Source organism: Caretta caretta, chromosome 3 (genome assembly GCF_965140235.1).
Source record: "Caretta caretta isolate rCarCar2 chromosome 3, rCarCar1.hap1, whole genome shotgun sequence".
In the NCBI taxonomy this organism is placed as follows: Eukaryota; Metazoa; Chordata; order Testudines; family Cheloniidae; genus Caretta; species Caretta caretta.
In genome coordinates, this window is record NC_134208.1 from 4,074,061 (window position 1) to 4,217,364 (window position 143,304).

The 143,304-nt window shown below is 51.4% G+C and overlaps 1 protein-coding gene across 2 annotated transcripts; it reads left to right on the top strand.

The window, feature by feature from the left end:
* The first annotated feature begins 15,171 nt into the window (after positions 1-15,171).
* On the top strand, positions 15,172-60,923 carry CIMIP2C (ciliary microtubule inner protein 2C). 2 transcript variants are annotated; one of them, XM_075126283.1, is made up of 4 exons: positions 15,172-15,272; positions 34,103-34,376; positions 36,017-36,129; positions 55,963-60,923. In XM_075126283.1, exons 1-4 carry the CDS (start codon positions 15,199-15,201, stop codon positions 56,105-56,107), a joined length of 606 nt encoding a protein of 201 aa, XP_074982384.1. In that variant the 5' UTR covers positions 15,172-15,198; the 3' UTR covers positions 56,108-60,923. The 2 variants fall into 2 exon arrangements, with proteins under 2 accessions (XP_074982384.1, XP_074982385.1); XM_075126284.1 differs by lacking the exon at positions 55,963-60,923 and adding an exon at positions 43,293-44,284.
* The last annotated feature ends 82,381 nt before the right edge of the window (positions 60,924-143,304 follow it).

Below are 143,304 nucleotides of genomic sequence, written 5' to 3' on the forward strand. Positions count from 1 at the left end.
CATGGATTTATATAGTGACAATATGATATTTTCTCTTTTATTATCCTTCCCTTTCCTAATGGTTCCGAACATTCTGTTCTCTTTTTGACTGCTGCTGCACATTGAGTGGATGTTTGCAGAGAACTATCCACAATAACTCCAAGATCTCTTTCTTGAGTGGGAACAACTAATTTAGACCCCATCAGTTTATATGTATGGTTGGGATTATATTTTCCAGTTTGCATTGCTTGGCATTTATCAACGTTGAATTTCTTCTGCCATTTTTGTCGCTTTGTCACCAGGTTTTGTGGGGTCCCTTTATAGCTCTTCACAGTCTGCTTTGGACTTAACTATCTTGAGTAATTTTGTATCATCTGCAAACATTGCCACCTCAGATCATTCATGAATATGCTGAACAACACTGGTCCCAGTACAGATCCCTGGGGGACAACACTGTGTACCTCCCTCCACTGTGAAAACTGACCATTTAGCCCTATCTTTTGTTTCCTGTCTTTTCTGCCTACTTTGCTTAAGAGTCTTTCGCAAGGGACCTTGTCAAAGCCTTTCTGAAAGTCCAAGTACACTGTATCCACTGGATCTCCTTTGTCCACATGTTTGTTGACCCCCTCAAAGTATTCTAATAGATCAGTGAGGTGTGATTTCCCTTTACAAAAGCCATGTTGACTCTTTCCCAACATATTGTGTTCATCTGTATGTCTAATAATTCTGTTCTTTACTGTAATTTCAATCTGTTTGATCCTTTGTTCCCTTGATCATCTCTGATCAGCCTCAATCAGCCTTGTGATCACCCTCCCACTGTGTGATTAATGACGGAGTAGGGCTGACCTACGAAGGAAGGCCTTAAAAGCCAGAGGCTAAGCAACCAAGGGGAGCTAGGGAACAGGGGAGTTTGAGAGAGGGAGTATGTGGGAGGGAGATATAATAAAATCGCTATGGTTAGGAAGGGCCACATCACCAGTGCCAACACTGTGCCTGTCTCCTTCACCTGCACTTGTAACCAGACAGAGAACCTAACCATGGATGCCTCTACCCAGATCCTGGTGTGGATTTGCGGAGACTGTGGCCTGCATTTGCCACTCACAGAAAGCCAGGCTGGGAGGACCATCTAGTGTGCGAGGTACCTGTTGGTGGAATCTCTCAGGAAGCAGATGGGAGAGCTACAGGAGGAGATGGCCATACAAAATGGAAAATGACTGCCTAGGAAGGAGTACTGCGGAAAGGGATCTAGGGGTCATAGTGGATCACAAACTAAATATGAGTCAACAGTGTAATGCTGTTGCAAAAAAAACAGACATCATTCTGGGATGTATTAGCAGGAGTGTTGTAAGCAAGACACGAGAAGTAATTCTTCTGCTCTACTCCGTGCTGATTAGGCCTCAACTGGAGTATTGTGTCCAGTTCTGGGTGCCACATTTCAGGAAAGATGTGGACAAATTGGAGAAAGTCCAGAGAAGAGCAACAAAAATGATTAAAGGTCTAGAAAACATTACCTACGAGGGATGACTGAAAAAATTGGGTTTGTTCAGTCTGGAGAAGAGAAGACTGAGAGGAGACATGATAACAGTTTTCAAGTACATAAAAGGTTGTTACAAGGAGGAGGGAGAAAAATTGGTCTTCTTAACCTCCGAGGAGAGGAGAAGAAGCAATGGGCTTAAATTGCAGCAAGGACAGTTTAGGTTGGACATTAGGAAAAAATTCCTAACTGTCAGGGTGGTTAAGCACTGAAATAAATTGCCTAGGGAGGTTGTGGAATCTCCATCATTGGGGATTTTTAAGAGCTGGTTGGACAAACACCTGTCAGGGATGGTCTAGATAATACTTAGTCCTGCCTTGAGTGCAGGGGACTGGACTAGATGACCTCTCGAGTTCCCTTCCAGTTCTATGATTCTATGAATTTGCCTGGTACTGAAGTTAGGCTTACTGGCCTGTAATTGCTAAGATCACCTCTGGAGCCCATTTTAAAAATTGGCGTCACATTAGCTATCCTCCAGTCATCTGGTACAGAGGCTGGTTTAAGCAATAGGTTACATCCCACATTTAGTAGTTCTGCAATTTCATATTTGAGTTCCTTCAAAACTCTCGGGTGAATACCATCTGGTCCTGGTGACTTATTACTGTTTAATTGATCAATGTCTTCCAAAATTTCCTCTATCATCACCTCAATCTGGGGCAGTTCCTTAGATTTGTCACCTAAAAAGAATGGCTCAGGTTTGGGATTCTCCCTTGCATCCTCTGCAGTGAAGAGTAATGCAAAGAATTTATTTAACTTCAACCTTGTCTTCCTTGAAGGCTCCTGTAGCTCCTCAATCATTCAGTGGCCCCACTGTTTGTTTGTGACTGCTTCTGACTTACTTCAAAACATTTTTTGCTGTTACTGTTTGTGTCTTTTGCTAGCTTCTCTTCAAATTCTTTTTTGGCCTGCTTAATTATACTTTTACACTTGACTAGACAGAATTTGTGTTCCTTTCTATTTTCCTCAGTAGGATTTCACTTCCAAAATTTAAAAGATTTTTTTTTTTTGGCCTCTAACTGCCTATTTTACTCTGTTGTTTAGCTATGGTAGCATTGTTTGGTCCTATTACTGTTTTTTTTTTATTTGGGGTTATTCATTTATGGAGCCTCTATTATGGTGTTTTTTATAATGTTTCCATGCAGCTTGCAAGCATTTCACTCTTGTGACTGTTCCTTTTAATTTCCATTTAATTAGCCTCCTCATTTTGTGTAGTTTCCTTTCTGAAGTTAAATACTACTGTGGTGAGATTCTTTGGCACTTCCCCTCCTACAAGGATGTTAAATTTAATTACATTATGGTCACTATTACTGAGCGGTTCCGTTATATTCACCTCTTGGACCTGATCCTGTGCTCCACTTTGGACTAAATCAAGAATTGCCTCTCCCATTGTGGGTTCCAGGACCAGCTGCTCCAAGAAGCCGTCATTAACGGTGTCAAGAAATTTTCTCTCTGCATCCTGTCCTGAGATGACATGTATCCAGTCAATATGGGGATAGTAGAAATCCCCCAAGTATATTGGGGTTTCTGTTTTCATAGCTTATCTAATTGACCTGAGCATTTCACAATCACTGTCACCATTCTGGTCAGGTGGTCAGTAATATATTTCTACTGCTATACTCTTATTACTCAAGCATGGAATTTCTATCCATAGAGATTCTACAGTACTTTTTGCTTCATTTAAGATGTTTACTATATTCGACTCTGCTTTCTTTCACACACAGTACCACTCCCCCACGACCTGCTCTGTCATTTCTCTATATTTTGTACCACGGTATTACTATGTCCCATTGATTAGCATCATTGGAATGCATTACCTAGGGAGATGGTGGAATCTCCTTCCTTTGAGGTTTTTAAGGTCAGGCTTGACAAAGCCCTGGCTGGGATGATTTAGTTGGGGCTTGGTCCTGCTTTGAGCAGGGAGTTGGACTAGATGACCGTCTGAGGTCCCTTCCAACCCTGATATTTTATGATTCTATGATCATTCCACCAGGTTTCTGTGATGCCTGTTATATCAATATCCTCATTTAATACCGGGCACTCAAGTTCACTCATCTCAGTATTTAGACTTTTTGCATTTGTGTTCAAGCACTTAAAAATTTTGTCAATATTTAGCTGTCTGTCTTCACGTGATGTAATTGAATGGGACTCTTTTTCATTTGGCTGTTTCTCTTCAATTCCTACTAGTACTTTATCAGCTTCTAGCCTCTCCTCTTTACTAGGGTATAGAGTATCCCCTTTAATAAATCCTCTCTTAAGGGGCGATCCCTGAGCACTTACTGGATGCACGAACAATCCACTTTCATCCACTTCCTAGTCAAGATGCACTGGGATGCTTCTTGAATCCTCCGAGCACCCTGCTAGAATTCAATAAAAGCAACAACAACTTGCAGGGCCATCTCTGCTGGGCCCTGACATCGATCCTGCCCTGACTACAGGTGATCCTGCCTAACCTGACAAAGATATCATCCCACCAGCATTTCTGCAGTGCAATCAGATGCCCCAGATTGCTCCTCACTTGATTAGTCTGCTGCTTCCTCTTCTGGGCAGACCCCACCCCTCACCCCAGTGAGCCAGTGTCCATTCATGGGGAAATGAACCCATGCAGGAGACCATAGCATATCAGGGTTGGAAGGGACCTCAGGAGGTCAGGAGCTTGGTCACTGACTTCCACACCAGCAGGACTGGACCTTCAGCCCAATCCCGCTCTTCCCTTGGATTAATAATTGAAGTCACTTTTAAGGCCAGTTAACAACCCCGGGCGCCTAGAATAAATATGGCCCAGGCAACAGCCAGGCACCTTCTCACCTTATACCGTCCTGTCCTTCCTGTCCAGAGGTGAGAGGGGAGGTCAGTCTCCCTTCCCAAGAAAGAAAGCAGCAGTGATGCTGGTTTCTAGGATGTGGACAGGTTACCAGCAACTGTTTTGGTTCTGTCTATTCACGTCAGATTTGGGAGACTTGATGGCTCAAGGGTCTGTCGTGGGACACGAGGCTTATCACCTGCAGGCAGCCAGCAGATCCCACCCGGGTGGTGTGTGATGGAGAGATGTTACCAGCTGAGGGCAGCTTGAAAAGAGGTTAGCCCAGTGGGTAGGGTGCTAGGCAGGGATTTGGAAGGGGGTGGGGGAGCAATCCTTTGTCCACCACAGATTTCCTGTGTGACTTTTCCTGTGCCACTTAGCCTCTCTGTGCCTCAGTGAAATGGGGTTACTACTAGCACCTCACAGGGGTGTTTGGTGGATAAATACCGTAAGGATTGTGAGGTGTGGATCTACAGTGCTAATGGAAGCCAGAGAAGAACCTGAGCCAGACTGTCTGCTTTCTCAGCTGGGATCCATTCTGTGGATCATGCATGCCAAGTTTTATATACCTGAGATTGCATGCTCCCTTCCTGCGTCTGTCCATCACCTGGCACGCTGGTGGTTACATAGTTAAAGTATCACAACAATCTGTAGCTCTCCAACTCTCCAAGTGCTTTACAACTCTCCAAGTGCTTTACAAAGGAGATCACTATCTTTATTCCCATTTTACAGAGGGGGAAACTGAGGCACAGAGAGGGCAAGTGACTTGCCCAAGGCCACCCAGCAGCAGAGCTAGGCATATAATCGAGGTCTCCTGAGCCCCAGTCCCATGCTTTGTCCACAACTGATTATCCCCTGGTGAGCCACCTGCAGAGGGGCTCCTCCCCATTCAGATACCCCTGGCCCATACACAAGGTGGGAGGGCAGCCACCTCTGTCGCCCTCGAGAGGGCTCTGGAACCTGTGCCGGGGGGAAGGAGTGGTGCAGAGGGAAGCACCTTGTCTTCCCTCGGACACCTCAAACTCTGCAGGGAGTCTGCCCGAAAGGTCGTGGGTTCTACAGCAGCGTGACTGCAATGGAAGTGTACTGCCCAAAGCTAAAGGGTGACTGGGCATAGATGCTCAGGCCATACTCCCTGTTTCTCCCTGGAGAGGGAGAACAAACCCTAGCTCCCAGGAGAGTCCACCAGGGGACTCCGATGGAGCTGCGATGGGGCAAGCGCCTATCGGGACAACAGGACAGCAATACTGATCGACATCTTCAGCAATGAAGAGACTTTTGCCGCTTCCATACCTACGGGCCTCAGCCATCCTTGTTGTCTGTCTCCCCATTGTGGTGTCCCATGATTGTAATTGTTTTGCAGTTTCCTCACCTGCCATGGCTGCAGCATGGCACCTGGAAACCGAACGCAGCTTCTTCCTTGCACTCCTTAAAGTCAATGGAGAACCCCCATCAACTTAACTGAAAGCAGGACTGGGCTGGAATACTTTTATTAGGAGAATAACAACTCTTCAGGCATCTCTAATACATTTATTGCAAGAGCCTAAAGCACTTTACAAATGTTGCATATGCCTCACGTCTCTTCTGTGGGGACCAGCCACATTAATATAGCTTTACAAGTTGGTAAACTGAGGCGCATGTTGGCGACTGTACACTATTGACATGCTGGAGGCATGAGTCTAAACAGCTGCAAAATGAGTGCACAAACCAATGCCCAGGAACAAGCAGAAGGAACTCCAGGGGCACCATTTCATTCAGTTTCACAGGGTCTCTCTCTACCTCATTGACTCGCCATCTCTTTTCCGATCTCTGCTGCAAGATTCTCTTCCCTCACTTGCCTCATTTCACTCTGCAGGGTTTGGAGGATGCAGCTGCCATGAATAAGGCTCTAGCTGCATTACGCTGCAATCTACAATTAAGTGCGCCAAAGTGGGTGGCTTTCTCCAGTTCCGAAAACGCCGCGGGGGCGGTTTCCATAGCGTCCATGCAAGTCTGAGCGGATGATGGGTTGGCTAATTACGGCTCATACGCAGTGCCAATCAATCCAAAAACGCTGAGGCTCTTCTTCTGTCTGCCTCCCAGCTGGGAATCCCCTTTACAACTCAGAGTCCTGTTCGGCTGCAAACCTGCAGGCCGTGCGGAGAACCAAAGTCTCATGAGAATGAGCTCTGGTCCTTTAAATACTAATCAGCAAAACGTCAGCTCCCAGAGTGACACTGTGTTCAAAACAGCTAATGCGATCCTGGAATGCATAAACAGGGGAATTGCAAGCAGGAGCAGAGAGGTTTTTTGACCTCTGTTTGCCCCTGGTGCGATCGCTGTGGGAATCCTGGGTCCAGTTCTGGTGCCCACAATTCAAGAAGGATGTTGATACATTGGAGAGGGGTCAGAGAAGAGCCATGAGAATGATTAAATGACTAGGAAAGCTGCCTTATGGCAGTAGACTCAGGGAGCTCAATCTATTTAGCTTAACCAAATGAAGGTTAAAGGTTGAGTTGATCACAGCCTACAAGTGTCTACAGAGGAACAAATATTTAATAATTGGCTCTTCAATCTAGCAGAGAAAGGTCAAACAGGATCCAATGGCTGGAAGTTGCAGCTAGACAAATTCAGACTGGAAATAAGATGTACATTTTTAATAAGGAGGGTAGTTAACCATTGGAACAATTTATCAAAGGCCGTGGTGGATTCTCCATCACTGACAATTTTTAAATCAAGTCTGGATGTTTTCCTAAAAGCTGTGCTCTAGGAGTTGTTGTGGGACAGGTCTCTGGCCTGTGTCATTCAGGAGGTCAGATTAAATGATCACAACGGTCCCTTCTGGCCTTGGAATCCATGAATCTATGATATAATAGCTGCTGTATTTGGGCTTGCTCCTGCAGGCCAGCACCAACCCTCCCATTGACTTGAACAGGAGCACAATAGGGGCCCAAGACACCAAATTAAGGAAGGACCCTGTAATGCCCTGGCACCCCACTATTCACCACTGTCATGTAATTAGGTTATGTTCTGTACAAAGTCTGCCTTGTGAGGTGTCATTCTAAAAGTCTTGACCTGCTAGACAGGCATATCTTGTTGGATTGTATGTGTTGTCGTTGTATGTGAAGTTATGAAGTTGGGCTATGTAGGTGTTACTGAAACATGCCGTGAGATTGAAAACACCCACAAGCAGCCTTTCCGGTACAACAGTAAAAAGGCCAAACAATGTATGGCTTATGGAGGAAATGCACACAAGCACAAGGATTACCCCAGGAACTGTGCACAGAGACAGCACTACACAATGGGAACTGTTTGACCCAGGTCCCAGCAAAAGAGCTTTCCAGCAAGTTGGATGAAGATATAAAAGGGGGAAAATGACATCATGGGGGTATCTCATTCTCCCTACAACAACACAGCTGGAAACACCTGAGGAATAAAGACTGAACAGGGGGGAAATGATCATCCCAGGCTAAGGGATTTCTAGCCTGTGCATGAAAACCTGGGAAACCCAAGCTGAAAAGCCAAGGCAGCTTGTGCCTTAAGAATCTGCCAGCCTGTTTATCACTCATGGTGAGAAGTATGTTAAGCTCAGTTTGTGGTTTTGTTTATTGACTAGGTGATCTGCTTAGATCTGTTTGCTAGCACTTATAATCTATTCTTTTGTAGTTAATAAACTTATTTTATGTTTTAATCTAAACCAGTGAGCTTTGATTGGAGTGCTTGGGGAAAACCTCTGCTTGGTTACCTCAAGTGTGCATTGTCCTCTTCACATTGAGGGAGAGGTAGACCGGGTATTAAACCCATATGTTGGCCAGATTTGACCAGGGCAGGTACTGTTCTGGGGTCACAGGCTGGGAAGCTGGTGGTTAGAAAGCCTGTGTGTAATTGCAGCTGGGTGTGTCCCTAACTGTGTGAATGCTGGTGAACGTGCAGGCTGGAGGGCTTTGCAGCTTTCCACAGCAGTACAGTGTGAGAGGGAGCCCAGGCTGGTGGGTCGGGGGCTCAGTGGTACCCCAGTTCCAGGTATCACCCTGTGGTGAACCTGTCACAGACCCCAATAGTCCATTTTAGGGCTGCCAAAAATGCTTGAGGGAGCAACCGCGGCAACCTCTGAAGGCTCAGGATTTGGGTTTGTTTTGGATCAGTACCCCACAGTTGTTTCTCTGAACTATCCCAGCTGCTCAAATCTGCGACAATGGACTGCAGATCTCACCAAAGCAGGCTCATTTAAAAGATTCCCCGCTCCCCTCTTTCTGGCGCCAGCCAGGAGCACCATGGCAGGTGCCTCTTTCTGTGGGATTCCATCACTTCCCATCCCAACTAGAACTCAGAGCTCACGGAGATGGGAGACAATTCAATAGCAAACCTAAAGGTTCGTTTTGAGTGCCGTTAGAAAGATGGCCATGATTTTAACCAACCTGATTCACCCACTTAAGGGACAGGCCAGCTGGGTGGCCAGACTGCTCGTGAGCTCTGGCAACTCCTGGTTCTGGGAATGGCTCCTTGGGGGTCACTGCAGGAGCAACACAAAGCAGCCCCAAGGCTACCCAAGTGGTGCCAGGTCCGAAACTGCCTCAGGCCAACCCCAGGACTGGGGTGGAATAAAAGCTCCCCCTCCTCTGCACCAAGCTCTCCATCTCCGGCTCTGTGGACTGCCTGCCCTTTAGTAGCACCAGGGTAGGGTGTCAGAGTAACAGCCATGTTAGTCTGTATTCGCAAAAAGAAAAGGAGGACTTGTGGCACCTTAGAGACGAACCAATTTATTTGAGCATAAGCTTTCATGAGCTACAGCTCACTTCATTGCTTTCTCCAGGTGTATAAAATATTTTCTTCAAGCTGTTTCAGGGGTAGGATGCTAACTGCTTTTCACTTGCAAAATAATATCAGTCTGGTAAAGCACGTGTGTGAAATGTCTGAATTTCAGGCTGCATTAAGGGCAGATATGAAAAAGCTTTTAACAGCAAGCTGAGCTGGACAAAGAATTCCTTTGTCTCAACCGTACATTTGTCTGTGGGCTGTTATGAATTCCTATATATTTGTACCCTGCCAGGGATCAGCAGGCATCTCTGTGCAGTAGATTGGAACTCGGGGGTTCTATTTTCTCACCGGTCCCTTTATTAAATTTGCATGTGACTGAGAATTAAAATGCACAGAGATAAGAGCACAGCTTGATCAATGAGGTTTTACACTGATGCCCACTGAGCCTTGAAGTGTCATTCTGCTCTTTGAAGTGGCTCCTTGCGGGGGGAGGGGGTGGCGTGTCAACATTTGATATGGAAAGACATCCCAGCCAATCTGCTCCGTTTACATGCAGAGTAATGCTGTCCAATGCTTAGACTATGTCCACACTACACACCAGTGGCAGCGGGAGAAGCAGGCTGCGTCCGCTCTGCGGCATGTAGCTACCTGTGTCTGTGAAAGGCTTCGGCAAGGGGGAAGCAGCGAGGAAAGGGCTCCAAGAACTGCCTGCTACTGGAGCCTTTCACTGCGTGAGAAAAGGCTCCGGCAGGGAGAAGGCAGTGGGGAAAACCACTGCCGTAGGGACGGATATAAATAGCAGCGTTGATGGGGGAAGCACTGCTGGGTCCTGTAGAGAGGTGTGGGGGGTATATACCCTAGGGTTCAGGCATGTCTTTAGTCTACTCGCCTAAGCAGTGACTCTCTGTCTACACTGCTACTTATGCCTGTGCGAGGGGTACAGCATGCAGTGTGGACGTGCCCTTGGAAGTGCTGAACCCCAAGGCCCTGATTCAGGCCAGCACTTACCCGTGTGCTTACATTAGTGGGATTTACGCACCCGCGTCAAGTTAACCATGCGTGTAGCTGCTTTCCTCACGCAGGGCCCAGGTGTTGCCGATGGCAACTGTAGGTGGTCAGCAGCTCTGAAAAACCAGGTCCATGCTTAGAAAGCTAGATAACGGCCAGCCCTGCAAACTCCACCAGCCTCTGCTTTGGATTTAAAGGTGTCAGGTACTCTTAAGCGTCATGTTCACAGCACACACAGAGCAGATAGATAAAAACATCAAATACTCTTGCTAGAAAGTTGTGCTGGGGCCCTGCTGTTGAACCCAGGTCCGTCAGGTCCCTAAACAGCTTCCACAACCCAACAGTACATAGAACCATGGCCCCTGGCCAACAGCTGCTCCAGGCCTGTAGTGCCCAACAGTTACATCCGAGGCCCCTGATTGGCTGGCCACACAGGATTTTCATTGGCTACCTGGACTATGTAAAGATCCCAGAAGGAAGAGGAAGCTGTCTGAGCAGCAGGCCATTGCCCACTGGTTCCTGCTAGGCCGCCTGTGCATGACCTCACCTCGGCTCCCTACTGCCTCGCCTGACCCTGTTGCACTGGACCCTGCCCTGCTGCCAAAATCAGAGAGAGACAAAACAGGCTGCTCCCTAAGGCAGAGAGGCACAACTTGTTTTAGATCGGGTCTTTCCAGACTAACTCTGATTGCACACTTTCATACTGAGCCCACTGTCCTGCAAGAGGGACCAGGAAACCCTTCACAATTAAAGTGACAGCCTACAATTCCAACAGTTTTCCAATGCACCACATTTAGCACATGCTAAATTGGTCAAGTTAAAGTCTTGGCTCTCTGCAATCTTTAATTTGACCTACTGATCTAGATCAGCAGTTCTCAAACTGTGGATCAGGACCCCAAAGTGGGTCCCAACCCCGTTTTAATGGGGTCACCAGAACTGGCTCAGACTTGCTGGGGCCCCGGGCCAAAGCCTGAGCCCCACCTCCTGGGGACAAAGCTGAATCCCAAGGACTTTAGCCCTGGGCAGTGGTGCTCAGGGTCCAGACTCCCTGCCTGGAGCTGAAGCCCTTGGGCTTCTGCTTTAGTCCCCCTTGCTCGGGGTGGTGGGACTCAGGCTTTGGACCTCCCAACACAGGGTGGCAGGGCTCAGGTGGGCTCAGGCTTTGGTCCCCCCTCCTGGGATTGTGTAGTAATTTTTGTTGTCAGAAGGGGGTCGCGGTGCAATGAAGTTTGAGAACCCCTGGTCTAGGTAATACTTAGTCCTGCCATGAGTGCAGGGGACTGGATTAGATGCCTCTTGAGGTCCCTTCCAGTCCTATGACTTAGCCTGACACTGTGCTTCTTCTCGTCTAGACTTTTCAGATGTGTTAGCTACCATGTTGTAACAATGCACCTTTTATCCTAGCCTAAGACAGGCCTGAGAGCCAAGCTAGGTTTGTTTTCCTTCTATCGATAATAAAGATTAAGTAGATCTTCATATACATCTGTCTGATCCCTCCCCCCTTGGAGCCCAGAGCGCACACACCCCACGGCTGCCGGCCCCACCACACACCTCCAGCCCTGGGCGAGTGGCTTGGCCCCAGCACCCCCAGTCCCGGAGGGGCAGGTGGGTGGTGCAGTCCCAGAGCCCCCAACCACAGCCCCGGGCCTTGCGAGCACTGGTCCCAGTCTGCCTGCCCCAGTCCCAGCCTCTGGGCCACAGAAGAGCGGGAAGAAAACTGGAAGCAGGCAGGAGGGGACCTAAGGTGGAGCGTGGGTGGGGCCACGCCAGGCTATTTGGGGCGGCACAGCCTTCCCCAACCTATGATACCCGCTGCCCATGGTTCTGTTGATGATGTTTGAACGACAGTAGAATCCAGCTCCCTGGATTCATCGGGAACGACAATGGATCCATCTCGTGAAATAGCTGGGCTGGCTCTGCAGGATGAAACAGAGTCAAAAGCAACAGTAGCTTATTGTAAAGTCAACATTTAGGGCTCTGAATACACACAGGGGGCAGTTCTGTTCAGATCTTTTCAGAGGAGCAATGCAATCTCAGCCTAATAATTACCTGTCATCTACGACTGAAAGCTAAGCAGTTCCCACCATTCTGTGGTATTATTATTTATTAAGAACATAAGAACAGCCATATTGGGTCAGCTCATGGTCCATCTAGTCCACCATCCTGTCTTCTGACAACGGCTAATGCCAGATGCTTCACAGGGAGTGAACAGAACAGGACAATTATTTAAGGATCCATCCCCTGTCTTCGGGTCCCAACATCTGGCAATCAGAGGCTTAGGGACTCCCAGAGCATGGAATTGCTCCCCTGACCATCTTGGCTAATAGCCATTGATGGACCAGTCCTCCGGGAACTTATCTAATTCTTTTCTGAACCCAGTTACACTTTTGGCCTTCACAACACCCCCAGCACTGAATTCCACAGGTTGACTATAACTGATTGGTGAAACTGAACTATAGAACTTCATAGCCAATTTGGGGTTTGTGTCCTGGTTCCTAACAGTCTGTCCTGAGGTTGATGCCCATGCTCTTGAGTTTCTGCAGGCAACTTTACAGGGGAAATGGGCAGAAGAATCTGTGTCCACCATAGCACATTCCCCGCCAGAGCCTGGAATGGAAACCAGCATCCTCTGCTGTCAGCAAATATCAGTGAAACCCAACAGAAAGCATGTGGCTCAACCCTCTCTTGTGCTGGTCCCCATAGCAGGTGACAGCCTGCGACTGCTGTCAATTACTCAGTTAGCTCAAATTACTCAGTTACCACTCAAGAAAGAGATCTTGGAGTCATTGTGGATAGTTCTCTGAAAACATCCACTCAATGTGCAGCGACAGTCAAAAAACTGAACAGAATGCTGGGAATAATTAAGAAAGGGATAGATAATAAGACAGAAAATATCATATTGCCTCTATATAAATCCATGGCATGCCCACATCCTGAATACTGCGTGCAGATGTGGTCGCCCCATCTCAAAAAAGATATATTGGAATTGGAAAAGGTTCAGAAAAGGGCCACAAAAATTATTAGGGGTATGGAACGGCTTCCATCTGAGGAGAGATTAATAAGACTGGGACTTTTCAGCTTGGAAAAGAGACGGCTAAGGGGAAATATGATTGAGGTCTATAAAATCATGACTGGTGTAGAGAAAGTAGATAAGGAAGTGTTGTCTACTACTTCTCAAAACACAAGAACTAGGGGTCACTAAATGAAATGAATAGGCAGCAGGTTTAAAACAAATAAAAGGAAGTATTTCTTTACACAATGCACAGTCAACCTGTGGAACTCCTTGCCAGAGGATGTTGTAAAGGCCAAGACCATAACAGGGGTCAAAAGGGAACTAGATAAGTTCAGGGAGGGTAAGTCCATCAATGGCTATTAGCCAGACTGGGCAGGGATGGTGTCCCTAGACTCTGTTTGTCAGAAGCTGGAAATGGGCGACAGGAGATGGATCACTTGATGATTCCCTGTTCTGTTCATTCCCTCTGGGGCACCTGGCACTGGCCGCTGTCGGAAGACCGGACACTGGGCTAGATGGACCTTTGGTCTGACCCAGTAGGGCCATTCTTCTGTTCTTATGTTCTTGTAGAAAAACTGGTTGTAGGGGACAACCTTGGTTCGAGTGATCATGAGCTAATTCAGTTTAAACTCAATGGAAGGATAAACAAAAATAGATCGGCAACTAGGGTCCTTGATTTCAGAAGGCAAACTTAAAAAAAATTAAGGGAACTAGTTAGGGAAGTGGACTGGACTGAAGAACTCCAGGATCTGAATGTGGAGGAGGCTTGGAATTACTTTAAGTCAAAGTTACAGAAGCTCTGTGAAGCCTGCATCCCAAGCAAGGGGGGTCTCATGGCTCTGGGGGCGGGGGGAGGGGCCGAGGGCTGGGGGGGCAGGGGGGTCTCATGGCTCTGGGGGAGGGGGGACCAAGGGCCGAGGGGGACGGGGGGGTCTCATGGCTCTGGGGGCTGGAGGGGGCAGGGGGGGCCGAGGGCTGGGGGGGCAGGGGGGGTCTCCTGGCTCTGGGGGCGGGGGGGGCTGAGGGCTGGGGGTGAGGGGGGGGTCTCATGGCTCTGGGGGCCGTGGGCTGGGGAGGGACGGGGGGGTCTCATGGCTCTGGGGGCAAGGAGGGGGGGCTGGGGGGGCCGGGGGCTTGGGGGATGGGGGGGTCTCCTGGCTCTGTGGGCGGGGGGGGCCGAGGCCTGGGGGAGGACGGGGGGTCTCACGGCTCTGGGGGCAAGGAGGGGCGGGGGGGGCGAGGGCTTGGGGGATGGGGGGGTCTCCTAGCTCTGTGGGCGGGGGGGGGCGAGGCCTGGGGGGGGACGGGGGGTCTCACGGCTCTGGTGGCTGGGGGGGGCCGAGGCCTGGGGGGGATGGGGGGTCTCACGGCTCTGGGGGCAAGGAGGGGCGGGGGGGCCAAGGGCTTGGGGGGGACACGGGGTTCTCACGGCTCTGGGGGTGGGGGGGCCGAGGGCTGGGGGGGACGGGGGGTCTCATGGCTCTGGGGGCCGCGGGCTGGGGGAGGGACGGGGGGTCTCACGGCTCTGGGGGCAAGGAGGGGCAGAGGGGGCCGAGGGCTTGGGGGGGACAGGGGGTTCTCACGGCTCTGGGGGCGGGGGGGGGCCGAAGGCTGGGGGGGACGGGGGGTCTCATGGCTCTGGGGGCTGGGGAGGGCCGAGGGCTGGGGGGACGGGGGGGTCGAGGCTTGGGGGGTACGGGGGGGTCTCATGGCGCCGGAGGCTGGGGGGGACAGGGGGTTCTCACGGCTCTGGGGGCGGTGGGGGCCGAGAGCTGGGGAGACGGGGGGGTCTCCTGGCTCTGGGGGCTGGGGGGGGGCCGAGGCTTGGGGGGGACAGGGGGGGCTCATGGCGCCGCGGGCTGGGGGGGGGACGGGGGGGCTCATGGCGCCGGGGGCGGGGGGGGGCCGCGGGCTGGGGGGGACAGGGGGGGCTCATGGCGCCGCGGGCTGGGGGGGGGACGGGGGGGCTCATGGCGCCGGGGGCTGGGGGGGAGGGGCAGGGGGCGCCCCGCCCGCGGCCCCGCCCGTTGCCCGGTGACGGGGTTTGTGACCCGGCCCCGCCCGGCCCCGCCGCGGCCTCACTCGGCGGCTGCCCCGGAGCGAGCGAGGGCCCGGGCCGCGCCCGCCATGGCCTCCCGCAGCGCCCGCCCCGCCCCGAGCCAGCACCGCGCCGCCTACCTGCCGCCGGCCCTCATGCCCGGGTAACGGGGCCCCCCGGCCGCCCCCCTGCCCCCCGTCTTCCCCCTGCGCCTCCCGTCTGACCCCCGGCCGCCCCCCGAGCCCCATCAATCCCTGGGACCCCCCCAGCAACCCCCTGCACCCCATCAATCTCCCCTGCACCCACAGAGACCCCCCCACCTCCCCTGCACGCCACCCACCTCCCCTGCACCCCATAACCCCCTTCCCCCCACCAACTTCCCCTGCAGCCCACCAACTTCCCCTGCTCTCCCCATAACCCCTTGTGCCCCCATATGTCCCTGCAGCCCCATCAATCCCTGGGAACCCCCTGCACCCCATCAATCTCCCCTGCACCCACAGAGACCCCCCCACCTCCCCTGCACCCCATAACCCCCTTCCCCCCACCAACTTCCCCTGCAGCCCATCAACTTCCCCTGCTCTCCCCATAACCCCTTGTGCCCCCATATGTCCCTGCAGCCCCATCAACCCCTGGGAACCCCCTGCACCCCATCAATCTCCCCTGCACCCACAGAGACCCCCCCACCTCCCCTGCACCCCATAACCCCCTTCCCCCCACCAACTTCCCCTGCAGCCCATCAACTTCCCCTGCTCTCCCCATAACCCCTTGTGCCCCCATATGTCCCTGCAGCCCCATCAACCCCTGGGAACCCCCTGCACCCCATCAATCTCCCCTGCACCCACAGAGACCCCCCACCTCCCCTGCACGCCACCCACCTCCCCTGCACCCCATAACCCCCTTCCCCCCACCAACTTCCCCTGCAGCCCACCAACTTCCCCTGCTCTCCCCATAACCCCTTGTGCCCCCATATGTCCCTGCAGCCCCATCAATCCCTGGGACCCCCCTGCACCCCATCAATCTCCCCTGCACCCACAGAGACCCCCCCACCTCCCCTGCACCCCATAACCCCCTTCCCCCCACCAACTTCCCCTGCAGCCCATCAACTTCCCCTGCTCTCCCCATAACCCCTTGTGCCCCCATATGTCCCTGCAGCCCCATCAACCCCTGGGAACCCCCTGCACCCCATCAATCTCCCCTGCACCCACAGAGACCCCCCCACCTCCCCTGCACCCCATAACCCCCTTCCCCCCACCAACTTCCCCTGCAGCCCATCAACTTCCCCTGCTCTCCCCATAACCCCTTGTGCCCCCATATGTCCCTGCAGCCCCATCAACCCCTGGGAACCCCCTGCACCCCATCAATCTCCCCTGCACCCACAGAGACCCCCCCACCTCCCCTGCACGCCACCCACCTCCCCTGCACCCCATAACCCCCTTCCCCCCACCAACTTCCCCTGCAGCCCACCAACTTCCCCTGCTCTCCCCATAACCCCTTGTGCCCCCATATGTCCCTGCAGCCCCATCAATCCCTGGGACCCCCCTGCACCCCATCAATCTCCCCTGCACCCACAGAGACCCCCCCACCTCCCCTGCACGCCACCCACCTCCCCTGCACCCCATAACCCCCTTCCCCCCACCAACTTCCCCTGCAGCCCATCAACTTCCCCTGCTCTCCCCATAACCCCTTGTGCCCCCATATGTCCCTGCAGCCCCATCAACCTGAAGGGACCCCCAATAGCCCCCTGCACCTCCATCAACTCCTGGGACCCCCCATCAGCCCCCTGCACCCCCACCAACCTCCCCATAGCCCCTCTGGACCCCATAGCCCCACCAACCTGCATCTATCCCTGAGCCCCCGATCAACCTCCCCATTGCCCCGTGTACCCCCGTCACTCACTGCACCCCTCATCAACCCCTGGGCCCACCCTATTGCCCCCTGCAACCCCTTGCACTCCTCATAACCCCCCAGCACCCCCACCAACCCCCATAGCCCCCCGTGCTCCCATCAACTCACAGGGCCCCCGTAATCCCCCACACTCCCCATCAACCCATACGGACTCCTGCACCCCGTCAACACCCGGGACTCCCCATATCCCCCTGCACCCCATCAACCCCTGGGACCTCCCATAACCCCCTCTAGCCCCACTAACCCCCCCAGGGAACCCCATACCCCTGTATCCCCCACTAACTCACAGAGACTGCACAGCCCCCTGCACCTCCATCAATCCCCTGCACCTCCTCATCAACCCACAGGGACCCCCCATCACCTGCTGCACCCCCCATTCACCCCTGGAAATCCCATAGCTCCCTGCACCTCCCATAGCTCCCTGCACATACACCCCACTAACCCTCATAGCCCCCTACATCCCTATTAACTTCTGGGGGCAGCAGTAATCCTCATATTAACCCCAGGGGAACCCCCTGCACAGTCCCCTATGTCCTCCCATTAAGCCCAGGACCCCACTTTTGAGGGTACCTCCTATCTCTAACCTGCCGCATGCTACTTCTATCATTCCATATATCCCCCTTTTCCAGGAGTAGATATCCCCATCCATTGCTCCCTATGTTCCCCCCATTCCCCTATTACCTCCACTCCACCTTCCCGAGAGGCATCCCACATCTATCATCCCCTAAACACTCTCCTGGAGGCATAGGAATCCCACATAATTTCTTCCCAACTCCCCTACACTTATCTCTGTGGAAAAGACCCACTATCTGCCCCAGAGTGTGGAAAATCCCCCTCACCAGTCTATGCATTCTCCGCACGGGGGACCCAATACCCCCATAGGAAGGGGAGAATGGAGAGGGTTTGAATCATGCATAGAGGGGGAGATCAGGGCTGTACACGTGGAGATCATAAGATAGGGTTGTGCATGGAGGCTGCAGTTTACGGGGGTGTGGAGAGGGGCGGGTGCAATTTATGGGGTGGAGGAAGGGGGCGTAAAGGGAGGGGATTCAAACCAATAGCGACTCAAGGGGTGCAGATACCCCTCTGCCCACCAAAGGTGTGTCCAGGAAAGGGAACCCTTGTAATGTGCTCTAATCAATTACTTTGGGCTTGCAGTATTGAAACCTGGGTAGGGCAAACAGATTCTCCTGGGTTATGCTGGAAACTTAGCCTATTCAGGTCTCCTCCCGCTCTGGACTCTGTTGGATCAATAATGGAAACAAATTGCAGAGGCTGATTCCCTCCTCCCCCCCAAGAAATCCCTCTCTCCCAGCTCTCAGATCGATGGAGCTCTGCTCACTCTAGCATTTACCATGAGAGTCAGGGCCAAGGCAGCCAGGCACCTCTGAGAGCTGCTCTCTCCTTCTGGTGCTGTTGGAGGAATAGTCAAACCTGCCAACATCTCCAGGCAAAACAAAGAGATTTTCAATGTGCATAAGTCTGCAAATTTCCATAAATTTAAGCAGGCTCTGTCTAGGACAGAACAGCCATACTGGGCAGCCCGATGGTCCATCTAGCCCAGTGTCCTGTATTCCGACAGTGGCTGATGCCAGATGTTTCAGAGGGAATGAACAGAACAGGGCAGTTTATTGAGTGATCGATCCCCTGTCGTCCAGTCCCAGAATCTGGCAGTCAGATGCTTCAATACATTCAGAGTAGGGGGCTGCATCCCTGACCATCTTGGCTACTAGCCATTGATGGACCCATCCTCCTGGAACTTACCTAAATTATTTTTTGAAGCCAGTTATACTTTTGGCCTTCACAACATCCTCTGACAAGGAGTTCCACAGGTTGACTGGGTGTTGTGTGAAGAAGTACTTCCTTATGCTTGTTTGAAACCTGCTGCCTATTAATTTCATTGGGTGGCCCCAGTTCTTGTGTTATGAGAAGGAGCAAATAACATTTCCTTATTCACTTTCTCCACACCAGTCATGATTTTATAGACCTCTACCGTATCCCTTCTTAGTCGTCTATTCTCCAAGCTGGGGATTCGCCCCCAGTATTGCTCTCAGTGTGGCTGTCCAATTCCACTCTTTATGTAGACAGGCAAAGCTGTGATTTTGTCCAGTGGGGATTAACACAGGGTAAACTCCACCAGTGAAAATAGTGGCTTTTCTGGCTATACTAAGAATGGCATTGGTGCAGCTACACCAGTCTAGAAAAAGATACACAAAGGCCCCTCCATGAACTAATCACCTGCTCCCCTCCAAGCAGAGCCCCCCATGAATTCATCCGCCCCCCAACCCCACTTGTGCTCCCAAGCATGCCTCTTCAGATCCTGCGGCTGCCACTTCTTGCCCTGTTGCTTTGCTTGGCTTAGCCAGCTGCTCTGCCCCCTCTCAATGCAAGGTGAAGCTGGGGATACACGTGCACATGGTTCGCACGGTAGGTGGTTTATTCGCTTCCCAATCCTAGCAGGGGGGCAGCACTGGAAGTCAGAGGGCAGAAACTGCGTCTTTGGGGGCAGGGGAGCTGCCCCACGCATTGGAGAAGGACAATAGCTGCTCAGCACATTGAGCAACTCCAGTTGGCTGCCTGCCTCCCCGGAGGCAGGGAAATGGGGAAGGCAGCCAATCAGAAGTGAGTTCCCTGTAGACTGACAGGTCTTCCTTGTAGAAGGGGATGGAAAACCTGAAGTCTACTGGGAAACCTATGGCATTGGCAGGTCTGGATGTAACGTAGACAGATGTCTGGTATGATGCTGAGGGACCTGGTGAGAACGAACTAGAATGAGCTGCCTGTGAGCAGGAGGCACCTGGAATCCATCTCAAAACAACTAGGGCTGAGTGCATGTTTCCCCTGTTCTGGAGAGCTCCAGCCCAGCTGGACTGGCCTTGCCATGTCCTGGAGACACAGAACCAGACTGCCTACTATCTGTAGCACAGGGGATGTTTTGTGAACCAGAGCCAAAAGCCTCTGAGCCAGCTGTGCTGCAGCTTTGGCTAAAATGACAGTGTTTGCCTGGTCTCGGGGTTGTAGCTACATTGGGGAAAGTTCACTGATGTCACTGGCAATTTTAGCCCTGTATCTCGTTGTCACCGTAAAGTGAAATATTGATTTGATAATTCATGAGCATCTCTCTCTATTTTTAATACATAAGGACCCAAAAATGCTTTAAGAGCTGATTTACAAGTGATTAGAAATCATTGCGTTGAGCACAGAAAAGGTATGTGGAGTAAAACAGGGCAGCTGTTTAACACTTCACAGCAATGCTGCATGGCAGTTTAAGACAGGAAATGAAGTATGCAGAGCCCCACTGAACCTTGAAGAGTAGGGAGAAGGTTTGGAATTTGTCCTTAACACTGGGATTAACAACCTATGCTTAAGAAGATCTTTGATGAGCACAGGGACTCAGGACTTTGGTTTAACATCTCATCTGAATGTAATAATTATTGTAATAAGAAAGAAAGTTAGATTATTGCAGCATTTTTACATTGTCAGCTAGACTGTGGTATGGAGCCAGCAGTGTAGCTGTCAAAGCAAGGGCCTGATCCTGTGAAACATTACTGACCTGAGCAGTTCCTATTCACATGTGTCGTCTCATCAGCGTCACCGTGGGCTGCGTCAGAGTTTTCAGGTGTGGGCCCTGCAGATGGAGAGAGTCCGTGTGAGTGCAGTGATCACATGCACTATGTAGCACGTTTAGAAGAACCCCACTTCTTTCTCTTCCCTTTTATTATTTCTCTTGCAGCAGTGCCATAGAACCTCAGGTCTGGTCTACCTACAGACCTGTATCGGTATAACTACATCATTCAGGGGGGTGAAAAATCCACCCCCCAAGCGACGAAGTTATACCAACCTAACCCCCTGTGTAGACAGCACTCTGTCGGAGGGAGAACTTCCAGCATGAGACCGGAAGTCTACACGGCAATGAAACAGCCCCTGAGCCCGAATCAGCTGGCATGGGCCAGCTGCAGGTTTTTCACGCTGTGTAGACATACCCACAGTCACTGGTTTCTCTGGAGACTGTGCCAGCAAATGCCAATTCATAGAATCATAGAATCATAGAATATAAGGGTTGGAAGGGACCCCAGAAGGTCATCTAGTCCAACCCCCTGCTCGAAGCAGGACCAATTCCCAGTTAAATCATCCCAGCCAGGGCTTTGTCAAGCCTGACCTTAAAAACCTCTAAGGAAGGAGATTCTACCACCTCCCTAGGTAACGCATTCCAGTGTTTCACCACCCTCTTAGTGAAAAAGTTTTTCCTAATATCCAATCTAAACCTCCCCCACTGCAGCTTGAGACCTTTACTCCTCGTTCCGTCATCTGATACCATTGAGAACAGTCTAGAGCCATCCTCTTTGGAACCCCCTTTCAGGTAGTTGAAAGCAGCTATCAAATCCCCCCTCATTCTTCTCTTCTGCAGGCTAAACAATCCCAGCTCCCTCAGCCTCTCCTCATAACTCATGTGTTCCAGACCCCTAATCATTTTTGTTGCCCTTCGCTGGACTCTCTCCAATTTATCCACATCCTTCTTGAAGTGTGGGGCCCAAAACTGGACACAGTACTCCAGATGAGGCCTCACTAATGAGGGGAACGATCACGTCCCTCGATCTGCTCGCTATGCCCCTACTTATACATCCCAAAATGCCATTGGCCTTCTTGGCAACAAGGGCACACTGCTGACTCATATCCAGCTTCTCGTCCACTGTCACCCCTAGGTCCTTTTCCGCAGAACTGCTGCCTAGCCATTCGGTCCCTAGTCTGTAGCTGTGCATGGGGTTCTTCCGTCCTAAGTGCAGGACCCTGCACTTATCCTTATTGAACCTCATCAGATTTCTTTTGGCCCAATCCTCCAATTTGTCTAGGTCCTTCTGTATCCTATCCCTCCCCTCCAGCGTATCTACCACTCCTCCCAGTTTAGTATCATCCGCAAATTTGCTGAGAGTGCAATCCACACCATCCTCCAGATCATTTATGAAGATATTGAACAAAACCGGCCCCAGGACCGACCCTTGGGGCACTCCACTTGATACCGGCTGCCAACTAGACATGGAGCCATTGATAACTACCCGTTGAGCCCGACAATCTAGCCAGCTTTCTACCCACCTTGTAGTGCATTCATCCAGCCCATACTTCCTTAACTTGCTGACAAGAATACTGTGGGAGACCGTGTCAAAAGCTTTGCTAAAGTCAAGAAACAATACATCCACTGCTTTCCCTTCATCCACAGAACCAGTAATCTCATCATAGAAGGCGATTAGATTAGTCAGGCATGACCTTCCCTTGGTGAATCCATGCTGGCTGTTCCTGATCACTTTCCTCTCATGCAAGTGCTTCAGGATTGATTCTTTGAGGACCTGCTCCATGATTTTTCCAGGGACTGAAGTGAGGCTGACTGGCCTGTAGTTCCCAGGATCCTCCTTCTTCCCTTTTTTAAAGATTGGCACTACATTAGCCTTTTTCCAGTCATCCGAGACTTCCCCGGTTCGCCACGAGTTTTCAAAGATAATGGCCAATGGCTCTGCAATCACAGCCGCCAGTTCCTTCAGCACTCTCGGATGCAACTCGTCCGGCCCCATGGACTTGTGCACGTCCAGCTTTTCTAAATAGTCCCTAACCACCTCTCTCTCCACAGAGGGCTGTCCATCTCTTCCCCATTTTGTGATGCCCAGCGTAGCAGTCTGGGAGCTGACCTTGTTAGTGAAAACAGAGGCAAAAAAAGCATTGAGTACATTAGCTTTTTCCACATCCTCTGTCACTAGTTTGCCTCCCTCATTCAGTAAGGGGCCCACACATTCCTTGGCTTTCTTCTTGTTGCCAACATACCTGAAGAAACCCTTCTTGTTACTCTTGACATCTCTGGCTAGCTGCAGCTCCAGGTGCGATTTGGCCCTCCTGATAACATTCCTACATGCCCGAGCAATATTTTTATACTCTTCCCTGGTCATATGTCCAACCTTCCACTTCTTGTAAGCTTCTTTTTTATGTTTAAGATCCGCTAAGATTTCACCATTAAGCCAAGCTGGTCGCCTGCCATATTTACTATTCTTTCGACTCATCGGGATGGTTTGTCCCTGTAACCTCAACAGGGATTCCTTGAAATACAGCCAGCTCTCCTGGACTCCTTTCCCCTTCAAGTTAGTCCCCCAGGGGATCCTGGCCATCCGTTCCCTGAGGGAGTCGAAGTCTGCTTTCCTGAAGTCCAGGGTCCGTATCGTGCTGCTTACCTTTCTTCCCTGTGTCAGGATCCTGAACTCAACCAACTCATGGTCACTGCCTCCCAGATTCCCATCCACTTTTGCTTCCCCCACTAATTCTACCCGGTTTGTGAGCAGCAGGTCAAGAAAAGCGCCCCCCCTAGTTGGCTCCTCTAGCACTTGCGCCAGGAAATTGTCCCCTACGCTTTCCAAAAACTTCCTGGATTGTCTATGCACCGCTGTATTGCTCTCCCAGCAGATATCAGGAAAATTAAAGTCACCCATGAGAATCAGGGCATGCGATCCAGTAGCTTCCGTGAGCTGCCGGAAGAAAGCCTCATCTACCTCATCCCCCTGGTCCGGTGGTCTATAGCAGACTCCCACCACTACATCACTCTTGTTGCACACACTTCTAAACTTAATCCAGAGACACTCAGGTTTTTCTGCAGTTTCGTACCAGAGCTCTGAGCAGTCATACTGCTCCCTTACATACAGTGCTACTCCCCCACCTTTTCTGCCCTGCCTGTCCTTCCTGAACAGTTTATAACCATCCATGACAGTACTCCAGTCATGTGAGTTATCCAATTGTGGTGGTGGGTTTTTCTGAAGGGGACAAGGTGTCCAGGAGCTGGACTGCAGCCCACCAAAGAGCCCTCAGCTGGGAACTGTTTTCAGTCTACCCCTCAGAATGCATTTCTAGGGGGTGGTAGGATCTCGATCCCATTACCAGTTCTCTTCGTCATCCAGCCCTCTGTTTTTAGACTACAAATATTATACTCCTCCACACTGACAGCTCAGTACTCCACATTAGTTACAGTATTAGCTGCGGGTTAGCTACATGTGTGCTGTCTGCAGTAGTCCTTGCATAGAGCACACTGCTTCCAAGAGGAGCCTTACAGCTGGGTCATAGAAGATCAGGGTTGGAAGGGACCTCAGGAGGTCAAATAGTCCAACCCCCTGCTCAAAGCAGGACCAACCCCAACTAAATCATCCCAGCCAGGGCTTTGTCAAGCTGGACCTTAAAAACCTCTAAGGAAGGAGATTCCACCACCTCCCTAGGTAACGCATTCCAGTGTTTCACCACCCTCCTAGTGAAAAAGGTTTTCCTAATATCCAACCTAAACCTCCCCCACTGCAACTTGAGACCATTACTCCTCGTTCTGTCATCTGCTACCACTGAGAATAGTCTAGCTCCATCCTCTTTGGAACCCCCTTTCAGGTAGTTGAAACAGCTATCAAATCCCCCCTCATTCTTCTCCTCATTTGTCAAATCATTTTGCTCCTTGGTTTTCAGAGGGAGCCATAAATGATGCAGTCTGCTGTTCCGTCTGTGATCAGGACTCTGGAAAAGCAAAGTCCCTGTGCTTTATGTTGGATGAGTTTTCCATGGGCCCTTTTTTGCACAGCCAGAGACAAATGGGCTGATTGCTTTCTCAGCTGCAGCAAAAACCTGGCTTCCCTTATTTGTTTGTATAGCAACAGCTGTGCTCTAGGTGCTTTCCAGACAGGTCGTTTGTCTCAATTCTTGCTCCGAAGTGCTTACAACCAAAGTATTTTAGGTCCCTTCTCTGGTGACTTCTGGCACGTGGGAGCTGTTCCATCTCTGGCCGATCCAGCACCCACTCTCTGCTTGCCCTCTCATGATGTCCCATGTTCTCTCGCCCTGTCTCTCTGAAATAGGCAGGCAGGGTAGTTGGGCCTTTTCCTGCCTTGAGTCCCTTCCTTTCCCCCCATTCATATTTTGCTGTCCTAGTGCCTAGGATTGGCTAGTCGGATTATGATGTACCAGTGCAGTCTGGCCAGGCAGACTCAATTGGGCACAAGCAGAGAATTACCATGGCATGTGGATGCCACTCCATTAACACCGCAGAGGTGGGAAAACAGGGGCTGGGGTAAGCAGTAACCCTATTCCTCTAATATCTCACGATTCCCATTTTGGTTTCTACCCTGCATGTCTACGTGCTGAGTCCAGAAGAGTGACAATGGGATAGTGAGACACCAAACCATGTATCAGTTACGCTGCTTGGAAAATTAGCTTTAACTAGGTCATTGCTGGGCACAAATTGCTTTTCCATGGCCCTTTGTGTAACTGTGTAGTGCCTCCCAAGTTTTATGTACAAGCAGGGAGGGCAGCTGTCATCTCTAGATTCAACCATTTAGTCACTGCTGCACTATGTCCATACCTTAGAACCAGTTTTCCTTAGGAACCTCTGAATTAACAGAGCACAAGGAGGTACCTGGTACATCCAGCCACATTTGGGAATGGCAGTTCATGGACTGTAGCAGACTGGAGTTCAAAGTAGTTTCCTTCTTTTGTCTATCAACGCCTGAATGACGATGTACCTTGAAAAGAGAAAAGGAGGACTTGTGGCGCCTTAGAGGCTAACAAATTTATTTGAGCATAAGCTTTCGTAAGCTACAGCTCACTTCATCGGATGCTCATGAAAGCTTAAGCTCAAATAAATTTGTCAGTCTCTAAGGTGCCACAAGTACTCCTTTTCTTTTTGCGAATACAGACTAACATGGCTGCTACTCTGAAACGATGTACCTTGAAGCAGTTCCACAACCACGTAGGGCTTTATCCTGATTTTGTCCCACTATAATAATGGGGAACTTGTGATCATAATTAGGCCTAATCTTGTAAAAGGAAATAAGGGTTCTGGTGTATTTCCTCTCTCCCTCAGACCTCTTTCAGTTGCACTCAGCCAGTAGATTCTCTCCGGTCCCAGAGCTATTATTGCTGGGATGGGAAAGGCATAGTAAGTAGCAGGCTGAGTCGGAAAGAGCTGCCTGTGAGAAAAGATCAAAGAGCTACGTATGGTTAGCTTAGCTACATGACAGCTAAAGAGGGACGTGATGGTCTGCAGGTATCTGAAGACTGTAAAACACTAACGAGGGAGAGGGATGGTTCAGGGTGACAGAAGAGGAATGGGGGGGGGGGAATTTGAAGAAGGGAAATTCAGTTCTATTAGGTTGTAGAATCGTTTCCCAGGGGAAGTGGTGAAAGCCCTGATGCTTGGGCCATGTAAATCCAGATGAGAGGGATTAGATGATCTAATCACTTTTCTCTCTGAATATCAATTTCTGTTTTCCTGTTTACATCCCAAACCATGTTAAGAACATGAAGTTTGCAGGGTCAGGCACTCAAAAGCTAGGAAATGCCAGAATAAAGGCTGCCCGTGCAATGTGTATTCATTCTCCCGTGCATATGCATTGCATGCGTTTAATTACATGATGGCATACTCTGTCTTCCCACAGGACCCTGCCTTATTCAGTGACTGGGTAGCTCTTCCGCATTTCCTTTTATGCTATACATTCAATGCATGGTGCCAGGGCTTATTTAACATGCATCATCCAAAGTCTTCACTGACTACAAAAGTACTGATTCCCTCATGTACGCAGTGTAGTTATAGCTGTGTCGGCCCCAGGATGTCAGAGCAACAAGGTGGGTGAGGTAGTAGCTTTTATTGGACCAGCTTCTGTTGGGAGAGAGAGAAACTTTTGAGCCACAAAGAGCTCTTCTCTGAGCATCACAGCTGCATGCGCAGGTGGGACGGGTTATGTACTAATTACTTACACTAAACAATCTTAGTACGTAGGGTATTTTTACGTTCAAAGCGTGGCTCCAAATCAACACAGGCTGCAGCTGTGAGTGCTCAGTACTTCTGCAGATCAGATCCCAAGTGACTCAAGTTGCACACCCACCCAGACAAGCAGAAACACACAAGTAATGCCCAACTGTGAAAAGTGTGGGTTAAGTGACTTGCCCACCATCACGTATGAACAGGCAAGGATAGACTCCAGGTCGGCATTCAACTTCCTTAACCATGAGGCCAGATTTTCTCTTCCTGCAATACCTGGCCTCAGTCACTAGACATTTTTCAACTTCTGCAACAATAAATGAGGCAGGGGTTCTACAGACAACAGCCTTCTTCACTGCACAACCCTGATTATTCTCAGAGCAGGTCCATCCAATGCACTCAAGTAGGAGTCCTGTGGAAGGAATACTATGTGATCATGCAATTAAAGATTGTATCATACTGCACATGCACAAGGGTTGCATAGGCAACCTAACTTCTAGGTGCTTGACTTTGCAACCTTAACGTTATATTAACATAGTTTAAGATGTAGGTTCCTAATTTTAAACAAACAAACAGCAGTTCAGTCACATGAAATCCCACTGATTCCCACTTGAGTCGTCAGCAGTGTTTGGCTCTTTAGCTCCACAACCCAGATCTCTATGACTTGAGCTAACCATAGTAGGCTGTTATCCTCTATGTGACCCAGTCAGCATGGGAGTAGGAAATGAGGTACACACCTTGCTAGTGGGTTTCACAAAAATAGTTCTTAAACAATCCCAAGGAAAGTCAAGATGCAGAAATATTAAGGTGGAGATTTGAATCATATCAAAGTCGGGTAATAACTGCAGGTGTGGTTGACTTGGCAACCATAGTTTAACCACGTTGCACATGTAGGTTAGAGATATAGTTAACAATTAATAACATTTTGCATTTATAGAACACATTTCATCCATGGATTAATTTCAGTTTGGCCTCGAGGCATTACCATAACAGAAGTCAATCAATCATTGGTTTCAAAGTGCTTTGCAAATGTGAGCAAGTGTCATGAGCACCCCTTGACAGATGGGGCAGCTCAGGCTTAGAGAGAGGGATGTGCGACCGTCAGCCTCAGGAAGTCACTGGTGTTAAATGAACAGTAGCCCCAGCTCAGGCCTGCCTACACTCATAGAGGCTCTGGCAGGCAGCAGTCTCGTGTGCAGCTCCTGATCCCAACCTGGCCTCTCTCCTAGGAAGTGCGAGCTCCAGATCGGCCCTCCTTCCCACTCAGCTGAGCTGTGCTCTCTCCCTTCCAGCCCAGCACCTGCCACAGGTGTAGTGGGACAGGGCAGCTCATTAACTCTTTCTTAGCCAATGTGGGGTTTGCATATGCCATCACAGTCGCTCTAGCCACATTTTGGGGTAGGAGGCAGGAAGAAGCCTCACGGAAGCCCCATCTGTTGCACCCAAATCTGGCTGCATCACTGTTATTTACCGTTCTCCACGCTGTAAAAGGCAGTGGAATACAGTGTCCATAGTACAGAGGAAGCGATGGACCAGGCTCTCATACTTTGCTCGTGCTGATTAGTCCCATACTCAACTTGAATCAGATGATCAGAATCTGGCCCGTTCTTGGAAACAGCTTTTTTACCAAGGACCCTAAGATTAATACTCCTGCTCTCATGAAAAGTGTCCTGGGGCCTTTAATGACCATGAATGAACAAGACCTTGATGTTGCTTCTCATTCAAAATATGAGCACGAGAAAGCTCCCAGCACTGAACGCACTTACTGTCTGAAAACCCAGCAGTTGCTCGGGATTTTCCATGCCAATCCAGGCCGTTTTGTGCATAAGAAATTTGGATTGATAGGAAAAGAAAGAAATTTAAAAAAAACAGTTGTAGGTTTTGGGTTTTCTCCCTCCCCCCAGCACTGACAGAACGGAGCTAGCTGGAACAGGTACTGTTTCTTTGCTTCATCTCTCCAGATCCCAGAGAGGTAATTTGGAGCATTCTATCCATCAAATAAGCAGCACACGATGATTTTATATGAGGCATACAATAACTGCCAGTTATGGTACATCTGTGTAATGAGGATTGGCTGAGAGCGAGGAGAACTTGGCAACGCTGAGGACTGTCTTCAAGAGACGTGTCTCAGGCTAGCGTCTCTCAGGATTCCACCACTGAGACACGGGGAAAAAAATATCCCAGGGCAATCTAGATATGTTGAGTCATAAATGTTTATCTTAAAGCAGAATCGATCTTGTTCTCACTCCGCATCTGGATCCCACGTACTGTGAATTATACACTTGATTCTCTCCCCATCAGTCCCTCACAACAGAGACTGTCAGGCTGAGATTTTCACAGGAACCAATGGGATTTAGGAACCCATCTCCCATTGAATTTAGTTGGTTTCCTCTCTAGACCCTTTGGGTTCCTTTGCATTTATGTTTTGTTGTTGTTGTTCCCCATAACAGTAGTTTTTGGATAGATTTCTCTCTTCACCTCTGAGATGTTTCAGCTGTTTATAAAGCGTATATCTTTAGATTTCTAAGCAGCATCTTATTTGGCAAGATCCTATTGTTACAACCTCACAACTGGGTTATTTTTCACCAGCGGAAATGCTCTTTAGAGGCAATATACAGAAAATCTTTATCTTGCAGCCAAATTCACTCCGCTTCCCCAGTGAATTAAAACAGTCAAAAAGAAAAGCAAGTGCTCTGTTCAATCCAGCCTCTTGCAGAATCTAAACCAGGGATCAAACACACTGTCTGTGAATCCATCACAAGTTTGCCCTCTTTGCTTTTGCTATAATGTACATTTCCCCCTCTGAAATCAGAAAGCCCAAGGGTATTAGCGTTGCGGTAAAGCTGGTTCCATGCAATCATTACAGTGAGCCAGAGTGAGAATAATGTCAACTTGTATAAATTCTGTGCAGACTTACTGAAGGCATAAATGGCTTTTTTTGGTGGGGGAGGGGGTAGAAGAGGGGATACATTACAGCTTCATAGCTACTCTTTAAGCTCTTATTTTTAGTAAAATTTTCAGCTACAAATGTTGCCAGAGTTACCAGGAATTCCACCTAATCGTTTTTATGAGCCAGATCCTGAAGTCAATGGAGCTATGTCAGTTTACACCAGCTGAGGATCTGGCATTACATATTTACCATGGTGATGAAGCGTGATGTGCATGTCGAGCTAGGTGATCATCGGTTCTGTCCCCCTGCCAGAGCAGCGTAGGTACGATCACACAGTGGAGGATATGAAACTGCTGCCGTACTGCTTACTGCCAGGCAGCCAAGAGATGCGACAGGAGCAGGGTTGAGCCCAAGAAGTGAAGTCAGGTTGTTGGCAATTGCAGAGCCAACTGTGAGGACTTTGGAAAGGGCGTGGTGCCGTGGGAGCAGCAGGAGAGGACATTGGGTGTCGCAGTGGCAGGAACGGAAGTGGGTGTTGGGAACTGTCAAAGCATGGGCCAGGGTTCTGCTCGAAGGAAGGGAAGGATTTTGGAGACGTTACAAAGGAAGAAGCAGCAGGATTGAGCAGCCAGCTAGGATGTGAGGGACGACACAAAGGTTATGCCTACACTGCAGTCAGAGGCATGATTTCAGCACGGGCCTGCACACCTGTGTTAGCTAGCACAGCTAAACATACCAGTGACAATACCAGGCTGTGAGTGGTTGTGCCCAGGGGTTAGAGCAGGCATCAGGCCTAGTGGTTAGAGCAGGCATCAGCGCTAAGAGTCTGAACCAGAGCTAAGGGTGAGAGCTGAAGTCAAGAGTCAGAGCCGAGGGTCAGGGCCGGGTTACCTGGAGTGAGACAAGGCAGGAGCAGGGCTGGGGCCAAACAGGTGCCATCACAGCCCAGAGTGAGTGCTTTGAGCAGACACTCACCTGCTGCTGCTGCTGCTGGGCTGAAAAGCCAGGCTGCTGATGCTGATGCTGATGCGTCCAGCCAACCAGGCAGCCTGGTACAGGCCGGCTGAACTCGTTAGGTAACCTGGAGATTGGCTCCGCTGCAGGCGCTGATTCCTGACAGAATGGGCTTCAGCTTAGGCTAGCGAGGCAATAACTCGCCAGGGTCCCCAGGGTGCTTGGACTGCCCACCCTAAAGCCCCTGCCACCGCATCTAGGTGGCTGTTTTTAGCCGTGCTCACGAGATTCAAGTGAGCGGGGAGACGCCAGCCTGTGCTGCGGTCACCCACTGATCTCAGTGTAATTGCACCCTGAAGTGCGAGCGTAGAGAGCGGCAGAATCACTGGCTGACTGTGTGTGATGGAGAAGGAGGATGGGGATGGCTTGCTGGGGGGAGATGACGAGGTGTGTGAGCTCGGTGCGTTGCGTTTGTGATCGTGGCATCTGGGAAAAGAGGTCTGAGAGACAGCAGCAGATGCGTGTCTGTGTGGACTGCGTCAGATCTGTGTATCTGCTGTTCAGAGCATGCCCGTCGCCCCAGTACCTAGGCAGCATGCTATCAGGTCAATTGCGCGTGTGTTTGCAGGTTACCATCAAAAGCAGCTCTCCCCGGCTGTCACAGAGGAACGATTGCTACCATCTCTGCTGTTGGGTCATTAGGGCAGCCAGGCACTTAAACTGGCCCCCAGTTATCCGGGGGCTTCTAACTTACAGGAAATGGGGGTGCTCTGCAGCACATATCGTGCCCCTAACTGCCGGGGCGGTTCTTTGATACTCTCGTCTACGATGGTTTTTCCTCCCCTTCTCTAAACCTTTTGTAAAACTCAGTTCATGTGCCACCAAAGTGGCTAAGTTGTTCTTTTATTCAAGTGAAGTGGGAGTGAGGCTAGGATCTCTTTTGAACCTGGGGGCTTAGGGGCAGTGGCCAAGCAGTTAGCTCTCCATCAATAGCCCAGCCCGGGTAAAGCTCAGCTTGGAGAATTCTTTATTTTAGTGGAGGGGAGGGAAAAAATCCAAAGGAGAAAAATCTTCTCACAGTTGCAGCTGATGTCAGAGGATGGGCACTTGGGGATGTGGGCAACTGGCGTCCCTTTGGCTGCTGCAGCTCATGCTAATGCCTAAGCTGGGGTATGTCGACCCCTCCAGTGTCTGGCAACTGCATGTCGTAGCAGGGCCGGCTCCAGCTTGTGCGGGTCGAGGTAGGTGCCTTGATGGGAGTCACTTGGTGAGGAGTTCTGACGACCTAGACAGCTGCTCCTTGGAGTCCCAGCGGGTGGGAAGCAGTTTCAGGGTGAACCAGCAAGCCTTGTTCTATGGAAACAGCCAGTGCTTTCCAGGGCTGGGACAGCCTGGGCACCCCGCTCCCCTTAGTCCCAACCCTAAGGGCCTGGTCCCACTTCGTCTCCGCTTGCCAGAGGCAGCGGCCTAGGCAGAACATCGCTCACTGGGCTTTGACGGTGGAGGGACAGATCCACCAACCAGGAGTGGATTCGGTGTATTATGCACTGTGCAGCTGTTGCTTAATTGCCTCCCTTAGCTGGTGTTCGTCAGCCGGATGTTCACACCCCCTTGTTCCACCTGGCATGAAGAACCATGTCCCATTGGGCGATGGGCTAATTACCACATCCCTTTTCCCTACATGGTGTGGGGGTAGGTGTGTTATGTGCATGGACCCTGCATACACCCTATTTTACCTTGTTCATCTAGCCCCACTCGGGTGGTGCCTGGGGGGCGCTGTGATGAATCTGGGGAATGAGGCCACCAGGGGCTGGAGCAAGGATAGCGGGATGGCCTCGGCTTCTTCTGGATCTCTGGGAGCCACATGGATCCTGGGACTGCCACCCAGTTTCAAGTGAGGGGTCCATATCCTTTCACAGGGTGGGGGTCAAACCCAGCCCCTCTCCAATGACATGCTGTTGGGAAAACTCTGCAAGGCATTCCTCGTGGAGATTTCCACTGAGAGAGCCCCTCCCCGTGGATTGTACCTCCATTCCTTGCTCTGCCACTCACCTGCTAAGTGGTCTTGGCCAAGTCACGCTCTGTGCCTTGGTTTCACTTCCCTATTTGTTGTGAGGCTTAATCAAGTGCTTTGGGATCCTCGCGCGAACAGTACCTGGGAGGTGTGAAAACTGTTAATAAAATTAAAGCTTTGCCCCATAGGAAATTCAGAGTCCCTCCTCCCCCACGTCACTGAAAGCGTCTGACCTGCAACGGTTCTCAGAAAGGGTGAACGCAGCCCCGTGCATTGTGAACCTGGCGTTGTTGACGGGGAGTCCGTTTGATCCCTTTGCTCGTTGTAGGGGGGTAGCTCTTGTCGATGTGAAGGAAGAGCAGTTAATGAGGAAGAAGAAGGACTGCACATGTCTGGAGTCGGGAGGGCCAGTATCAATTCGATAGCAATTTATCCTCCTATGGAACATCACACATGAAATGTGCTAATGAAAAGACCGAAGCCGTGATAAAGATGTCTCTGCAGTCACCCTCTGGTCTGTTCTCGTCTCACTATTGCTAGATGCCTTTCATAGCCCACATCACAGCTTGCCAAAGTCTATTTTATAAGCTGCATATTTGCAGAAGTGCAGAGCCCAGTACGGAAGCATCTGTGAGGTGTTTAGCTATGGGACAGCCCATGATTCTGTTGCCATCATGAATGTACAACAATCCTGGGGTTTATAATCTGGCCAAGCTGATATTTAAATTGACAAGAGCCTTTCATCAATGCTTCATCTCTTCAGAGGACTGTGCAAAGACTCTGTAACCCTCCCAACCCCTTCCTCAGCACTAGCTGGTCATAGCCCCATTTTGCAGATGCGGAAGTTGAGACACTGGAGGTTAAGGTTCAACATTGCAAGTGCCCATGAATTCCAGGCATCCAACCGGGGCCTGAGTTTCAGAGATGCTGAGCACCAGTACTGGCCGTTGACGTCAACACTTCTGGAAAGCAGGCCCTAGGAGTCTCCAGTTGGACCCACCCAAGGGGGTGGGGCAAGGCTTAGACAGCAAGTGTGAGGCCCAGCTGAGACCAGTGCTACAGAGCTCCTGGCTTCCAATCCCATGCATCTCACCAATAGGCAGTTCCAGCAGCTGGCCAGTTTAATGGCTGATAATATCTTCAGCTATGCATGTGAAGATCAGGGTAAGAAAAGGCTTTTGGGTGTAAACTGATGGCCCCCAGGACCTGGGAGGAGCCCCTGCCTCCTCCCTCCCAATATGGCTCAATCAGCTTGGAGCAAGGTGGGACATTGACATGCGGGCCACAGGGTGTATGTGGGGGAGAGCTGCATGGTCCCTCTCTGATGTATTTAAACCAGAGCCATCAGCCCCTCACTTTTGCAAGCAGTGCATTTAGAAGTGTTTAGAAGGAGAGACAAGGGCCCTGTCCCCAGGGGGTGCCCCTGGCCTTTCCCGGTCCCTCACTGGCTCTGTCTTTCCTCTGCAGGTACCGCGGGCATGTCCCCAACACGGTGTTTTCCTTCGGCGACACCTACGGGAACACCACTCTGAAATACTTCCAGGATTTCCGCAATGCTGCCATGGAGACCAGCCACTGCCCATACAGCAAAGGCGGCCAGTTCCCCACCCTCTTCTCGCCTGACCCTGGCTTAGTGCTGGGGTGCAGGGCGCGGGGCTGGGACAGGTGGCTGCACGTCCCTTCCTATTCCCGCTTCAACTTGGATTTCAACCGCTCCGAAGAGCTGAAGGAGTTTTACAAGGTGAGAAGGTGTTTCTTGCGGCGGCATGGCCTGCACACAACAGCACGGCGGGCTTGATCCGACACAGCTCCTGAGCACTACACAGTAGCCAGCGCAAAGCAGTCAGGCCAGCACCCACGTGCCCCAGTGAGGGGTGCCTTGGAAATGCCCTGGACTGAGCCAAAATGCAATCAACACAAATATATAGTCAGTCACAGCCAAAAACCAGCGCCCTCGGCCTTTGACACCTACCCGCCACACTGAGATGGTCTTTTTCACTGCCCTAATACTGGTTCTGAAGGCAGCTTCTTGAACATAAGAACCTAGGCAGACAGTCACCAGAAAACCCAGTTGGCATTATTGTAGGGGAGGCTCCAGTTGTCCCGTCTCCACCGGTTTGCATGCGCGTGACTGGCATGCGGAGGGAGGAGTCAGCATGGAGAGCAGTGGTGGTTGCCGAAGAGCAGGGCTCCCCTCCCATGGTTACAGCACAGACATCTCTGCGTGTGCGGTTGCGGGCGGGATTGCCTTGGGAGCTGTTTGAGGAGTCATCGAGCTTTGCTGAGTTGTCTGAGAGAGGACGTGGCAGCTAAAGGGGGAAGGAATGCGAGGGTCACCCAGCTGGCGTAGCTCACAGCATAGGACACAGCCGGAGTATAGCCCCACTGCTCAGCACAGCGAAACTGTGTCCCTCTCCCTGAATCTTTGATCTGGGACAGGAGGGGGAAGTGGAGCAGAGAGGTGGAGCCCAGAGTCCCTGGGCGAAGAAAGCATGTTATCCCAGTAATAAATAGCATGAGAGGAGGACAGGTGTGTGGGTGTGGCTGTGGGACCATGCATGGGCCTGGGCATGTGTCTGATTGCACATGGGGGATGTTCCCCCTAGCTAAAGAGAGCAGCATCTCTCTAACCAGACTCAGCCAAGCTGCACGTTGTATGATTTGCGCCCAAAACACAGTGTTGTCTCTCCACTTCTCAGCCATAGTGAAGGCCCAGAGCCACGCCTCCATCACGGTGCCTCAGGAATAATTACAGCTTGCATCGATGAATTCCCAAGCCAAGCCCAGATGCTATTGATCACGATCGTCACTTACCTGTATGTGCTGCCCGGAAAGCACCTGAGGGAGGGGAGTTTTAGAAACATGGTTGTTATTAGTTCTAAAGCAGGTTGCGCTTTGCACGTCTCTAGGAAGAGAGGACCCTGCCCTAAAGAAGCTATCCCAGCTAGTGAATAAGGCTTTGGGCCCTGGGCCCTGCTAGGCAGTGTCCCTTCGCAGCAGGGAAAGAGGGATGCAGCACAAGGCCTGTTATCTTTTCCCATTGCATGGGGGAGGTTTAGATTGGATATTAGGAAAAACTTTTTCACTAAGAGGGTGGTGAAACACTGGAATGCGTTACCTAGGGAGGTGGTAGAATCTCCTTCCTTAGAGGTTTTTAAGGTCAGGCTTGACAAAGCCCTGGCTGGGATGATTTAACTGGGAATTGGTCCTGCTTCGAGCAGGGGGTTGGACTAGATGACCTTCTGGGGTCCCTTCCAACCCTGATATTCTATGATTCTATGATTCCTATTTGGTATTTTATCTCTTCGGTTGCCTTGCCAGCTAATGCAGCTCTGCCCTGTGCCGGAAGCCTGGGTTCTGAGTAGTTTGTTTGTCCCGCAGCTTTCCCAGAGGCACCGCGAGCATTACCGCGACAAGACCGGGACAGAGTATGTGGTTCCCTACTTTGTGCTGCCGGTCAAGGAGAAGGACAAGTACCCCCACCCTCTTGATCTGTGAGTACCAAAAGCAGCCCCCAGAAGGTGTGCTTGGTAGCGGCCCTTTCCCCACTCCTAACTCCTGCGGGATAATTTAAATAATGCTTTGGTTCCTGAAACAAATCCTGTGTGTGGACTGGGTCAGTCCAGCCCCAAGTACCTATGGGGTTTCCCTCTAGCTCCCCACCCCCATCCAAAATAAAACAGCCCCTCCCCCCATAGAAAGGGCACAAGACAGGCTGGATTCAACAAAGAGGGCTAATGGGGGGGGGGGTGGGACAGGAAGGTTTGTTTTGTTTGTTTTTTTAATGTGAAAAGGACACGCCCAGATTAAAAATCACAGGGCAAGCTTCACCAAGGGACAGATCCCAGAATCAGGCCCCACTGTTGGGATTCACAGAACCCCTGCTCAGCAGCTGCTGAACCCTGCAGGCACCTCAATCGACTGAGCACCCAAGTGTGTGCAGTGAAAGCTCAGTCAGCACACGCAGGACTGCGGACAGCGATTCCAGGCCCCAGGGCCAGAGCCGTCCCTGGGAGAGGGGGCCAGAAGACAGGCCTTCCTCCGCCTAACCCGCCTGCAGGGTCCAATCCAGTAAGCGTGCTCCGAGCTGGCCCACCAGATGGAGGCCCTGTAGGCAAGCTTGTCTAATATGGCCGGGGGGAGAGGGAGGCTTGTCTAATATGGCAGGGGGAGGTGGGATTTGAACCAGGGGTCACCCACGTCCAGGCGAGTGCTCTGACTACTGAGCTAAAAGTCGTGAGGGTGGTGCTCCTCCCCCCACCCCCATCTCTTGTCAAGCCGGTGTAGGTTCCTAACTCCAAGAGAGGGGTTTCAGCTGAGAATCCCAAGCGGAGGGAGGCATCTCCCACCAGAGGGGTGGGGCTTACCACCCCACCCCCCTCATCTTGGCACTGCCCATTGGCTTGGTTAGGGGAGGAGCCGCCTCAGTGCCAATCCCCTTCTGGGGCAGCTCACTGTCCCCATGCATTGTGCAGGGAGCTGAGGCGCTGGACTCAGGGTCACCACGCCACTGTTTCTTTGAGAATCTCGTCCACGGAGATTTAAAAAGCAAACACCCTGACTAGTAGCTCCCTGGATTGTGAAAGCACAAATTCATTTCAAAATGGAATGTGCTTTCCTCACTGCTGTGATTCTGTATTGCACCTGGCAGATCAGTTTCACCTTTGTTCCTGGTCAGTTTCAGGTTCTGGGCCTGGGGGGTGCTCAATCCCCCACTCCACCCCAGGCCCTACTCCCTTCCCCCAAACCCCTACCCCATCCTGCCTCTTCCCAGCCGCTCTCTGCCCTGGGCCTATTGGAGATAGTATTTTGCACTTCCTGTTCTGATTTCTTGACAAACAGCTGCCTTGCTCTGCCCCAGAGGTGGGTGCATTTCACTGGTGGGTGAAGTGACCCTACTCAGGCAGTGTTGGTGTCACTGTTGTTATGTCTTGATATCCAAGTGCTACCAACGCTAATACAGCAAGGGTCGTTGCTTTTGTTTGTAAAGCTCTTGGGAAGGAGAAGGGCACTAAAGCGTAGCAGCCAGTGCCCTTCGCAGTGGCTCTGAATCCGAAATGGCAGCAGGCCCCTGCAGCCCTTGACTGCAAACCTGCGAACGTGCCGGCTGCAGTGTATGAACATTAACAGTGTTGGCCCGCTGAAGTCTCCAGCAGATACAGTAACTGACATCGCCGGCACTGGCTAGACTGGGCGCTCGCTGCGTTGGTGAGGCTTGCTCTGGGTTCCGGCACGCCCCACAGCAACGGGGATAGAGACCGTGACGGGACAGGCGTGACTCCATCAGTTGGCGTGTCTCCAGAAGGGCTGTCCCTCAGCAGGGGATTTTCATTGACTCTTCTGCTAGCTCCTGTTTTTTGGCCCCTGCAAAGTGTTTGCCCACCAGCCAGGTGCTCTGTCTAGAAGGGAGTCGCCGTCAGTTCTGAGCGTGTCACTATTACATCTCAAAGAACTCCCATGATCCCTCTCTTTTCTCACTACCCCCTGTCCTTGGGTGACCCCATCCGCTCTCAGGGTTCAGCTATCCCCTCCATCCTGCGAAGTCTCAGATACATGTGCCCCCCAGACCCACCTCCTGCACTTCACTCTCCCGTCACTCCTGGTCCCAGTAAGCCTCATCCTGGATGGCTCACTGTCCCCTCCAGCTCAACAGGGTCAAATGGATCTTTCCTCCCAAACCTGCTCCCCTCCCTTCACCCAGTCTTGTAACTTCTGCGTCCTCCCATTTCCTTCTCCTCCTCCGAGCGCAGATCTTCTCTTGTCCTGCACATGCCTGGATGGATAAAGCACTTGTCCACACGCCAATCCTCTGCCACCACAACGGCTGCAGTCTCTTCTGCTTGGGTCCTTTTGAAACCAACCGTGCTTGCCTCCAAAATGCTGCCTGAATGGTCCTGCTCCCCCAGAGCTCCGAGCATGCCCCCCGACCCTCCCTTTGAGTCGCTTCCAAGTCTCACCTCTTGTCCTTCCTCTCAGGGCCATTCGTCTCCTACTTCCATCTCTGATCTGCTCTCCTTTTGTGTTCCCCATCTCTCCCCCCACCCCAAGCCTGGCGATCACCTGTGTGCCAGCCTTGGTGCCCGGTCTGTATCGTCCTGCCCCAGCTGTCTCTGTGCTTCCTTCCATGCTGGCCCAGCAATTAGGAACCACCCTTGCCTCATTCAAGTGAGCTGTAATTGCCTCCCTTCTCTGTGCCTCAGTTTCTCCATCTGTAAAATGGGGGTGATGACTCTCCTTGGCAAAGGGCGCTGTGCTCTAATGCTGAAAGACACCAAATGAGAACTAAGCATTGCAGTGTGTTATTTCAAAATAACTCACACACTTCTGCAGCCCTGCCTGTTTAAAGAGGCACATTTGTCCTCCACTAACAATAAACATAAGTCATCCAAAGGAATGTCTGCCTGACCTGAGTAACTGTGTAACCTGGCCCTTTCCTGGTGTGTTACATCCTCATTCAGCTGCCAAGCCGGTTATCTAGGCTGTTCAGGGAAGTGCTGTTCTATTCCTGTGCCAGGAGGAGCTTAGCAACCCGATGGGAGCTCTAAACTAATAGTCACACTTGGAAGGAAGGCAAAATAACCTCATCACGCACCTGGCCAGTTGTGCAATGCTGTAAATGGGGGTGGGGAGGGGGCAATGGTAGGGTGGGATTATTCCTTCCTGTTCCATGCTCCCAGCAATCAGCAGTGCCCTGAAGCATGAGAGTAGACTGGCCCAGTCTTCACATTCAAAATTACACCAGCAAGTGACCTGCCCAAACTGCTTCACTTACAAATGAAGCCAGGGTTACACTGACTGGAACAGCACGTCGGCATGTCTGGCCACCCCACATTTGAGGTGCAACAGCTTCCAGGCCGGGACCCCAGAAAGTTGAATTAAAAGAGCCAATGAAGCCATGGCCAATGCCCCATCCCCCTGCCCGAGCTATCCAGGGTGGTCAGCGTCCATAGCATGCGGTAGTATTAACCCTGCCCATTTGGTAGCATCGCTGGTTTCAAACCGGGGGAGGCAGGTGGCATTTAAATTGTTTCCTTCCAAGAGTCCAGGCCCAGTCCCACCTCCCTACAGATAAAACCCTCCACGCCCAGGCACCACATCTCACCTCCCCAAACCAGCCAACTGGCAAGTCCCTAAAGGGTTAAACACCCAGGGTTAACCAGTGGGTATGGAGCTTAGTTTGGAGAGGGGGGTGGGGGCCTTCAGAATCTTCTATAGGTTCCTCCACATAGGGTAGGAGCCACAGGATTCAGTCCTGCTGCCCATACTCCTAGGAGTAAACCTTACACACGTGGATTGTCTCGTGAGCTTGAGTAGCACTCACAGGAGTAATAGCTAATGGATCAGAGTGTTCCTCTGCCTCAACCTGCCAAAACCCCACTTCCCATCTGTGGGGCATGGTTTTATAACCGGTCCCCTGCCACCCCTCCCGGTGTGCACTGGAGAGCTGGGACCTGCTGGGGTACATCTGCACAGCAAAGAAAAACCCGCGGCTGGCCTGTGCCAGCCGCCTGGGGCTGCTGCGGGGCTGTTTCCCTGCTGTGTAGACATCAGAGCTCAGGCTGGAGCCCAAGCTCTGGGATCCTCACAGCTCCAACCCGAGCCTGGACGTCTACACAGCAACGGACCAGCCCTGCAGCACGGGCCAGGCACGGGGTTTTTGTTGCTGTGTAGACGTACCCCTAGTGTGAGAGCTCCAAGTGGTGCTTGCTCCCTGGCCAGGTGAAATCCACCCACTGGGTCCCCGGCTGTCTCTGCCCCTCTAGGCGAGGAAGGTTCCGTGGAGTTTGTTCTCGTGGAGTCTTTGTCTGTCGCTGCTGTAAAGCTGCTGTTTAGCAGGTCCTGAAAGCTGAAGGGAAGGAGGCTGCCTGGGACTGATGCAGCTTTGGATTGGTGCCAGGCAATAGGTGGCTGTTAATTATCAGTGTCTTTGTGTGTCTGTGTGTGCGGGGTAGGGGGGTACACGAATGTGGAAACGAGCACTGTGCTTGGGTGCAAGGCGAGCCTGGGATATCAGGAACGGCAGGCGCTGATGTGAGGCTTGGCCGCATCGCTTGTTCCTAAGCCAGGAAAAGCTCTCACTGCAAAGCACTGTTCTCTGCCGCCTCAATGGTCTGTCCCAAGGGCTGCATGGCCCGTGCACATAAGTGAGCCTCTGGTCTCGTATCAGGCCCTGCTCCTGTAATCAGCTCCCCACGGGCAGCCCCTTGGACCCACTGGCTCTATGGAGGCGCAAGAGCCCGATCGGAGTGCAGGATTGGGACCTGCACCCTCAGAACAGCAGGTTTTCCATGCGTTTGTCTCTTCATTGATGGAGGCCGAGAACCAGAATGGGGTGAGTGGTGCAGAATGGGGCTGAACACTGGACTGGGAATCTGGGGCTTCTGATTCCTAACCCTGCCTCTGACACCCCCTCCTTTGTACGAGTCATGCCCCCTGTCTGTTCCCTCCCTCTACTGCTGCTGCTGGCCCATCTCACGGAGGTCACGGGAGGCCTGGTGCATAGCTGATGGTGAAGTAGATGGGCGCAAGCGTTAGTGAATTCATCAGTACTAAAAAACCTGGAATTGCTCAGCTTTGGCCTGCAGGTACAAAGAGGCAGGGACCGTGGGTTGTTTGGGACTCAGGCTTCCCTGCTTCAAGCTGAAAATAATCAAATGCACTTGTTGTGCTTGGAGCTGTACACCTGTTAGCTCTTTACTCTGCATGTCTGGCCAGGATTAGGCTCTGTAGCTTATAGACCACAGTGAGGGACCTGTAGAAGGCTGGTCTTGTGGCTTTAGCATGAGACTAGAAGTCAGGAAACCAGGTGCTAAACCTGGCTCTGCCACTGACTCACTGTGTAATCTTGGGTAATACCACCTGCTCTGTCCCTCAGTTTCCCTATCTGTGAAATGGGGGTAACGTACATACCTGTTGGGAGGCTTGATTGGCTGGCACTTGTGAGCTCCTCAGATAAAGATGCAAAAGGCTTGAAGAGTGCTAGTCAAAGCCACAGGCTTTCTGAGTATCGCTGGCTGTCAGGGCTCTAGTTCAAACAAGAATGATTTCAGGGAAGTTCTCTGGCCTGGGATATACAGGAGGTCAGACAAGATGATCACAATGGTCCCTTCTGAGCCTGAGCATCACTGAATGGCAGCAAAGCAGGGTCCATTGGGGGGAGGGATAGCTCAGTGGTTTGAGCATTGGCCTGCTAAACCCAGGGTTGTGAGTTCAATCCTTGAGGGGGCCATTTAGGGATTTGGGGCAAAAATTGGGGATTGGTCCTGCTTTGAGCAGGGGGTTGGACAAGATGACCTCCTGAGGTCCCTTCCCCCGCTGATATTCTATGATTCTATGAATCCGCTGCCAACACATGCCACCAATGCACCTGCCGTAGGGCTAGCTCTCTCTGTGTCCCTCCAGACAGCCCGACTGGCATCCCCTCGCTCTGAGAGGGGGAGCACTGAGCAAGACTGTGCTCCTCCAGGGAATGGCTGAAAGCGGGAGGGAGCACTTTCTGCACCAAACACAGGCAGCTTTTAGCTTTGCAAAGACTCATTTGCATTTGCTTTTGTACCCTCGCCTCTGTAATAACCACCCCCCTGTCCCGCCTTGATTCTGCGCTGGGTGCACAAAGCCTGTGCAAGCCGGTCCTTTCCAAATGTCTGTTGTCATTCATTTTGCTGCCAGTGTTTTGGTTTTGTTCTATTCTGCAGCGTTTTCCTCTCCCGCCCCACCAGGGACCCTGGCACAACCCTCTGCATGTTTCCATCGCTTCTGTATGATAAAACACACAGGGCTTATTTCTAGGCACTGATTTTGTCTGGGGGGTTGAGGTGGGCTCTCTGCAAACATGAGCCCTTTGAATTACCTGACATGCTGCAAAGAAGGAAGGGGCTTCTGTTCCCGGTTTCCTAGGCTCCACTGAGTCTGTTTTAATTAACTCTTTGGGTGCTGGTTCCCCCACTGCACCTGCTGCTCAGCCTCTGGCCATTTGGGTTCCTTTGTGCTCACTGGAATGTTAAGATGTTTTTGGACTGTTGAGACACAGGGAAGGCACCAATCCCTGGTACATTCAGACCCTTGTTCCATGGGCATCTCTGTGTTCGGCAGCACACCCAGTAGTGTACAGCGTCTTTGGCTGTCCTCTTTTGTTTAGCTATGAAGCAGGAGAGTTCTGCATGGACAGCCCTGGTGCATACTGCCACTTTCTGTCTGCACACCCTTGAGAGGGTGTGCCGCCTGGCAGCTGCAGTCTAGCTGTGCATCCCTGCCATGCTGATCTGAGAGTGAAGAGGGAGAGCGCCTGGCACGTATGTACTGGGATGGAGGGAAGGGGACGCATTGAAGAGTGCCTGCTTAAAACCCTGCCTAGCCAACCTCACTCTTTCTTGTACATTTTGTAATAGGGGGCGCAGACTCTGCCTCTGAAGAAGAGGTGTGAACTGTAACCCTTTGGCTTTGCTGACAGAGTTCTCATTTGCCTGAAGATCTCTTCATTAGGACTCTCAGCAGTGGAAGGACTTAGGCATTTGTAACAGTGGAAATAGATCACTGGGTTCAGAATTCACATGAATAAAACCTACCCTATGATTTTAGTTGCCCGGCTTAATATTCCAGGAAACCATTTCTTCTGTTTCCAGCTGTGTAATATTTTTTTCCATTAAACCCTCTTTAGCCCTATTCACGGCATGTCTGCCCTGGAAGGGTCTTTGGAGAACTAATGAAACGAGGACATCGCATGACACCAGAGCCTGGAAAGTGATCACCAGAGACGGGACAGGATTTTAGTCAGACTCTGCTACCTAAAGAACACTTGGGAGAAAGGACTTCTTTGTTGAAATTAGCTCTCTCGATGCACATTTCCTCAGAGCCCCCAGGAGTCTGCTAGCAAAACCGGGGCAGATCAGACTTGACATTCCCGGTATTTTGAAGGCAACACACAAGCAGGCACAAAACGCCAAACTGCTTGGGCTTTGGGCATCCATGCCCAAGGAGTACAGAGCCAGCTGGTGGAGCTCCTTGGCTGGTTACCTCTGGAGCTACCGAGCATGTGATGCAGGGATAGGATCTGGGACTCAGAGATACAGGCCCCAATCTTTAGCCACAGTACACCTCAGGCTCAGGGCACTCCCGCATCTCATTCTGGGCTGACTCTGTGCTGAATTGGTCCACAGCCTGAGTTAGAGTAGCAAGAAGGCTGCTCTAATTTATGCTGAGTGCCTACATCCCCAAGTGGTCGATAGATTCCAAGGCCAGAAGGGACCATTGTGATCATCTAGTCTGACCTTCTGTATAACACGGGCCAGAGAACTGCCCCTCAATAACTCGTAGAGCAGAGCTTTCAGAAAAACAGCCAGTCTTGGTTTAAACATTGTCAGTGACGGAGAGTCCACCACAAACCTTGTAAGTTGTTGCAGGGGTTAATTACCCTCACTGTTAAAAAGGTACACCTTATTTTTTGTCTGAATTTGTTTTTCTTCAGCATTTAGCCATTGGATTGCGTTAGACCTTTCTCTGCTAGATTGAAGAGCCTGTTATTAATTATTTGTTCCCCATGTAGATACTTATGGATTGTAATCAAGTCATCCTGTAACCTTCTCTTTGTTAAACTAAATAGATTGAGCTCCTTGCATGTGTCACTATAAAGCATGTTTTCTAATCCTTTAATCATTCTTGTGTCTCTTCTCTGGACCCTCTCCATTTTTCAACATCCTTCTTGAATTGTGGGCTCCAGCACTGGACACAGGATTCCAGCAGCGGTCGCACCACGGCCAGATACAGAGGTCGAATAACCTCTCTGCTCCTGCTAGAGATTCCCCTGTTTATGGGGAAGCCCTAGCCACACCCCCTATCCCTTTGCCCTGCCCCTTTATATCCACAGTAAGGTGGATGGCGTAGGAGCCATGATGCCAGTACTGCAGGAGGATCCATCTATGCAGCGGTGACTGTGGCTAGTTACACTGGCTTTAGGGACCCTGTGTGCTGGCAGAGCAGTGCGGAGAAGAATCCGGGCCAATTCGTTAACAGTCTTATGATCCGACTGGGGGTCTTGGCCCACACCCAGGTGCACGTCAAGCTCTGCAGAATCACCCCTGGGACGTGGAGCCGCACCTGGACCCCATGATGTGCTAGGAACCCCGGGGACTGAGAATTCCAGAGTTAAGGGACTAATCCGCTCTCGCTGGCATCTCCCCCACGTCTTTCATTCACTGCCTTCCCCCAGGAGACAGAGCGCTACCGAGGCAGAGCTAGCCACGCGTCGGACTGCCTGCCCCTGGGAGCTGCAAATCGTGAACACACACCAAAGGGATCTCACATGAAGCAAAACCAAGGCTGTGTCAGTACCCTGCTGTGCTCAGCTTTCCAGATCGCACCGCCTCTGACCGTCAGCCCTAGCCTCAGGATGTTCGCGTTCCTACCTGCCTTGGCACAGCTCCCTGCCCCTGTGGCTAAGCGACCTGCCTTAAAGCCTCAAATCACCATCCATAGGAGGTGCCCCTAGGCCTGGTTTAATTTTGCACTAGGAGCTACGAGTCAAATTCATCCCTGGTGTAACTCCCCTCATGTCACTGGGGTTACACCAGGGCCACAGTGACTTCAAGACACAAACACCACCACAGCGATTGGCCCTAATTGATCACCCCAGGCTGGAGATTTCGGCAAAGGCACGTAAACCTGGATGGGCCATGGAGACTGGATCTCTTGTCTGCCCTCTAGAAGTGCCCCCTGACTGGTGGCATGTCAGAGGAGGTGGGTGCCCCTGCCATAGAGGAATTCAGCCCCCGGGTGGTCACCCTTCTTTCATACTCCCAGTCTCGTTTTCTTTTTTTGTTGTCTCACGAGATCGCATGATTTTTGGCTCCTGTGGCCCCTCCTTCCTGAGTGGGCAGGTTGTTAGTTCCTGGGGCTCCATCCACCACCCCCAGACTTCCAGTCAGCCAGCATCGGATGCCAGCCCCAGCCCCGCCCTCACAGAGCAAAGAAAGACGACCAACGGGAAAAGTCGGGTTGCCATGCTGGGCTAGGATGCTATAAAGAGGGGCATCGCCTAGCGGTTACAGCGAGAGCTGAGGCGGATAGTTCAGCACTGGTTTTCAACCCAGATCAGGACCAAAGGTTGAAAGGTCAAAAGATTTCGCAGAACAGAAATTCTGACGTTTTTGATTCAGAAATGTTGAAACATTTCGACCTTCCTGAAATCCAGCTGGTTCATTTCTGGTTGTTGAAAGGACCCAAGATGCTACGTTTCATGTCAGCTCAACATTAGCCGGCCTTTTGCGCTTGTGCCCCTATTCGATCCTGTGGGTCAAGCTCTCTGGGCAGACAGAAATGTAACCCTGGAACATCACCCTGCTGGAAATGTTCTGAGCAGCTGTAGTCCAAGCAAATGTTTGGGGTTCAAGAGGCCTTGATTCTGTTCCCAGCACTGACTTCCTGTGTGTCCTTGGGCAAGTCACTTAAAACAAACCTCGCAGAGCCTCAGTTTCCCCATCTGTAAAATAGGGGTGCATCATAGGGCCACCCCACCTGGAGTGCCCTCCTGTGGTAGGCTGCTACACGACAGGCACGCCTGCCTCAGTTTCCCTCCTGCAGACTCCCCAGAAATTGTCCAAAGCCTCTTCCCAAGTATAAATATATTGTGGGGTTCATTTGTTACAAGAGTCCCGAGCACATAAATCATAACAAGTCCCAATTCAATACACCAGAATTCCCCCAGCAGAGTTCTTACAGTAAATGCAACATATGCCCCAGCATCCCTCACCCCGCCCCGAGTGCCTGGCGCATCCCCAGTGTCCCTCACCTCACTCCGAGTGTCCAGGCATCCCCCACAGTGTCCCCTGCCCCCACCTATCCAGCACAGCCATTTCCTGTTCTTGTACCAGGACAGCCACCCCAGCCCTTCCCAGCAGGAACCTCCACAGATGCTCTGCTGGGAGATCATGTTCAGCAGGAAGCATCCCTCAGTCCCCCCCAGGCCCTTCCACTGTTCCCGGGTCCAGCTCTCTGGCCCTAGAGATGTCAGGAGGGACGCTCCACTGCTGCCCTCCAGCCCTGGCCCTCTGGCTTGGGAATGTCAGCCTGAAAACTCTCCTTGCTGCTCTGCTGCCTTCAGCCTTCCCCCAGGAACCGCCGTCTGCCTCTGGCAGCTCCATCTGCCCAGCTTGACTCTCACGTGGGCATCTCACACTCACCAGATCTCCTGTCTCTCTCTGCATCTCTCTGACTGATTCAGGCGGCCCTTGATTCACTGGCTCTCTCTCTCTCTGGTCCTTTATAGACTCCAGGTGTTGCCCTGCCCTTTTAATTAGCCAAATGAGAGCACCTGCTTTCGCATAGGGGCCATAGACCTACTTGATTTACTGGGGCCGGCCAGCCTGGGACAGGGTTGTAATACTGTCTATCTTCCATCTTAGATGTGACATGGCCCCCAACACCATGAAAGCTGAGCCCCTCCCTGTCTTTAATTCACTGATCTTCTCCACACCCCCCGTGAGGTGGGGCAGTGCTATGAGCCCCATTGCACAGATGGGAAACTGAGGCACGGGGAGACTAAGTGACTTGGCAATGCGGATGTACCTACCTATCTGGGATGTTCTGAGACTCGGTTCAGTTTTGTACAAAGCTCTGACATTGGGAAGCACTCTGAAGAGAGGGGAGAGAGTTTTTATTTGTTTCGTGGCCAGACGGATGTGCTGGGGAAATAAGAATTATTCCCTCCGGTGAAAACCGTGTTCTGTCCGTCGAACGCTGTTCAATAATACATTCAGTGCTGACGCTTGTACTGCAGTGCAGAAAAGGACTCTGTAAGAACTGCAAAACGGGTCATAGGCCCTCTCCAGGGGCCCTGGGCATTAATAAGGAACCAGCAGCTTTGGGACTATCTCATATGGCAATTTCTTCCCTCCCATTGCATTTACAAATGACCTTTACGGATTCATTGAGGCAGCCCTTTGGCTACTGAGCTGTACCTGCCTAGCCCACCGAGGCGCTTGGCCTGCAGCCGTGATGCTAACGCCAGGGCGGGTGAAACCTACCCTCCTTATGTGATGTGCCTTCACTTTGATAGCCATCGGTGCATTCATCCAGGGAACTCAAAGCACTTCACAAGCTTCACCTGACTAATCTGCACATTTCTCTGGAGGGATTAGTATTGTTATTGTTGTTATTCATTGTCGCACCCTAATCAGGAACCCTGATCAGTACACTCTGAGGGAGATTTCATACCGCACCCTGATACGGACAGAGCAACCTCGGATCCTTTTTTCTCCTACTCTTCATGGCTAGGGGTCATGGTCAGTCTTTGGTGTCAGAAGGGCACAGGACCATTTCCCATAGATGGCCTGAAAGTGCTATGCATACCTTCCTGCTAGCACCTTGGAAATGTGGGGATCCCATCTGGAGCTCTGTAGGGAGACAGCTCCCCAACTCCATGTTCCAGCCCTGTCCATATCACGGGAGACCAAGTCATCACAAGAAAACTCCTCTGCTTGGAGACAACCCCTTAGTTCCTTGATCTCCTGATTGCCCCACACCTGCAGTGAAGACATGCTAGGTTTCCAAATTGTCTGTTTAAACTATGAAATAAATTAGTGGATCTGACTGTCCAGTTCTTACCCACACCCCAAATCATTAGCACGACGCCACCACATTCTGCAAGCTCATTGTTCCGGTGTGTGTCAAAACTCCTCTTGTTTCACATAATGGCACTGGGAGGCTTCTTCTCCTGAGAGAAATATTGGACCAGGTGTTTCAGGAACAGATGGCAGATTTGAATTGTCACATTGTGTCTAGCCATCTGCTTATGAGTATAAAAAGTAAAAATCCCAAGAACATAGACACAGTGATTAGATTATTTCTCCAAGAAGAAGCAACTATAAATAATTTCATTTTTTAAAAAGTAAAAACTTACCTTGAAAGGATACTAGGGTTGCAAAGACAAGCACTCAATAGTCAGGAAGTGACAAAGTAAGGTTGCCTGGGCAACCTTAACTTTGCCCCTTTGTACATATGCATTACAAGATAGTGATCATGTGATTAAAGACTGTTATGACATATAGAAGCACAGTCCATGTGAAACAGACCATGTACAGACTATACGCACAAACAGACTTCCACATGGCTTGAGTTCCAGCTTTGTCCTCTGTTTACCAGGAAATATAACATGTCTGCAGTTCTACATAGCTATCAGACATCTAACGGCTGCATTACATACTGCAAGCTCATATATTACAGTCATATGCTATTTTTCCCCAGAACCCCTCATTCAAAACCCTCTGCAACTTCAACTGTGAATCAAGCTTTTGTTCCTTTCTGAACCCCAGTTGTACTCCCTGCACCACCCTGTCTCATTCACTGTCCACCCTGTGCACAGAATGTGTCAGGGCTCCTGCAGAAAAAGTACCTGAGCGTGTAGTTAAAGAATGTACTGTACTGTGTACGCACAAGAGGGTGGAATTACAGAGGCGCATCGCCAATGAACGTAATCACTGTATATGTGAAGCCACAACATTATTACAGATGCATCCCTTCCTGCTCCTTACACACACATGCTGAGCATTCAGAATTTGCCATTGATTTCTGTGGTGATGCCTTATAGAAAAAAACATTGTGATCTCAGTCTGTTCTTCATAGACTGTAGGGCTTGATCTTGTATGATGCTCAGCATCCCCAACTCCCAGACTTTGGTCTCTAAAGTTTCCTGAGCAAAAGACTAACTGCATTTGGCAACCAGTTTCTGCCAGTCTCTGGGGTGGGTTGAAATAGACAGAAAGTGCCTATCCTTTGTTGTCTGAGTGGAAGTGTGGGAATTCACCCTTTGCCTCTTGTGAGCTGCAAAATGCTAAGAGGTTCAAACCAAGATGCACAGATGCCATCTAGTGCTGGGAAGCTGGTTAATTTTCACATTGCCCAACAGAGAAAAAGTAGTCAGAGTTTCAGGCCAGAAGATTGTATCATCTAATCTGACCTCCTGTATAGCACAGACCAGAGAATTTCACCCAGTTACCCCCTTACTGAGCCAAATAACTTATGTTTGGCTAAAGCATCTTCCAGAAAGGCAGCCAGTCTTGATGTGAAGGCATGAAGAGATGGAAAATCCACTACTTCCCTTGGTAGTTTGTTCCAGGGTTTAATCTCCCTCACTGGCAGAAATGTGCATCCAGGTTCTAATTGGAATTTGTCTGGCTTCAGCTTCCAGCCACTAGTTCTTTTTCTGCCTTTCTTTGCCAGAATAAAGAGCCCATTAGAACCAGGTATATTCTCCAGAGGAAGGTCCTTACACACTGTAATCATAGAATCAAAGAATATCAGGGTTGGAAGGGACCTCAGGAGGTCATCTAGTCCAACCCCCTGCTCAAAGCAGGACCAATCCCCAACTAAATCATCCCAGCCAGGGCTTTCTCAAGCCGGTCCTTAAAAACCTCTAAGGAAGAAGATTCCACCACCTCCCTAGGTAACGCATTCCAGTGCTTCACCACCCTCCTAGTGAAAAAGTTTTTCCTAATATCCAACCTAAACCTCCCCTACTGCAACTTGAGACCATTGCTCCTTGTTCTGTCATCAGCTACCACTGAGAACAGTCTAGATCCATCCTCTTTGGAACCCCCTTTCAGGTAGTTGAAAGCAGCTATCAAATCCCCCCTCATTCTTCTTTTCTGCAGACTAAACAATCCCAGTTCCCTCAGCCTCTCCTCATAAGTCATGTGTTCCAGTCCCCTAATCATTTTTGTTGCCCTCCGCTGGATGCTTTCCAATTTTTCCACATCCTTCTTGTAGTGTGGAGCCCAAAACTGGACACAGTACTCCAGATGAGGCCTCACCAATGGCGAATAGAGGGGAACGATCACGTCCCTCGGACTGCTGGCAATGCTCCTACTTATATAGCCCAAAATGCCATTGGCCTTCTTGGCAACAAGGGCATACTGTTGACTCAGATCCAGCTTCTCGTCCACTGTAACCCCTAGGTCCTTTTCTGCAGAACTGCTGCCGAGCCATTCGGTCCCTAATCTGTAGCGGCGTATGGGATTCTTCCGTCCTAAGTGCAGGACTCTGCACTTGTCCTTGTTGAACCTCATCAGATTTCTTTTGGCCCAATCCTCTAATTTGTCTAGGTCCCTCTGTATCCTATTCCTACCCTCCAGCGTATCTACCTCTCCTCCCAGTTTAGTGTCATCTGCAAATTTCCTGAGGGTGCAGTCCACACCAACCTCCAGATCATTAATGAAGATATTGAACCAAACTGGCCCGAGGACCGACCCTTGGGGCACTCCACTTGGTACCGGCTGCCAAAGAGACATGGAGCCATGGATCACTACCCGTTGAGCCCGACAATCTAGCCAGCTTTCTATCCACTTTATTGTCCATTCATCCAGCCCATACTTCTTTAACTTGCTGGCAAGAATACTATGGGAGGCCGTGTCAAAAGCTTTGCTAAAGTCAAGGAACAACATGTCCACTGCTTTCCCTTCATCCACAGAGCCAGTTATCTCATCATAGAAGGCAATTAGATTAGTCAGGCATGACTTGCCCTTGATGAATCCATGCTGACTGTTCCTGATCACTTTCCTCTCATGCAAGTGCTTCAGAATGGATTCCTTGAGGATCTGCACCAGGATTTTTCTAGGGACTGAGGTGAGGCTGACCGGCCTGTAGTTCCCCGGATCCTCCTCGTTCCCCATAATCCTGTCACCATTGAATCTTTCTGAGAAGCTAAACAGAAGGAGCTCTGGAAGTCTCCCACAGGGAGGCATTTTCTGCAACCCTGGGACCCTTTTTGTGGCTCTTTTCTGCCCCCCTGGCCAGGTTTCCAGCATCATTTTAAAACCATGGCCGCCAGAAGTGAAGGCAGGATTCCAATATTGGTCTCACCAATGCTACATTTAGAGGTAAAATCACCACCCGACTCCTGCTCCCTACTGCAAGGCTGGCATTCGGGTGGGGAGCTCATGCTGAGTTGCTCACCCACTCTGACCCATAAGCCCCTTCCAGCGGATGAGAAGGGCATTGTAGGATTTTTGTCCTATGCACATTGAAGTGTAATGTTGGGGCCTGGTTAGACTAATGATAAACGTAGCACACATTAAAATTAACACACATGCTTATTGCAAATGGTATTAGCAGTTTAGGGCTTTGATAACGATTTTGCCCCTTGAATGCCATCTGACCCTGCCCCTCCCAAGGGATGGATTACTATAGTGTTTGTGGGTTTTGATGTGGTGCGCACACACACACGCACACCCGTCATGGGAAGGTATTGCACACACGCACACCTGTCATGGGAAGGTATTGCACTATCAGCCAGGTGCATCTTGTGAGGGACGTATGTCTTCTTCTGAAGCATCTGATAGAGGCCACTGCTGGAACACTGGACTGATTTGGGAAGTGCAAGCAAAGGGTGGCCCATTGCTCTGCCCCAGCGTGGCAGGACCAGGGAGTCAGAAGTAGATGACCCATTGCTCAACCCCAGTCTTGCTATTCCTAAGTTTCTAAATGTTCAGTCTGGATCACAAACCGTTCTTTGAACTGGATGTTTTCTGACAGCCGAATGTGCTGAATTTATTCTAATCCTTCGGGTTACCCTCTCATTTTGGGTTGTGCGGTTGAATTCCCTCCTGGCTGGCTTGCTCCTGTGTTTGCCCTTTCCCTGTGCTGCTGTCGAGTGTGTTGTGATGGTGGGAACTGTACGCTGCAAATACAGACATGGAAAGAAATAGACAGTTCTCTTTCTGTGGCTGATGCTTTCTTCCTCGGAGAAGTGCTCCCTGGGCCAGCTCCCCAGCTGGTGTAGATCAGCCGCATGCCATTGAACTCAATGAAGTTGCCCTGATTTACACTTTAGTTGAGGGTCTGGCCCCTGATGTCAATGCCTGAAGAGCAAGGAATAAGACTGAAAGACCACCCTTCATTGCGGCTTGCGGCATTGTGTCAAAAGGCAAATATAGTAGTACAGGGCAAACACAGGGTTCTACATACATGTTTAGGCTCTGAAGTAAGAGGGCCTCATTTGCAGAGGGGCTGAGCTCTGCGTGTCGCGTACCAAGCCCCTTATCAATGGTTATCAAACCATGTCCCTGCGTGAGTCCAGCTGAAAGGAACAAGGTCAGGCTAGATGAGCTAACACAGGGGTGGCCAACCTAAGCCTGAGAAGGAGCCAGAATTTACCAGTGAACATTGCCAAAGAGCCCCAGTAATACATCAGCAGCCCCCCATCCGCTCCTCCCCTCCAGCCCCCAGCGCCTCCCGCCCACCGGCAGCCCTGCCGATCAGCGCCTCCCCCTCCCTCCTCACGCCCACCACAATCAGCTGTTTCGCAGCGTGCAGGAGGCTCTGGTGGGGTGGGGTAGTGAGGGCACGGCCAGCTCAGGGGAGGGTGCGGGAAGGGGTGGAGTGGGGGCAGGGCCTGTGGCAGAGCCGGGGGGGGTTCAGCCGTGAGCACCCCCCGACACACTGGGAAGTTGGCGCCTGTAGTCCAGCCCCGGAGTCGGTGCCTAGATACGGAGCCGCATGTTAACGTCTGAAGAGCCACATGGGGCTCCGGAGCCCCAGGTTGGCCCCCCTGAGCTAACGGTTCCTTTTGGCCTTAACACGGATGGAAGCAAACATCTGCTGGAACCAGGATGTTTTAGAGACATGTGGTTCGGTCATCTGATCATTGAGTCACGGAGCCGTTACAGCCGTGCTTTGGATTAAGGCTTCATTTATAAATAGTTTATGAAGTGCTGATAAATGATTAATAGATGTTTTAATAAACGGGGCATAGATTATAAAGCCAGAAGGGATCACTGTGATTATCTGGTCTGGCCTCCTGAATAACACAGACCCCAGGATTTCCCGGTATTAATTCTTGCTTGAACCAGAGCAGATCTTTTAGGAAAACATCCAGTTTTGATTTAATAATTGCCAGTGATGGAGAATCCACCACGACCCTTGGAATTGTTAATCACCCTCACTGTTAAAAATGCCCCTTAGTTCCTGTCTGAACCTGTCTAGCTTCAACTTCCAGTCACTGGATCTTGATAAACCTTTGTCTGTTAGATTCCAGAGCCCTCAACTGTCAAAATTCGGTTCCCAATGTTGGTACTTATAGACTGTGATCAAGCCACTCCTTAGGCCTTTGTTCATCCCTCCAATTAATTGTTATGAAGCCTGGCAGGTCATAAGAACATAAGGACGGCCATACTGGGTCAGACCAAAGGTCCATCTAGCCCAGTATCCTGTCTTCTGACAGTGGCCAATGCCAGGTGTCCCAGAGGGAATGAACAGAACAGGGAATCATCAAATGATCCATCCCCTGTCGCCCATTCCCACCTTCTGGCAAACAGAGGCTAGGGACACCATCCCTGCCCAGCCTGGCTAATAGCCATTGATGGACCTACCCTTCATGAACTTATCTAGTTCTTTTTTGAACCCTGTTATAGGCTTGGCTTTCACAACATCCTCCGGCAAGGAGTTCCACAGGTTGACTGTGCGTTGTGTGAAGAAATACTGCCTTTTGTTTGTATTAAACCTGCTCCCTATTAATGTCATTTAGTGACCCCTAGTTCTTGTGTTACGAGAAGGAGTAAATAACACTTCCCTGTGTACTTTCTCCACACCACTCATGATTTTATAGACCTCTATCAGGGCATCAACAGATTGCTTAGTACCATCTATAACATGCACTGCTTCTATAATGTCTATTGATCATTTATTAACCCTTTAGTAGCCATTTAGAAATAGAATGTTACTATGACATACTCTACCTTGAATGGTCCCTTACAACATGTGCTTACTACTTATGCTAAACCATCCGTTCCACCTTGTATTTAGCTGACACTCGCAGTACCTTTCCCAGACCCGAGGAAGAGCTCTGTGTGGCTCGAAAGCTTGTCTCTCTCACCCTCCAAAGTTGGTCCAATAAAAGATATTACCTCCCGCACCTTGTCACTATGAAGCAAGACCATTATTAGCATGCAGGTTCCTAACATGTTAAATGTGCAAGCTAGTTCAGAGCCATGATAATGTTCATTGTATTGCCTGCCTCAAGTATCTTTTAGTTCCAAAAATCAGACCCCACCAGACTGTAAAGTCTCCAAAAGTCACACGCAATAACTCTCTGTGCTCCAACATCCCGTCTAGTAACAAAGTAAGAATATACATTAATTTTTTAAACCTAACCAGTGTCCCTTAAGTGAATTGACACAACAAGTATTAGAGCTAAGTGGGTCTAATATTTATTTAATTTTCTTTCTTTATAGAGGAATTAGAAATTATTATCTGACAGGAGCACTGTATCTAAGTTATTATCTGCAAAAAAACCAAGAGTTTTCAGGTGCCTAAGTAGCCTTTGGAATCACGATTAAAGTCCGCCCCAAAAAATCTGAAATGGTGCCCCTGGGTTAGAGCCCAGAAGGGGATACCTTGATAGTCAGGTGCACTGCAGATTCACATCCTGTCTGGCAGCACTGTAACTTGCCATGTAGACAAGCCTAAAGGAATCAAGATGAAGACTAGGCTGGGCTGATTTTCAGCCCCTTCAACATGGATGTTGCCCTTGGAGAGTGTGAATTGTCCCGTGTCTTCACACCGGCCGCACTGCAAAGCCTGACCTGAGTTACTGTGTCCTCACTGGCCCCCCGCATCCCATGTGCGTTGCAGGCTCTCCGGCAGGGCACATCCCATGGGTCTTTGCGCGCAGGAAGCTGAGCCGCTCTGTGATTCTTTCCTAGGGACCTGTGGGAGAATTTGTCTGTCCTTCTGGGCACCCAGGCTGCATGGGGGGAGGCACTGGAGGACTGGCAGCGTTTGAGTGGGTGGGTTGCCAGCTTCAGTGAAAGCAGCCCCCGGGGCTCTAACGCACCCCCCGAGCTAGCCCAGGTTGAAAGGACCGGATGGAGAGGGCTGTGTGTGTAGATGGAAGGGGGGCTAGGGCCAACACCCGAGTGAGCGCTGCATGCCATCTCTGAGTAGAATTAAATGGGAGGATACTCAGGGCTGTATGGGTGTGTTTGTGCAAGCAGATACACACATAATTTACCACCTGCTGTTACACACACACACACACACTCTGGTCCTCCACCAAGTGTGATCCAAGAGCGCTTGAGAAGATCCATGGGACTCCAGCTGCGATAGCCAACTGGATTTCCCTTTCCAACCCGCCTAAGCATTTTTGCAGTTAGGGCCAGACTGTGCAATCGTTATTTACACCAGTGAGCATGTACGCACCCTGGTGAACTCACTTGTGCAAGGCTCCATGTCTCCCCTGCTCACCCTTCCTCTCCCATGGGACACATCTGGGGCAGGGCTGAGCTTTCGGGGGCTGATCCCCAGCCATGTAACCCACGTTCTGCTCTTCTGCTTCTCCTCAGCCCGCCTCTGAGTGCGAAGACCCAATGGCATTTATTCCGCGTGTCTCCAGAGAATCTGCGGACGTACCAAACCTTCCCCTCAGGGAAGAGGGTGACCTCCCAGGAGAGAGAAGTCAGAGACAGCTATTTTGAATACAGAGCATAAGGAGAGAGGTTCCCCTTCTACCGCCGGTTCCTAGATGAGGAAGGAACGGTGAGAAATAAAGCACTGGGAGTTAGCAACCCCCCTGGATTGTCTCTCCAGGCTGTGGCTGTTTCTAGACAGGACAGCTCTTTCGTTACCCACCTGCAGTGCAAGGAGAGGCTGTGCGTGTGGCTGCAATAAGTCCCAGACCATGCGCCTGCCACTGTAGATGTACATTTTACACAGAGATAAAGGACAAGTGGGGTGTGTCCTGAACGCAACAGATTCAGCAGCTGTCGGTGAGAATGTGGAGGCTCAGCTCTGGCTGGCACAGCCTTCTATTGTCCTCCCGCAAGATGGGGATCAAAGCAGAAGCTCCGCCCTCAACTCAAACTGGTCCAACAATCCAGGCTCAGCTCTTTTGTAAGAGGCACCGCTCACAGCAGGTGGGCAGGCCTCCATAATAGGTTTTCCTCTCCTCTTCCTCACATAGGTTTTTGGCAGAGAAATAGTTAATAATGCTGACAATTAAATGGTCACCATTAGGCTTCAGAGTTAACACCCACCAGCGTAAATAGAACCATTGACGCTTCTCTCAGAGTTGTTGTTTCAGGCTCTCTGAGGACTCAGGGTCACAACTGGATGCTTTTCTACTCCACTATAAGGGCCAGAGACTTGTTTTTAAATGAAAGCTTAGATTCTGGAGCAAAGAGGGCAGGCAGCAGGGAAACAGACTCCTTTTCCAACCCCCTGGGAGAACTATTTATACAGAGGATATAAGAACTGGTTTCTGTTAATTGTTCTTCCATGTTTTGTAAAAAAGTAGTCCCTCATAAACCTAAGAACCAGCGTGCAGCCTGTTGCTGCTCTGATCCGCAGCCTCAGGCCAGACCAGGAACCAGCATAGTCTGACGAGCCCACCTACTGCAGTGCAGCCCCACCGTCAGTTTACTGTCAGGTTCACAGGGTGAAATTCACCAGCCCCAGGAACTCCCACCTGAGCACATAGGGCTTGTCTGGGCCGTCTGTACGAGGCCAATTTCCCCCTGGATGAACAGTGAGAGTAAAGCAGCAGAAGTGTTGAAAGAAGATGCCCCAGAGATAGGCCCACACCCCCCTTGGCTGTGAGCCAGGGGTCCCATTAACTTAAGCCTTATCGCTCTTTTTTGGTGCTATTGCTCATGATGCATGCTGCTGTCTTTCCCAGGCAGGTCACAGATTCAGAGTTCCTAGGGCTAGGAGATCATCTAGTCTGGCCTCCTGTGTCGCACAAGCCAGAGAATTTCACCCAATTCCCCCCATCCTGAGCCCAGCAACTGGCCCTGGCCCTGCAACCAGGCCACCAGTGAGGATCTGAAGACATGGAGAGATGGACAAGCTGCTGCTTCCCTTGGGAGTTTGTTGGAATGGTTAGTCGCCCTCCCTGTGGTCTTATTTCTAATTTGAATATGTCTGTGTAATGCGGGACATTCCCCCCACTGTCTCCCGCCCCAGGACTCTGGCAGCTTCCCACAGGGATCTCCCTGCTCCTTGTAAATCCTAGCTCCGTGCTCTCGCTCGGGAGCCTTCCTTGATCCAGCCTCACTCCCCCAGGCCCTACTCAGAAAGGGCACTCCCCAGAACATAAGAATGGCCAGACTGGGTCAGACCGAAGGTCCATCTGCCCAGTATCCTGTCTTCTGACAGTGGCCAATGCCAGGTGCTTCAGAGGGAATGAACGGAAGAGGGCAATTATCAAGTGATCCATCCCCTGTCGTCCAGTCCCAGCATCTGTCCCCTTGTCAGAGGCTTAGGGACACACAGAGCATAGGACTGCATCCCTGAGCATCCTGGCAAATAGCCATTGATGGACTGATCTTCCCTGAACTTATCTAGTTCTTTTTTGAAGCCAGTTATACTTTTGGCCTTCACAACATCCCCTGGCAACGAGCTCCACAGGTTAACTGTGCGTTGTGTGAAGAAATACTTCCCTCTGTTTGTTGTAAACCAGCTGGCTGTTAATTTCATTGGATAAACCCTGGTTCTTGTGTTATGTGAAGGGGTAAATAACACTTCCTTATTCACTTTCTCCACATCACTCATGATTTTATAGACCTCTAGCATATCCCCCTTAGTCATCTCTTTTCTCAGTTGAAAAGTCCCAGTCTTATTAATCTCTCCTCATATGGAAGCTGTTCCATACCAGACCTAATCATTTTTTTGCCCTTTTCTGTACTTTCCCCCAATTCTAATTTATATTTTTTGAGATGGTGAGACCAGAACTGCACGCAGTATTCCGGGTGTGGGCGTACCATGGATTTATATAGAGGCATTATGTTATTTACTGTCCTATTATCTATCCCTTTCCTAATGATTCCCAGCATTCTGTTTGCTTTTTCGACTGCCGCTGCACATTGAGTGGATGTTTGCAGAGAACCATCCACAATGCCTCCAAGATCTCCTTCTTGAGTGGGAACAGCTCATTTAGACCCCATCAGTTTATATGTATCGTTGGGATGATGTTTTCCAGTGTGCATCACTTGACATTTATCAGCCTTGACTGTCACCTGCCGTTTGTTGCCCAGTCGCCCAGATTTGTGAGTTTGGAGTGAGACCGAGTTCACAGCTCTGGTTAAACAGCCAGCGCTCTGATCCCCTGCAGCTGGGGTCAGTCATTACAAGGGCGACTCCATCATAGTCAGCTTGTGACAATCTGGCTTCAGCTGCTCACCACTGGTTCTTCTTGTGATTTTTTTTTCTGCTAGATTCAAGAGCCCTATAAGTGCTCAATATTTCCCCTCCAGGGAGGTACTGGTACCTTGGAATCGAGTCACCTTTCAATCTTTTTGCTGAGCCAAACAGCTGGAGCTCTTTCAGTGTATGTCTGCACTGCAATAGACACCAGTGGCTGGCCCGGGTCAGCTGACTTGGGCTTGTGGAGGTATAAAACTGCAGTGTAGACATCCAGGCTCAGGCTGGAGCCTGGGCACTGGGACCCTCCCCGTTGGAGGAGCCTGTCTCAGGAAAGCAGACACATTTGTACAAGGCTAGATTGTGTCTGCTTCAAGTCACACACACGCCACGCAGCAAAACTGGCTCTTTCACTGTAAGGATTAAGTCTGAGACTTGGAAAGGAGCCCAGAGGAGGGCCCAACTCCCATTAACTGTCAATGAGATTGAGGCACCCAACTCCTCTAGGTGCCTTTGGAAATCACAGTCTAAAAATAAAGACACTGACTAGTGCCCACACTGTGTAACTGAGCATCTCCTCTGCTCCAGGCAGGGCTCCAGGAGTCCTGGTTAGTGACTCCAGGAGTCATGGGGCAGGCTGTACTGGGAGGTGTAGGCAAGGGGGCTGGCTTGCAAGGGACAGTCATGAGCATCTGAAGACATGAACTGAAGGCTGCCAGCCACTGAGCTATACCCTGTACTAAGAACTTGTTGCCCACCAAGGCTCCCCAGGTTTTTAGTGACAGTTGATTGATGTTACATCCCTGCTCTGCTGCTCTCAAACAGAGCCAGCTCAGGGCCTGTGTTCTTCTAGAGTCTCATGTAAGCCCGAAGGAGGCAAGAAGCAGCATTGCCAGCTCCAGCAATAGTTGCTGTCTTTCTCCAAGCCCCAGCTCCTGGAGTCAGGTGATCATGTGAGACACTCAGCTTTCATTTAAAAAAAGAAAGTCAGTTTCTAGTTCCCGAGACTGAAAAGGCAAACTCTAAAGGCTCAAAAAGCAGAAACCAAATAAGCCCCAGGGTGTGTTTTGAGAAGCAGTCTCATGCTTCGTAGGCCAGGCATGATTTTAGGGGCCCTGACTCATGATTTTTGAGCACTTGGGGTTTGCAGTATTGAAGAAGCTTCCTGTTCCTCTCACACATCTGCACAGCACCCATTCTTACCCCGGGGGGCACCAGACACCCCAGGGGGGCAACCATGATACTGGCCATCAGTGTCAGGGATATCGACCCTGATAACGGGGCTAATGTCAGAAACTCCTGTTCCCATTTCTTGTTAGCATAGCTCTGCTGGAGCCTTAGCACAGGGCGGGTGAGGGACCAGTCCCCATCACCCTTCCACACCAGCCTGGGAAGCACAAGCCGGGTGTTCCAAAAGGGCATCTCCCCCTCTGCTCTGGGAGGGCTTGGGGCTCCCTGAGGCAGGATCTCCGCATTGGCATTGCTTCCAACCGGAGCCTTGGGCTAGAGGGCACGGCTGAGCCCTTCCCTGGGAGCCATACACAGAAATCCATCAGAGGTACTTAGCTGGCCCCTTTCCCATAGTATCTGAGTGCCCCACAATCTTTAAGAGATCATTATGGTTTGGGTTAACCCCATGAAACTGCTGAGGTTAACAGTCACCTTTCCGTCAGGTGACATGTATGAAATGATACAGTTCCCAGGATCGAGGCACAACTGGGCAGAGGGGTGTTTGCTGACTCAGCGTGTCTGGGCGGGAGCGGAAGGCGGAGAGGGTCAGACAGCACAAGGAGCCAGACACACAAAGAGGGAGGGGGCCGGCGAGTAGGAAAAAGCAGCCACAGCCTGCAGAACTGGAGTGTGGGAGGCATAGCTCAGTGGTTTGAGCATTGGCCTGCTAAACCCAGGGTTGTGAGTTCAATCCTTGAGGGGGCCATTTAGGGATCTTGACAAAAATTGGGGGTTGGCCCTGCCCTGAGCAGGGGGTTGGACTAGATGACCTCTTGAGGTCCCTTCCAACCCTGATCTTCTATGGGAGAAGCCTGGAGAGGTTTGGGGTCGGAGCGCTGGTGCTGGGAGCACGGCAGCCGTGTCCTGCTGTTTGGTGCCTCCTGGGCTTTGTACACGGCTTTGTACGTTCTTTGTAAATAAAGAGGATTGTGCCACAGGTACCAGCCTCCTGCCTCAGTTTCTCCTCCCAACTGGAACAGCCCTGAGGACCCTGAACTTTCATCAGCTCTGGGGACCCAAGGGATAGCCCTCTTTACCCTCCCAATGCCCCGTGTGACTGGGGTGACATAGCAGGGTCTGTCCAGCCCACCCACAGCTACTCTGGCCCTCCTCATGACTCACTTGTAGTCTCCCTGTCCCGGGTAACAGAGAGTCGCCCAAACAATAGTCCAGGTCTTCAGCCCGACTCTGGGCCCAACAGTCCGTACGCCGCTCGGATCAGGGACCTTTCACACCACCTTCTGAAGCTCAGATCTGCTGGCAGCCTCCCTGGGCCACTTCCCACCTCAGCCTGTCTCCGGGCCTTTTCCCCAGCCCCTTCGTGGGCTCACCCCTCCCCAGGCTCGGCCCTATTCTGTACGGCTCTGGAGCAGAGCAGCGTCCCCTCCAGACCCAGCTCCTTGGTTGCCTCTCCCGTAGTTCTCTCTGCCCATGGCTCTTTGGTCAGAACCTGCCTCCCTGGGTCTGGTCCTTTCCAAGCTCACTCCACTCCTGCAGCTTCTCTTTGCCTGGCCAGCTCCCTCCTCCTGCCCTTCTGTCCTTCCTCCACTCCCTTGGGACCCACCCCTAATACAGCCCTCAGCTTAGGGTTACCAGATAGCAACTGTGAAAAAACGGGACGGGGGTGGAAGGTAACAGGCACCTGTAAAGTCCCCAAAAATGGGACTGTCCCTTTAAAAAAGGGGACGGATGGTCACCCTACCTCAGCTGGAACTAATCCTAAAAGGGACCTGCCCACCGGGTGCACTGATTGCTCTCTGGCTCCGTTAACTCTTTCTCTGCCAGTGTGGAGGGCAGAAGCAGAACCAGAATTGTCCGAAGGAGGGGCCCAAGCAGTGTGTGTGGGTGTGTGCAAGGGATTCCCTATCTTTGTATTGCTGTGAGCTGCTGCCTCTCCTCCCAGAGCGGGCTGGGCACAGAAGAGGGAGAGGAAGTGTGTGGGGGGGTGCGTCAGGGGCCGGAGCCCCAGGAGGAGCTGCTGACCCTGCTCCAGGCCATGCTGGACACTAACACCTTCAATCAGCTCCTTTCCCATCCCCAAGGGCCAGTTCCAGATGAGAGAGTGGCCGGGACCTCCCCCCACCCCAGAGACTGGGATCGGCCAGGACCACTCCCCATATGTCCCCCACTCAAGACTGGGACTGTGAATCTGTAGCAGTGTCCATGGCTGGGGGGCAAGGGTTGGGGCTGGCGACAGAGATATCCCACCACAGTGCCTAATTCCCATTGATTTCCATGGATGTGAGGAGCCCGTGATAGGGTACAGGCCCCACGCTGACCAGGAAAGGGTTAATGGGGACCTGTGGGGAACCCAGAGCAGAGGGCAGGCCTGGCCCACCAAGGACTGGCAGCCTCATGCCCCATAAGCTGGGCTGAACCCAAGGAGAGCTGGACTCGGGATTTCCTGGAAGGGGCAGGATTAATAGTGATGTGAGGACCTGGGTGTGACTTGCCCAGATCCCGTTGTAGAGCAGGTCTCCCAAGTCCCAGCCTCGCACCCTAACCACTGGACCACGCTTCCTCTCTCAGAGATATTTTACATCAAGAAAAAATGTCTCTGCTTCTTTACCTGTAAATTACTTCCCCCCGGCTGCGTTCCCAGAGGCAGATCCCTGCGAGACGGGACAACAAACACCAGATGATTAGATTGGGCTCGGTTTCACAAAGTACAGGACGGGCTTTGAGGGTTGAAGTCCAGTAGGCTCTCTCTCCCCTGCTTCTCTTGCTGTTTCAGAATCCAAAACACGCCTCACTAACAATCCACGGGACTGACAGAGGTTTTGGCTTTAGCGATGTGCTGCCTTGCGATCCTTTTAACCTGCTTGGGTCCTGCACGGTGCCCCGGGGTCAGAAATTAATCCTAAAGGAACTGGGGAAAGACGGTGATTAGTTGCACGCTTCCTGTTGGGTCACAAGCAGTGTGGACCTGTGCGAACCCCCGCGTCACCCGGAAACAGGGCTGCAGACTCAGTGGGAGACAGATGACCCCTGCCTGTCAACCCTCACGGCAGCCGACTTTAGCAGGATTATTGAGTATGCTCAGTCCATGTAAGCACGCTCAATACAAGCCAAGCAGCAACTCTGGGGGGCGGACATGAGCCTGCAAACACGCCTCCCAATGCGTCGCCTCTGGGGGGAAACCTGTGTATAGACTGGGAGCTCTTTCGGGGCAGGGACAGAGCCAGGAAAACGGTGTTTGTTTATTTCTTTGACTGTGGGAAACGGAAATTGACCACCGCAAATTTCATTCTGGTCGAAACCCCAATTTTCCGTCGAGAAACCGTTTCGCTGGCAAGTTTGTGACCAGCCCTTGCTGGGCTCTTGTTTCACTGTTGTGGGAAAGCACGGCCCAGGCGTACTAATAACTGATACGTCCTTCCTCTAACAGAGCTGGGCAAATAATGGGGTTTTTTGGTTCGCCGGCAACTCTGAAAAGTCGTGAAAAGTTTCATTTTGGCAGGACGCAGGCATGACATTTTTCAAACTTTCAGTGACTCCAAAAGAAGAGTTAATCATTGGAGCTGGTGAGTGGGCCCAGATTAATCTTTTGTGGGCCCGGGCACCTGGACCGTGGGCCGGCCCCCTGCTCCCCCTGTGCGCCACCCCGAGGCCCTACCCCCACTTGGCCTCTTCCCCCCGAGGCCCTGCCTGCTACTTGCAGAGAGGAGTGAGCAGGGTGAGAGCCTGTGGGGGGAAGAGGCTGAGCGGGGGGCAGGTTCTCAGGCTGGAGCAGGGGGACAGGGTCCGTGGTCTGGGCCCCCTTCTGAGTGTGGGCCCAGCACCAACACAAGCGCCATTGTAAACCACCAAGCTGTAGATTCATTCTCACACGCACTCCCTGGCCCAATGACTGTGCCGTGCCACTATGAATGACAACAAAGAGTCATTGGGCCACTCGTACAAGGTGGACTAGCATCAGCAGGAGAAATTGGGAAAGCCCCAGATCAAAACATCCCATAGCCCAAGGCACTCTGCTTCATTGGCAGAGACCCACGTTCCCACCTCTTGTCTATCTCAGGCAGAGGGGGGAATTGAACCCACGTTTCCTGCCTCCTAGGTGAGTGCTGTAACCCCTGGGGTAGCCCGTCTGAGGAAAGCGGTAATGGCACCGTCTTCAGCTGTGACTCCCGCCCCAAAATTCTCAATGTTTTGGTAATGTCAAAACCAAACCGAAACATTTCCGTTGCTCAGTTTGGTCAAAACTATTTGGTGGACTGGATATGGATTCGCAAATGCGTGTCTTGAGGAGGAAGCTATTGGCTGCATTTGTTTCGCCCAGCTCTAGCCTTTAAATCAGGGGGTCTCAAACTTTGTTGTGCCGCAACCCCCTTCTGACAACAAAGTTACTACATGACCCCGGGAAGGGGCCGCAGCCCGAGCCCTGCCGCCCTGGGAGAGGGGAGAGGGAGCCGCAGCCCGAGCCCTGCCGCCTTGGGAGAGGGGAGAGGGGGCCGCAGCCCGAGCCCTGCCGCCTTGGGAGAGGGGAGAGGGGGCCGCAGCCCGAGCCCTGCCGCCCTGGGAGAGGGGAGAGGGGGCCGCAGCCCGAGCCCTGCCGCCTTGGGAGAGGGGAGAGGGGGCCGCAGCCCGAGCCCTGCCGCCCTGGGAGAGGGGAGAGGGGGCCGCAGCCCGAGCCCTGCCGCCTTGGGAGAGGGGAGAGGGGGCCGCAGCCCGAGCCCTGCCGCCCTGGGAGAGGGGAGAGGGGGCCGCAGCCCGAGCCCTGCCGCCTTGGGAGAGGGGAGAGGGGGCCGCAGCCCGAGCCCTGCCGCCTTGGGAGAGGGGAGAGGGGGCCGCAGCCTGAGCCCTGCCGCCCTGGGAGAGGGGAGAGGGGGCCGCAGCCCGAGCCCTGCCGCCTTGGGAGAGGGGAGAGGGGGCCGCAGCCCGAGCCCTGCCGCCCTGGGAGAGGGGAGAGGGGGCCGCAGCCCGAGCCCTGCCGCCTTGGGAGAGGGGAGAGGGGGCCGCAGCCCGAGCCCTGCCGCCCTGGGAGAGGGGAGAGGGGGCCGCAGCCCGAGCCCTGCCGCCTTGGGAGAGGGGAGAGGGGGCCGCAGCCCGAGCCCTGCCGCCCTGGGAGAGGGGAGAGGGGGCCGCAGCCCGAGCCCTGCCGCCTTGGGAGAGGGGAGAGGGGGCCGCAGCCCGAGCCCTGCCGCCCTGGGAGAGGGGAGAGGGGGCCGCAGCCCGAGCCCTGCCGCCTTGGGAGAGGGGAGAGGGGGCCGCAGCCCGAGCCCTGCCGCCTTGGGAGAGGGGAGAGGGGGCCGCAGCCCGAGCCCTGCCGCCTTGGGAGAGGGGAGAGGGGGCCGCAGCCCGAGCCCTGCCGCCCTGGGAGAGGGGAGAGGGGGCCGCAGCCCGAGCCCCGCCGCCTTGGGAGAGGGGAGAGGGGGCCGCAGCCCGAGCCCTGCCGTCTTGGGAGAGGGGAGAGGGGGCCGCAGCCCGAGCCCTGCCGCCTTGGGAGAGGGGAGAGGGGGCCGCAGCCCGAGCCCTGCCGCCTTGGGAGAGGGGAGAGGGGGCCGCAGCCCGAGCCCTGCCGCCTTGGGAGAGGGGAGAGGGGGCCGCAGCCCGAGCCCTGCCGCCCTGGGAGAGGGGAGAGGGGGCCGCAGCCCGAGCCCTGCCGCCTTGGGAGAGGGGAGAGGGGGCCGCAGCCCGAGCCCTGCCGCCTTGGGTCGGGGTATAGGGAGCTGCAGCCCGAGCCCCGCCGCCTTGGGTGGGGGGAGAGGGGGCCGCAGCCCGAGCCCTGCCGCCTTGGGTGGGGGGAGAGGGGGCCGCAGCCCGAGCCCTGCCGCCTTGGGAGAGGGGAGAGGGGGCCGCAGCCCGAGCCCTGCCGCCCTGGGAGAGGGGAGAGGGGGCCGCAGCCCGAGCCCTGCCGCCTTGGGAGAGGGGAGAGGGGGCCGCAGCCCGAGCCCTGCCGCCCTGGGAGAGGGGAGAGGGGGCCGCAGCCCGAGCCCTGCCGCCTTGGGAGAGGGGAGAGGGGGCCGCAGCCCGAGCCCTGCCGCCCTGGGAGAGGGGAGAGGGGGCCGCAGCCCGAGCCCTGCCGCCTTGGGAGAGGGGAGAGGGGGCCGCAGCCCGAGCCCTGCCGCCCTGGGAGAGGGGAGAGGGGGCCGCAGCCCGAGCCCTGCCGCCTTGGGTCGGGGTATAGGGAGCTGCAGCCCGAGCCCCGCCGCCTTGGCTGGGGGTGGAGCTCAGGCTTCAGCTTCAGCCCTGGATCCCAGCAAGTCTAACGCTGGATCTTTAAAATGGGTTCACGACCCACTTTGGGGTCCAGATCCACAGTTTGAGAACCGCTGCTTTTAAATCAGCCCTGCAGCTTAACCCAGAGGGCCCAGTGTTGTACAGAGGTCAGGATCAGACCTTCGGAATATTATTTGCTCCCACATGGTGAGATTCCCTTTGCCAGATGTGACAAAGTGGAAATTTTCTGTAATATTTTTATGATGCCTATATGTGCCTCAGTTTCCCTATATTTCATATTCTTACCCAGTTGTGGGGCCGGGGGAGGCTGTTTGCTCTCAGGGCAGGCTAGGGGCATGTCTACACTTACAATGCTCCGGTGGCACAGGGTGCTGCTGTAACGCTTCGGTGTGGACACTGCCTATGCCAACGGGAGGGGTTCTCCCAGACCATCCCCCCGAGAGGTGGTAGCCAGGTTGATGGAAGAATTCTCCTGGCGACCTAACACTGTCTATACCAGGGATTACGACAGTTTAAATGCATCACTCGGGGATTTTTCACACTATTGACTGATGTAGTGAAACCGACCAAATTTTCTAGTGTAGACCAGGCCCAGGAGGCCCAGGTATGAATCTCGCCTAGCTGCCTGGGCCTGAATGGAGCATTGAGAAAAAACCCGGCCTCATATCAATGGAGGTTCTGAGAAGACAATGGCCAAGCCAGTCACCAGGACACTGACCCCCAACAACCCTAAGGGAGAGGGATTTCCCCACTGGAGAACAAAGGACTGGGAAGGTGTGAGGTGGAGGGATAAGTGTTGGCTGCTGGAAGGAGTCGGGGCTCTCATCTGGGAACTGACCAAGGGGGTCAGAAGGAGAGACAGACAGAACTTAAACAATGGGGTTCACTACAGCTTGGCTGGGCTGTGGGCTAACCAGAGTGGACTTGGGCTATGCTTTAACCTGCCGATCTCCATGATAACCTACGGACTTCCTCGGCTGGATTCCAGCTGACTATTTTGACAACACTGGTTGAGAGTCACTGCAATGCTGGGCGCATTAATCCCTGAAGAGCAGACAAGTCTCTACCAGGAGTCTGGCTCAGTTGGACCCGATGAACAGAGCTCATGGTGTGAAAGGGGAGTGCTGGAGCCCCAGAGGTTCAGTCTAAGGAGGTGGTGAGGGTACATGATGCTCATCAAAGGACGAGTGAGACCCCTTGGGGGTCTAGCACATTGCAGGGGGTCTGGCACTTTGCAGGGGCTCCTCCTAAAGTCCGTTCCAAAGCTGAGATTGTAGCACTGATCCTGTGGATCCATGACACCTAGAATATTTCAATAGCCTGTTTTTCTAGCACAAGATTGGGCATTACTTTTGTAGGCCAGAAGGGACCACCGTGATCATCTATTCTGACCTCCTGCATAGCACCGACCAGAGACCTGCTCCCCCATAATTCCTAGAGCAGAGCTTTCAGATAAACAGCCAATCTTGATTGAAAAATGCCAGTGATGGGAGTATCCGTCCCGACCCTTGGTAAATGGTTCCAATGGCACGTAAGCCCTTGCTTAGAGAACAGTGCAATCCAACATCTAGGCAGGAGGCAAGCGGAGCCAGCTGCCTGCTGTACAACATGACCTCCTTTACTTTTCCCATGTCCTCCCCCCACCCCTCCCACTTGTCTGTTTCATCCACCTGTCACAATAATCGCACTTACTGTAAAAAATCGGGCGATTTCGACATGGCGTGCTCAAACTCCACGAAGGACAGCATGTTGTCATTGTCCAGGTCGGCCTCCTCCAGCACCTGTTGGGATGGGATGGGAGAGAGACAGACAAAAGCCACAGAGGGGAGAGAAGGATTAGCACTGCTATGTTCAGGTAGACCCAGCAGGTGTTGTGTTATAAGGTATGAGGCTAGAGGTAAAACAATCCATCCCAGAAAGAGCGATAACAGCGTGATTGGTAACACTGTGAAGCCACAGAGGATACCATGTGAACAAACCATATAGTAGGAACGTGGACACGTACATGGTTTGTCAGTGTGATGAGCTCTTCCTCCGTTAGGCCGTCGCTGTTTAACAGTCGCTGGATGATGCTCTGCAGGTCTTCCTCGTTGATAAAGCCGTTCTCATTGAAATCTGTTGGCAAGAGCCATTTGAAAATGCAATGAGAAGACTAATTGGACCTGGGGTTTTGTTACAATTTGTGACTGCAGGAGGCCTGAGCTCCATGGGGCTAGGCACTGCATAAAATGGACCAAAACCATGTTCCCTGCCCCAAAGAGGCTAAACAGAATTGACAATGAAGACTGGTTGATATTTTTCAGTGGAAACTGTTTCTCAGTGGAAGACTGGGGCCTTGTTAAATGCATTTGTGTTTGAAAAGTGTCTTGGGTCTACAGAACATTTTGAATGTTCATTGAAAAACTAAATGTTCCCAAATCAAAATATTTCATAGAATCATAGAATATCAGGGTTGGAAGGGACCTCAGGAGCTCATCTCCTCAAGTTATCTCAAGGTTATCTCAAGTGCTTATATACAAATGCACAAAGCCTTGGAAACAAGCAGGGAGAACTGGAGGTCCTGGTGATGTCAAGGAACTATGACGTGATTGGAATAACAGAGACTTGGTGGGATAACTCACATGACTGGAGTACTGTCATGGATGGTTATAAACTGTTCAGGAAGGACAGGCAGGGCAGAAAAGGTGGGGGAGTAGCACTGTATGTAAGGGAGCAGTATGACTGCTCAGAGCTCCAGTACGAAACTGCAGAAAAACCTGAGTGTCTCTGGATTAAGTTTAGAAGTGTGTGCAACAAGAGTGATGTAGTGGTGGGAGTCTGCTATAGACCACCAGACCAGGGGGATGAGGTAGATGAGGCTTTCTTCCGGCAGCTCACGGAAGCTACTGGATCGCATGCCCTGATTCTCATGGGTGACTTTAATTTTCCTGATATCTGCTGGGAGAGCAATACAGCGGTGCATAGACAATCCAGGAAGTTTTTGGAAAGCGTAGGGGACAATTTCCTGGCGCAAGTGCTAGAGGAGCCAACTAGGGGGGGCGCTTTTCTTGACCTGCTGCTCACAAACCGGGTAGAATTAGTGGGGGAAGCAAAAGTGGATGGGAATCTGGGAGGCAGTGACCATGAGTTGGTTGAGTTCAGGATCCTGACACAGGGAAGAAAGGTAAGCAGCACGATACGGACCCTGGACTTCAGGAAAGCAGACTTCGACTCCCTCAGGGAACGGATGGCCAGGATCCCCTGGGGGACTAACTTGAAGGGGAAAGGAGTCCAGGAGAGCTGGCTGTATTTCAAGGAATCCCTGTTGAGGTTACAGGGACAAACCATCCCGATGAGTCGAAAGAATAGTAAATATGGCAGGCGACCAGCTTGGCTTAATGGTGAAATCTTAGCGGATCTTAAACATAAAAAAGAAGCTTACAAGAAGTGGAAGGTTGGACATATGACCAGGGAAGAGTATAAAAATATTGCTCGGGCATGTAGGAATGTTATCAGGAGGGCCAAATCGCACCTGGAGCTGCAGCTAGCCAGAGATGTCAAGAGTAACAAGAAGGGTTTCTTCAGGTATGTTGGCAACAAGAAGAAAGCCAAGGAATGTGTGGGCCCCTTACTGAATGAGGGAGGCAAACTAGTGACAGAGGATGTGGTAAAAGCTAATGTACTCAATGCTTTTTTTGCCTCTGTTTTCACTAACAAGGTCAGCTCCCAGACTGCTACGCTGGGCATCACAAAATGGGGAAGAGATGGCCAGCCCTCTGTGGAGATAGAGGTGGTTAGGGACTATTTAGAAAAGCTGGACGTGCACAAGTCCATGGGGCCGGACGAGTTGCATCCGAGAGTGCTGAAGGAACTGGTGGCTGTGATTGCAGAGCCATTGGCCATTATCTTTGAAAACTCGTGGCGAACCGGGGAAGTCCCGGATGACTGGAAAAAGGCTAATGTAGTGCCAATCTTTAAAAAAGGGAAGAAGGAGGATCCTGGGAACTACAGGCCAGTCAGCCTCACTTCAGTCCCTGGAAAAATCATGGAGCAGGTCCTCAAAGAATCAATCCTGAAGCACTTGCATGAGAGGAAAGTGATCAGGAACAGCCAGCATGGATTCACCAAGGGAAGGTCATGCCTGACTAATCTAATCGCCTTCTATGATGAGATTACTGGTTCTGTGGATGAAGGGAAAGCAGTGGATGTATTGTTTCTTGACTTTAGCAAAGCTTTTGACACGGTCTCCCACAGTATTCTTGTCAGCAAGTTAAGGAAGTATGGGCTGGATGAATGCACTACAAGGTGGGTAGAAAGCTGGCTAGATTGTCGGGCTCAACGGGTAGTGATCAATGGCTCCATGTCTAGTTGGCAGCCGGTATCAAGTGGAGTGCCCCAAGGGTCAGTCCTGGGGCCGGTTTTGTTCAATATCTTCATAAATGATCTGGAGGATGGTGTGGATTGCACTCTCAGCAAATTTGCGGATGATACTAAACTGGGAGGAGTGGTAGATACGCTGGAGGGGAGGGATAGGATACAGAAGGACCTAGACAAATTGGAGGATTGGGCCAAAAGAAATCTGATGAGGTTCAATAAGGATAAGTGCAGGGTCCTGCACTTAGGACGGAAGAACCCAATGCACAGCTACAGACTAGGGACCGAATGGCGAGGCAGTAGTTCTGTGGAAAAGGACCTAGGGGTGACAGTGGACGAGAAGCTGGATATGAGTCAGCAGTGTGCCCTTGTTGCCAAGAAGGCCAATGGCATTTTGGGATGTATAAGTAGGGGCATAGCGAGCAGATCGAGGGACGTGATCGTTCCCCTTTATTCGACATTAGTGAGGCCTCATCTGGAGTACTGTGTCCAGTTTTGGGCCTCACACTTCAAGAAGGATGTGGATAAATTGGAGAGAGTCCAGCGAAGGGCAACAAAAATGATTAGGGGTCTGGAACACATGAGTTATGAGGAGAGGCTGAGGGAGCTGGGATTGTTTAGCCTGCAGAAGAGAAGAATGAGGGGGGATTTGATAGCTGCTTTCAACTACCTGAAAGGGGGTTCCAAAGAGGATGGCTCTAGACTGTTCTCAATGGTATCAGATGACAGAACGAGGAGTAATGGTCTCAAGTTGCAGTGGGGGAGGTTTAGATTGGATATTAGGAAAAACTTTTTCACTAAGAGGGTGGTGAAACACTGGAATGCGTTACCTAGGGAGGTGGTAGAATCTCCTTCCTTAGAGGTTTTTAAGGTCAGGCTTGACAAAGCCCTGGCTGGGATGATTTAACTGGGAATTGGTCCTGCTTCGAGCAGGGGGTTGGACTAGATGACCTTCTGGGGTCCCTTCCAACCCTTATATTCTATGATTCTATGATTCTATCTAGTCCAACCCCCTGCTCAAAGCAGGACCAAGCCCCAACTAAATCATCCCAGCCAGGGCTTTGTCAATCCGGACCTTAAAAACTTCTAAGGAAGGAGATTTCACCACCTCCCTAGGTAACACATTCCAGTGCTTCACCACCCTCCTAGTGAAAAAGTTTTTCCTAATATCCAACCTAAACCTCCCCCACTGCAACTTGAGACCATTACTCCTTGTCCTGTCATCTGCTACCACTGAGAACAGTCTAGATCCATCCTCTTTGGAACCCCCTTTCACGTAGTTGAAAGCAGCTATCAAATCCCCCCTCATTCTTCTCTTCCGCAGACAAAACATCCCCAGTTCCTTCAGCCTCTCCTCATAAGTCATGTGTTCCAGTCCCCTAATCATTTTTGTTTCCCTCCGCTGGACTCTTTCCAATTTTTCCACATCCTTCTTGTAGTGTGGAGCCCAAAACTGGACACAGTACTCCAGATGAGGCCTCACCAATGTCGAATAGAGGGGAACGATCACGTCCCTCGATCTGCTCGCTATGCCCCTACTTATACATCCCAAAATGCCATTGGCCTTCTTGGCAACAAGGGCACACTGCTGACTCATATCCAGCTTCTCGTCCACTGTCACCCCTAGGTCCTTTTCCGCAGAACTGCTGCCTAGCCATTCGGTCCCTAGTCTGTAGCGGTGCATTGGGTTCTTTCATCCTAAGTGCAGGACCCTGCACTTATCCTTATTGAACCTCATCAGATTTTTTTTGGCCCAATCCTCCAATTTGTCTAGGTCCCTCTGTATCCTATCCCTATCCTCCAGCGTATCTACCTCTCCTCCCAGTTTAGTGTAATCTGCAAACTTGCTGAAGGTGCAATCCACGCCATCCTCCAGATCATTTATGAAGATACTGAACAAAACCGGCCCCAGGACTGACTCTTGGGGCGGTCCACTTGATACCGGCTGCCAACTAGACATGGAGCCATTGATCACTATTTGGATATACTGCTGCAGTGCCTCATGGGAGTTGCAATTCAGGTGCTCCGTAACCCCATTCTCCTCCATGGGCTGAGCTCCTCTGCCAGAATACATCTCCCATGATACAACATGTCCCCTCTCCAAAAGCAGAGACTGTGGTACATCATGGGAATTGTAGTCTAACCAGGGAGCCTGGCCTATAGAGAAGAAAGGGAGCATGAGGCCCTCAACTACAGCTCCCACAAGGCATCACGGCAACATTTCAGAACTGAAATAATTTGGTCTTCAAATTTTTCACCACAAAAATCAAGATTTCTGTGGGGAAAAAGATTTCCTGTTTCCTGACCAGTCCTACTTATAGTTTAAAGATTGTTCCTTTCATTATGATCCCTACCTCCTCCCTTTGTGGTACCTACCCTGGGCCCACCATGACTAGGAGCTCAGCGCTTGGCTGAAGTGGTGGGGCCCTGAGCAAATTCATGAGTGAAGGCAGGACTCATCCCTCCCCACCTGTGGAATTGCTCCAGGTGGGGACCATTTTAGGAGGAGTCCGAGGTAGAGGAATTGCGGGCATGGGGCCCAAAGAGGGGGTAGAAATAGCCCTGCTGAAGAGAGAACGTGCAGGCAGGTAGCCACCCTTCCTCTCGTAACTGCTGCCCGTTGGAAACGGAAACCAGGAAGACGTGCTCCTGGTCAGCACAAGGGCAACTCTGCAGAGCCATCGGCGGCATGCGTGTGGTGACAGTGTAGCCCCCTCCGAAGGAGGCAGGGTCTGACTACAAGGGGGTGACGAGGACACAGCCAAACACCCTCAGAAAAAGATGGGTGGGGCGGAACGTTTCTGAGTCTAAGTCCCCACCAAGCTTTGCTGGAGCAACTTGCGCTTATTGGACTCAACGTATGTTAGGTGCAGACGGCTGGTGTGGTGGATCAGGTGCTGGACTTGGTCTCGGGACACCTGTGTTTAATTCCGGGCTCAGCCACAGACTTCCTGTGTGACCTTGGGCAAGTCACTTAGACTGAGGTTTTTAAAGGTATTAGGCCAGGGCGCAAGACGGCACGCAAGCCGATTTTTAATGGCACGCTGCTGCCTGCCGGGTCCCAGCCGCCGGCCCCGCTCAGCGCCCGCTGCCGAAACCAGGCCGGGACCCCGGCAGGCAGCAGCGTGCCATTAAAAATCCTGGCCCCCCGGCCCGATCTCCGCCCCTCCCCCGCAGGGGCAGGGTGAAGAAGCTTGGTCCTGCCGGCTGCTGCTGCAGGGCAGGCAGGCTCCCCCCTCCCCCCGCTGTGCTGGGGTCCTGCCCCTCCTCCTCTCCCTCCCTGCTGCCGATCAGCTGATGGCCCTTGCAAGGGAGGGGGAGAAGCGGAGCCGGAGCCAGAGCACGGCTCGCTGCTCCGGGGAGGAGGCGGAGAAGAGGTGGGGACAGGGCCTTGGGGAAGGGGGGTGGAATCAGGGCATATCCCCTCCAGCCCCCTGCCGTAAGCCGCTCTGGGCGGGGGGCTGGGAACACCCCCATGACCCCAGCCCACACCCCCAGCCCTCTGCCCTGACCCCTGCACCCCCCACACACACACCACAGCCCTCTTCCCTGATCCCTGCATGCCCCCATGACCCCAGCCCTAACTCCAGCATCCCCCACACATACCCAGCCCCTACACCCTTTGCCCTGACTCCTGCACCCCCCTCACACACCCTCTGCCCTGACTCCTGCACCCTCCTCACACACTCCCAGCCCTCTGCCCTGATCCCTGCACCCCCCACGACCCCAGCCTTGACTCCAGCACCCCCCACACATACCCAGCCCCTCCATGCCCTGACTCCTGCATCCTCCTCACACACCCCCAGCCCCCTGCCCTGACTCCTGCACCCCCACACATACCCAGCCCCCCCCCACCCTGTGCTTTGACTCTTGCACCCCCACATTCTCACCCCCACCCTGAGCACCAAACGGGAGCTCCTGCACCTCCCCCCCCCCCCACATTCCTACCTGCACCCTTTGCACCAAATGGGAGCTGCCCAGGTAAGCACTCCACACCCAAACCTCCTGCCCCAACCCTGAGCCCCCGCCCTCATTCTAGCTCCTGGCCAGACCCTGCACCCCAACCCCCAGCCTGCTCCTTCACCCCCAGCCCTGTGCTCAGTGCACTCCCACCCTCAGCTTAGTGCAGAGAGAGAGGAAGAGAATGGCCAGAACCAGGGAGAAGGTAGGTACCCACTGTGTGTGGGCAGGGCCGGGACCCCAGACCGGCAGCAGGCTGAGCGGGGCCGGCAGCCGGGACCCTGGCTGGCAGGAACCGGTGGACAGAACCCCAGACCAGCAGCGGGCTGAGAGGCAGCAGGCTGAGCGGCTCAGCCCACTGCCAGTCTGGGGTCCCAGCTGCCGGCCCCACTCAGCCCGCTGCCCATCTGGGGTTCTGGCTGCCGGCCCCTTGCCAGCTGGGGTCCTGGCCACAGGCCCCGCTCAGCCTGCTGCCGGCCTAGGTGAACGGAACCCCAGGCTGGCAGCAGGCCAGCAGCGTAAGATCAGCATTTTAATTTAATTTTAAATGAAGCTTCTTAAACATTTTGAAAACCTTGTTTACTTTACATATGACAATAGTTTAGTTATATAGTATATAGACTTATAGAGAGAGACCTTCTAAAAAAGGTTAAAATGTATCACTGGCATGCGAAACCTTAAATTAAAGTGAATAAATGAAGACTCGACACACCACTTCTGAAAGGTTGCTGACCCCTGTGTTAGGCATTGCAACGCAGAGCATAGCAACTCCTAAATGCCTTTAAAAATCTGGGCTGCCGTCTACCCAGTGCATGAGCTCCCCACCTGTGAGGTGGTGATCACAGTCCTTCCCTACTTCACAGGAGAAAGCAAAATCCATGAATAAGTGCGAGGTGAGTAGATATGGTGGTGATGACAATAATACAGATAATAAATAATAATTTAGGCCAAGATTTTCCAAAGTGACAGGTAATTCTGTGTGCCTGCATGCTTACATACCCAACTGAAGATGCCGGTGTGCCCCAAGAACCTCTTAATGCCTCCTGTCTGAGGGGTTGTAGGAATCTCCTAATTCTGGGTGTACGGTAAGGTGCACCAAAGAGCGTCATGAAAGGCCTCAGATGGAAGCTGGCGTGACACTGGCCATTGATATCACTGTGCAATGTGTGTACAGATCCTATCTAAGGAGTTATGTACATAGGGTGAAAATACGTCCTTCAAGTCTGCATCGAGGTATTAGGCAACAGCCAAGGTGACAAAGAGGTAATGAAAGAGGCAGCGTCTGCCTTCCCCGCTATCTGTTTTCATGTAAACTGAGTATTGTCTCGTTCCCAAGGGGTCCCCTATAAGCAGTGTGGACTGAATGCAAATGAGGGAGTGTAAGAAAGAAGTCCAGAAAGGAATTAACAGGAAGAGAAACCCGGCTGGGGAAGAGAACCTGATCTTGAGGTTTGCTTGAGTATATTGGGGGGGGGGGGTGAGAGGGGCAAAGGGGACACCCAGGCACCCTTCACTGAGGGGAAACAAGGACAGCGATCTTGCTTCATGAGAAAGGATCTCAGCCCGATGCGGCGAGACCTTTGGGTGCGATAAGCTTCTTTAGACAAGAGCGTGACTTGTTAGTTAAGTCTGGTGTCTAGAAAGCGTGGTCTGATTTTGTTTCACATGTAGCCATTTGTTTCCTATATCCTCGTTCACTACCCCTTGGCTCTCCAGTCTTTGATAGTAAGCCTGTTTTTCTTTACACTATAAATCTACCTCAGTGCTGTGGTGCGCAGCAAAGTGCTGATCCTGAGTTGGACCTTACAGGCCGGTGTGCCCTGCTCCGTTGGGAACAGCAGGCCTGGCAGTTCTGTGAGTGTCCAGAGACGCTCTGAGACCTCGGGGGTTGGTGAGTGTCTGTCACTATCGAGACCTGGAGGGCACCATTTGCGCTGCCAGAGGCTGTTGGTTTCAGGGAGCTGATCCACAGCAGGCACAGACAAGCCTGCCTCACGTGAAGGGCAGGGAGTGGGGAAGAGCTGGGGCATGTCACTGCCTGCATTTCAAAGGGCTGCTCAGCACTGGCTGAGAACCTGACCCCTGGGAGCAGGCGCACGTCGGGCACCCGAAATCACTCGTTACATTTTAAAATCTTGGCCTATTAGTTCCAATGCATAAATGAGTAGCTGCTGCAGGCTTTAAGCGCATGGGTTATTAAAACGCACACGTCAAAAGCTAATTCATCTGTCACAACACCAGCGCAGTAAAACCCTGTGTCCCAGGAGCCCAGATGAAACCCTGCACGATCTCGCCACGCACCCTGGGGACGGCTTGGCGCTTTGTTGGCTTGTTAAATCTTGCTGCTGGTGGAGTGGGACCTCTTACCGTAAATGCAAAAGGCATATTCTATTTTTAGACGGGGACTAGCTTTGTCGCTGAAGACAGAGGCCATGCCTAAGACATCCCCGAACGTAAAGGTGCCATCCATGGAGAACACTTGGCAAATTCTGTCCCTAAAGGGATTCACCTACATGAAAAGAAGCGGGATTTGTTTAAATATACCCTGCTTATATATATATAATATACTGCAGACAATCCCCTGTCCCAGCCAAACCCTCTTTTAAAAGAATTCTTGACATGTAGGAAATGCCAGAATTAAGGCTACCTGGACAACTGTAATGGACTAGGTGGTACCCAGACAGTATTTTGGTACCTTTATGCTCCCGTTTTTTTGTCTGCACCTCAGCTTGACCCTTTGCTGAATCACAGGCCAGAGTCTGTCTTTCCATGACTTTTCAGAAAGTATTACACACAGTTTAACCTCAAGTAGGTGAGTCTAGTTCCTAGTCAGCTTCAAAGGGAGAGACACAATTTCTGAGTAACCAATTAACACACACCCAGCACTGTAAATGGTCCATGGAATACTTCTGGCTAACGCTTAAAGAAAAGCTATTAGATTGTAAATCTCCTGGTGTCACTCACATTGACAGCAACACTTTGCCGTCTTACATATATTTCAGGGCATCGTTTCAACATAACACACTTTATCACACACACGTACAGACCCATTTCTCTCTGATCTTCTCTCAGACATGATTCATCAGTCTCTATCGTGTGGCCATAGTAGGTTCTGTTTTCTTCAGAGCTTAACTCTTGGCTGAAGCATAGGCCAGATTGCCGTCTTGTCAGAAGGCATTGCACAGTGTTAAATTTCAGAGCTATTGTATGTAAAACCATGAGCAATGGAGGGTCATAGTTCCCAGTCACTTCATGGAGAAGCAGCAGCCACTTTCTTAGTAAATGCTCACATCTTGTAAATAATATGAAATATTGTTTGGAATATGTAGACAAAAGCTTTCAGGCAGTACGTCTACTGGTGTTTCTTGTACCGATTCTCCCCCTTTTGTTTCTTTCTCAAACATTCACATCTAAGGTTTCCACATAACAGTTTCTGTACATCAGCTCACACGTCAAAACGCGGATCTTCTTTGCAGTGTGACCGGAGTAGTGTGATCGTGAGTCACCTGGACTCTTCAGAGCTGGAGAAATGTCAGTGTCCCTCACTCCTGTCAAACACTTTGGACCCTGGCAGCGAACAAACCCTCTGGGGAGCTCCCCAGCTAGCAGCTTCCAGCCCTTGGGGCAGTAGCTGACTGGGCCTCTCAGTTGCTGGTGAAACACAAATCTGTAGCCTGTGTCCAAAGTGCTCCAGGGATCGGGATCAGCCTATAAAATATTGCCCGAGCATCCCTGGCTCCTCCCATGACCCAGAGTAGCAAATGCTGCAGTATAAAGCGTGTGGATTGTATAACCTTAACTCTGCGCCCGTGGGCATTACGCAGTACTCTTTGAGTGTATGACCACATACCATTTTCCCCCACAGGACCCCTGCCCCATTCCATGCACAGGCCGGATGAATGAGATCAGGGCTGTGTACTGAAGGAGGCTGCTGTTTGTAGGCTCCCTGACTCTCGCTGCAAAAAAGTGGCAGATAAGCAGCGAATGAGGCGGGAATTGCGGGAAGAAAAAAAAGAGGGTCTCATGGTAAGACAGTTGAATGCCCTGCTGGAAAACTAGATTCAGGCCCTGTCTCTGGCACAGAGGCCCTGTATGATGCTGGGCAAGCCATTGAAACCAGCATTTTCGCAGCTGGCCCCTGATTAGGTGCTCATTTTCTGGGTGAGCAGCACTACAGATAAGTATACTTTAAAATACACTATTTGTAAATCATCCTTTATAACCACGTATTATTTGTCCGGTGGTGGCCCAGAGACCTACGCAGGTAAGGGATATATACATCTATACCCGCCGCTTGTACAAAGACAGGAATTTAAAGGTCGCAAACCCACGACGTTATTTCCATAAGCAAGTAACCCTCTATTCCCACCACTGTAATCCTCATCCTCTCCCTGCCCCCACACCTCCCATTACAAAATGTTGTCTCAGGGCTTGGCTGCATGACCCGCAGGATCGACTGGCAGCGATCGATCCAGCAGGGGTTGATTTATCGTGATAAATCGACCGCCGAGCGCTCTCCCGTCGCCTCCGGTACTCCACCAGGGCAAGAGATGCAGGCGGAGTTGACGGGGAAGCATCAGCAGTTGACCCGCTGCAGTGAAGACACCACGGTGAGTAGATGTAAGTACATCCGCTTCAGCTATGTTATTCACGTAGCTGAAGTTGCGTAACTTAGATCGATCCCCCCCCCCGCCCAGTGTAGACCAGGCCTCAGTGTATATGGTTCGTCTATATAGAGAGTGCTATCTACTGGCAGGGACAGAGAATAGCATCTGTTGTACCATTCAGACAGGGTTGTGACAGGGTCGGGCCAGATTGCTACAGGAGAATAATAGAAGGCAGATATATTAGCCCCAGGCTAAGTAGGTCCCTTTTCCCTGGGTAAGGTAACAGGGAAGGTTCCAGAGCAATCAGGAACCTTCTGGAGACAATTAAGACAGGCTGATTAGAACACCTGCAGCCAATCAAGAAGCTGCTAGAATCAATTAAGGCAGGCTAATCAGGGCACCTGGGTTTAAAAAGGAGCTCACTTCAGTTTGTGATGTGCGTGTGAGGAGCTGGGAGCAAGAGGCGCGAGGAGCTGAGAGTGAGAACGTGGACTGTTGGAGGACTGAGGAGTACAAGCATTATCAGGCACCAGGAGGAAGGTCCTGTGGTGAGGATAAAGAAGGTGTTGGGAGGAGGCCATGGGGAAGTAGCCCAGGGAATTGTAGCTGTCGCCCAGCTGTTCCAGGAGGCACTCTAGACAGCTGCATGCCACAGGGCCCTGGGCTGGAACCCGGAGTAGAGGGCGGGCCCAGGTTCCCCCCAAATCCTCCCAACCCCTGGTCAGACACAGGAGGAGTCGACCTGGACTGTGGGTTCAGAAAAACGGCCAAGCTGAGGGCTGCTGTGAAGCTCCAAGGCGAGCAAATCCGCCGTTAAGCGCAAGACCCACCAAGGTAGAGCAGGAACTTTGTCACAACGTGTAGGTTACATAAAGTTGTTGCTAATCAAACAGATTCCCGGGTGCGTCGCAATACCTGTGACTGTTCTTTTAAATCTTACATAGTTCCCCCACAACCCCTTTGAAAAGCTTTATGCAAATCCCCTTTCGAATGATGAAACTCTGGGAGCCCGTCGGGCTCAGATCATGGAGTACGTTACATAGCGTCAACAAAGACAGGAGCAACAATCTCAGGTTGCAGTGGGGGAGGTCTAGGTTGGATATTAGGAAACACTATTTCACTAGGAGGGTGGTGAAGCACTGGAATGGGTTACCTAGGGAGGTGGTACAATCTCCTTCCTTAGATGTTTTTAAGGTCAGGCTTGACAAAGCCCTGGCTGGGATGATTTAGTCGGGGATCGGTCCTGCTTTGAGCAGGGGGTGGGACTAGATGACCTCCTGAGGTCCCTTCCAACCCTGATCTGCTGTGATTCATAGAATCAAAGAATATCAGGGTTGGAAGGGACCTCCGGAGGTCATCTAGTCCAACCCCCTGCTCAAAGCAGGACCAAACCCCCATAGTTGCCCCAGATCCCTAAATGGCCCCCTCAAGAATTGAACTCACAACCCTGGGTTTAGCAGGCCAATGCTCAAACCACTGAGCTATCCCTCCCCCAGCAGGGTTCTTACAAAGAGGAGAGCTGTAAAAGGATGAGGGGACCATTTGTTCTGTGTCTGAGCCACACTCAGCACTCTGGGGCCCTGGGACTGTGACCGGGCTTCCTCCAGTGTTGCCAAATTAAAAACTCATGATTTCTCAGCCACATCTCGTGCGCGTGGGGAGCCTGGTCCACTGAGGCAGCACCGCAGCGGTGCAAGGTACACCGGTTCTTGTAGAGCAAAACGAGGAAAGGCAAACGACAAGTGATGGTCTACTGCCATCTAGTGGGGGGCAGGACTTCCTTTTCCAGACCAACATAGGTAGAAACGCATGTATGGCTGACAGCGATAAACATTTCTTTCCCTTTTTAAGCAACAGTAAAAATAGGGTGATGGTTTTCTTCCACCTGCTGTCCGGATACAAGTGCTCACAAAAATGGAGAGAACATGTTCGAACCACAGTGAGCTGTAGCCCACGAAAGCTTATGCTCAGATACATGTGTTAGTCTCTAAGGTGCCACAAGTCCCCCTGTTCTTTTTTGGGGGCTAGCAAGGTGGTCACAGCAAATACTTCAGCCCCAAGTAGCAGCAGTAGGTCAAGTTACAAAACTAGCATGTCAAAGAGAGTAAAAATGTTTCCTGCAAGAGGGTCTCTCTCTCATATACACACACAACTAGGGTTGCCAACTTTCTGACTGCAGACAACCGAACACCCTTGCCCCGCCCCCCTGCCCGAGGCCCCGCTCCTGCCGCACCCCTTCGCCGAGGCCCAGCCCCCGCTCACTTCATCCCTCCTCCCTCCGTCGCTCGCTCTCCCCCACCCTTGCTCACTCACTCATTTTCACCAGGCTGGGGCAGGGGTGCAGGAGGGGCCTCAGGGCTGGGGGGTGGAGCCGAGGGGTTTGGAGTGTGGGAGGGGGCTCCAGGCTAGGCAGAGGGTTGCGGTATGGGAGGAGGTGCGGGGCGCGGGCTCTGTGACAGAGTTGGGGCGTGGGAGGGGGCTCAGGGCTGGGGGAGGAGGTTCAGGGTGTGGGGCGGGCTCCTAGTGTGGGGCGGGCTCCAAGCAGTGCTTACCTGAGGTGGCTCCCAGAAGTGGTGACGTGTCCCTGCAGCCCCTATGGACCAGGGAGGATCCGCACGCTGCTCTGGCCCAAAGGCGCCGCCCCAACAGCTCCCATTGGCCACTGTTCCCAGCCAATGGGAGCTGTGGAGCTGGTGCTCAGGGCAGGAGCAGTGCATGGAGCCTTTCTGCCTGCCCCTGAGCTAGGAGCTGCAGGGACATGTCACTGCTTCCAGGAGGTGCGCAGAGCCAGGGAAGGCAGGGAGCCTGCCTTAGCCCCACTATGCCGCCAATTGGACTCTTAATGGCCCGGTCAGCGGTGCTGACTGGAGCCACCAGGGTCCCTTTCCGACCTGGCGTTCCAGTCAAAAACCAGACACTTGGCAATCCTAACACACACACACAAGCAGTTGGGATTTGGAGCCTATAAAATGTGTTTGGTTCATAGAATCACAGAATACCAGGGTTGGAAGGGACCTCAGGAGGTCATCTAGTCCCACCCCCTGCTCAAAGCAGGACCAATGCCCAACTAAATCATCCCAGCCAGGGCTTTATCAACCCGGGCCTTAAAAACCTCCAAGGAAGGAGATTCCACCACCTCCCTAGGTAACCCATTCCAGTGCTTCACCACCCTGCTAGTGAAAAAGTTTTTCCTAATATCCAACCTAAACCTCCCCTACTGCAACTTGAGACCATTACTCCTCGTTCTGTCATCTGCTACCACTGAGAACAGTCGAGAGCCATCCTCTTTGGAACCCCCTTTCAGGTAGTTGAAAGCAGCTATCAAATCCCCCCTCACTCTTCTCTTCCGCAGACTAAACAATCCCAGTTCCCTCAGCCTCTCCTCATAAGTCATGTGTTCCAGTCCCCTAATCATTTTTGTCACCCTCCGCTGGATGCTTTCCAATTTTTCCACATCCTTCTTGTAGTGTAGGGCCCAAAACTGGACACAGTACTCCAGATGAGGCCTCACCAATGTCGAATAGAGGGGAACAATCATGTCCCTCGATCTGCTGGCTATGCCCCTACTTATACATCCCAAAATGCCATTAGCCTTCTTTGTAACAAGGGCACACTTTTGACTCATGTCCAGCTTCTCGTCCACTGTAACCCCTCGGTCTTTTTCTTAAGAAATAAGCAGATGTTAGGGTTTGACCTAAGAAAGACTAAGAAAAGAGGAGTATGGGAAATTGTGCTTGTTAGTGGGAGCAAAAGTTAGAGCTAAGCTGGAGACAGTAAAATGGGAAAACTGATGTTAGCAACGATCCGGCCCAGCTTATACTGGGGCCATGTTTTGGTACTAACTGGTTTTAGCGGGGTTTGTAATAAGTGTTTGAGGGTGTGGAATGTTTTATTGAAATGCTCCCTACAGTGACAGTGTGGGGAGAGCCTTGGTACAGATGTTAATTTAAATAGTTTCTGATGTAAAGAGCCACTACAGAGGCGGCTGAAATGTGAATATGGTAATGGGTTGGCTTAATATGAGTTAGTATTACAAAGGAGAATAAAATGAGTGGCCTTGCTAAATTAGGAGCACTCCAATTAACATCCAGAGGGTACTGTTAGGTTACAGGGTAAGAAGGCTTGTCATGCTGTTGTCAGTGGATCACCCACTGATACACCATTCCATCATTCGATGTGTGTATCATGGTAACATCAGTGTCAACCGTAGGCCTGTTTGCTTAACTCATCGTTTTTCGTTTGAATAAAGTTTGGCTCTGCCATTCAAAGCATCATCCAGGGTCCTGTAGTCAATTCAGTTGTCTGTAGCTGAGCTGAACACCACGTTTGGTTTATTGAGTGCTTAGCTTTAGCCACGTAATATTAATTGGGAACCCTTAAAATGCAAAATTACAGGTTCCATCCCACAAATGCTTACGCCTGCAAAGTACATTTACTTACAGGAGCAACCCCATTGAGTTCAATGGGATTACTCATGGGAGTGAAGATACCTTCTTAAGTGTCTGCAGCATCAGACCCTTCATTTGTATGTAAGAACTAGGCTCTCTATGAATGCCCTCAATTGCTGGGACAACACAGCATTTGAAATAGCAGCGATCCCAAGACCTTATCTGGAGTGGAAAGGGTTTGCCGGCATAGCTGTCATAGAATCATAGAATATCAGTGTTGGAAGGGACCTCAGGAGGTCATCTAGTCCAACCCCCTGCTCAAAGCAGGACCAACCCCAACTAAATCATCCCAGCCAGGGCTTTGTCAAGCCTGACCTTAAAAACCTCTAAGAATGGAGATCCCACCACCTCCCTAGGTAACCCATTCCAGTGCTTCACCACCCTGCTAGTGAAAAAGTTTTTCCTAATATCCAACCTAAACCTCCCCCACTGCAACTTGAGACCATTACTCTTCGTTTTGCCATCTGGTACCACTGAGAACAGTCTAGCTCCATCCTCTTTGGAACCCCCTTTCAGGTAGTTGAAAGCAGCTATCAAATCCCCCCTCATTCTTCTTTTTTGCAGACTAAACAAAACTGGGGGGTTTTGATAGCTGCTTTCAACTACCTGAAAGGGGGTTCCAAAGAGGATGGATCGGGGGGGGGGGGAAACTGGACACAATACTCCAGATGTGGCCTGACTAGTGCTGAATAGAGGGGAATAAAGCACACTATTGACTCATATCCAGCTTCTCGTCCACTGTAATCCCCAGGTCCTTTTCTGCAGAACTGCTGCCGAGCCATTCGGTCCCTAGTCTGTAGCGGTGCATGGGATTCTTCCGTCCTAAGTGCAGGATTCTGCACTTGTCCTTGTTGAACCTCATCAGATTTCTTTTGGCCCAATCCTCCGATTTGTCTAGGTCCCTCTGGACCCTATCCCTACCCTCCAGCGTATCTACCTCTCCCCCCAGTTAGTGTCATCTGTGAACTTGCTGAGGGTGCAGTCCATCCCGTCATCCAGATCATTAATAAAGATGTTGAACAAAACCAGCCCCAGGAGAGACCCCTGGGGCACTCCGCTTGATACCGGCTGCCAACTAGACATCGAGACGTTGATCACTACCCATTGAGCCCAACGATCTAGCCAGATTTCTATCCACTTTATAGTCCATTCATCCAATCCATACTTCTTTAATTTGCTGGCAAGAATACTGTGGAAGATCATATCAAAAGCTTTGCTAAAGTCAAGGTATATCACATCCACCGCTTTTCCTATCCACAGAGCCAGTTATCTCATCCTAGAAGGCAATCAGGTTGGTCAGGCATGACTTGCCCTTGGTGAATCCACATTGACTGTTCCTAATCTGTTTTAGCCAGACAAGCCTGCATATTTTGCAACACTGCTGTAAGCCTGTGAGCAGAGAGGCAGCTAAAAGCAATGTGCTAACCAGCCCAATGCTGGTATAAGTTTGCCAGGTTTCAGAGTGGCTGATATAAGACTGTGGGCTGTGTCTGTGTTTTTGCAGCAGTGAGGTTGCGGGGTTCAGTGCCAGAGACAGAAGCTGCATTTTCTGTCTTTGCTGTTCTTTTCTCTCCCCTTTTGTAGGTGGCTGTCTTGCTTTTAATTCTTTGGAAAGGGGATCGAACTTTACCACCACCACTTTCAGTGCATCTCAACTAACTTCTTCTACATTCCCCAAGCAGGACAGCTAGCTATCTTTGGTATCTTCTAAGAGACTGTCGCACAAGGGGTTTTTTGCTCCTAAAAGCGCTCTCCAGCTAAAGGGGAAGGGAACAAGGGATGTAGGTAACATGAAAACCTTATTTAATACTTTACATTTGAAATGCTTTAACTGTTTCTGTTTCTGTGTCTGTAATAAAATGGTCAAAGGATTTTCAGTTGGTGTCAGGTCACTGTATATCGAAATTTATTTAACACTGTGGAATGCTGGAGAGCGGCTGGGGCATCTTGGACTCTCTGGGCCCCTATATTCCATCTATCTTAGTAGCACACCCCATTGTCCTGAAGAGGGCAGTGTTCCTCCTGCAAGGAACCTTTCCCAGAACTCTACCGTAAAGATGGCATCCAAATGCTTACCCAAAAAGGGAGTGCTGCAAGCTTTTAACGGGGTGGGGGGGATCAACACCCCAGCTCCCTAGCGGCATGGCTCCACTAAAACATACTCCCGCTGGCTGCAGTACCCCCAGGAGTCCTGCAGGGGGTGGTAGTGGAATGTTCAACGGAAGACAATGGGGGTGTTAACAGCTTGAACCCAGGTTCAGTTCCTGGCTGAGCTACAGGCTCCCGGCATGACCTTGGCCAGGTCACTAACTCTGCCCTACCCCACAGGTCCCCATTGGTTTAATGTGTAGAACAGCACTTCCTGGCCTCAAAGAGATGTGGGAGGGGGAGCGGGGGGGAAATAAAATCCACAAATGCGGAGGAGATGCTCAGATATCACAGCACTGAGGGCCATATAAGCAGATAATTTATGCTAATGAGATTTACATATAACTAAGAAATTGCAAGGCACTCCCATACTAGGCTAATGGGGGCCCTATCGGCACTGGTCAGACCGAACATTGGATACTACAGCAGAGGGCTGGAGGGCTGCAAGTGTCTGTTGAAGTGGAAGTGATGAAGCTGCAAGTGTCTGTCTGTTGTTGAAATGTCTGGCGGGACGATCCTGGTCATTAGAACTTGTCTATACAGAGATTTAGTGTGTGGCCAGCTGGGGTGTGCACCAGCCTTCCACACACTAAGGAAAAACAAACACGGGCTCTGGGACCCTCCCTGCTGACCAGGTTACAGAGTCTGGGCTCCAGCCTGAGTCCAAACGGCTGCCCTGTTATTTTTAGCCTGGCAGTCTGAGCCCAGCGAGCCCAAGTCAGCCGACCCGGGCTTGGAGTCTTGCCACCCCGAAGTGGCCAGATTGACCCTGTGGTCATGCACTAAAAGTGCCCTAATGCACTTTGAAAGAAGAAAAGGAGTACTTGTGGCACCTTAGAGACTAACCAATTTATTTGAGCATAAGCTTTCGTGAGTACAGCTCACTTCATCGGATGCATCTGAAACCTGTCCTAATGCACTTTGATGGGCGGCTGTCATGTAAATTGGTGGAAACAATTCGAAATAGAACTATAAGATACCTAAAGGATCACGATACAAGAGAACGACGAGGAGTCCGGTGGCATCTTAAAGATTAACAGTTTTGGGCATATGCCCAAATAAATCTGTTAGTCTTTTAGGTGCCACTGGACTCCTCGTTGTTTTTGTGACTACAGACTAATACGGCAACCCCCTGATACTTGATAAAGAGAGACAACAACGTGGCTGCTGTAATGGAAATTCTTGCCTCCCTGATCTGTTAGAAGACTGTGAGTGAAAGCAGAGGATAAAGGACAACTGGCTGATGCGATTTATATTGGGTTTGAGAGTCTCTGACAAAGTCCCTCACCAGATGCAAGTAAGAAAATGGAATGGTTCTGGGAGGAGAGGCAAAGTATTGTCCTGGAGCAGAAACTGGCTAAGAGACAGGCAGAGACAAACACCTACAAGATCTCTATCAAGCATTCTTACAGCTACAATACCCACCTGCTGAAGTGAAGAAACAGATTGACAGAGCCAGAAGAGTACCCAGAAGTCACCTACTACAGGACAGGCCCAACAAAGAAAATAACAGAACGCCACTAGCCGTCACCTTCAGCCCCCAACTAAAACCTCTCCAACGCATCATCAGGGATCTACAACCTATCCTGAAGGACAACCCATCACTCTCACAGATCTTGGCAGACAGGCCAGTCCTCGCTTACAGACAGCCCCCCAATCTGAAGCAAATACTCACTAGCAACCACACACCACACAACAGAACCACTAACCCAGGAACCTATCCTTGCAACAAAGCCCATTGCCAACTGTGCCCACATATCTATTCAGGGGACACCATCACAGGGCCTAATAACATCAGTCACACTATCAGAGGCTCGTTCACCTGCACATCCACCAACGTGATATATGCCATCATGTGCCAGCAATGCCCCTCTGCCATTTACATTGGTCAAACTGGACAGTCTCTACGTAAAAGAATAAATGGACACAAATCAGATGTCAAGAATTATAACATTCAGAAACCAGTCAGAGAACACTTCAATCTCTCTGGTCACTCGATTAGAGACCTAAAAGTTGCAATTCTTCAACAAAAAAACTTCAAAAACAGACTCCAACGAGAGACTGCTGAATTGGAATTCATTTGCAAACTAGATACAATTAACTTAGGCTTGAATAGAGACTGGGAGTGGATGGGTCATTACACAAAGTAAAACTATTTCCCCTTGTTTATTCCACCCCCCCACTGTTCCTCAGACGTTCTTGTCAACTGCTGGAAATGGCCCACTTTGATTATCACTACAAGAGGTCCCCCCCCCATCCTCCCCCCGCTCTCCTGCTGGTAATAGCTCACCTTAAGTGATCACTCTCGTTACAGTGTGTACGGTAACACCCATTGTTTCATGTTCTCTGTGTATATAAATCTCCCCACTGTATTTTCCACTGAATGCATCCGATGAAGTGAGCTGTAGTTCAGGAAAGCTTATGCTCAAATAAATTGGTTAGTCTCTAAGGTGCCACAAGTACTCCTGTTCTTTTTGCAAATACAGACTAACACGGCTGCTACTCTGAAACAGGAAATAAATGGTGGATTTTCCTCACGGCCAAAGGTTAACAGCAGGGGGCTGGACAGTTCTGTATTAGGAGCAATGTTGTTCCATATGTTGTTATGCTGAAAGGTGCTAAAAGCTGCTATGGGTGTGAGGGCTTGGATCCAAAGACAATCACAGACCTCGTTAAAGCTAATGTGTGTTTGCCAGAAGGATCAATTATGCCTCTTTCTAAGTAGCTGTAAAACCAGCTGCAAACAAACAATCTGAGATGCCAAGCTGCCTGGACTGAGGGGTTTCCCTGGTTGCAAACATAGGTGTTGGAGGCAGGCTTGAGTGACCGTGTGTGTGTGCGTGTGTGTGACCGTGTGTGTGTGTGTGTGTGTGTATTGGAGGAAAAAGCCTGGAGAAGGAAATGTAAGCGTGACTCTGAGAGGATGCAAAGAGATGGAGCCTCTTGGGCACAGAGCAGCAGACTCGGTGATTTCTGAGTTAGGCAAAGAATGGTTACTTGCTTGACCGTAACTGTGGTTCTTTGAGATGTGTTGTCCACCTGGATTCCATCCTTGGTGCACATGTGTCCCATGCTTCTGAGAACAGGTTTTTTTGGTCTGCTGGGGCCAGGCCTGTGGCCTAGATGTCCTCATATCACCCTACCCCTCCTCCTCCACCAACTTCAGGGCATAAAGGGTGGAACAGGCCCAACTGTCCCTCAATTCTTACCATCCATGGCTACATAGCATGGTCTAACCACTCCAGTAGATACCTAAGGTCCTTGGCGGGGATGTACTTGGGAGGCTAGTCCATGCAACTCCCCCCCGCTATCTTGGCTATGCTGCTATTATTACACGAGCTAATTTTGATCTAAGCTATCAAAGTTGTCTTGGAAAAGCCTATATGAGCTGCAGTCATGCCTCTTGATTCCAGTGTAGATATACCCTTTGGATCCGTCCTTTGTAAACAGACCTGATTATGCCAAGAATACACCAGTCTCATCTCAGCAATGTCTCCTCCTAACAGAAACAACCCTTCAAGACTCTGACTTTTGGCTAATGGCTTGGCCAAAGGAGCAACAATATTTATTAATGATCTGGAACAGGGAGTGAGCAGTGAAAAATGCCAGATGAAACGTGTTATTTAAACTAGTAAAGGCTACAGAAGGCCATGAATTGTTCCAGAAGGACTGAACAGCTCCAGGGCATGGCTGATGAGTTTCAGAGTTGGCAAAAGGTGATGTGCATTGGAAGGAATAAATCTGAACAATTCATACGGATTAATGGGCTCTGAATTACATGTAACCACTCAAAGGAAAGACCGGCTTATCATTAAAGACAGTTCAATGAAAACATCTGCTCAGTGCACGGGGGTGGTTAAAGCAGAGCAAACAAAACATTAGTGTGAATAAAGAACGAGATAGGGAAGAAGACTTAAAACATTCTAAACACAATTATAGACATGAATGAGGAGCCCTCCCGGGAAATGCTGTATTCATTTCTCAAAAAGGACCAAGTAGAAAGTGAGAGGGGGGGTCTAGAAACAGGCGCTAGGAAAATGACTGAAGGGCCTGGAGAGAGATCAGAAAAAGTAGGACGGTTTAGCGGACATAAGAAACATGACTGTGATACCAACCAATGGGGTTTGGAGTAACGAGGTTCGGGTTTGCATTTACCATAGAACTCCTCTCCACAGAGCAAGCAAAGCAGAAATGTTCAAATGCACAGCATCGAAAAGTGAAATGGGTCTTCGTTCTCACAGGGTTTGAAGGCCGTGTTGAGCCAAACCCCAACAGTGGAGTCACTCCCCTTCTCCAAAGAGCACTTTATGTCTCCGGAATAAATGTTTACATGGTTTCCCCCTCTGAAGAACTGGAATGTTCATAAATGAAAAGGAAACATAGAAGAATCATAGAAGGGTAGGATTGGGAGGAACCTCAGTCGGCTGTCTAGTCCAGGCCTCTGCACTCAAGGCAGGACTACATAATAACTAGAGGAACACAGACCAGTTCAAACTCGAATGAAGGCATGCATTTTTTTTAACAGCAAGGGTAATTAGCCATTGGAACAACTTACCTAGGGCCAGGGTGGATCCTCCATCTCTTGAAGTCTTTGGGCACGTCTACACTCACAAGGCTGCACCGATGCAGCTGCACCGCGGTAATGCTTCCACGAAACTCTCTCCCATCGGCGTAGCGAATCCACCTCCCCGGCAGGCGGTGGCTGTGCTGACGGGAGAAGCAATCCCGCCAACATAGCAGTGTCCACACAGGGGGTTACATGGGTATAACGATGTTGCTCTGGGATGTGAATTTTTCACACCCCTGTGTGACGTATTTATACCAATATAGGTGTGACACGGGACCTCTAAGTCACACCCTGGAACCGCCATATTCACCCCTGCGATAGGATTATGGTATGTTCCGTACAGAGTACACCCTGTGAGGTGTCACTCAAAAGGTCTTGATCTGTTGAACGTTACTATCCTGATGAATTGTGTGTTCTGCCACTCTGTGTGAAGTTATGAAGTGTTGCTATGTGTTTGCGGCTGAAACATGTGGTAAGCGGGAAATACCCAGAGCCAGCTCCCATGCACATTGTAGGGAGAGTGGTCACTTTGGATGAGCTATTACCAGCAGGAGAGTGAGTTTGTGTGTATATGGGGGTGGGGGGGTGAGAAAACCTGGATTTGTGCTGGAAATGGCCCACCTTGATTATCATGCACATTGTAGGGAGAGTGGTCACTTTGGATGAGCTATTACCAGCAGGATAGTGAGTTTGTGTGTGTGTTTTTTGGAGGGGGGTGAGAGAACCTGGATTTGTGCAGGAAATGGCCCAACTTGATTATCATGCACACTGTGTAGAGAGTGGTCACTTTGGATGGGCTATTACCAGCAGGAGAGTGAATTTGTGTGTGGGGGGGTGGAGGGTGAGAAAACCTGGATTTGTGCTGGAAATGGCCCAACTTGATGATCACTTTAGATAAGCTATTACCAGCAGGACAGTGGGGTGGGAGGAGGTATTGTTTCATATTCTCTGTGTGTATATAAAGTCTGCTGCAGTTTCCACGGTATGCATCCGATGAAGTGAGCTGTAGCTCACGAAAACTTATGCTCAAATAAATTGGTTAGTCTCTAAGGTGCCACAAGTACTCCTTTTCTTTTTGCGAATACAGACTAACAGGGCTGTTACTCTGAAACCTGACAAGACAGATTTACATCTAGATTGGCCAGAGAGGCGTTGATGGCCCATTAAAGGGAATCCACTCTCCCAATGCCCCCCCCCCCCCCCCCCGAGACTTGGCAGAGGGCACGGACAAGCTGGAGGGGGCCTCACTCCTGTGACACAGCAAGGATCTTTCTAGCAGCTGGAGGAAAGTATAAAAGAGGGATAGTGATATCATCATTTGGCCTCTCTCCTCCCCCATCTCAACACCTGGAAGACTGTTGGGAAGACAAAGACTTTGGAGTGGGGAGATTGGTCCCAGGCTGAAAAGGGAACTCAGCCTGCGTATTAAGAACTGTAAACTGCCTGGAACATCCAGTGGGGTGAGAAAAGCTGTTGGATTCAAATCTGCTTAGTCTGTTAAAGTTAGAATTTAAACTGCGATTCTATTTTTATTTCTTATGTACTCAACTTTGACCTCTGTGCCTAACACCTATCATCACTTAAAATCTCTCTTTCTGTAATTAGTACTCTTAGTTTAATGTTTTATCCTTACCTATGAGTTTGTCTAAAGTGCTTGGGGAAATTGGCCAGATTACAAAGGCTGGTGCATTTCCACTTTCCTCTGCCGAAGTGGCGAACTAATTAATGAGCTTGCACTGTTCAAGAGAAGGCCATGAGCAGGGTAAGACAGGACATCACTGGGGTGCAAGGCTTGGGGAGATTTGCTGGTGTCTCTCTCTGTATAATTCATGAGCGGCTTAAGAGCATTCATGCAATTTAGCTGGGTGTGTCCCTGCCTGTTGCCTGCGGGATCACAGCACCCGGATGGGGTTTTGCTGTTTGTCACTAGGACAGCAGTGAGAGAGACAAACCAGGCTGACGTGCTTAAGGGGACTCAGCGGTCTCACAGTCTAGGTTGTACTCTGGGGATCCCATCAGAATAGGTCTGTAGTGTAGCCTGGACCTTTAAATCTCTTTCTAAAGATATGCTGTAGCTCCACTTTAGAAGTTCTGGGCTTGACACTGAATGAATGGCTGAGGTTCTCTGGCCTGTGTCCTGCAGGAGGTCAGACTCCATCAGGGGTTCTCCAACTTTTGTACTGGTGACCCCTTTCACACAGCAAGCCTCTGAGTGTGACCCCCCCCCCTTATAAATTAAATATATAAAAAAGTGTTTTTAAACAGCATTATAAATGCTGGATGCAAAGCGGGGTTTGGGGTGGAGGCTGACAGCTAGAACCTTGTAACCCTCGGAGGGGTCTGGACCCCCAGTTTGAGAACCCTGGACTGGATGATCGCAGTATTGATTATGCCTGTTCTTTGGACAGACACATGTAATAGAGGGAAAGGGAGGGGGGAAGCAAAGAAACAATGAGACAATGAAGAGCACGGTTCGCAGCAAACCAGCTGAGGTCGGAACGGTCGCTGAGGTCGGAAATTTAGTGGAGTTTGCCAGCCTCAGCCCTGCTCTCGCGCGCTCTCATGCTCAGCAATGGCATTGCCCTTTGAACTAGTTGCCCCTAGGATTGTCCTGGAGTCTCCAGAAATTAAAGATTAACCTTTAATAAAAGATTATGTCATGTGATGACACCTCCAGGAAGGCGTCCAGCCAAAATTGGCAACCCCATTTCCCCCTCATGGGTGGCGGGTAGAAAGCCTCCCCTGCCACTGCCGTCGGATGCAGGTTTGGCCAGGGAAGTTTTTGCTTTTTATTATGTCCCATGCAGGTTCCGGAGCAGCAGAGGAGGCGGCATGTGCTATTCAGCTTCCTGGGTTCCTCAGTCATCGCCCTGGACTCCAGAGCTCGCATTGTTCAAGAGGTGAGGAGCCCAGGAAGGTGAGTAACGCATACTGCCCCTTCCGCCGCCCTGGAACCTGCATGGGGCATAGCACAAGCTCCGGTTCTTCTTCGGGAAGAGACGCTGTCGCGGTGCGACTTTTCCCAGGTGGCTTGGGAGCTGGAGAAGGGATGGGAGGGGAGGTGCGGCACAGCTGCGGCTAGCCCCGGGGTCCTTTGGGCAAGTGTGGGGCGGTTCGGGGCTCCTCCTGGCAGGTGGGGGGGGAGGTTTGGCCAGTGCTCCTCCAGGCAGGGGCGGGGGGGCTCGGTGCCCTGGGCTTTGGCCAGCCTGGGGCTCCTCCAGGTGGGGAGGGAAACTCATTGCTCCAGTCACGGGGGGGGCATGGGAGGTCTCAGGGCTCTGGCTGCAAGAGCAGTGAGGGGCTCCAGCCCAGGGGCAAAAGGAAGGCACGGACAGAAGGGGCAGAGCCAGGGGCTAGCTTCCTCAAAGGGGGGCTCCACCTGGTGCCCATGTTCCCCCTCCTGCAATTTGTGCTTGCTTTTTTATTAGCAATGTTATATGTCATGACTGTCCCCTCTTACCCACTTCATTTCACCAGGCGTTTGCTGATCAGGCACCCTTAGCCCAGCAATGCTTCTCGCAGCAAGACCTCACCATTCATGGCCACAAAGCCAAACGTGGTTTTATTTTAGCTACCATTGTAGGTTGATCTTTCCCTTGAAGGATTACATCTGCCCCAGATGGAAGCAATTGAAGTTAGTGGGGCTACTCGTGGTAGCAAGCGCTGCATCTGACAATCCGTGTTTGCAGGATTGGGTCATCAGCATTAGCAACAGAGAGAGGCAGGGTGATTTTGTGGGTACAGCACTGGGCAGAAATGTGGGTGTGATTCTTGGCTGGACCATTGACTTTTCAGATGACCCTGGGCAATTCATTTTATCTTCTGGTGCCTTAGATCTACGTGGAGAACTGGAGCTAAGGATACTAGGGACCGCAAGGGTCATCCAGGCTAAGCCCCTTCAAAGATGCAGGATACTTCCTCTCTCCCACGTGTTTCTGTTTAGATAATAAGCTCTTCAGGGCAAAAAATGTCATATCCTGGATCTGTACGGCACCTAGCACAAGGAGACACTGATCTCTGCTGGGAGGCCAGCCTCAGACAAATAATGCAGAATAAAGAGAACCATATTGTCAAACATCAGAAACAAAAACCAGGTGAAAGCTGACACGCAGAGGCAGAAGCCTGTCTGTTCTCTGTGCAACTCTATAAAAAGCATTTTCCTACAAAGGAGAATAATTGGTCATTTCTTGACAGATCTATCTGCATAAATCACACAGGCTGAGAGATGCTAGAGCACTCGACGTGTCTGGTGGAGAACGCCACTTCTCCATTACGCACACGTGCATGGGTGCTTCTCGATTGTCTTTGCAGCCAGGGTAATGCCTGCAGCGGCAGCCTCGTGAACGGCTTACACTGAGTTTTTACCAAATACAAAATGTTCATCGGAAATGATCCATTAAGGACACTGGGCAAGACGACCCTTGTCTCTCATGTGCTCTGAGCAGAGGCCACGGCATCCGGAAGAAAGGCAGGAAACATGGACCCTGACATTTCCAGCACCCGAAGTGAGTTTGTTTTGTTCCAGGGAGAGTTTTGTGCCCACCTGGCTGCTCAGGGATCTGCTGAGCCAGACAGAACAAATCCTTCATGAAATGTCCCTTTTGCTATCACTGGAATTAGAAAGGACTGAGTCATCTGGCGTGACGCAAAGAGACGATCTGGAGTTGTTTAGTGATTGTAGCCTGAGCAAAAAAGACGCAGTATGGCGGGGACCTGTCTATACCTCAGAGGTCCCTTTAAAAGGCAGGTAAGCACATATTACCTAGGAGACTCACCCCTCTAGTGACCGGTCTGCATAAGAGGATATAAGCCTACTACAACTGCTTAAGGAGTTGTTCCTGTCCTTCAGTCCCTGAAGACTCATGCTGAGGGCTAGTTCTGAACACACAACTCTGTAGTAGCTAAAGTCGGTTAATGCTCCTCCCCTAGCCAGAGGGGGAGGCTAGCAAAAGCAAAGGAAACCAGCGGCTCCCACGCTCACTGTGCAGAAGAATCCTTGCTTTGCACTCCCCTGATGACTCCTCCCCAGTCAACGCACGTGGCTGACTGGTAGCCACATGGCTACTGCTTGCCAGCCCCTGGCTACATTCTGCAAACTGCCTGAAGTAGGGGTCACAGAGTGTGCAGGGCAGTTAATGGGGTTCAAGCAGCGTTAACCCGCCATCACTTTTACACAGCTCTTGCTGGGTGGTTTTTCTCCCCTCCATGCTGTGCTGTGGGAAGCCAGGGATTGCAATATACAAAATGGACAATATCCCTGTAAATGTTCTGCTCTCAGACAGGAGAACGATTAGCTCTGAGCTGCACACTTCTGCAGGCAGGTTGGGGGGGACCTGGGTATTTCAGCCAGTGTAAAAACCCAGAGAGAGAAGTCAGGAGTCTGTCTTGTACCCATCAGAGAGGGGGTCACATGGCACACCAGAAAGAAAAAGCCAAGTCCTAAACAGCAGCCAAAGGAATCTACCCAGTGAGAGGACAGATGTGCTGAGTCGGAGGAATATTCCGGCCTCAGGCTGATAAATATTCTGGAGACCAGGAAACCGACACTTTCTCTCTGACTCCAGAGCCCTGCTCGGAGTCACTTCTGCTGGAGAAATGACCCCCGTCAAGGGTCAAGGATGATTTAACTGGGAATTGGTCCTGCTTTGAGCAGGGGGTTGGACTAGATGACCTTCTGGGGTCCCTTCCAACCCTTATATTCTATGATTCTATGATTCTATGATTAAGCAGTAATAAAATAGAACTGATGATGTTTGGCAGAAGGAGAGGTGGGGTGGTGCCAGGGATCACTTCAGGTTCAGCTCCCCATTCTGCCACTGACACCCTGGGTGCCCTTTGGCATGTTCCTTAGGATCTGTTTTCACTGCAGTTAGTCTGGCCTTTGACCTGGAAATTTCCTTTAACTCTCTCCCATCCACACACAAAACCCTCTGGCCTGAGTTTAGTGGGGCATTCAACCCAGGCTAGCTGGCCTGGCCCAGGGTGGCTAAGCCAGGTTCTGCTTTCATTGCGACTGGTAACTAGGGTTGCCAATTTTGGTTGGATCTATTCCTGGAGATTTCATCACATGACATAATCTTTAATTAAAGATCAATCTTTAATTCCTGGAGATTCCAGGACTATCCTGGAGGGTTGGCAATGGTGTGTAAGCCACCCACTTTGCAATGAGGACAGGAAAAATCCCACTCCTTCCCCCGTGCCCAGAGGGACCAGCAAGTTCTCCCACAATGAATCGGAGCAGCACAAAGAACCACAGGACCTTGCCCCAGGGGTCCTACCGGCACGCACAGGGGAGCGCAGTGCCAGTGAGGATGCAGTCATTGGGGTAGGGCTTTGCAGTGTGTCTGTTCAGCTCCAGGCTAGGCTAAGCCGGGTGCCCGGCCCTGGGCTCACTCTGCAGTGAAGCCTCTTGGTGCCTCAGTTCCCCATCTGTACAACGGGATAGTATTATCGCACTACCTCCTGAGGGGCTGTGAGAATAATGACGGTGAAGGGTGTGAGGGGCTGAGGTACTATGGTAACCGGGGCCAGACAAGTCCCGAGACTGGGGTAACAGGATGGTTTGAGGGCTACAGCCGTGGAGCCAGCCAACCTAGTTACTAAGGAGGTAGCACACCTGAGCAGGGAGTGGCTCATTCCCCTGCAAAGAGCAGCAGGGAGGGACTCCAGAGGAAGAGCAGAGCAGAGACGGAGCAGAAAGCTACCAGAGCCCCAGGGGGCTGAAGATGGCCAAGGACAGAAGACATCACATAAGGATCTGAGGGTGCAGGTCTAGAACCCAGGGCTGCAGGGGCCCTGGGTCTCAGACTCCCTCATACCACCAAGAGAGACAGACAGAGCAGCACCCCTCCAGCCCCAGAAGATTGGGCCCCACACGACGTCCCGTCAGAACGCCCCAGGCTGGCGGGAGCCTGAGTGGCTCACACCCACAACCCAAGTCTGCAGGGTGGGCTGTGCGAGCCACCCCACAGACGGTGGTGTGCCCCACATCGGATCCCATTCTTAGCCTGTCTCCTGTGATCTGCATTCAACCCCTGGTCCCAGATCCTGCTCTGCCCTGCTCCTGGTTTCTGCCTCACTCCTGTGTGCTTGCCCTCAGTTCCTGCCTCATGCCTGATCCCCACCTCCTCTCTGACTCCTGCACCTACGCTCTGCCCTGACCACTAGCTACCAGTCCCGGCTCATCCTCTGGCTTCCGACTCCAACTCGACTCCCGGTTCTGACCCTCGGCTTGACACCTGGCTCGGACCACTAGCCCTGACCGACTCTGCCCCACTTCTTACCACTCCGCAGTAGCAGAAAGACACTCAGCCAGCTAGGGCTGAGAGTGGCCTGGCAAGGCAGGGAAGAGCTACAGAGAGCAGACTCCGGGGGAGAAGAGAAGCCCCGGGACTAAGTTTTGTTTTGTGTCTTCAGTCAATAAATTAGACCCTGGGGAAAGGGGGCCTTATTGGACAAAGAAACCTGTGTGGAATTTATTTAAGAAGCCCCTTAAAGGCAGAAACTGAGGTGGGCGGCCTGTAGCACAACCTCAGGCCACGAGGAGGTGTGCAGGTGAAGACCAACCTGAGGACAGCTAGAAAGAGAGACCGTGGGCTTGTCTAGACTTGAAGCTTTCCACTGACTCTGCCGAGGAGAGGGGTTCTCCCCTCAGCATGGATTATCCGCCTCCCAGATAGGTGATAGGTCGGCCAAGGAAATAATTCTTCTGTTGACCTCGCGCTGTCTACACCGGGGGTTAGGTCAGCCTAGCTATGTGTTTCAGGGGTGTGGATCCCTGAGAGATGTAACTACGCTGATGTAAGTTTTCAGGGTAGACCAGCCCCAAGACACGCTAATTCCTGCTGCTTCCAAGAGAGAAATGGTAAGGCTCAAGTCAAGTGACAAAGCATGTCCCCGGAGCTGTAAGATATCTTGGGCCTGATCCAAAACCCAGTGAGGTCAATGGAGTCTTTCCGAGGAGTACATTGGACTTTGGATCAGGTCTCTAGTGAAAGAGGAGCGGAGACAGTAATAGGAAGGAGGAAAGATCTCTCAGCCAACACTGGACTGGCCATGAAGCAAACTATCACGGATGGCTGGTCTACACTGGGGTCTTACAGTGGCATAGCTCTGTCTTTCAGGGGCTTGGGAGATGTAGCTAGGCCGACCTAACCCCTGGTGTAGACAGTGCTAGGTCAAAGGATGAATTCTTCCATTGCCTTAGCGACCGCCTCTCGGGGACACGGACTGCCGACACCTACAGGGAAACCCCTCCCGTGGGCATCGGTTGTGTCTACACTGAAGCGCTACAGTGGCGTGGTTACAGCCTTTTAAGGGCAGACAAGCTCTAAGGTCCGCACCAGGATCACGGAATAGATGCAGCTAGCAACGGAGAATCCAGGGACAGACACCAAGGACACAAGCTGACATTAAATTTCATCTCTGAAAGAGCTTGTGATCCAGATAACCATAATCACCGTTCCTACAGAGAGTAGAGTTTTTCTGACACTGTGTGGGGATACCAAAGACATTTTCTGAGGCATATGTTGCATTGCAAACACCTGTACAGTAGTTTAAATCCTTGGTTTTGAGGGAAACTTTGCATTCATAGTCTCAAGGAAATGGCTTGGTAATTGAAACATGAGGATTGTGTGAAATAGTCACAAAAGGCCTTGCTGAGTTTTTTGCCCTTTGCACAAAAGAGCCCCAAACAGCCAAAAAACACCCTCATCCCAAACGACACATTGTGGAAAGTCAGTCAAAAAGAGGATCTTTTTTGGGTGGGGATGGTATAATTTGCATCCCATAGTCACCTTTTTAACAAAACCCTTAACTTCCTAAAAGTAAATGCATTGACTTTCTAAATAAAGAACCTTTGCATACGTTGGGCTCTACTAACGGACGAAGTTGTCAAGGAAAGAAATGCTGGTGAATAACAAACAGTGAAAATATGTCAGACGATTAATTTTGCTCCACTTATGAATGTTCAGCAAAAAACGATTTAATTAACAAAAATCTAGCTAGCAAACATGTGCTCTATTTTGTGGTAAACGCTCCAGGTGTTGGAGGAAATAATACATCAAAAATAGCATTACCAGTTTCCGAGTCATTGACAATTTGGAAAATGATCTTGAATGTGTATGGGTCAGCGTCCTAACAGATAAAGCACAAGCTTGGGTATTCGTTGGTGTCTGCTTCAGGTCACCAAATCACACTGGGGAACAGGATGGCAGGTGCATGAGCAGCTGGTTATAACACAATGTGTAGGGAACAAAAATCTGCATGGGGACTTCAGTCTAAGCGACAGATGCTGCAGGTCCCATGATGCAGGTACTAAGTCATCCTCGAAATTTCTTAATATTACAGCTGACAAATTCCTAATTCAAACAGTGTTACAGCCAACACAGAGGAATGCTATATTTGACCTCAACTTGACAGATAAAAAGGAACTGATCAAAGAACTAAAAGTTAATGGTCGCCTCAGTACAAGTGACCCTGATTTGGTCGCATTTATAATGTACAAACTGAATAAAGTCCAACCCAGTAATATATAGACCTGCTGCTTTAAGAGGGCCAATTTCATAAAGCCTAAAACACTTATGAGCCAAATCAGCTGGGAGGAAGAATTTAATCAGAAAACTGTGAATGATAATTGGGAATTGTTTAAGAACATTTGACTAGATGTCCAAAAAGTCACAGTCCCACATCGAGGAAGAAGGCTGTAATGGGTAAAAGACAGACCTGGTTTTAGAGGAGAAATGAAAGCAGCTATAAAAAAAAAAACATAGTGTAGAACAGGTGTGGCCAAACTGCGGCTCGTGAGCTGCATGGACTTTTTATAGTTAAAGTGCGGCTCGCTGAGCCCCCCACACTTCCCCCCATTCTCCACCTATCAGACTGGGGCAGGGGAAGCTCAGGGCTTTTGCCCTGCAGAAGGGTGGTGGGCTTAGGGGCTTTTTTTGGGGTGTGTGTCTCAGGGCTTCATGGCAGGCACCTATTGGGGCTCAAGGCTTCAGCAGGAATGGGGCTGAAGCCTGGAGCCCCAGCAGGTGTGCCCCACAGGGCTGAAGCCCCAAGCCCTGGCAGGTGCACCTGGCTCTCAAACTTCTGAAGATTATCATATGTGTCTTGGAGGGTCAGTAAGTTTGGCCACCCCTGGTATAGAACAAATGGAAGAAAAGGGAAGTTGATAGTAACGGATATAAATCAGAAGCTAGGAATTATAGAAAATTGAAAAGGGAAGCAAAGGGACACATGGAGAGTTCGATGGCCAGCAGAGTTAAAAACAACAAGAAGTTTAAATATATGAGGAACAAAAAGAACCCTGTCAATGGTACTGATCCATTACTCGGTGGAAGTGGTAGGACTATCAATAATACTTCAAAAAAGGCAGAAAAGTCCAGGACATATTTCTGTTCTGTATATGGAAAAAGAACAGATGATGTAGTCATGTCATCTGATAACACTTGTTCCACTCTACTAGTATCTTGACGGGGTGTTAAACCGAAGCTACTAAAGGTAGAAATTTTTAAATCATCAGGTCCAGATAACTTGCCTCCAAGAGTTTTCAAAGAGCTGGCTGAAACGCTCACAGACCATTGATGTTGATTTTCATTAAGTCTTGGAACACCAGGGAAGTTTCAGAAGACTGGAAGAAAAGGTAATATAGTTAATATAATACAAAGGTAATATACAATAATACAAAGGTAATATAGTTAATGCCAATCACCATGGGTTTATAGAACATATATATTGTCAAACAGCTCAATTATTTTTTATGAGATTACAAGCTTGGTTGATAATGGTAGCAGTGCTGACGTCATAGACATAGACTTCGGTAAGGCATTGGACTTGGTACCACACAACATTTTGATTAAAAAACTAGCACGATACAAAACTAACACGGCACGCCATTAAATGGACTTAAAATTGACTGATAGGTCTCAACATGTAATTGTAAAACAGGGAATCATCATCGAGGGTGTGTGTTTCTAGTGGGGACCTGCAGAGTTTGGTCCTTGGCCCTACGCTACGTAACATTTTTATCCATGATCCCCAAAGAAAACAAAATCATCACTGAGAAGGCTTGCAGAGGACACAAAGATTGGGGGAGTGGTAAATAATGGAGAAAACAGGTCACTGATACAGAGCAATCTGGATTGGTGCAAGCAAACAATGCGTGTTTTAATACGGCTATATGTAAACGTATACATCTAGGAACAAAGACTGCAGGCCATACCTACACAACAGGAGACTCTAACCTGGGAAGCAGTGACTTTGGAAAAAGATGTGGAGGGCCTTGTGGATAGGCATCTGAACGTGAGCTCCCAGGGCAATGCTGTCATCAAAAGGGCTAATGCCATCCCTCGGTGCATTAACAGGGGAATCTTGAATAGGAGGAGAGAGGTTATTTTACCTCTGAATTTGGCACTGCCTGTTGGAATTCTGCATCCTCTTCTGGTGTCCACTATTCAAGAAGGATGTAGATAAATTGGAGAAGGTTTAGAGAAGAGCCACGAGAATTATTAAAGGATTAGAAACCTGCCTTATAGTGAGACATGCAAGGAGCTTGATCTATTTAGTGTAACAAAGAAGGTTAAAGGGGTGACTTGATCACAGTCTGTAAGTATCCACTGGGGAACAAATATTTAATAATGGGCTCTTCAGTCTAGGGCATAAATTAACAGTAAGGGTAATGAACCACTGGAACAAAACACTAGAGATCATGGTGGATTCTCCATCACAGGCCATTTTTAAATCAAGACTGGGTGTTTCTCTAAGAGACCTGCTCTAGAAAGTATTTTAGGGAAATTCTTTGGCCTGTGCAATACAGGGGGTCCACCTAGATGATCACTGTGGTCCCTGTATGCCATGGAATCTATATCCCAGAGCACAGCCTTGCAAAATCAAAAGGTACTCGCCCAGACACAAAACCTGTTTGCCCACCTTTATTGTCATGATGGCACCAAAGAGTTATTTTCACAGCTGGCTGAATTTTCCAGCCTTTTGAGTGTAATGATTTTTTTGTATTGAAAAATAAAAACTTTGTATTGGAGCCCCCCCCCCGAAAACCTTTGTCAACGTTTCTTCGGTTTTTCACCTGGCTGAATTTTTTTGACAATCAAAATGTTTCTTATAAAACATCCACTCCAGGTGCTGGCAGAGCAAAGTTGTTCCTCAGACTCGATGAATACACACAGCTACTGTGTGCAGCCCTCCAGGCAAATGACTTTAATTAAACATGTAAAAATAAAACATACGGCAAGTATGCAACTGTGAATCTAAATACATTTAATTCTTGGATTTTAATCAAACCCGCACAAGCAGTCATTTGATTCTTTAAGTACAACTCACTCCGGTTTTTTTTTGTTTTGTTTTTTTTACTCTCTATTCTCTGGGAAAGAGGAAAGTATTTCCTATGCCACGGACACAGGTGGGCAGTAAAGACACTCGTGTCTATATAATTAAGCACGATTGGGGTTGGGAATTCAAGATGGGTCCTTGTGATCCTGGAAGTACATCTGAATGGGTCCTAGCAAAAGTGTATTTTGTGACATACTGATTTGGCAACGTGAAAGTTGCTCACTAGTTGTATTACAAAGGATATAATTTTGTTAGCATTAAAAGACCCGAAGAATACAGCATCAGCCTTGAAACAAAGAAACCACAGCAGTAATTTTAAGTAGTGCTTAGATACTCCCACGGGGGATACTATAGACAATTCCAGATGGACCTGCCGTAAACTCCTGGCTAGCTCAGCTGTGGGGATTGAACCCAGAACCTTTAGTGCTAAATGCATAAGCCACCAATGCTTGAGCTAGAGAATGCCTTCCAGTCAGATTTTAATGCCAGAAGGGACCATTACGCTTGTCACATCTTACCTCCTGTATAACACAGATCAGAGAGACTCACCCAATCATTTTTGTATCAAGCCCATAACTTCTACTTGAGCCAGAGTGTACCGTTTAGAAAGCCATCCAGCCTTGCTATAGAGACTCCAAGCAATGAAGAATCTTCTGCTGCCCTGTTCCAATGCTTAATTACTCTCGCTGATGAAAATTTGCACTTTTTTCTCTCCTCTGAATTTGTCTAGTTTCAGCTTCCAGAACTGGATCTTGTTATGCCTTTTTTGGTAGATGGCAGAGCTGCCTAGAGTCAGAAATCTCTTTCCCGTGCAGGTACTTGCAGACTGTGAAAAATAATCCCCTGTTCACCCTTTCTTGGGTAAACTAACCAGATAGAGCTTCTTAAGTCTCTCACTATGAAGCATGATTTCCAGACTGCAGCTCATTCTTTGGCTGTTTCCTGAACCCTTTCCAATTTCTCAAAATCCTGGTTGAAGTGTGGACACCAGAACTGGATGCAGTGTTCCTGAACCTGGTCTTACTAAGTCTTGAAACAGAGAGAATACCGCCTCCCCACTCCCGCTTGGAATTCCCCTGCTTGTACAAGAGGAAATTCAGTCTCTCATTTAAAATATCTAGAGGCGTTTAGCTTCTAGACTCAACCACAATTTAAACCCTGTTCAGTTAGTGCAGAAGAGTCATTAACAGAGCCCTTCATGGATACAAAATTTGTATCTGCATCCGAGCCGCGACCTGCAAAACCTGTCCGCGGATGCAGAGATCTGCGGCTATAAAGTGGGCATCTGCAGATTTGCAGGACTCTACAAGTCGCCGCGCAGCAGGGGACGCAGAGCTGTGCGAAGCCCCTGACCCCCAACCACTCCCCACTTCTCCCCAGAGACCTCCTGACCCGCCACCCGCTCCGCCCCCACCATACCATCTTCCCCGCTCCGGCCAGGGAGGCTACGATCCTGGGCCCTCCCATGCAGCGCTGCCCTCCCGTTGGGGGTCTTTGACACTCCTACGCAGCCGCGGCGGCTCTGACACCCACAGTGCCCATCCTTGTTGCCTGGGAGTCTAAAGTACGACGACACCTCTTTCAAAATGGCACTTGGCTCACTGCACAGCAGCACATGGCCGAGCTATCTTCCGGGAACTGTAGTTTACCTCCTCCGTCTGGGCCATGCAAGCTGGGGACTACGCCTCCCAGAATGCCCAGCGGGATTGTGCCCCACATCGCAGCATGATTGAGAAAGCCGAGCTGCGGCCTGAGGGCCGGGTGACTCTGTGCGGCAGAGCCCTGCGTGGATGCAAACTCTGAATCTGCGTCCGAGCTGCAAACATGGCCCGTGGCTATAAAGCGGATAGCCACAGATTTGCAGGGCTCTTGGAGGAGGAGCAGACGGAAGTGTCTTTACGCGGTCCAGTCATTAGAAGGAGACAAAGATCCACACTGCTATTAATATGGGTTACAGAGAAACAAGATGATGGGAAGTTGAGATGAGCATAAGAACACTGCCCACATACGCTTTACTAACTACCCACGACCGACCATGGTGGAAAAAAACAAAGCTATTTTCCACATACTTCCAAATGCTGGAAACATAGGGCTATCTTCCAATCTCGTTTACACTGGTGAAATTCCATTGATGTTAACCCTGATTAGCATTAGCACTAAACACTCTGTCTGTGTCTCTGCCCTGTTTCTAGAGCGCTCAGCGCCATTGCAGCAAGGTTGCTGGGTGGGTCAAAATGGTTACTGTCCCCCCAATGCATTCTAGTTTTTCTAATTAGTATAAATCCATGTAATTAGGACATGTACATTAGCAACCGTAATTGCTAGACAATTTTAGAGCAATGTCCTAGCCCGGCTGAAAGGTTAGCTAGTTGTTACCACTGGGTGGCGTGTCCAGGGGAAAGAAGAAATAATCTATTCCTAGTCCAATTGTCCGCCTGGGAGCCCAGGTCAGACGCCAAGGTACCAGCCTCCCTCATGCACTGGGGCTCAAAATGAACAGCTGCTTTCCCCTCCCAGCCCCTCGCGCTGTCTATGCCACGGAGAGACCATAATGAAAGGAGATGGTGATTACAGTGATCTGGACGTATTGTGCCCAGCACCTTGGGAAAGGAGCAGGCTGCTGATAATGGAGGTGTCTAATTACACAGTGGGGGAGGAGGGGGGGATCACTAGCAGCTGTTGGACAAAACTTCACACACACACACACGCTTGACATACGATGTACAAACTCCAGTGCTCTGCCCCCGACATGGACGCATTGTCGGGCTTACCCGGGCTCTGCACAGCTCTGATGGATGACAGCAAATGTGGGAAAGTGACGGTAACTGTCAGAGCCAAGATTGAAGCAGGTCAATTTGAGCTGGCCAGAAAAACCCAGGAATGTTTTCAAATGGCCTCCGCTGATAAAATAACGGGGGTGTTGTTGTTCTTCCACACGATCCATCGTCTACAGCCAAGCTCTGCAATACAACCGCATTTGCTCCAACCCCTCAGACAGAGACCAACACCTGCAAGATCTTCACCAAGCATTCTCAAAACTACGATGCCCACACGAGGAAATAAGGAAACAGATCAACAGAGCCAGACGTGTACCCAGAAGCCTCCTGCTGCGAGACAAGCCCAAGAAAGAAACCAACAGAACTCCACTGGCCATCACATACAGTCCTCAGCTAAAACCTCTCCAACGCATCATCCGTGACGTACAACCCATCCTGGACAAAGACCCCTCACTTTCACAGGCCTTGGGAGGCAGGCCAGTCCTCGCCCATGGACAGCCTGCCAACCTGAAGCATATTCTCACCAGCAACTACACACCGCACCATAGTAACTCTAACTCGGGAACCAATCCATACAACAAACCTCGATGCCAGCTCTGCCCACATATCTACCCCAGCCACACCATCACAGGACCTAAGCAGATCAGCCACACCATCACCGGTTCATTATCCTGCACGTCCACCAATGTAATCTACGCCATCATGTGCCAGCAATGCCCCTCTGCTATGTACATCAGCCAGACTGGACAGTCCCTACATAAAAGGATAAATGGACACAAAGCAGATATTAGGAACGGCAATATACAAAAATCTGCAGGGAAACACTTCAACCTCCCTGGACACATAATAGCAGATTTAAAGGTAGCCATCCTGCAGCAAAATGACTTCAGGACCAGACATCAAAGAGAAACTGCTGAGCTTCAGAGTAGCAGCCGTGTTAGTCTGTATTCGCAAAAAGAAAAGGAGTACTTGTGGCACCTTAGAGACTAACAAATTCATTTGAGCATGAGCTTTCGTAAGCTACAGCTCACTTCATCGGATGTGATGAAGTAGCTCACGAAAGCTCATGCTCAAATAAATTGGTTAGTCTCTAAGTTGCCACAAGTCCTCCTTTTCTTTTTTCTGAGCTTCAGTTCATTTGCAAATTTGACCCCATCAGCTCAGGACTAAACAAAGACTGTGACTGGCTCGCCAACTACACAAGCAGTTTCTACCTCCACTGCTAGAAGAGGGCCTCAACCTCCCTGATTGAACTAACCTCATTATCCCGAGCCTGATTCTTGCCTGCATATTTATACTTGCCTCTGGAAATTTTCACTGCAGGCATCTGACGAAGTGGGTATTCACCCACGAAAGCGCACGCTCCAATACGTCTGTTAGTCTATAAGGTGCCACAGGACCTTTGCCATTGTTCCTTTTGCCGCTCTCTAATTTCCCCAAAGCTGGCAACATTTTGAAGAGTTACAGAGCAGGAAAAGGAAAAGAAAAAAAGGGGGAGACACCCCAATACTGGACATGATTCTATTGAATTTAGTGGCAAGAAAGTGGGGGGAAAAATCAAGTTTTGGACTTTAAAATATTTTGCAGTTGTTGAAAAGCAAAGTCAAGCCTTTGATTCTGAACAAATACCATTCCACTTCGTCATTTCCTGTCAAAGAGTTCAAAAGTGACAGCTGGGCTAATTGTACAGGGCTGGCCTCTAGCCCTTAAAGATGCAGATCATCCCATTAGAGGCCCCGATCCTGACTTGGGCCCACCAGGGTACTATCATAATAAAGAACTGAGCCTGCTTTTTTGTTTATCATTTTGAAAATAAATATTGTCCCTGGCCTGGCATCTCACGTGACATCTTTAAGCACAGAGCCAGTTTTTATGTCCAAGTTAGAGAAAGGTGGGTGGGTGGGTGTTGGAAACAGCTGTGGACTAGTAGCTATTGCACAGAGATTGGAGGCTACATGCCTGATTGTGCCAGGCTGCAGCTCAGGTGAGAAAGAGGACTAATAAAGCTATTCCCTGCCATCAAAGGCAACTTCTGGGGTCTCCCAAGCAGAGGAACAAGCCACCCCTAAAGGATCAGAGACACGAGGTGGAGCTAGCAGCTGTAAAGAGCGGGAGCGAAGGGGCATGATGTTCGTGCACTCCCACTGCACACCTTGATGCTTCCAGAGGGACTGTGCCTGCCAACACTCTGGCTGGGATTGTGCGGCTCTGCACAGCCCCCGCTGCAGGTCTGTGCCGCTCAGGTGTAAATGAGCCCACAATATGGTGTATTTCTCTAGCACCTGCCATCCGAGGATCCCCAAATCCTTGACAAACATCAATGAGTTGAACCTGACAACAGCCCTCACAGGCAGGTCTCATTATCCCCCTTTTTCCAGGAGAGGAAACTGAGGCACAGAGCAGCAATGTGACCCACTCACGATCACATGAGGAGTTTGTGACAGAGCCAGGAAGAGAACCCAGATTGTCTTACTCCCAGGCTCGGTTTTAACTACAAGAGTCACTCACTGCAAGGGACAGAGCAGCCTGGACTCCTGTTGATCTTTGGAGGCTCTGTAGATGGAGGTTCTGATGCTACTTTCCCATCGCTGGATGTAAGTTGTTTTCTGTTCCTCGTGTTTTCAAGCCTGTCTGAATCGACACTGCAGGCTTACCTTTAATTCTGGCCAGGTGCATATCTGCTCCAACGTCAGTTTCTCTTCTCTAGGATCTTTCAGTTCTGGACACAAACTCCTGAAAGTGTTATGAATGCTGAAAAAGAAGACAGCAAATTAGAGAGAGTGACCTGTTACCCACTGAAATCAATGCTGAGTATGGTTCTGAAATGAACCATCTCCCATCTCTGAACTGAGTCAAGATACCCTGACGCTGGTGAGATGAGGAGTGTTAATATTTAACAAAACAGTTTGTAGTTGTCAGTGAAACTGACCGAGCTATCTTTGAGCTCACGGTGAGGAAAGCCAGTCTAAAATCAAGATTCAGATGTTTAATGGATCATGCATTTACCTCCATTCTAATATCTGGTGTCCCTGTAAACATGATCTCTCACAATGGGGAACAGGACAAGTGACAACTGACAATAAGCTACAGTCTTTTACCTCTTTGGCATTAGTTTGAATCCAGCACTGGTCAGCAATGACCAAAAGAAGTCACCATCTCATGACTCTTCCATGGGGCGTGGCTGCCTCATCCCCCCAGCTATGGGAGTGTGACACTGCCAGTAGTCTCTGCCTCAGTTTCCTTCACCAAGGTCTCCCCAGACTGGTTTGAGCTGGAGATATGGCTTAGCCTTCCAACTAAGTCAGAACAAAAATATCTCCTTCCAGAGCAGCAAAAGTCCAAACAAAAAGATTCTTCTGCCCTTCAGGTCATCTCTTCGGCCCACCCCATGGGCCCTGTTCCCAGATCTTGGCTCACAGCCTTTCCCTAAGAGCCTGCCCATCCCTTATGACTCAAGTCTCCACACTGAGCTTTCTCAGCCCCCTTTTAAGGTCCAGGTATCCATTATCTCTCACCTGACCCTCCTTAGTCCCACTCCCTTAGGCTGGGAAGCAGTGAATTAATTACAGCACAGGGATGGCTCACCCCCTCTCCTCTCCAAGGGGCAGGTCACCTGGTAGCAGAGGGCCTAGGTGAAATGAGTTTGATGGGTTTTAGTCCACCACACAAGTGTCCATATCCCAAAACCTACCACCATGATTGCCATTAGTTAGCAAGAGAGGCCAAGGATTAGATGGGCATGCAACCAATGAACTCCAGACCATCAGAGTAAAGCTTCTCCGTGTGGCAGGCAGCACCCCCTCGGGGGCTGATCCCAGACTGTGGAACAAAATCCCCGGGAAACGAAGGACCACCCCAAACTGGCCCATCTTCCCCTCCAAGCTGCAGGCACCTTTCTTCTCTCGGGTAACACAGAGCAATAAGTGCATTGGTCAAAATAATCCCCCTCCCCACATACAAAACCCTACCGGAACAAACCACGGCACACCCAGTTCTCCCTGTGCGGGAGGAGGAGCAGATGTTAGTTGTATCATTTAAAGCATGCATGAAACGGGCTCGGATACTGGTAGTGAGGGCAGGATAAGAACCTATATTGTTACATCTGTTTCTATCCATGGTATCTAAGGGCATAGGAGCAGTCGGGGGGTGCTCGGCCCCAGGCCCGCCCCCACTCTTCCCTTTCCCCCAAGCCCTGCCCCCGCCCTGCCCCGTCCCCCACCTCTTCCCATCCACGCTCCACCCTGTTCTGTCCTGTAGCCCATAAGGCCAGTTTGCTAGCTTCCTATATTGCATAATGTGTTTTCTTTATTGATTTGATTTATCTTATTTTGTTATAATATCCTATTATTAGTGAATCATAGTATTTTCTTGGGTTTTGTTTATGTTAAATTCCAGTTTATGGTATTCATAAGAGTTATTCATGGTTATTCATAGTTGATGGCTGTAACGCAAGCAACATACAGGCCTATATCCTGTATGATTAGCTCGAGCAAGTCAATATGAGTGTTTGTAACCTTTAGCATAGATAGATGGCCTACCGGTTGCCCCCCTTAACTTTGGGGAACTGAACGGGGAACCGAACAAGGAAGTGAATCTGTTTACCTGAGGTCTGGAGCAGACCGGTAACCGCAGGGACACCGCAGAACATGGAAGTCATGAGTTAGGCCAAGGGTAACGGCTTCGGGAATGAGATAATCGATACTAATAGGTATGGATATATGTCATAATTTGTTAACCTACAGAGCAAGTGCCCCCGAAGATTTATGTGGGTGAGGAAATAAGATTTGGGCATGGTAGGTTGGGCCTAGATTCCGGCAGTGGGCAGTACCGGGACCCTATAAGAGGGCAAACAATCATGCAAAGGGGTCGCTTTTTCCTATCTCCTATCATGCTACCAGCTCAGCTTCGCACTACAGCCCAGCTACTCAACACTCGAACCTAATCCCTGCCAACTTGGGAAGCCTGGACCATCAGTTCCTCGGGCCGGCCAGAGACGAGGCTGGTCCTCTGTCTCCTACTACCAGGTCTCCAGGGAAGGGTGTGAGTATGCTAGTTTAAGTAGTCTTTTAGAATAGAGATGTTACCACTCGGTGCCATAGAATTGTATTACTTCTTTGTGACTCTGTGTTTTGCAACGTTTATTCTTCTTTCATTCATTTTAATAACAATAACAAGTTTGAATTGTCCTCGGTATAAGTGTCCTTGCCATACACCCCGAGAGTCCTCTCACGATACTGAACTCTCTGTGCTCTCTATCCCTGTAGCCTGAATTGGGACAAGATCCGAAAATATCTTCTGATCAGATCAGTGGCGAGCCGTAGTATACTAGCCCATAAATTCAGGTCACCAGTCCCCTCCCCCGAGCTCACCCCACCCTTGCTCCTTCCCCTCCCCCGCCAGCGCCTCCTGCATACCACTCAACAGCTGATCCGCAGCGGGCGGGAGGTGCTGGGGGGAGGGGGAGGCGCTGATCCGCGGGGTTGCCGGTGGGTGCTGAGCACCCACTATTCTTTCCCATGGATGCTCCAGCCCCAGTGCAGCCATGGACTCGGCGCCTGTGTCTACGGGCTTGATCCAAAGCCCACTGACGTCAATGGACACCCCTAAATGGAGACCCCTAAATGGTCCTAATATTTTTAATACTCTTCTCAAAGTGTCCGCCGGATGAGGGTTGAGACAAGTTCACTAGGGGTGCAGCCGCGGTCTGTGCAGCCCCCGTGTCTGGCTAAGCCTTGGGTTTCATTCTACAGGGCTGTGAATACTAAATTCACTCTGAAGAAGTGACATCCACAGCCTGGCAGCAGTGATGGAGTGAAAGGAAAAAGCCTAAAGATTCACTTACCGTACAATTTCCTCGCTTGTCAGGAACGTGAATGCCTGCAATAAATTAGAGCTATGTGAGAGGGGTACAAACCTAGCAAGTTCGTATGCAACCTGCGCCCTGCCTTTCATCTCCTGCACAGCAAGCTGCTGTATGGATGCATTAGTCACCTCTAATGGGAACACTGGCACCAGGGGGACGTCAGCTAGGGCCCCGGATAGTCCATGGAAAAGTGCATAGTGCGAGGAGTTGAATTAATGGCTTAATAGATTAATGGACACACAGACACACCCACGTATGTAGACCTCAAAAAAGCCAAGTCTTGACTCTCAGAAAAGTCAGGGCATACAAAGCTAGAGATCCCAAAATAGCTGTAATCTAAGTCCCCTGCGTGTATAGACATGGTGCAAACTGGCTAGACGGGAGGTCATCTTGTGGGTTACAGCACTGGACCTGGACTCAAAAGATCGTGGTTCAATTCTTGGCTCTGCTACAGGCTTCATGCAAGACCCTGGGCAAGTCACTTACCTGCTCTGTGCCTCAGTTTCCCCTCTGGACAATGGGGATGACAGTACTTTCCTTCCCACTCTTTGTCTGGCTTATCTATTTAGAGCATGAGCTGTTTAGGGCAGGGGCTGTCTCTCACTATATGACTGTTCAGTGCCCAGCACTAGGGGCCCCCAATCTCAGCCAGTGCCTCTGGGTGCGATTGGAACTCAAAAAGTAACTAACCCATTTAAATGTCCACCTACAACAGCCTGTATGTGGGCTCACACCGCTGAGCCTCAGGCTATCCATGGTGTCAGTGGGAGTTTTGCCTGAGTGAGGCCTGAATATAAGAACATGAGTAGTTGAAAGATGGAGTCACATGCCATAGTGACATTGCAAAGGGAGCCAGGTAACTTTCTGACTCGCAGTAATTGCTGTAATCACACATATCCACTGTAATATTTGCAGTCATCTGTAGTGAGGTTGGGCTCATCAAACCTCAAGCTTCAGGGCACAGAGTGGTCAGGAAGGGGATTTCCCTTCCCTTCCCATCTACAGCATTTACTAATGGGTCAGGTGCATTATGGGAGAGGATTTTTTTTCTTTTTGCTTTCCTCTGTTGCTTCATACACAGAAGATGGGATAGTGGAGATGATGGGCCATGGGCTTGATCCAGCGTGACCGATCCTGTGTCCCTACAGTATTACACAAACACGAGTGCCTGAGTCTCTCCCCAGATGCCACTGGGATGTGACTGGTGCTGTCGAAAGGTGCCCTGGGGAGCCTGGAATTTGCAGGGTCTGTGTCAAAGGCAGGGGTTTTTCCTACCTAGGGATTGGAGCGCAGAGAGCTTGTGGTTCTCCCCGGATGCCCTCTGGCCCCACCCCACTCACAGGTATGCTATTCCACAGGCTTCCGGGGTCTCAGAGCCCACACTGTCTGGGTCCGGGAAGAGAAAGCATTACAGCAAATGCACTGGAGAATGATTGAATTCCCACCCTGAGGACCAAAGCTCCTGTCTCTCCAGGCACCCCAGCAGGGCACCTGCCTTCCCTCCTGCTCCCAATCCCTAGGATACCTCCCTAGTCCTCTCCTAGGGATTGGCAGACTGCACTCCCTCTCCCCTGCCCTCCTACTGGGATGGCAGCCTCAATCTCTTTGCCCTCTGCCCCCTGGCTGCCAACCTGACCTCTCTACCGCCCCTCGCCAGGTTCCCTCTGTCCCTGGCCTTACTGTGCCATACCAGAGATTTCTCCTCTGCAAGTTCTCAGCCTGCCAGGGCCTGTTAATTTCAGCCAGAGAACCAGGAACGGAAGGTGTAGGGCACAGCGAGAAAGGGGCCGAGGGAGCCATCCCTGGCAGGGAGGAAGCTGGATGAGGCTTGGAGTCCCGTACCTAAAGTGGATGGAACCCCCCCGACACACAGCACCCTCTTGTGGCTCCATCCCTCAAGGGGTCAAACCCTTGGGGACTTGCTAGTGTCCTAAAGGCAACAGCCCTGCTTCTGTGAGGCCCTGAGTGCCGTCAGCTGCCACTGGATCCCTGGGCTCTCAGGACAAGGCCCTGCAGCCCAGATCCTCAAAGGACACAGGTGCCTAACTCCCACGGAAATCAATGGGAGCTAGGCAAGGGGAGTTCAGTACCCAAATCCCTTGGAGGATCTGGGCTTAGAGTCACTGGGGGAAGAGGACTGTGCTGAAACGGAGCACTGGGCTAAGTGCCCAGTGCTGAGATTTCTGGGATCGTCATGAGTGTGGCTGGGGAGGGGTGTTCACACTCAGCCTCGTGTCACACATCACCATGGTCTGGCACGGGGCGTCTGTGCCGTGGCCACCGCGGCATGGAACGTGGGTTGGTCCCGTCAGATGCCAGGTGTGTCCTGGGTTGGGTTGGTCCCGTCAGACACTACGTCTGTGCTGCATGGAATGTGGATTCTTGGCCCGGGGATTCATCCCATCAGACGGACACTGGCCGCCCCGGTGGGGAGGGACGGTGGCCAGGCTGACGATGCCCCACACAAGAGCTGCCCTTGACGAGAGGCGGGTGGGGTGAGGCAGAGAGCACAACCCCCCCCCCCGACCTGATACTCCTCCAGCTCCTCGTGCCGCATGGACGGGCGCCAGCCCTGGCCCATGTCCCTGCCTGGGGTACAGGCGGCACCAGGCTTCCGTGTGACTGTTGGTAACCTTGGCAACCAAAAAACCAAGGCCTGATGTCATGCGAGAGTTGCAGAATTGATGGGGAGCGGGACAGAGGGGATAATGGGACAGGGGGGACGGGATTGATTTGGGGGCAGAATTAATTGCTGGGCAGGGGTGGGGTGATAACAGACCCCCACTTGTTGCAGACTACAGGACTTTAAACACTAACAACCCCCACACACTGCCTATGTAAATATCCCCCCCTCTGTGTGTGTATAAATGGCCTCTTCCAAGGATATGTGCATGTGTAATGACCCCTATAATGAAGTGTCACATACAGATAACCCTGTATAATATATAGCCCTCTATAGTCTCTAATAACCCAGTGCGCTAGATGATCTCCTCCTACAGCCGGAGCTGTAATGCGTGTGTGCGTTTGCATTATCCAGCAGCAGGACATTTGGGTCACATTCAGTCAATGAGAAACGCCACCCCGCTCACGTATTGCAGATTCCCGCAAAAGACAAGAGGCTTTTCCTGAAAGCGGCAACCATTTATTGAGTCTGAACCCCAGAGCCGAGTGACGTGACACCAGATACTAGCTCCTGGAGTAATCTTACTTGAAGACTGAATGTGCAAATAGATGCACCCATAGGTGAGGCATGAACCCTGAAGCCCCCCAGTCCCGCCCCTTCCACTCCGCGTTTCGCCTGCCAGAGGCCTGAGTGCCCCCCCGCCGTGGCCGGAGGAGCCCCGGCCAAACTGCTCTGGGTGCACCAGCCTGCCTGCTCCAATCCCCAGGCTGGCCCAAGCCACCGCAGGCTGCCAGCTGGCCAATCTCTGAGCTCCAGGCCACTGGCCCGAGCTAAGCTCCTGCTGGCTTCAGCAGGGAGGGGGAGCGAGGGTGGGGCCTCCGAATGGAGTGACGGGGGCATGGCCCGTGTTAAGGGAGGCTCAGCCTCTCCTGGCCTATTATACCCACTGCCCATGGATGCATCGATTCATAGGGTGATGGTGGATTCTCCATCGGTGACCGTTTTTAACTCAAGATAGGCTGTTTTTCTAAAAGCTTTGCTCTGGGAATTACCGTGGGGCAGGTCTCTGGCCTGTGTTATACAGGAGGTCAGACTAGACGACCACAATGGCCCCTTCTGGCCTTGGGATCTATGAACAGATTTGAAGAGCACAGAATGGGCCAGAGATTCCTGCATGGAGCCCGGAGACTTTGGCCAGCATAATTACTAGCTGTTACAAGTGACCGCTCAGCCCTCTATAAACAAGCACATTTATTCCTAAATCGAAAGCATTACTGAGAACATATGTTAAAAACAATGAAAGTTCATATACACACGCTAGAAGCTGACCAGAGATCACCCATCAGTCTTATGGAGATCTGCAGGTCAAAGTCCTTCCAACTCTTCCCAGGAAAAATTGGGGCTCCCCTTGGACAGAAGGTTCTGTCCATTTGCTGGCTCAGAAAGAAGGCCTTGAGTCAATTTAAACTCAGGCTGTTTATCTGTGGGTCACTGGAGAATCCAGTCTGAACTAGTTTATGTGAGTCTCTCCAGATGGGATGCCTCCTAGTAGCTGGTTTCAGAGTAGCAGCCCTGTTAGTCTGTATCCGCAAAAAGAAAAGGAGTACTTGTGGCACCTTAGAGACTAACCAATTTATTTGAGCATAAGCTTTCGTGAGCTCACTTCATCGGTGAAGTGAGCAGTAGCTCACGAAAGCTTATGCTATAATAAATTGGTTAGTCTCTAAGGTGCCACAAGCCCTTCTTTTCTCCTAGTAGCTGTTACAACCTAAGTGAATTTGCCTAATCACCCCCACTGCTCTGAATTCCTGGAGGAAGTATGGTCACCCTCCCCCATGGAATTACATACAAGCCCTGGCCCACAATGATACATATGCATGACATAGTAATATCTCCCAAAGATATTGCAGGAAACTGCCATCTGTCAAACTATGACCTTGCGTCTGGCTGCATTAAAACATGTTTGCTTGTACTCAGGTTGCCACCTGATCCAGATCGCTTGGTATCAATGATTTGTCCTTGTCTTTATTGACCAACACACCAATCTTTGTGTGACAGGCAAACTGTATCAGCAGATTTTCATCCATGACTAGCCTGACCCTGAGAATCGTTAATTACCCTCACTAGAAAGAGCATATGCCTTATTTAATCATAGAATATCAGGGTTGGAAGGGAGCTTAGGAGGTCATCTAGTCCAACCCCTGCTCAAAGCAGGACCAATCCCCAATTTTTGCCCCAGATCCCTAAATGGCCCTCTCAAGGATTGAACTCACAACCCTAGGTTTAGCAGGCCAATGCTCAAACCACTGAGCTATCCCTCCCCCCATTTCTTATTAAACAGTTAAGATGCCAATATTTAAAAATCCTAACCTTTGTTGTAGCATTGTAATAAATCTATCTGTGGTTCTGAACATTTCTCCTATCATATCTGTGGTAACTATTCGCGAGCCCCCGTTGAATAATCGCTTTTAGAGACAGACACACAAATGGCCTAATAACGTCTTTAACCCTTACAGCATGCAAACCGACGAAAAGTGCTTTATGACAAAAAAAAATAAAGAAAGATTCATGCTGTGAAGATGTAATTACTTTAAAATGAAATACCGTCAGTCATTTAGTACCACCTGCCTCTTATTTCCATAGTGGTTGGCCTGGCTACATTTTAAATTAATTTCCATGTGTAAGGGGACTGTTGCCCCCTTACGAACATTCAGTGGGGTGTTTTGGTTTTCTAGCTCCCAGTACTAAAAAGGGGGAAGGGTCAATGGGGAATCAGGACCCTGAGACTGACAGCCCCCAGGAACAATGGGGAGAGGCCCATGCTCCAGGTTAGCCTGAATGACAGGGCGAGCAGGCTAATCAGGGAGTCAGGAGGCCAGGAAGGTCCCATCCTCTGTGTGAGCGGGATTTGCCTGGGTCAGACAGAGTGGAGCCGAGCTAAGGAGAAAGCAGGGGCCCAAGCTAAGCTGGGGGGCAGAGCTGGGCCAGATCCAGAGGGACCAGAAAAGCAGCCCAGAGAGAGCAGAGAGACCTGTCCTGGGAGCAGAGCTGCAGCCCCAAAGCCAGAGGCCCAGCCCAGAGAGAGCAGACTTGCCCTGGGAGCGGAGCTGCAGCAACCAGAGCCAGAGGGGCCAGAGAAGCAGCCCAGGGAGCTGGAGGCAGAGCGGCAGCAGCAGCCCAGCAGAGACCGAGTGGTGGAGCTGGGGCTGGAGCAATGCGGAGCTGGGTGCGGTGAGCAGCTGGGGAGACCGAGGGGGACCCTGGGCAGCGGGCCCAGCCCAGGGAGACGCCTCAGCCAAGAGGCTCTGCAGGCCAGGCTTGGATCGTAACCCCGACAGGGCGGGGGCGACACTGGGAAGAAGCGTCCTACCACTTAGAGCCTGAGAGCGTGTGGCCACCACCAGAGCAAGTGTCCGACCCGCAGCCTCCCTGCAGCACAGCCAGGGCCGGAGCAGGAGGCCTCGGACTTACAAGGAGCAGACTGTGAGCTGCCCGGACGTTCCAGAGACACTGTTTGTGATGTTCCCGGCCGCAGAGCGGGGTGATGTGTTTCCTTTCACCTTTCCCATTATTCCTTATTCGTTTTAAAATTAATTGTTGATTAAATAACTTGCATTTGCTTTAACTTGTATGTAATGGTCAGTGGGTCAGAGAAGTGCCCAGTGCAGAGAGAGTACCCCGGAGTGGGGACACCCTAGCCCCTGTCCTCGGTGACCACAGCAGGGTTGGGGGTCGAGCCCCTCAGGAATCCTGGGCCCAGCCTTGTTGGGGTTACGAGGACTCTGCCAGACAGGAGAGTGGAAGGGGAGTCCTCAAGGGCAGGGAGGCCACTGGGTAAAGGAAGTGGGAGCAAGGACTCAGATCCTTTCGCTAGCCCACTTCACCGGGGTAGTGCAGAAGCCAGGAAAGTTCCCCACAAGAGCGGGACTATTCCCCCACTTACACATGGATGGTGGCGAACATCAGTGAGCAGCTAACAGTCATTTTAAGCTCAGCACTGAAGTGCTGCAAGGTACTTGTGCATCACTTTGTTGAAACCACAGACATTCTTCCAGTTGGGCAGGTCTGTCGGCGAGTGCTCACTCCCCCTAGCGTTGTCATTGCAATCCACGCACAGAACACTTTCCATGGCTCGAATGTGCTGTTCGGAAAGAACTTGCTGGTCAGTCATATGGCGTCCAGCGATCCTACAATTGTAGGGATGTTGGTGCTTAGACCCTTTCTCCTCCTTAGCCTTTGCAACAAGGACCCTGCGAGGTGGAAGGGTCCCAGAGCTCAGGCTCCAGCCCAAGCCTGAATGTCTACACTGCAGTTAAACAGCCCCTTTAGCCCAAGCCCCACGAGCCTGAGTCCGCTGGCACAGGCCAGCCCCGGCTGTCTAACTGCAGTGTAGATGTATCCTGTGGAAAATGACAGCAGCAAGATGGAGTTTGGAGTCACATGGGCAAGTCACATGTCCATGCATGACTCAGTTTGCAGGCGGCAGCCATTGCTCACATGCTCCCTTGAATGTTCCCAGGAAGGCTCCTCAGATGTGAACTGGAGTCTCCCAAGGTCCATTGTCAGTTAAGTGTTTCTTGATTGGGCACTTACTCAGAATAGTTCTTTCTCAAGAAGCTGACCAATTGCTTCACTGACGCTACGTAGAATCAAACACACTGAGATACAAGTACATAGCCAATATTCATAACTTCAAATACAAAAATGACACACACATACAGACAGCATATTCATAACGAGGAAATTACAACCTTTTCATAGACACCTCACTTGACCTCCTTTGTACAAGATTTGGTGCAACTATGGCACCTTGGTTGCAACAAGGATCCATGTGGTCACAGTTTATGTCAATAACGTCACATACCCTAAGTCAGGGGTCTCAAGCCTGCAGGCTGCATGAGGCCCACGGAGTTATTTCCCGCAGCCCGCCATAGGGGCCAACTGAACCGGCAGCCAAGCTCCCCTCACCCCCACACCTCTGCCTCGTCCCCCACCCCGAGCACGCCACATCCCTGCTCCTCCACCTACCTCCCAGCGCTTCTCGCCACCAAACAGCTGTTTGGTGGTGCTTAGGACTTTCCAGGAGGGAGGAGTGGGGATGTGGCGCACCGAGGGAAGGAGGCGGAGAAGAGGCGGGGCCGGGGCGGAGATTTGTGGAACGGGTTGGAATGGGGCAGGGAGGGGGCAGAGTTGGGGCGGGGACTTTGGGAAAGGGTTTGGAATGGGGGCGGGGAAGAGGCGGGGCGGGGCCTCATGGAAAGGGTGGAGGGGAGGCAGGGCCGGGGGTGTGTGTGTGGGGAGCTTTTGTATCTTTGCATGAAAAGGTTTCAGTGATGCGGCCCTCAGGCCAATGCACTAGTCCTCATGTGTCCCTCGTGGTGATTAGAGTCTGAGATCCCTGCCCTAAGCAGTCAGCTTGCAATGCATGGGCTGTAGCTGGCATGTGGATGCAGTACTAGGGCAAAGGGGCATAGGGGAGGGCAGGATTCAAAGCTAGTGCTCTTCCTTGGGCACCATGACAGGGGCGTGGCCTCTAGGGCTCACACACCCCACACTGACTCTACAGCTGGCTGTTACAGCACTTAGATCACCCCCCTCTCCTTGGCATCCCCCGCTGGCTAGCTTAGGCGGCTCCCTGCCTCGCAAACGTGGCTTCTGTGGATCGCAGGCTGCGGTGCCTCTCTCTCCCCAGTCATTGTATAGGAGCCTCGCTCAGGGTCTGTGGATCACAGCCATTTTCGAGGCATCTAACAGCTAGCCATGGGGATGCGCCGTGTCCCAAGGCCCAGCTCCTTTCGTGCATTCAGGCCGGAGCGGGCGTCTGCACCAGAAAGGCTTCCACGGCACGGCTACTGAGCTGAGCCATGCCGACATAGCGCCATACCGTAGACGCTTCCTGCAGTGACGCAAGCGGGTTTTCCACTGACGCCATGAATCTGTCTCTCCGAGAGGTAGGAGCAAGGCAGACCGAAGAATTCTTCCAACAGCCGATCCCCATCTGCACTGGGGCGGAGGCTGACCTAATTGCAGAGTTCAAGTGGCAAAATTTTTCCCAGCCGTGAGTGCCCTAGCTAAGTCGATCTAATTTGTAAGTGTAGACCACGCCTTAGGATTTCCTATACCTCAGGGGCACCAGAATCGGGGGGCCAAGGCCCCCCACTTTTTACCAGCCGTAAGGGCAAGCGGGAGAGGGGGGTGAGAAGAGCAAGTGGTGGTTGGGGTCTGGGGGAAAGAGGTGCATGGGAGCAGGGTGCATGGGAGAGGATCCCAGGATCCTCCTTCTTTAAAAAAGGGAAGAAGGAGGATCCTGGGAACTACAGGCCAGTCAGCCTCACCTCAGTCCCTGGAAAAATCATGGAGCAGGTCCTCAAAGAATCAATCCTGAAGCACTTGCATGAGAGGAAGGTGATCAGGAACAGCCAGCATGGATTCACCAAGGGAAGGTCATGCCTGACTAATCTAATCGCCTTTTACGATGAGATTACTGGTTCTGTGGATGAAGGGAAAGCAGTGGATGTATTGTTTCTTGACTTTAGCAAAGCTTTTGACACGGTCTCCCACAGTATTCTTGTCAGCAAGTTAAGGAAGTATGGGCTGGATGAATGCACTATAAGGTGGGTAGAAAGCTGGCTAGATTGTCGGGCTCAACGGGTAGTGATCAATGGCTCCATGTCTAGTTGGCAGCCGGTATCAAGTGGAGTGCCCCAAGGGTCGGTCCTGGGGCCGGTTTTGTTCAATATCTTCATAAATGATCTGGAGGATGGTGTGGATTGCACTCTCAGCAAATTTGCGGATGATACTAAACTGGGAGGAGTGGTAGATACGCTGGAGGGGAGGGATAGGATACAGAAGGACCTAGACAAATTGGAGGATTGGGCCAAAAGAAATCTGATGAGGTTCAATAAGGATAAGTGCAGGGTCCTGCACTTAGGACGGAAGAACCCAATGCACAGCTACAGACTAGGGACCGAATGGCTAGGCAGCAGTTCTGCGGAAAAGGACCTAGGGGTGACAGTGGACGAGAAGCTGGATATGAGTCAGCAGTGTGCCCTTGTTGCCAAGAAGGCCAATGGCATTTTGGGATGTATAAGTAGGGGCATAGCAAGCAGATGGAGGGACGTGAAAAGGACGGTGCAGGGGGCAGGGCCACGGCTCGGACGCCGGTGCTTCCCCCCACTTTTAGAAAGCTTCCACTGCCCCTGCTACAGTGTCCATCGCTTTAGTATCTAAAGGCCTGATCCGCATTCCCCTGGAGTCAATACAACCCCATCTACGGCCCCCCCCTGATTGCATCCTGGGTGCGTCCCCGCCCAGAGCTAGTTCTGGAAGCACTCCGCTCTCCCTAGGAACCTCCTTGCCAACATATCCTGTGCCGCTGATGCGGAGAACCGTGCGTTTCCAGGCGCACCGGATAAGAAATCGATGTAACAGATGGAGAATGGAAAACCCTACGTTGTCCTGAATGGAGTCGATCCCATCTGAGAGGAACTGATGAACGGAGATTTAGGGCCACTGTTATCCTAACACAGAAATCATGACACGCCATTGCCTGGAATGGAGCTAAGAGGTGATATCCATCCAAATGGTTATTGGGAAGACCTGCGCGGAAAACAGCCCAGTTTGAACGGGATGGATAGGATTCAGAGAGTTTAGCGAGGTGGTAGATGGCTTTGTCTCTGGATGTAAGGAAACATTTGCACTCTTAAGGGGCCAGATCTCCTCTAACGGGGAGAAAACTAAGATGGGGGCAGACAATACAATTTGTGAGGCTCCCTTTGCCAAGTGTCCACAGGATCCTTGTTCCTTCGGGGAGCAGCGAGGGGCAGGTTTGCAGCCCCCCTCCTCCAATTGGAACGACCAGTGTGGGAGGGGTATGTGATCCCCATAAGCCTGGATTTCAGTGTGGGAGCCACAGGCACCAAAAATCACGCATGCTGAGATCATGTAACTCCACGGCCCATGCCGGGCTCTTCCACAGCGGAGCACCTCTGCTGGAAACACCCGGCCAACCAGCCACTGCCCTGGGAACCTGCTCGGAGGACCACAGACGTAGGCTGCCCTTGAGCAAAGGAAGGCATCGCTCTATCAAATCCGTCCACCGCCCCCAGCATTGCGTAGCTCAGTGCAGGTTGGGAAGAGGCTCTGCAGACCACTTTGCCCCCTTCCTTGTAACCTTCCTTCCAGAGACACATGCACCTGGCCTGCCCCATGCCAGTGGCTGGGCCTCAGTGTTTTCCAGGCTCACTGCTACTCTAGATCCTTGAAAATCTCCTTGACCGTTGACCTTAAGAGATGCTCTTCCTGCGCCCAGCCCCCTCACGAGACCCTGGCCTCAGTTCCAATGTTATGGAGCTTCCTTCCCAGACCCGAATCATCCAGCTTCCCTCCAGAGCTAACACAGAGAAGAAATTTTCCATGCATTAAGCCCCTCGAGGGATTAGTTTGTTGCTCTCTGTTTCATGTTCAAAGGGCAGGTCTCTCCGTTCCTCTGTGTCCGTCTCCTTTCTGTACCGACTGTTCCCTTCTCTGGCTGCAAGCCCCTGCCTTCGGCTTCACACAGAGAGGTCGTCTGGCAGAGCAAGGCAACGTCTGTTGATTGTCATATGCCGGGCTGTACACGAGGCAGTGTGAGGAACGCCAGCTGACCCCGGGGGAATGGGAATTGGGAACAGTGGAGGGCCATTTAAAAAAGAAGGGGTGATTTCTTCCACTATTGGAAATATCCATGCTTTCCAATAGGTGGCCCCCCAGAGACGCTCTTTGGGGTTGGTGCTGGTATTTATTCAGCCCTGTACTTCTTCCTGTCCAGTATAGGTTTGGGGTAGGAGGTGGTAGGGACCATTCATGCAGCTGTTCGTAGCCACCTAAATGCCCTGGGCTCGGCCCTTTGTTGTGAACTGGACCATTACTGGGTTGATGTCCCATTAGAGAGATGGAATGGAGGAGAAGTACCCCATGAAAAACCTCGAGCGAGAAGTGGGGATTGAGGGATTGTCCAAAAGAAGAAGAGGGAAACTGAGAAAAAGGAGCATGGAGCTGGGGGAAGAGGAGCGAAAAATCCAAGGGGTGCAAAGAGAATGGGAAAAGGAGCAGACAGATTTTTCCCTCTCTCCCTCTAAGGGAACAGCAGCAACAGGGGGAACCCTGATTCACCTTCCCTGCCGTAACTCCCTTGAGGTCACTGGTGCTTCCCCCAGGGTGAAGTTGGTGCAGTGTACGTGGCATATACAGGGCTTGGGAGAATGACAGAATGGATGAGCCAGTAGTCCGGGACTCAAGAGAGCTGGGTTCAAGTCTCTGCTCTTCCATAGACTTCTTGTGTGACCCCCGGAAACGTCTCCCAGGCATTCAATGCCTCAGTTTCCCCACGTGTACAATGGGGATGAGTGCCTTGCCTCACAGGGGGGTCATGAGGCTAAATACATTTAAAAAAGCAAGGTGCTCCAATGCTACTGTGATAGAGGGGCAGAGATCCTGTCCACACAGCATACAATCTAGCTAGTCTAATTTGTTTTTACATTTGGGAGAGAAGATGGGTTTACACTACAGAAAAGAAAGGTTTGCAGATTTGTCCATCTGTCTGTCTATGTATCTTAGGCGTGTCTCCAGCAGCCATCAACACAAGCCTCCAGAACCCATGGTGATGGACACTACATGAGAGCCTAGATAAAGAAGTGTAACGACCCCCCACCAGAGGTCATCAGCGATCGGAAGGACCATCAGCACCGCACCACAGACCTCCATTACTTGAGTTAAAGGAGTAATTCCATTAATTGATAGCAGTAGTAGGCTGTTATCCACTATCTGGTTCAGCCACTACAAGAGACATGGTACACACACCTGTCCCATAACTCCAGAAGACAGTAGTTTAGATTCCCATAGGCGACATCATAGGCAAAGCTGGGGCTCCAGGTTAGTGACTGCAGGGCAGAGTTAGGTGCTTCGCAGAATCCTGCAGCCTGTCCTTTTCTACCAGCCCCACAAATAAACAATATTTTTTTTAAAGCAGGGAGAAAGAATCCAAAACTGCCTGGTCATGGCAGGATGGGACAGGGAGCCTGGGCATTGCCCGACCCTCCAGCTCATGACTGCACCACTGCGATGGCCATCTGCATCCCAGCAAGCGGGCGGCAGGGAGCATTTTGTTAGAGTAGGCACTGTGGCTGGAGGGATCTGCAGGGTAGCAGGGATGGACCCAGATGCACATTCTCAGGGGACTGTGCCAACTCTTCATGCACACCGGTGGGATCATCGTACACCCGTCCGGCACACATAAGCCCTGGCACGCAGTGCTAGGTGGTGGAGAGGTGAGTTCGGCAGTGCGGTAGGGAAGAAGGCGCTCGGAGGTGGGGTTTCCATCGCACACCCCTGTCCTTTGGCAGAGGGAAGCCCGACTGTCTTTGCATTTTGGCTCTTAGAGCAGGATGTTCTTTGCCTGTCCTGGCCTGTTTGGTAACAAAGCGCAGGGCTGGGGGGGGTTAAATGCCGTGTAGGTGTGGGGTGAGTCACACCTTCATCCCCTCTTGGCCAAACTACAGCAATGCCACAGACGGGGGCCCAAAGACTTCAATACTGCAACTTGTCTCCTCAGCAACACAGGTGCCCGCCCGCACATCACATCTGTCTTCTGCTCTCTATGCCGGCTTCCCAGAGAAGAGAGAACCAAGGTCTCAGTCTTCCTCTTCAAGCTCCTTCCATGGTCTGGGCCCAGAGTATCTACAACAGCCTAAAGCTCCATGCCAAAGAACGTGGTCAATAGCTCCGCTCCTCTGGCATAACAGGTCTCTCAGCAATCAGGGGAAAGCTCGTTCCTCAGGGGCTAGCCCAAGTCTGCTGAATACAAATTCCAAAACGTGATCCTTCACCACATATCCTCACCTCAGGGGGAGAAGTGCAAGAGAACAAACACGGGACAGATGTTGGTCACCTTATTTAAAGCCCTCCTGGAAGGCATTCAGTTACCAGTGATGAGTGTGGTATAAGAACCTATATAGACTATAACATAATACAATCCTTTCTGGCTCAGATTGGCCTGTCGCAGCTGGTACCTGAGCTCTCGATGTTGTCATGACATACTGAATAACTGTCCAACTCAAACAACTACAAACTATAGCCACAAGCAAACAGGCTTCTACACAGCTTGAGTCCCAGCTCTGTCTGTGTTGTTTACCAAGAACCACACCCTCCCTGAAGTTTTGTACACAGAGACACCTAGTGACTGAATAATGGACTGCAAGTGAACATATTACAGATGTACTGCACTTGGGAAAAGTTTATTTCTACAGTGTGCTTGTCAAGGGAGCTGGGTGGGGAATTTAGACTCCACCCTAGTACGATGCTCGGAACATGCTGGATGCATTTCTCCAGTCTCTCTGGTTCTAACCTAGCCCGCCTGCATTATCACAATTAAAAGACACGAATGGCTGGTGAAATCTGCATTAACAACAACAAAAATCACTCCCTGGAAGCCCAAGTTCAAATCCTGCCTGAGACCAAAGCTAAAATGAAAGGGATCCCCCAAGGACCCCATCACAGAGCCATCCCCAAATTGAATAGGGCTCACAGCCTGGAGCCCAGAGAGGCCCTAGACAGGCCAAAGGGAATGTTTCAGGCCAGAGCTACTCGACAGGAAAAGCCCTGTTGGGTTATCCAGCCCCTCCGCCTGGCCAGTGCAGAAGTGTCCCCTGCAGTGTAGGCGTCAACATCTCAGATGCGCTGGGGGAGCTGTGGTCTCCTGTGGTCTCCTTATTGCCTCTCAAGCGCCCCCTCGTGGATGGAGATTGCTCTACAGCACCCTGCCTCTGGCCATCCCGTCTCTTCGGGGGCTCTTTAAGGACTCGCAGTTCACCAAGTTAATCAAGCAGCCCCCAGAAGGGATCCCGTTTATTCAGTCCTCAGGGGGCCAGGGGCCCTCCAAGCCCCAGCCCTAGGTCAGTCTCTGGTTCCCAGCAGCCTTTCAACACACAACACAAACGTATACAGTCTTCACTCCAGGTTCAGCTGGGCATGGCCCCCTCCTCCCTGAGAGTCGGTCTGTCTGTCTGTCAGTCTCTCTCCTGCTTCTTGGGCAGGGTGTCCCCAGGCCCCGCTCCTTGCAGCACTTTCTCCTGCTTCCTGCAGTCTCAGTTACTCTCCCTCCCCTTGGCCTGGGATCACTTGATTCCCCTGAGGTGGGGCTCCTCATGCAATCAGGACTGGCTTGGCCCCAGGCTCTCCAGCTAAAGGGCAAGCTACCCTGGTAAGGTCCTAAGGAGTGCAATGCAGGAAGGCGCGGGGGGCAAGTGGAACTGAGGTTCATCAGCTGTGGCAGAAGCCCAGTTTGGAGGTGGGGAAGGGGCTAGTTACTGCCTTTCTCCCTTGCCAGTTCTGCTGATGGTGCAGTTCATGGGAAAAGAAACTTGGAATGGATCAGAAGTGTTGAGCTGGCCAGCTAGCATGGCCCTTTCTTACAACCCCTGCCTTCCTTTATCTCTTACCATCCAGTACAGAGCATGGAGGGAGAAAGATACAGTGAGCTTTGTCCATCTCAGAGGCGGCTGACGTGTTGTAATTCTTCACAGCTTTTTCGCTGAGCCTCCATGCGTGAAGGGATCTGAAAATTCTCCTGATTAGATTTTTTGTTGTACAGATGTCCAGAAAATGAAACCATATGGCAGAGTGTAAAGAAATGACAGCTTCCCCGAGATGTTTTCATCCAGGAGACTAAAACAGTTTGGATCTATTTCCCCTCCCTCCTCCAATGTAGTAATAAAGCAATTAGAGTTTTCTCTTTATGAAAGAGGCGCTCGAGGAAGTGGCAGGGAGAAGAGGCCATTCATGCCTGTAGACACTCGTATTTAGACGCTGTTGTTGCTTTTAGAGCGAGGTAAATTGGAAGAGAATAAAAGGAAAATGTGGAAGATGCATTTCTCTTTTCAGTGATTGCTGTGAATTCATCCAACAGAGAAACAAATTCCTTCTGGGGCATTAAAACCTAGCTTGATTTTCCCCAGAAGCTCTGAAAAAATCAGATCATATGATGACTCGTTGCTTTAGTGATCACCAGAAATGACTCAACGATTCTCATTGTTTGCATCTCTCCACAGGGGGCGCTGTTTTTCCCAGGTGCCATATTTCACTGGGATAACCCCCGATTCCAAATAGGAGGCAGGAGGGCTGTTTTCACTGCCCAGTTGTTGAAGAAGCCAGCTCTGCCAGGAGAAAGAACTAAGCATGTTACCCCACCCACCCCAGCAGGCCCAAAGGCAAGTCAACCAAAGTGCGCAGCCAATGGGTATGGAGGGGTGCTGGTAAGATGCTTGCAGAGGCGGACTTACGGTGAAACACAGGGTGCCAGCTACAGGGGGCCCCCCCAACGACAGGGGGCCCCAGAGCCAGGCAGCTGTGGGGGCAGAAGCTTGGTTCGGCCGGTTCCAGGGGCTCCTGCTGCAGGCTCCACCCACACCCACCGGCAGCCAAGCTCCCCCCGCCCCTGCCTCTTCCCTGGGTGCGTCGCGTTCCCGCCCCTCCCAGCGCTTCCCCCACCACCGAACAGCTGTTTACCGGTGCTCAGGTTGCTCCAGGAGGGAGGGGGAGGAGTGGGGCCGCAGTGCACTTGCGGGAGGAGACGGAGAAGAGGTGGGGGCGGGGCCTTGGGGAAGGGGGTGAAAATGGGGCAGGACAGAGCAAAGGCGGGGCCCCCTAACTCCCCCCACACATACCCCACCCCCTGCTGTGAGCTGCTCAGGGCAGGGGTCTGGGGTGGGGCAGGGGATTGGGAGCACCCCTATGACCCCAACCCCCTGCCCTCCCTGACTCCTGGACCCCTCACATCCCCTCCACTCTGAGCACCAAACGGGAGCTCCTGCAAACCCCCCACATTCCCATCTGCACCCCTCGCACCAAATGGGAGCTGCCCCAGGTAAAGCGCTCGACACCCCAACCTCCTGCCCCAACCCTGACCCCTTTCTGCATCCTGACTCCTGGCCAGACCCTGCACCCCGACTCCCTCCCAGACCCTGCCCCTCCAGCCCTGTCTCCTGAACCCTCTCACACCTCCCAGCCCCCTGCCCTCCCTGACTCCTGCACTCCCTCCCACATCCCCACCTGCACCCCTCGCACCAAACGGGAGCTGCCCCAGGACAGCGCTCCACACTCCAGCCCCCTGTCCCAGCCCTGAGCCCCCTCCCGCACCCCAGCTCCTGACCAGACCCTGCACCCCCAATGCTTTTCTACGTTGGTTTTATAAAGCTCTTATCCAAAGCACTTTACAATAGTTAGCTAACAATACGAACAATAATTGGAGAGATCATTAAGTGGCCCGCCGAGACTCTCAGCGATTTTTCAAGTGGTCTGTGGGAAAATGAGTTCAACTACAAAAACAAACAAGGTCCCTCACTTTACTTTCATTTACTTCCTATTACTTACAGGAGGAGGATGAAGAAAAAAGAATAAAACCAGGGTCGGAGGGGAGATAAGAGAGACTGCTCTTTTTCTTGGCTGGGTCCCAAGGAGGGGTCCCCAGCATGAAGCTGAGCACAGGGCCCCACTAACTCTAAATCCGCCACTGGATGCTTGACTGGCATCTGTCACTCAAAGGGGGTTGAAGGTCACTGATGTAGCCCAAACAGGTCGCTCAGCTATTCTGCAGTTCTGGGGGGAGCGGGGCAGCGTGGATCAAGCTGTATAAACATGACACACACACACACTCACTGCCTCCTGTATATTTTGGTTCCCTGGAGATTAATCTGTTTGCTTCCTGCGTCCGTTGCAGAATCGGATTATGAAATGTCACCACTGTGTCGTCACTTCTTTTGCATTATTATGATTTCAAAACTCACCAGCGTCAGATCCCTTAATCCAGATTTACGACATGTCTCAGGCAGATGCTCCTCGCCAGTCCTGCCGGAGGGTTTATTAAACCTCTATCAAAGCAGAGTTTGGTTTTCCCCCTTTCTCTTGGCAATCAGCCCCTGACATTCTGGCTGGCCCGCTGCTCCCTTGTTGTGATGAGAGGCAGGGCTAATGATCTGAGTATGGTGCTGGGTGCTGGAAATGTCCAAATTCTAATCCCAGCTCCGCCACTGACTCGGCCATGGCCACAGGCAAGTCACTTTGCTCACAAGTTTCAAAAGCTGCCGCTTGTTTTGCAGGCCTGCTTGTTTGGGTGCCTGGGGCCTGGTGTGCGAAGCGGCTGACAACTCACCGCTCCAGCTAAAGCCAATGGGAGCTGCAAGCAGGGTGGGATGGAAGGTGCTGACTTTATCCCTTAGGGGCCAGATTTTCAGCAGAGCTCTGCGTGCTGCGGGGAGGAGCAGGGATGGTATGGAGCACTTATGCCAGCTCTCGATCAGGCAGATATTGCCCCAGGCCAGAACTGGCCAGTTAGGGCAGCATTAAGTCCCTTTTGCACCACCGGAGTGTGAGGAGAGGGAGCAAGGAGCCCTGTCCCCACGCACGGCCCATGGAAGAACCAGCCATGGCTGCGCTCCCTATGCTCAGCGGGAGTGCAGGAGGCATTCTGCTTCTCCCCGGTCTTTGCCCTGGAGCACGGGGACCCCCCACTGCAGGGCTGGGCAGTCTACTCCTTGCACAGTGCTTCGATGCTGCCGTGACAGCTGCTTTAGAAAGACCCCTCTGCAGCCAGGCCGAGCTCTTGGAGCTGTTTGGATCCCACCCCTGGCTACTGCAGCTGAGCCCCTCCTCCCCACAAGCTAAGAGTGCTTTCTGACAGCTGAACACACAGTCTTTGTGGACCATTCAGAGAGACTTATGTTAGCTGGGCGAAAAATAAGTGCCCAGCATAGAAATGCTTTTCTAGGCCTCCCCTTTCCAACCCACGCTGACTCACGATCCGCCTGACCCACGCTGTATTGGAAACCACTGTCCCAGGAGCAGCCTCGGGACGCAATGGTGGCTCTTAGGGGACGTCTATACTGCGATTGGACACCTGCGGCTAGCCCGTGCCGGCTGACTCGGGCTTGCGGGCCTCGAGCTAAAGGGCTGTGATATTGTGAGGTAGACGTTTGGGCTCAGGCTGGACCCCGCAAGGTGGGAGGGTGCCAGAGCTCGGGCTGCAGCCGGAGCTTGAATGCCTACACTGCAATTCACCAGCCCCTTAGCCCGAGCCAGCACAAGTCAGCTGGCACAGGCCAGCCGTGGGTTTTTAATTGCAGTGTGAACATCCCCTGAGAGTCACACTTCATTTCCTCTTTACGGGGCACCAAAGAGCCACTTTGCTCTCCCCTTGTACCGGGGCCAATCAATGCGCCTGCATTTTCCCTGCCTGTGATGTGGCAGGGCTTCTCAGCAGTGATAAATGCAAAGAAATGCAGATTGGAGAAAACAATCTCAAAGACACGAATGCAGTGCCGGGGGCTCAGTGAGCTGTCACCATTCACGAAAGCGATCTTGGCGTCACCGTGGATAGTTCTCTGCAAACATCCATTCAATTATTCAGCAGCAGGCAAAAAAGCGAACAGAATGTTAGGAACCATTAGGAAAGGGATAGAAAATAAGACAGAAAAATATCACAGTGCCACTATATAAATCCTGACTGCACCCACACCTTGATTACTGTGTCCAGTTCTAGTTGCCCATCTCCAAAAGGGTATAATGAAACCAGAAAAGGTTCAGAGAAGGGCAGCAAAGATGATCGAGGATATGGAGCGGCTTCCAGATGAGGAGAGTCTAAAAAGATTAGAGTTATTCAGCTTAGAAAAAAAAATGACGAATGGGGGGGATCTGATCGAATCATGAACGGTGTAGAAAACGTGAATAGAGAAGTGTTATTTACCCTTTCCTATCCTCCAAAAACTAGGACAAAATTAAGAGGCAGCAGGTTTAATACAAATAAGAGGAGGTATTTTTTTCACACAACACCCAATTAACCTGTGGAACTCATTGCCTTGGGATGTTGTGATGGCCAAAAGTATACCTGGGTTAAAAAGAGAAGTGGATAAGTTCCTGGAGGATAGGTCTGTCAATGGCTATCACCTAGGTGGTCAGGGATGTAAGCCCATGCTCAGAGCGACCCTAAACCTCTCTTTGCAAGAAGCCAGGAGGAGAAGACAGGGGTGAGTCTCTCCAAAATTGCAGTGTTCTGTTCATTCCCTCTGGGGCACCTGGCACTGGCCACTGTCGGAAGACAGGATCCTGGGCTAGATGGACCGTTGGTCTGACCCAATATGGCAGCTCTTATGTTCTCCCCAGCTCGACAAGCTCACTGCCATGCCTAGTCGCCTTTAAGTAGGTTATTTGTCCAAATATAAGCACATAAAGAGACAAAACCAGTTCCTCAGCTCACTCTTTGTCCTAGGATTCCCTGGCCTCCCCTGCCAGGGGTCTCCAGTAATCCTGTGCCAGCCAGGTCCCTTCTCACAGCCAGTTCTCATGCAGCCAGCTCTGTTCCCCGTCCGGAATGCCGGCCCCAGAGCTGCATCTCTGAGCCCCTGGCCCTTCGTTCCGGGACTCCTCACCAGAGTGAGCTCCATGACTCTGCAGTTCCTCTCCCCTGCACGGCCTCCTCTTCTTGCCCTTTGAGAGGCCTTTGTAGCCCCCGGGGCACCCCACCCTTTCATTGGCTCAGTTTGGCCCACTTGCTCTGACCCAGAAGAGCTGGTCCTGCTCCCCTGTGACAGTCGTGACATCAAAAGCATTGTACCGGGCTGCTATTAACGCCTTCAGTGGGCGCGTTTCTCCATTCAGCAGTGGCTTGCCATATATTCAGTTTGATTTTTGCAACATTTTGGTGTATTTTTCCTTGGACTTTGTGCCTCTTGGTGAATTATCCCTGTGTCTGCTCCATTTATTCTCTGCATTTGGATGGGAGCTTTTCCACTAGATTTGTGCGTATCTATTGCTCCTGGTAGACTTTGTGTGGGTCCTCTGTGTGTTCTCCTTTGATCTCCTGCTGCTTTTGTCCCTAGGAGTAACTTATCCCAAATTAGTCAATCTTTTAAGATTTGAGGAGCACCTGAGCTGGCCATTTGGTGCAGTCTGGCAATACAAGGGGCTGCTGTCACTCCAGAGCGGTGAAAAAGCACCTTTCATTGGGGACTCTTTTTGTGGGTTGAAAACGCACTTCAAGCGCTTCTAAGATTTTACACGGCTCCTTCTGCTGACGTACCCAGCTGCTGCCTGAACACGTGCAGCCTTTGCCCTTCACAGCTAATGGCTGCCGTTATTTTGTTTTCTTCTTTATCCAGACCCCTTGCAATTTTTCCACTGTGATCTAAAGAATGTCCATTTACTAAATACCTCCCCTTTCATGTCCAGCTACTCAGGGACACGACTCAGATCCCACAGTGATGAGAGGGATAAGAACCTACGCAGAAGAGAACAGGAATAGAAGAGGGTTGAAAAGTGCTAGATACGAGCTGTTGTTTATTATCATTCCGGTGATTCGGTGGAAATATTATTTAGACCACACTAGCGCTCGGAGACCACCCAGTCACGACTGGGGTTGCATTGTACTGGGCGCTGTACCAACACAGAGTCCCTGCCCTCAAAAGATTAGAAGCCTCATGCTGGATGCTGTTGCAGGTGCTGGTCCAACACAGTCTCCACCTCTCAGTATGGCAACACTCCAGTCTCAGTTTCCCCCTCAGATGAACTCACGCACACCTGGAGGTTTCAAAGACCGTCCCCCTCTTGGGATCTGGATACAGTTCCTTCAGCCCTCCCATGCTCAAACAGCACCTCCTCTGGTCAGCAGGGTTTGCCACAGCCCTGGGAGGAACTACAAGTCCCAGCATGACCGTTCTTAAAGGATCCAAGCCTTAGCATGGGGCTGGCTGTCCCCGGGCTGCAAGGCGTATACTCTGTGTTTCTTCTTCTTTGTTCTTTGCTGCTCATTTGCTTGCAAACCAAAGCTTGGTTTATTGCAATGCCAGTTCGCTCCCAGAAGTCCTCCTCTGCAGTTCTGCCTAACACACAGGAGGGGAGGGTTTTTTTAAAAGATGAGCTGATGTATTGTAGAAAATGTGGCCCCCTTCTAGGCCCAAATGCCCCCCCCCGCCCTTCTGCCCTGTGTGTTACTCAGAGAAACCCACTGACACCTGCCACATATTCCTCCCCACAGATAGCGCTTTGGGCAGCAGCCGCATAACCAGCCGGCACAGAGTAAATCGTGGGTTGATGCATCACGAGATGTGGGATATGCCACACGAGATGGAGGCTTTAAGGAAATAAAGGATCCGATCCTGGTACCAGCTACACAGCAGTGTAAATCCAGAAAAACGTGACTTTATTGCTATTTGCATTTGTGTTAAGAGTCTCATGTAGAGGCCTGCGAGGCCACTGCTGAAATCGGGGGCCTGTTGCGTTAGGTGCTGTACAGACAGATAGCAAGAGGCCTGGTCTACACTTAAAAGCTTTGCTGGCATAGTGATGTCGGTGAGGGGTGTGAGGACATGGTTATCCCAGCTAAAAAGTCCTTTTGCCAGTCGAGCTTATTACCTTTGGGGAACTGGTACAAGCAACGTCTCCATTAGGAGGGTTTGCTGGTTGAGCCAGACTGGTGTATTTATACTGGCAAATCCTTTCCAGTGTTGACACAGCCTGAGACAGTCCCTGGCCCAAAGCCCTGACAATCTAAATCAGTGGCCCTCAACCTATTGACCATTGTGGGCCGCATATGCAGCTCTATTTGTGTGATCTGGGCCGCAGCCACACAATATATGTACTGCCGAGGATGGCACATGGTTGCAGCGGTGTGCTGATTGGGCCACAAGTGGCCTGTGGACCGCAGGCCGAGAACCACTCATCTAAATTGACAAGACAAAGGAGGAAAGAGGAAACAGGCAGCGAGAGGGGAATTGAAGAACCCAAGGTCACAAACAGGTCAATGAAGAGCACCCAGGTCTCCTGGATCCCAGTCCAGTGCCTTACCCATGAGATTAGACTGCCTCCCTTGATATTAACGGAGCCGTTCTGGGTCTACTCCAGTGTCCCTACGGTCAGGCTCTGGCACAGTGACACAATGCAATAACCTCCCTTGTGCACAGGGTCACAACATGCTCTACAGGGGGGATCAAGTTGTGAATTAAGGAAGAGAGAAAAGTTTTCGGGCGAGGTTTCCAGTAACTCAGGGACTCGCGGTATGTCTACACTGCAATAAAAGATCCTCAGCAGCAAGTCTCAGAGCCCAGGTCAGCTGACTCGGGCTAAAAATATCCATGTAGACATTTGGGTTCAGGCTGGATCCCGGGCTTGGAGACCCTTCCCAGCTCCAGCCCGAGCCCAAATCCATACACTGCTCTGTTTAACCCCATAGCATGGGCCTGAGTCAGTTGACCCAGGCTCTGAGACTCGCTGCTGGGAGTTTGTTATTGCGTGTAGACCTGCCCTTAGTGGTACCGTCAGGAGGCTGAGGCAGCAATGCCGTTGGGAGCTGGACACCGGGTGTGAGGTGGGACGCATGAGCAGAGGGGTAACTCTGAGGTCAGGGATACGGGCTGAGGCCTGGGTGACCCCTGTGGCATTGGGATGGGAAGTCAGAGGGATGGGGCGGGGACGTGAGGAGTGGAAAAGAGGTGGGGGGTGAAGTCAGCGCGTGGGGTGAGCAGGTTACAAGGGGTGAGAGAGCGGAGAGGTGGGGTGCAGATCGGAGCAGCAAAGTGAGGGGATGGATAGGACAGGTGATCAAACGCTGCGGTGATGGGTGCGGGAGAAGAGCCTGACCAGCAGGTCAGAGGAGTCAATCCTGTTTTCATGCATACACCCTTAATGCAACTGGAGGACAGAAATACAGCAGCTGGTGTGAACTGGTGCATCTCCCTTGTTTTCCATGGAGTGTCGCTCACCTACTGCGTCACCAGCAGGGGACCTGGCCCAGTCCAGCTGCCCTCCACACAGCCCCGCTTGTCCTCCGAAAGCAGCCCAGCCCATTCCTCGCAAGGTGAGGGCTGATGAAGAGGGTACTTCATCGTCTGAGTCTCCCTGAGAGCTGGCTCCTTGGCGGGGCTGCCCTCTTCAGCCCTCCCATGTTAACAAGAACTCACTTACAGACATCGGCCGCAGTGTGACAATATCTCTGGGCCGTGGCACGAGAGGAGACGTTAGCTTCAAAACAAGAGGCGTACTAGGTATAAAAATACCCCTTTCCAGTAGCGCCTCGGCCGCAGCCTTTCCACCAGCAAATGGGAAACCTACACCATTAACGCTCAGGGCTCTTGGCTACGCGGTGTGCCCCTGCCCGTACCCGTACAGCCTTCCCCATGCATCCTTCGTTCTTTCTAGCTAGCAAGTGCATGACCCCGATGGACCTGGCCTGGATTCAAACCAGTGAGGCAAAGCACTGAAAAGCTGGCCAGCCTGCTGTCCATTTCCTGAGCTAGAGGAAGTGTTATTGGGCTTCCGAGCTGTCCCTTGGGAAGGGCAAAACCGGGTGATTGCCCTGGGCCCCGCACTTTGATGAAATCAGGACTGTCCCGATATGTAACCCTTTGTCCCCTTTAGGGACGGCCCTGTTGGGCTTACTCCGCTTTTGCTATGAGGATGCATAGAAAATGCAATTGAGGGCACTGTGTTACCTACTACTCTTGAATTATATGCTGACCTCCCTTATATGCTGGAAAGATGATACATAACTTGCTCCCGTACCTGCCTGCTTGCCTGCACTTCAGAGTGGAATGCAAGAGCCGGGGTGCTGCTGACCATATAGCTTGACGGATGCCTCCCCCAGCGGCAGATCCTGTTCCCCAGAAGTTACTCAGACTTGTATCAGCCCTAGCCCTGTACATCATTCAGGAAGCGTGTCTTGGCCTGGCCACAGGTGCACAGCGTCCAGCCACTTTGGAAATATTCCCAGAGAGATTTCTCTGCTCAAGCGGCTTCTCTCGCCTGTTTCATTGTTGTCACCCTGTATCCTACGGGGAGAGCGGTGGGGGTGGAGATCAAAGAACTAAGCTTAAACTCTCCTGCCAGTGTAATTGAATTAAGCTTCTTAATAAAGCCGGGTGCTGTTTTTCTAATTCCCCTCCAGACTCTCTAATGCTATTACCCCAAACACAGCACCGTTTAAATAGCTTATTATTGATGGGTTTGGAAAGCAAGCTCGCTGCGTATACAGCAGACACACAGCACCGGCTCGGAAGGAACGGGAGGATGGTGGCTGGCATCTTATAAATATAGAGATTAGATTAAAAAGCGGGACGGCGCAAAGCGGCTTTTAAATGGTAAGGGGCCGAATCCAGCTCCCATTGATATCACGGATATCTTCAGCTGCTCTTGGATCAGGCCCTAAGAGAGGTCAAGGCCACGTTTACACTGAGATTTTAGCCAATGGTGCAAAGGCCTAGTGTACAGACAGTTTACACCAGTGCAGTGTCTCCTGGTGGAGATTGCTCTGCCCTTGTGTAAATTGTGTCTGCACTAGGTGGCTAATATCCCAGGGCAGACAAGGCCTGATGGATGGTTCCGTTCTGTCTTCAGGTCAGTGGGACGACCTGTGTCAGTGTCTGAACAAAGGTGTCACAGTCAGAGGAGTGGTGGAGCATAGGAATCGCTCAGCCTGACAATCCACCTGGCCCAGTGCCCTGTCTCAGCACCAGCTGCTTCGAATGAAGATGCAAAAACTCTGCAGCAGACAGATGTGGGATAATCTGCCCTCCTCCATGGCACTGGAAGGGACCTTGAGAGGTCATCTAGTCCAGTCCTCTGCACTCATGGCAGGACTGAATATTAGTTAGACCACCCCTGACAGCCATTTGTCCAACCTGTTCTTAAAGACCCTCCAGTGCCATAGGTTCCACAACCTCCCTAGGTAACGTGTTCCAGGACTCCCTGCACCACCTTCTTAGTGGGGTTTTGAACCAGTGGATCTCTGGCCCCCTGACAATGCCTCCCTGCACAGTGCCCCAAGGAACACCTGCAGCCCACCCCCTGGCACAACAGGAATGTGGCATTTCGGCTGTATTTCACGTCTCACGCATTAGTTGCTTTCTTCCTATTTTTAGCAGTCTTGTCAATGGCAGCCTCTATACTGCTGGTGAGTTTGGGGTCATCTTCAGCTTAGGTAAAAAAGCAGGAAACTACCCCAGAAAAAACTGTCAAAAACCAGGCCCTGCTAAGCATGGGATCTGTCCTCCCCGAGGTATTTGCATTCTTAGGAGTTTTGTGCCAACGGCTGCTCCATGAACACACAAAGGGGATAACAGACCCCTTGTCTAGAGACAAGCACACAGGATATAAGGGGCACAAAATTTGCAATGCCAAGCACCATGCAACTTTTGCATACAAGTGGATTATTTATAATCTGATAGGAACTTTGCACACAACCATAATAGCTGCCTGGACTTGTATCCGGCTTGGCAAAGCCCTGGCTGGGATGATTTAGTTGGGGTTGGTCCTGCTTTGAGCGCGGGATTGGACAAAATGACCTCCTGAGGTCCCTTCCAACCCTAATCTTCTATGAATCTCCGATCTCCAATAGGGCTTGAAATCACCAGCTCGAAAAGCCAGAAACGGGGCCACTTTGTCCTCGCTCTAATCCCAGGGAGAGAGCCAGCAGAGGACACATTCTAGGACTTTGCAGGAAACACATGGGCCTCAGTTTGCACTTTGGTATCTCTTGATATGTGGACAAGGCCAAGTGTATCGCTGGGATAAGCAGCCAACACCATTGATATCAATGTAGTTACTCTTGGTGACCTCAGCCAGAAATTTGCCCCACTATATTCGGAGTAAAGATACAGCAGCGTGAAAATCCACTAAAGCAGCAACAAAAATCAGCAACCCCAAGGTAATAAAATGAATTCTGAATTGCTGATTGACATTTTCACCCCCACGTCTCCAATTCAGCCATAGGCCTCGCGTCTAGACGAAAGCTTTGACTACGAAGCAACCACGTCTCCTCCTGATCCCTGATGGCCTGGGTTAAGCCTTGAAGCATGACATTGGAAATGCTTTCCAAACTCTGTTAGCATTAACTATTACCGCTCAGTATGGCTAGTCCTGTGATGGGGTGTCCATGTCACCCAGGATCGACAGGGGCTAAGGTGGCCAGGCTGGCCAATTAACTCCACAGGCTGCACCTGGAGGAGGAGGCAGGGAGTTAATTGCAAGCAGGCTCAGCTGGGCAGGAACAGGAGGGGCTTGAAAAGCCAGGTAGCTGGTAACAGAAGGAGGCTGCTCCTGGGAAAGGCAGCAGGAAGGCAGGCAGCAGTCATTCCCTGGGAAGAGGGCAGACGGTTTGGAGTTGATATGCCTGGAGAAGGGGCGGGGGGGACCAGAGTGCAGGAAGCATCCAGGGAAGGAGCAGTGAGGGCGGAGAGAGGAAAGTTCAGAATTGCTGAGCTGAGGGTCCTCGGACTGGAACCCGGAGAAGAGGGTGGGCAACCGAGGGCGTGGCGTGGACCGGAGGCAGTGAACGGGGAGAGTGCCTGGGAGCGCTGCCGGCCTGTATCCAGAAGGGGGAACGCTGAGTGACCCAGCTGCAGGGCTAAGTCACAAAGCAGATGCTGAGAGTCCTGGAGCGAGAGAGGAGCTGCAGACCCAAGGGTGAGGCACAATGACAGCAGGCAAACCGCGGACAGGGGTGTCTACCGGAGGAGCTAATCCCCACAGTGACCAGGAGGAGGCACCAGACCAGCGATGAGTGGTGTGCCCCATGACAAGTCCCTTTATGAAGTTTGTGAAGCCTTTGGCCTCACCGGGCAGCCTCGGAGGACCAGCCCCGCACACGGGTGGGCAGCAGTGGGGCTCAGAGGACCAGCCCTACACACGGAGGCAGGGGGGCGGGCCTCAGACCAGTCCTGCATGCAGGGTGGGAAGGAGGCTGCTGGGCAGGCTTGGAGGACCAGCCCTGCACACGGGAGGCTTGGACCAGCCCCGTGCGAGGGGGGGGAAGCAGGTCATGGGGAGGAGGGGAGTCATGAGAGGGCAGTGGGGCAGGGCTTGGAGGACCAGCCCCCATGTGGGCAGTGGGGGGTCGTGGACCAGCCCGGTGCGTGGGCGGGGAGGGTCATAGGTGGCGGTGGAGGGGCTCAGGCAGGCCCCGGGCGCCAGTTGGGAGGGGGACCTCAGTCTGTCCCTGCACTGGCGGGAGTGGCGGTGGGGCTCTGGACGGGGGTGTCCTGTTTCCCCTTTGGGAAAATATGGTCCCCCTATGACGCCTGCATCGTGCCGAGTAACTTGGGGCGGAATGAGAACATTCAGTCCACCACTTATGGGGCTGTGGGGTTCACCCCCTCGCCCATTGCTCTGCCGGGCTCCCCTCCAGTCCCTCTGCTGCTCTCCCCTGGTCCGTTGTACCCGGTTTAACCTTCCCGACCTCACTGCCATCGCCCTACAGAACTGCCCCCCCCCCCAGCCTCCCTGGGGCTACAGCCGTCAGGGTGCTGAGGCTGCTTTGCGGCCCGTCCTGGGCTGATTCTGGCATAGAGATGATCCCAGGAAGATCCCCTGTGACGGGGCAGGATCTCCGGCGGAGCACAGCCAGTGTGTGGTATCCTACATTCCCCGCTGGCTGGCAGAAGGGGCATGGCCGGGTGCCCCTGGCTGTGCCAATCCCCAGCTGCGGGGTTGGCTGATAACGGCCAGTGTGAACGGCTGCTCTAACTCTCCCCGGGGAGCCGACCTGCAGGCGGCGAGGACAGCAGAGAGCAGTGCCAGGCCCTAGCCCGGGCTGCGTGTCGATTCGTGGGAGTGAGGGGGGACCCCAAATCCTCCCTTGGCTTCCCTAAGTGACCGTGTCGACCTCGCCGGGGAGAAGGTCAGCGTGTGGCCCCGTCCCAGCTCCTTCCCCAAGGGGCGAGGCTGGGGGGGGGGGGGAACGGGGGCCGGCACAGCACCGTTGTAAGGATCTAGAACCTGCCATTACGGGGGCCTGATCCACTGATGTCCCCACGTCACCACTGGGGGGCAGCCAGCAGAGGCAGCAGCCAACAACTCCCCGGGGTGGGGTGGGGGGTCAAGCCCCACAGGAAGACCTGCCCGAAGTCACCGGAGCGACAGAGCCCTGCAGCCGGCTGGCTATTTAAACCAGGAAGGTGGCACTGGCTGGGCAAGAGCAGACTCTGGCTTGCCACGCACTGTCTTGCTCCTGGCCGGGCTTGACCTCGGTACCCGTCTCCTGACTCGGCTTGGTAACCAGTCCCGACTCCTGCACTTGACTTCAGCCCAGGGGATGCTACTAGCCCGGCTGTGAGCAGTCTCTGCCGGGACCCGCTCCCTTCTGCAGGGAAGCTGGTTGGCTTGGCTTGGCCTCCGGTGTTCCTGGGTCTCTGGACCACGGTGACAGAGATGAAACCATGTGGGAAGCGGCTGGCCATGCCTCCTAAGGCCGGCTGCTCTCCCCCGATGAATGGGGGAGGGGGGATGCTGCAAAGCTTGGTGTGTACCCAGTTGAAAGCAGGCGGCAGCTGAGAGGGCTGGTTCTGTGACTCAGGGCTCTGGCGGGGCACTGCTAACTCTGAGTTCTCCAGCTCCGGGGGCGCCCCACACAGGACAACGGACTCTCTTGTGCATGAGAGGAGCTTCCCAGCCACATCCTGCCACTGCGCTGTTCACCTTCAAACCCCTCCTTTCCACTCCTTTGCTGTGGGGCCTGCCAAACACTCAGCCACGGCTAGGCAGCCGGGGTGCTGAGACGACTGCTTTATTGCACGGTTCATCGTGGCCACTGGGACCTCAGGACCCCGAGGTCCATCTCTGATGCTGGCCAACACCAGCTGCTTCAGAGGCATGTGCAAGAAATTGTGCAATAGCAGATGTGGGATAAGCTCTTTGGGGCTTATAGGGCCTGCGACAATGGGGTCCTGACCTCATCGGGCTCTCTAGGTGCTGCTGCAGTATGAGGGTAAAATAACCCCGACATACACCCAACATGGGGTGTCATTACCCCAGCCCTAGTTCTGGAGCAGCGGGGCAATATATGTCATCTCTGCAAGGATGTTGCTTATCCCAGAATCTGGCACTGGCAGGGAAAACCTGACACTTCAGAGGAAGATATACATATATTTTAAAAAGTTCTTTGATTATTTCAAAGGCAGGAACACATCTCTCACTTTGAGGGCTGCTTTGCTGCCGATAGAAAACCTACCCTCTAGGTCAGTGGTTTTCAGCCTGTGGTCTGTGGACCCCTGGAGGTCTGCAGACTATGCCTAAGATTTTCCAAAGGGGTCCGCAAATGCAAAAAAGGTTGAAAACCAGTGCTCTAGTGGAAAGGCCAGTTAGAACCAGTAATAACTTGACTGACCTGCTTTGGTGTTAAAGGTAGCCTGAAGAGATGAAGAACTTGGCAGTAAAGAAGAGCTGAAACATTTCTTTCTCTCTTTTTTTTAAATAGCCTTAGAAACTTATGTTACATCGCTATAAGCCTGGTTTAATTTGATTTAAGAGCGTCCACACAGGAGTCTGCATTGGCTTATCTAAATCAATTTAGCCACCAATTTCAGTTAAACCAATGCAGGTTGTGTGCAGACAAGTGCACCCATGGGAGAGGGTGGAATTAACTCTTCAACAAAAAGGCTTTCATCCTAGCTGTCTTCCAGGTGTTTGTGTTAAATAGGCCGAAATGAAGAAAGCAATCAACACATTTCTGAATGAAAGTCACATCACCTCTGAGTGTCAGTCCCTCAACATCTGTAATTTGATGGCAGTTCTCCAGTCTTCCATAGAGTCTTCTAGCAAACTGGAATAAGACTTGAATTTCAAGTTGCAGTGGGGGAGGTTTAGGTTGGATATTAGGAAAAACTTTTTCACTAGGAGGGTGGTGAAGCACTGGACTGCGTTACCTAGGGAGGTGGTAGAATCTCCTTCCTTAGAGGTTTTTAAGGTCAGGCTTGACAAAGCCCTGGCTGGGATGATTTAACTGGGAATTGGTCCTGCTTTGAGCAGGGGGTTGGACTAGATGACCTCCTGAGGTCCCTTCCAACCCTGAGATTCTATGATTCTAATGAACAGAGCAAGCAGAAAAAAGAAAAAGCTTCAGATCTTTCAAGCCATCACCTTGAAAAACAAAAGCAAAAAAGGTGTGGGTATGGAGGGGTATAACCCAAGTTTGTTGACCCTTTGCAGTGCCTGGTAGAATTGCCCCGTCCTAGAAAAAGATTTTGCTTTTATGTCAGTGTTGTGCTTTCCTGGATTCACATGCAGTAATTGTTCAGACTGCACTGTCATGAACAGAATTCAGCTAATCAATCCGTCGAGCTGAATTCACTGGAACCTCTGTTACTACTTCTCTTGCCCATCTACTTTCTGAGTGCAGTAACCTCAGTCCAGGCAATCTCACACTGTATGTAAGCCCTCCCGCCCGCATGCCTCTGACTGCTTTGTAATGCCCTTCTGTCACGGAGTCCCTGGGCGATGCTCTGGAACTGCTCCCCATGAAGCCAGTCAGGACTCTGGGGTAGTCGCCTTTCTGTGAGCAGCCTGTCTTCAGGACACACAGCTCACGCAGCTTCCACCTTCCTGGGTCTGACCTCGGAGCATTCAGCATCCTCTGCCTCTCCGTGCGCTTCCCACAGCGAGTCCGCTCAGGCGGCGCTCCTGGGGAAGCCAGAGGGTCCTGCACCCCAACTTCGCAGTCAGACGTGACTCTCAGCCAGCCAGTAAAACAGAAGGTTTATTAGACGACAGGAACATGGTCTAAAACAGAGCTTGCAGGTGCAGAGAACGGGACCCCTCAGCTGGGTCCATTTTGGGGGGCAGTGAGCCAGACAACCACGTCTGCACTTCACTCCATGTCCCAGCCAGCCCCAAACTGAAAACCCCCTCCAGCCCCTCCTCCTCAGGGCTTTGTTCCTTTCCCGGGCCAGGTGGTCACCTGATTCCTTTGTTCTCCAACCCTTCAGCTCTCACCTTGCGGGGGAGGGCCCAGGCCATCAGTTGCCAGGAAACAGGGTGTCGGCCATTCTCTGTGTCCAGACTCCTGCACACACATGCTCTCTAGGGCTCTGCAATGATCATACACCCTTACTCCACCCCCTAGATACTTAAGAACTGCCTGGGGGAAACTGAGGCACCCCCACACTATTCAGAGGAAACATTAAGAACAGTCCCACTTCGTCACATCTCCCCCCCCTTCGAGATCGAACTGAGCGGGGTCACTTTAGCCGGTGACCTGGGGAAGTTCGAAGCCACCAACGTTCCCATGGATGCCCCAGCATCTCTCCCATTCCTTGGTAGGAGTTACACCAGGCCCTTCCAGTTACACACCCTCCCTTAGGTCAGGGGTGGTCGATAGCACTCGCAGGCCGCATGTGGGAAGGTTTATGCAGCCCATGCCCTTTGGCCACCCCAAGAATGTCTCCCCATTGACCATCACCTTCTGCTCCCACTGGAGGTCCGGGGGGCCTGGCCCCAGGAAACTCCACACAGACATATAGGTTGGGGTCAGGAGTGGGAGCCTGTCCACATCCCCAACCATCTGGCTGACGGAGTCTATGGCCTTGGGACCCAGCAAGGGAGCTAGACACCGGGGCTTTTCCGCAGGGTCCCCCTGGTTCAAATCGCCAGCCTGCTCA

Excerpts from the sequence above, each read along its gene's own strand:
- CIMIP2C (XM_075126283.1), top strand. The coding sequence starts at position 15,199 with ATGGCCTCCCGCAGCGCCCGCCCCGCCCCGAGCCAGCACCGCGCCGCC. Across the intron at positions 15,273-34,102 it reads CCGCCGGCCCTCATGCCCGG|GTACCGCGGGCATGTCCCCA; the intron begins GTAACGGGGCCC and ends TTTCCTCTGCAG. Across the intron at positions 36,130-55,962 it reads TACCCCCACCCTCTTGATCT|CCCGCCTCTGAGTGCGAAGA; the intron begins GTGAGTACCAAA and ends GCTTCTCCTCAG.